We start from the raw sequence: 144,179 nt of genomic DNA on the forward strand, positions 1-144,179 counted from the left end.
TATGTAACTGAGCAAATTCATGTTACAAGAGACTTTATTAGCAGTTCTTATTTTGTCTTTGTACTGTAGTTCAAACATGAAATCTACAATGTAGAATCACAAGTTTAAACATTCTCTAGTTGAATAAACTCAACAAGTTAAAAATAATATAAATATATATGAAGAATCTAAGGTTTCTATAACAGCTCAGGAGAAACAGCCTAAAATTGATAGTCTTGATTGTATCTCAGAATACAATTTGACACATTTTAAGCAAGAAGTAAATAGTCATCATTTTTATTCAAATTGGCAGACTTACTCACATAATCCACCAGTTTTTTAAACTGTAAACATTGTCTGTCTGAATAGATTTATTAGGTTATAAATTGTTCAACTCTATAAGACAAATATATGGTTTCTATCACTATCTAAGAAGAGCTGCCATGTTATAGTACATAATTGATTTTATGTTGATGGTATCAAAGATGTAAATAATAACTAAATTTTCCCTAAATATCAGGGCTACTCACATAATCCATCAGTTCTGCTATAAAGCTCCACTAGTGCCACTGATTTTTCTCCTCCCAGATCAACCTTCCACCAGCTGCTCTTATTTTCAGTGTGACTAAAGTTATACTCCCCATATAGGATACCATCTACAGCTTTTTCTGCGAGATAGTTTTTCAAAGTTGTGTGCTGGGAAGCGTTGCACTTGTAGGCTAAGTTCTCTGTAACCACACAGAACATAACTTTGAAATATAGTTAGACACATTTCCAGAGACATGAGTTAACCATTTGTTTGTTGATCAATCACTGCATAGGCTAGCAGAATGTTATGAATGCTAAAGTTATAAGTGAGTAATGCAGTTGAGGCCTGCAACTGTAACAATTGTAATTTAGATTACCACTTTTATTGAAGAATGTTGATTACTCGCAAATAAAAAACTGAGATTTTTCCAATTACAAACACGGTTCACAATAGTCAGTTATTCAATTTTCACACTTCAGAAGTAAAATTAAATTGATACCATTTTAAAAAAATTATTGAGAAAAATGTTAATCATGAGTTTAACCTTGAGTAACAGTTTTTTGAAGATATGCATTTAGTTCCTTCAGCAAAACAAATTTCGATATGTTTTTATCAAACGAAGATTACTATAAAAAAATTCTGTGGTGAAAATATACTCAGTGTGATTAGTATGGTAGGCTTGCTTAGAATATTGAAGTACTAAAAATAACCTATTACCTATTATAGTAAGTTTGTTCGCCAACCCCACAACTTTCACTGAATAATTTTGATTAGTTTGTTTCCAGAATTGCAAAAAAGATGCTAGTGTTACCTAGCTCATGGTGTGTTAATAATATACTTCCAACTGATCAATAACCTTTTACTGCTTCAGTGATAACAATATAACTTTCTTGTTTCTAAGACTTGTGTTATACAAGGAGCAGGCTTATGTTAACAATTTTGGGTACAACATGAATTTGTAACGAGATATTTAAAAGATTTGTGACAATTTGTCTATGATATTGCTCAGCCTAACTTACAGAGGTCATACTATTCCATCTACTAAGTTACCTCAGTATTATTATTTCAACACACTGATACTTGATGAGAGACGTCTCAATTTTATTCTTAAGGCGGGTGTTGCTCTGAAGGCTAGCAATAAGTTACACATGGGTTGTTCATTTTATATATTGACAATTAAACTCTAACTTTAATTAGACATTTAACATTTCTAATTATAATTAGGCGCTGGTAGATTGACCACAACTACACATAAAAGCAAAATTGGAGTATTTAAACAATATTTTCACAGCTTTGTTTTACATAAAGAAAACTTTTTTGAAAACTTTTATTGGTCAAGATCATGGGTAACATTAGGAAGTTAAAATTAGATAAGTATTCTGAAGGACTCCAAGGCTTTCTCATATGATTTTCGCTGAAGTCACCAACTTTCTACTAAAGCTATTAAAGAAACACTGCACACAAAAATAAATTTGGTGTATCGAACGCTGTATATAACACTGACTATATGCGGTTAACTTAAAGCACAAATTACATAATTTTTTTATTATGTAGTTCAATACATCGGAGTCTTGGGTTTCGAATGAGCCTATATTCAATACACAAAGAATAATAAAACTATGAATAACAGGGTGTCAAAAGCATGTCCTGCAAAAAACACTTGGTTGCGTTGGCTCTCACAATGTGATGTCACAACTATTATTTAGCCTTAAGTAGTCGATCCCTTTTGCCACCATTGAGGCTGTGCTTTTCTGTGACAATCGGTGCTGTTAAACCCATGGAGCGCTAATAATAAACTAGGATTCTAAATAATCAACTATGCCTGGGATCGTGCTAACGCCCGACCAATACAAACATATGTTCTGGGTTAATTAATTATGCTTCAATAAATAAAAAGGCGATAATCCAAAGGTGCATCTATTATTCAAGTTTATATTTTTTAATTAAAACAATATTAAAAAAATTAACTACTCACTATAAGCATAGACCTTGACCTCAGCTAATGTGACTCCTTCAATATGAGTACTGAACACAGCCACATGCCTCACAAAAACTCCTTCTTCTAGTATGATGTTACCAATCGCTCCATACGGTGGATGATGGTAGTACCTAATCGTCCATTCACTTGAGTTTAGATCAGGGTCTGAAGGTGAGGAATAATTTGATGTGAGGATGTAAACTTTCTGTAGGCAAGAGCTTTCTAAATAGAAAGTATTATTTTATGAAAATTTACATGCAATAAAAATATGAGCAGTCCAGTTAATGCTTAAACATACTGATAGTCATGATGGTTTACAGGAAAGATTCTAGAGCTTAACAGACGCACAACATTAGTAGTCCTTATCATGAATACCCAATATGCGCTATCTATAAACAGAGTGCACTTCAAATGATGATTTAAAATGTAACAAGAAGGTGTTATGCATGACTTAGAAAAAAATTTAGTAGGTTTATACTAATGAAATTAAATGTCAAAATATGTTTTATAAATTATAGATATTGAACAACACATGAACTAACTAGTTTACCTGGACCGACTCTTTTGTATAGTTCAACATTAGTGACTTCGTACTGCTGACCCAAGTCAACCATCCACCACTTGTTGCTGCTTAGGTTTGTACGGGAGAAGTTTTCAATATTTCCATCAACTGCTGCGCTAGGTCCATATACCTGATTACCATCATATATATCACTTTGTCTAGCATTCTTTTCAAAAGCAAGATTGGCATCAGCTAAAATAATAAGATTTTGATTTCTTAATCTTTTGCCAAGGAAGCACAATTCATGTTGCCTATATTTTGCATTAGATGCTAATAATTTCGCGGTTCGACATAAATTTTTAACAAGAAAAATTTTAAAATATTGTTTAGCCCTACTTATAGACTAGACCATGTTACTCCATTTACTATGGTGCTTCTGTATCCTCGTTTTAATTCACTGACACTTGTTAAGAGATGTCTTATGTAGTTTTATTCCCAGGGCTAGTAATGCTCTGAAGGCTAGCATTAAGTGGCGCATAGCTTTTCATTTTTAAATATTGACAATTAAATTCTAATTTTAATTAAAAGCACAATTGGTACTTCTTGAAGATAAATATCTGATTGAATTGGTGCTACTAGGTTGATCACAACTACAAATTTGCGTAAAAGTAAAATCAGAGTATTTCAAAAATATTTTCTTTGCATTACTTTACATAAAGCAATCTTTTTGAAAATTGTTATCTTTCAAGGTCATGGCTCACATTAGGAAGTTAGATTCAAAAAATAATTTTGAATGAGTCAAAGGTTCTCTCATGTGATTTTTTAAGTTTTTTTCCTATTTTCTACTAAAGTTATTAGAAAAACATTACACCAAAAATTAATTTGGTGTATAAAACGCTGTATATAGCACTAACTACATGCAGTCAATTTAATAACTCATAAAATTTACATGCAAGTGTATATAAAAATATTCTCTGTGAGATGAAAGCAAAATAATATTACAGTGCATCCATTGTTCAAGTTTATATTTTTTAATTAAAACAATATAAACATAATTAACTACTCACTATAAGCATAGACCTTGACCTCAGCTAATGTCACTCCTTTATCATGAGTACTAAACACAGCCACATGTCTTACAAAGGCTCTTCCTTTTATTATGACGCTACCAATGGCTCCATATGGTAGATCATGGTAGTACCTAACTGTCCATTCACTTGAGTTTAGTTCAGGGTCTGATGGTGAAGAATAATTTGATGTGAGGATGTAGACTTTCTGTAGACGAGACTGGTCTAAAGACATAATATAGAGTCAGGTACTCAAGGTCTAGTGAACTGGAGCTTGTTAGCATGAAGCCCTGCTGGCTTATTTTGCTTAAAAAAGTGAACTTCTTGATGCACCATATAACCCTCAAGACTGAAATATGCACACACAAATTAAAAACATGGAGATAATTCTAAACGGGTGATTTCAAATTACAACATGTTTGGTGTACACGTAGCTAAGTTATAAATAAAAAAGACAACATAATTAAAAAAGAACATACCTATTACCTCCTAAATGAAAACCAATTCACTATTATTCACTATTTGTGTCGTTACAAATCTTTGTTATTTTTTTTGTGAATATTTTTTTAGCCAGCATTGCAGATATAAAAACTGCTTTGTCAGATCAGTTGATAAAACGTTGCGCTTAATGCAGGGAAGGCACTGACAATTTGAAAGCACACTCATACAACGGTTTTTCACATGGGGCACTGTCACTCGTCTTATAGTATTTCACTACACAAGGAATATCATGCTATAAGAAATTAGCTTATAAATCCAACATTTTTAAACCTTTAGGACTAATAAAATGACATATTCACAATTATCTTACCACTATTTCTGTTGTAGAGTTCAATGTTGGTAACTTCATACTGTTCACCTAAATCTACCATCCACCACTGGTTAGCCTTTACTTCAGTGTGAGAGAAGTCAGATCCATCTGTGTTTCCATCAACAGCTTTTTGAGCCAAGTAATAATTATTGGAATAGTTACTACTTTGTTTTGCAGGCTTTCCTAGTGCTAGGTTACCTGCAAACAGAGTAAAAGTATTAATGCATGAGTATAATCCTTTAAGCTGGGAGGTTGCAAAAAATTATTTGTTACGATAAAACAATTTAGGTACAATTTATGACTAGCTGGATGCCCGGCATTGCACTGGTAATAAAAGAAAGCTTGTTGTGCATGAAACTTAGTTTTATTCAACATAACCAACATCAAAATTTACTATTCCGGCTTTTAAATCAAGGTGTTTGTTTATTTATGTGAATTATGCTATTTATGTTTACTGTGTTTATTTCTGTGCAACTCAAATCGTACCGGCTGCAGTGCCTACTACAGCTCTATACTTATTGCAATAGTCTTGTTGGCTATATGAGTTGGAAGTATTTTGTTTCTCATTTGGGGATGTGTTTTTTTTCTGGTAAGGTTTCACGAATTTGTATTTTGGCATAATTAAACACTGCAGTGAGCCTTATACATAAAGCTAGCTGCAGTGTTTAACGTGAAGCCATGAAAGATTGACGTGCATGTGTGCGTGCGCATGTGCGTGTGTTTTATTTCATCAATTAGTAAAAATATAATATTAGGCAAAAATAAAGATATGCTTATAATATTGATTAGGTTGAACAAAATGATCAAGCTTAGTTCCTATTGTTAAGGCGTGATGAGGCCAACATGCGCAGTAGCGCTGCAGCTAGTCGAGGTGCTGGGCCAACAAAAAGTTTGCAAATTTAAACTACAGGTCTTCCCTCTAGGAATCTAGATTTAACAAATGGCTTTTCATATTAACTCTAAAACTAGTAATTGCAGAGGTTTTGCGTAAGTCTATTGGAAGACTGATCCATTTTGATTGTGCACTGTATTCGATTGTTTTTTTATCTGAAGCAGTATGAAATAATGCTAAATGTTGATTAGTTTCTAAAACTCTAGTGTTATAGTGTGAATCCTTTTTGGTTTTGTCATCACTTGAATAAAGCTTTGAATGTGCTATCAAAAAAATTTTTTACTAATAAAGTTTTTCAACAGGTAACACAGGCAGCTGAACAAACAGGCACCGATATGAAGTTAGTGGTGGTTTATGAAATATTATGCGCATTAGACGCTTTTGTAATATTAATATTTGCTTTAAATAACAAAATGAAGCATTACCCTAAGACTTCAGACAGTAACTAATTTTTGAGTTAACAAACGCGTTGTGAATAAATCTCATAATACTTCTGGGTAAAAATTTAGAACATCTACTAATCAAGCCTGACATAGATCCTATCTGCTTATTCAGCTTATTGATGTGTGGGTTCCATATCAGGTGATTGTCCAAATGAATTCTTAAAAAATTGATTTAAGATGTCTCTTTCAACTCCAAATCAAATAATTTAATGGATTTTTCTAATTCAATTTTCTTTTGATGATTTCTCATTAAAATGTTCATTGTTTTGTCAATTTTACAGTCAATTTATTTGTATCACACCATTGTTCAATTTTCAAGTTCATTATTGACTATATCAATGCCAATATTCAAACTATTGAACTCAAAAAATAAATTTGTGTCGTCAGCATATAGTATAGGTTTTAGATAATTAGTAGATAACACAAGATCATTAACATGGGTTAAGAATAAAGTTGGAACCAGAATAGAACCTTGAGGAACGTCGCAATTTATGCTTGAAAACCTAAATTTTTAGTTTTCTAAAAAAGTTACTTGTTTTCTATATTCCAAATAGTTTTTTATCCAGTGAATAGAACACGATGAAAAGTGAATATATTTTAGTTTGTGAATGAGTATATTCTGGTCAATAGTGTCAAAAACCTTACTAAAATCAAGAGATAGCCCTAATATTGCTCTGCTAGGGTTCATCGCCAATAAATCTTTATTTGTGAGCTCAACTAATGCTTGGATAGTGTTTCAATTTTTTTCTAAAACCAAATTTTTGTGTTGTAAGAATGCTGCTGTTTTCTAAATATTGACATATTTGCCCATTAGCAACTTTCTCAAAAATTTTACTAAAAACTGGCAATATATATATATTAGGCTATAACTTCATAAGAAATTTGACGAACCCTTTTTAAACAAAAGTTTAACTTTTCCTATTTTAAGGCTATCAGGGAATATGCCTAATCATAAGCTAGTATTTACAATATGAGCTAAAGGATAAGCTAAAGCAGGTTCTGCAATTTTCACAAGCTGTGCTGGAATTGAATTTAATCCTGTAGCTTTATTTGCATCTACCCCACACAGCAAATCCTCAAAATAATCTCCACCAACATTGCCAAACTGCAACTGAAAGTCTGTTGGTAACAGAAAAACATTTTTTCACATTGCCCTAAAGACCTGATGTACTGCTAAAGGCCTCAACTAATGTAGCTGCAATGGATGTAAAATGTCAGTTAAAACAATTGGCTGTCTCTTGTGAGTTCTTAATTTCTGCAATGTTCGGAATAATTGATTTTGGACCATCGTTACATATTGTTGATTTCCCTAATTGTTAATTTAAAGTTCACTAGCATGTTTTGGCATTCCCTGCTGAATCTAGTAAATTTCTAAAAAAACATGGACTTCGCATTACGAAGTCTTTTGTTTACCAAGTTTCAACAAAATTTGAATTTTTGTTTTAATTTTGTATTTAAAGGAGAATTTAAAAATGGTTTAAATAAGTAGTTTCTCTTTCTCATCAATAATAAAATTTCATCGGTTAACCAAGGTTTTTATATTTGTGTTGTCTAGAAGACATTGGATAGTTTTTAAAAGGGGCATGCTTATCTTATGTATTCCAAGCATGTGTCAAATTTATTTCATGGCATAGCAAGTTGAACAGTGTAGGGCAGTGGATAGATACATCTCTTCAAAACTGAGGTTTGTGAGTTTATATCTAGTTCCCAGTAGAATTTTAATTATTAAAATTTATTAGCAATAGCTGGACAGACAAAAGTACATGCAGACAGACAAACAAAAATTGAAATTTAAATACATATGTTCATGAAAAAATGTTGAGTGAAACAAGTTTCAACTTTTTACATAATATATCAAGTTTTTCACCAAAAAAACTTGAGCCGGGAAGTTATTTTAGTAGACAACATGATCAGCTGTCACTTAGGCAAGCAAGGGTATAGCACTAGGACTAGGATTATCTTTATATAAGAGAATAACACCAATAAATATAATGTAAATAAAGTTGATGATAGCAATCTTTGGCAAGCAGTGGCTAGGTATACAAAATAATGTTTTCAAAAAGATCAAACATGATATTCTAAATTATATGTTTTAGAAGAAAATTACACTAAGCTAATCAGTAAGTGATTTACTTTTGTCTACATATGCTTGCTGTCACTCGTGTTAAACCGCAATAAAATAATTTTGTTTCTAAAGCTTTGGATAAGTAATTAGTAGTAAATTTGTATCAGTTTAATTTTCGGCAGAAATATTTCTAATTGTTTTCAGCACTAATAAAGTTTGGCAAAAAACTATAAAAACTTAATCAGCCAATTTGTTTCAATTTAAACTTTGATAAAGTTTCAGGCCTCACTCAACACTAGAGAATTTGCATCAGTTTAAACTCTGGTGTAGATGTTTCATTTCTTATTCAGTACTAGTGAATGTTAAGTACTCACCATCAGTCATGGAATGTGCTCCTACAAAGATTAATAAAATAACTGGACAAACTAACTTCAGTTTAGTCGTCATCCTACGAACCTCATCATCTGCTAGTTAGCCAGAAAATGAGCAGCGGTTGGTCAAGCAAGGAATAGGAAAGTATTTTTCTACTCCGTAGTGTTGTATGATAAGGTTTCTATGCACTGTACCACTTAGCCTAAACAAACAGTAGATAACGCTAATCATAAGTTATAGCCTGTTATTATGCAACTACATGCAGCTTGAGTGTTAAAATGGCTACACAAGGAACATATCTGTGATTGAAATTGTCTGTTATGATTGACACTTGCAGTGTTTAGGCATGTCAGAAGGAATAATGTTGTTGTGGAATTCAATCCACTGAGAGCTGAGCTTAGGGCTGAGCCAAGCCGAGCTGTCCTCAGTCAGGCAGAATAAGAGGTCAGAGTTTAGCCAAGTTAGAGCCGTGCCGAGTCAAGACCGAGCTGAGCCGAGCCATGCCGGGTCAAGCCAAGTAGAATTGAGGCAGAGCTTACTAGCTATATAAGCTCGAATATTTGTGTAGAAGAGCAGAGCTGTTCTGGGCCTGTTCATTGCCTGTTACTTGATCGTTCTTGCACAACTTATGAGCTAAGCAGAAATATATGTACAAACTCATGCACCGAGTTTGTACTAGTGGAGGAAACTTGAAGGTCGCACAAAACCTTTACAATATGTACAAATTAATAACTAAATGAAACAAAATGAATAACTTAACATACAATTTTATTGTAATATACACCTTGAAAACTCGCTGCTCACCAGTTAAGGTATTTATTTCAAAATGAATAGGTAGAAAAAAACTTGCTAGTTAAGGCTATTGTAGGTGAAATATGTGCAAAAATGTTTTTTTCAACGATAACAAATAGACGAAAAAGCGACTCTAAACTCACTCATAAATTTATATACATATTTTCTAGAAAAATGCCTAGTTTTTGGTTGCTATTCATCCTTCTCTTTGCCAAAGTGTGATGCCAAATTGTTAGAGTTGTAACTAACCTGACATGTGAGTTCTTAAGGGTTATCTGCACAACTGAGGTTTCATGTTATTTACACAAAGTTGTTTGTTCGAACACTAGGTTTTACAAAAATGCCACTATTTACATGTATTTACACCAACTCTAATGCAGAAGTTTTGTAAACACCGTTCACTTTTATTAAAGGTGGTCTTTTTTGTTTAGAGTTATCATCTATAAAGCAACTCTCACTATTATGTAGTTTATCAGATGTAATAATGAGCTGAACCAAGAGAAATGTTATGTTATGATATGAATAAAGGTGAAAGTACATATATTGAGCAAGTAAGTCCGAACCTATAAATTAAAAGCAAGGTTTAGTAACAGCACCTACTATGCATAGCAATATACCTCAAATAAATATGAAGAAATACAGACTGAGTCCGATTATTTGTTAAACTTAAAAAAGTACTTCGAATAAACCAGCATACCTTGGCACTTAGTAACTATTTTTAAACCTTTGTGTCTGATTGCTACTTTGCATGCAATGTCACACAGAATGGGAAAGGAAGGTCCTAAAGAGAAGACACTTTGACACCAAATGTAAGATAGAGGTCAAATGCAATTTAATAACACTCTATTTTCTATCTTACGACATTCATTTAGTTTATAAAAGAGCTAAGAGTCAATTACGAGATCCGGTTGGTTTTCACCACACCACTGATACATCCAAAACACTTGGTTAGACTGTCACCATCTAATTGATTGTATAAAGATATTTTTGCCAGTGGAACAATAATTACGTGGCATGTTGTTTATGGAGCCAGCTAAAGAAGTCAGCAATATTTTCCTCTTCATACAGTTATCATCTAATCTGTTATCTGACATGTTGGTTCTGGTTTGCCATTGACATTCTCCTGAGTCATTCAGTGTCTTTGTGTCTTGCAACCTTTATAAACATAAGTGTTTTCCTATTTAATTAATTGTTATTGTAGCAATACGATTCTGGGATTCCAATGGTTTTTATGTATGATATATATAAGAGCTGCATCTTTAGAATCTCGTGTGTGTGCAGAATACGAAGTGCTTGAAATGAATATATTACCAGATTACTAAGTCGAGATTATAATACAATAAAGTTTTGCTGCAACCTGACAGTTCAATTATTCGATTCGAAGATTGATGGTAAATTAATTACGCCACACACAACCATCAGATTGGTGTCAGAAGAAAACAACACAATTTCGAGCGAACATCTAGACAAAAACTCGCTAAGACAGGATGACGAAGAAAGTGCAAGGTCACATAGAGCGGACACAGAAATGCAGAAGATGTCACAGGCGGTGACCACAGCAAACCAGCAAATGGCCAGATTAGATATGATGATGGAAAGAATGATGGAGAGCGAAGACGACAGGAGAGCAGACAGAAAAGGCTATGGCAGGGGAACCTACGACGATGACAGGGTAGGTAAAGATGTATCTATAAATGGTGGTAGATGTTTAAGAGGCAATGGCTCCCAAAGAGATTGGGTGAGATTTGGCTTGTCACTTGAAGGAAAGTCGGGAGAAGATTTCGAATCATTTAAAACAAAATTTCAAACATGTTGTTTCTTAAATGATGTGCCAGAAGAGTCATGGGACTTGGTACTTGGATTATACCTTAAGGGCTTAGCAGCTGCCTATTTGAGAGAGGCAAGGGAAACGCTAGGCAATGACTACTCATTCTTTGTAATTAGAAGGTTGCTGAGAGATAAGTTGTCAGCAGTGAAGGGCGAGGAACGGATCGCAATGGAAATCTCATCTGTTAAGCAGAGAGAGGGCGAGTCTGTGAGAGAATACTATGAGATATTTAGGATGGTTGTGGCGAGCAGTGTGAGCGGTGAAGAGAATGCGTTCATTCTCTTGCATTTAAGAATGGGTTTAAAGGCTAAAATCAGGAAGAGCATTACGGCATTGCAAGGCAAAACCTTAGCTGAATTGTTAAAAGCAGCAATTAGTGTTGAGACAAGATTAAAGGCTGAGAGGGTAGCTGAAACCAAAGATATTGCAATGAATTACAAGGCAGGTCCTAACCCTCCCCAAAATAAAAGGTTTGACGTTAGAAAAAGGCGGTTTTATGGATGTGGCAGTACATCGCATCTTATAGGCCAGTGTAGGAGTAGTACGGCAGTGGGTAGTAAAAGACAATTTGATGGAAGAAAAAGTTTTGGGAATAACTTTGAGAAAAGAGGGAATGATCAGAAAGCAGGACGGAATGATAGTAGGTTTGGAGGAAGGCTAAATAATTTTAGAACAAACAGGGACAACGATCGTAGAGGCAATGTTTCAGACCAGATGCCACAATGGTTTAGGCAATTTTTGACAGCCACATATTCAGGTTTGTCTAATGCTAGGGATCAAACTGTAGCAGAAAATGCTATCACCGCACAGCCTCAGCCACCTGTGCCAGTAAGGCAAAATGCAAGCAATCAGGAAGTTGTAAACAGCATTGTATTCGACAATGTAGCTTTTGATTGTGTGAGTGATGGCGAGGGTGCAAGTGAACAAGGTGTGATTGTTGAGCAATCTGAGGTTGAGAGAAATGTGGATGTGGTTGACTTTGTTAGCGAAAGCTGGGAGAGCGTGCAGTCAGGGGTGATCAAGGAAAAACTGATGACAGCGTGATTTATGAGCCAATAGTGGAAAAAGTGGAGAATGTTTGTTGGAAGCACGTCATTGATGAGGTTGAAAGTGTTTGCTCCGAGTCAATTGTTGCAAAGGTTGAGAATGTTATTTGTGAACCATTGTTTGAAAGGATGGCAGATGCTAGTGCTAGTGTAATGTGTGAGCCAGTGTTTGAAGACGCTGTGAGCGCAACCGTGCAAGCTAGCGTAATAGAATACAAAATTTTAAATTGGGAAGAAGCTGTGATTAGCCAGGAATGCGAAGTTGTGATTGGTTTGCGGGACAAGGAAGCATTTAATGACGATATCCAAGTTACCTACTCTAGCTATGAAATAGCAATTAATCACAAAGATGTAGCAGTGACTGGCAATACTTCGTTTATGAATAATACACCAGCTGACAGGACTTGCAACTACAACATCACACCCCAGGACGTGACTGTACACAGAGATAAAAGTAGGCCACTTAAAAAAACCTAATTCAGACAATTGGTTAACATTAATGACTCTTTTACTGCTATTCCCTACAGTAAAGGCTCAGACTCCAATGATTTGCAAGACTTGCCACGTAATGGTAAAATTTAAAATCCCTGATTTGCTGCCATGCATATTGCCAGACACAACTACGGCTCATGAGCCAATACCTCTGACACTGAGAGTTTTTAAGCCAAATTTTATTCAATATAGAAGCACAGCATATCACTGCAAGGTAGTGAAGGCCGTGACAACAACTCAAGCAGGTTTCTTTGGCAAAATTAAAAAGCGAACTGATGACTACTTAGGCCAGATTATGACTAAGGACCCGTGCTATGGAATGGTTACTTGGAAAACCAGCCCATATGGAGACCTGACTCAAATAGGGACCTTACATCGGACTGACAATGTAGTCGACCTGACATACCATACTGGATTTAAATGCTGTACTGATTATGAGTTTGACGTGACTAACGCTTACTTTTATGAGACGATTGTTTACAAACGACATGGGAATTCTGAGCTGATGGAAAGTCCAGCAGGCCTTACAAGTCACTGTGAATATTTATCAGGTTTTTGTGCACTACGTGATGGTTCAGCACTTTTGTGGCAACCAGAAGGCCGTGAGGAGTGTCAATATATTCCTCACCGTACTTTTCTAGGCAGGTTGCAAGATAGTACTTGGCTTAGTGACAGTGGTGAGCTCGTGTTAACTTTTACAAAGTTAAAGGTCGTGCAGCAAGACCCGATATGTGATGGTACAATAAAAGTCTCAGATCAAGGTATGGCGTGCTCTCAAACAAATGCTACTGAAAATAGAAATAGACGGGAAATAGATGGCAGAGTTACAAATGCAGAAGTAAATGCTAAATTGCGAGCGTTGGAATTACGAATTCAAACTAATTATAATCATCTCTTTCAGAGTTCCGTTAAAATCAATTGCCAAGCAATGCAGTCGATAGCGCAGTTAGTTGTAACAGCTTTAGAGCGCAACCCTACTTTAGCAGTGCGACATTTACTGAATCACACGTACATTTATGCACAACTGACACATAACCTGATATAGGTTTATCCTTGCGAGGAAATACATCAATACAGTGTAACTACAAGTGACACTTGTTCAACGCGCATCTCTTTAGAGGCATTGATTGCTGGTGAATACAAGTGAGTATGGCTTGATGCACATACAAATATTATAACTAGCATGCCCAGCCTGGATGATTGTTCAATGAACCAAGAAATTCCTGTATCGCTAAATGGCAAACTTTTCTATTATCACCACATCAGTGGTAACCTGGCCCCAATTACCGAATTTCATGACTTAACTTGATTTATTTGAACTATTCTGCTAGCATACTGAAGAATGGGACAGTGATCCATAAACTTTTACTTTACGGATGGAACGAGTTTAGTGAAAAATTCTCACTAAATGACATGACTGGCTCTTTAAGTCATCAGACTAAAATACTGGAACACTTAGGGGTAACTTCAGGATTTAGTTCTGACCCATTGAAACAGGCAGGAAACCTTGCGAATAATGTGGTCGATAAAGGCGCCTTTTCATTCCTAAAATCCTATTGTGTATTTGATGTTAAACAGGTTTGGATATTTGCATGTTGTTTCATTGTCACAATACGCGCTCTCTGTAGTTGTTTTCTTGCTTGCACAGATGCCAAAAATTTTGTGAAAAACCCAAAAGATAATGCAATGCACTATACTATTTTTGGTAGATCATATCCAGTACATGAACCAAAGGATACAAATATTGCAAAAGCCGTACATCAGACTATAGGTTCAAACAAACCAATTTCTAGTGAGATGACTGAGGAGGTAGTCTGTGAAGTTATTGAAATGGAACAGGCTACACAGGCAGAACCTTTACCAGACCAAAACAATGTGACTGATGGAACATCTACGGACTTAGGACCTGTGGTTTCTCATGAACCAACCAGAAGACCAGAAACAAGACAGCTGACTGCTAGTAGACAATACGCTAGAAAAATAGAGCAGGCTAGGTCGAGATGTGATCAAAATACGAGAAGAGCACCTACACTAGCTGATTTAATGTGCAACACAGCTAAGGCTATTCATGAGTCTATGGTTAGGGATTGAATTGGCGATGCTGAGATAAGTGGGTTGTTGGATAGTGGTGCACAGACAAGCACTATTTGCCAATCCTTGTGCAATGAACTAGGCCTGAACTCTTGGATTAAGTCCACAATGAAATCAATACGGGGCGTTAGTGGTGATATAGTAAAAGGTATTGGTGAGGTATATGTGACATTACGGTGTGAAGGCCGACAACCAGTGAGTGTGTCATTGCTAGTGATTTCTGAGTGCAGATACAGAATGATATTAGGAGTGAACTCTTTAAAAAGCATGGGCCTGCTGTGTTTGGATTACACATCTGGTAGATTAGTAATGGTCAATTACAAAAACAATTATCGCCAGCAAAAATCAGGTGGGTCAGGGAAAACATTAGACAGCTGCGTGGTTAGTGGTACACAAAAAGGGGGATACGACAGTGTACTAGCAAATAAGAACTTGTTCTTCCCACCCATGAGTGACAACATGTTTTGTTTGCCATGTCAAAAGGTTGCTAAGCAATGTATTTTTGAACCTGTAATGGCTGATCCTGCTTTAATGTTTGCAAAAACCTTAAGCCCATGCGATGGTATGGTTCGCTGTAGAGTTGTGAATACATCAAAACATTGTATTTAAGTGTTCACGGGAACCCCGTTGGGTACGTAACAGGAATTACCAGAAAAGAGAATGGTAGATGTTAATTTGAATAACATTCTGAAAAATGATCAATTGTCTGACCCGATCAGCAAAATTGATTTAAGTAAATCTGCTCTTTCAGTAGCCGGTCAGCAGAAATTCGGAAAGTTTTTAAAAGGCAAGCACATGGCATTCTGTCACAGATTCTGAGTGCTGTATATAGTATCATAAACAAAGTTATAGCATAACAATAGCTATTGCGCAATACGCTGATGAGTCATAATCACAAATTTAGAACATTGTTCTATTACTAGATTTTTCCTGAATGGATTTTCTGGAAGTTTCTAGAATAATTGTAAGGAGGTATAAATAGCCTGACTGCAGCAGTTCATAACAATTTGGTTTGCATTGTACATGCCTACAAGTCAGCAATAAAGGATTATTTTATACTCTCACAGCAATCCTCGGCATATTATTATATAGACACTATATTACTTATACATAGTTAGCCGCAATACTATACCCGGACGTCTTAACTCTTAGCCTTGTGCAGGCATCAGGATACAATCACATCACCAGATATCTCGAACCTGTCACATTGCATCACCACTTTGTGACACATTCGCTAAGCATGATTATGACCTCGGTAGAGTTTCGGGAGTTTCAGGTAGAGTCTGTGATACAGGGAACGCACGACCAGTCCGTAGAGCACTTTACCGAGTGCCAGTGGCGCATAAACAACCATTGGATAAAGAAATCTCCAAAATGTTGGCGACTGAAGTGATTGAACCAGCCCTGGACAGTGCGTGGGCATCTCCTGTAATCTTAGTTGAAAAGTGCAATACAGATCAAATGAGAATAGTAAATGACTATAGAAAGGTAGATGTAAGCGCGCACACAATTTCTTTTCCCTTGCCTCATCAAGACAGCATTAAAGAAATTTTGTCTGATCAGGCACTTTACACAACCCTAGACTTGCAAAAAGCCTACTGGGAAATTAGCCTTGATGAAGAGGATGACCGGCAAAGATCAGCCTTTGTAACACACAACGGCATATATCGCTATAAATAAGGTTTTACCATTTGGCTGGTCAAATTCACCTCAAGTTTTTCAACGCGCAATTTCTACTATTCTGGCTGGCCTACAATGGAATACTCTTCAAGTACTTCTTGATGACATTTTGATTTTCAGTCCTAATGATGTTGACGTTCACATAAGTCGTGTGGGAGCTGTTTTGAATAGGTTTATAGCTAATGGTATCAAGATAAATCCAGAAAAATCTTCTTTTGCGAAAAGTGAGGTACAATATTTAGGAACTGTTTACAGCAAGTATGGTAGTAAACCAGCACCAGGACTAATCGAGAAAATTGTAAAGTTTCCAGCACCTCATGATTTGACTTCTCTTTGAAGAGCCATAGGCATGTTGAACTTCTATAAAGCGTACATCCCTGTTTTCTCAAATCTTGCTAAACCATTATTAGATTTGCTAAAGGCAAACAAAAGTTTTAACTGGACAGAAGAATGCGAAATGAGCTTTCAAGCATTGAAAACAAAATTAAGTGAATTTCTTGTTCTAAGACATCCAGATTTCAGTAAAACTTACTTTTTACACACAAATGCAAGTGGATTTGCGATAGGTGCGCCATTGTGCCAGGAATTTGGTGGCAAGCTACATCCTATCGGTTACCATAGTAGAGTTTTGAACAAAGCAGAGAAGAACTATAGCACCTATGAAAGGGAAGGTTTGGCTATTGTGGATGCGTGCAAACACTTTAGACATTTCATACTTGGGCATGAAATAGTATGCATAACAGATCATGCTCCTTTACGCTGGCTAATGTCATGTGATCATAGAAGTTCTATGTTAGCCAAGTTTTCTTTGAAATTGCAAGAGTACAGTCTCAAGGTAGTTTACAGGCCTGGTCGAACTAATGTTGTTCCAGATGCCCTGTCAAGAGTTGAAATAAGTGAAGCTTGTGTCGTGGGCATCAGTGAAACTCATTTATCATCGGCAGAACAACATTTGCTGATTTTTAAAGAAATGCAGAAAAAAGATCCGTTTTGGTCTCAGTTGAAAAAAAAAATTACACTGAATAAAGCCTTTGAGAATAGTCTTTCTATGACCCAACAGCGGCACGTACAGAATCAATTTCAAAACTATTTAGTTCAGGAGGGTGTCCTGTATTACTGCCCGCCAGACGCCATTAGACCGCTGCTCTGTGAGCCAGAGAAAATGCAATTTGATTTGTTAGTGACTTACCATTCTGGTCTGTTTTCATGCCACATAGGTAGAACGAGGACATATAAGCGACTAGCTCAAAAATACTTTTGGTTGGGTGTGTCTAGAACTGTTGCCGACTTTGTGGCTGCATGCGTCCCTTGCAATCAAAGGAAAGGTTCTTATGTTAATCCAGTTTACCCTCAGCAATCGATAGAATGTGAGCGTGTGTGGGGTAGAATAGCCATGGATCTTTTTGGGCCACTATCTGTAACAGAACAGGGAAACACATATTTGCTTGCATACCAGTGTAGTTTTACGAAAAATGTGATAGCTAAACCAATAAAAGACAAAACTATGAAAACGGTGGCAGAAACTTTCATCGAACATATCATACTACCTACTGGGGTGCCTGATTCAATTTTGGCTGATGATGGTTCTGAATTTAGCTCCAATCTCATGGCTGAATTAGCCTCCATTTTCAACATCAAGAAGTTGACAATAACCCCGTACCATGCAGCAAGTAATGGCATGATAGAACGTTTCTTTTCTATGTATTCCGGACTGATTTCAACAGTTATCAATAAGCAACAAACTAGCTGGGATCTCATGACAAAATTCGTACTTCATGCTTACAATAACACCGAGCATGTGAGCACTGGTTTCACCCCGACCTACTTAGCATTCAGTAGAGAAATTGACATTCCGTATGATATCTGTGTGCCTTTGTCAATGCCACATTCCTTTTATGCGAGTGATAAGGACAGTCTGCGAGTTATGAGAGAATCGATGGCTACGGCATGAGCACTATCTAGGGATAATATTGAGGTAGCTCAAGCAAATTACAAATTTTATCATGATGCACATACTAAGGGGCACCAATATCAAGTTGGAGACACAGTTTACGTTCTGGTGCCTAGACTGTCTGGTGTTGATCAAGTTAGAAAGTTCACATCTATGTATCACGGGCCATGCTGTATCACTAAGCTGCGAGGGCTCAATGCATATGTTAGAGCAATGGGAACCACAGGTCATCCAACTGGCGTATAGTTCATTACTCATCTTGAGCGCTTGAAAAAGGCCAAATCTCCTCTTACCATGGACACTCCAGTGCCCAATTATGTTTCAAACAAACGAGACCGTAACACGGCAGCGACTTTGGCAGATATATAAAAGAAGCCCATAGTTTCTAAGCATAGTTACAACCTGAGAAGCTCTGCTAAAAAGTAAATAACTAATTAAAATGTAAAAATAAAACTTGTATTTAACTTTAATTACAGTGATTAAAAAAAAGGAAACAAATGGTTGTATATTGATGCTAATCAAATAGTTAAAATTCAAATTCAGAAACTGATGATAGATCATCGAGCTGGTCTAGAGGGATCATGGTATTATTAAATGGTGCAGGTCTATGTTTAGTAATAAGATGTCCAGTGCGTCGACGATAATAAAATTTGTATATAAACCCAAATAATAGCAAAATGACTAATATGGAGATCAGTGGGACAAGCCATGTCCAGTAAGAATTAGTTTTTGTGTTAAGTGGATAATCAGTTGTTGGGGATGTAGTGTTGTTAATCACGTTTGAATTCCTGGATGCATCGTTGTATAGTGGAGTGTTGAGATGATCTGTTGTTAATTCTGGGTAATTGTAGTATTCTAAAACAAATATTCGTTAAATACTTGATAGTCTACTTACGTAAAACATATTATATCTGGAATAATCGTAGATGCCAATCAAAATAAGGAAAAGTTAGGTTTTAATTATTAGACCATTTAAAAAAAAGTAACTTGTCTCCCTGACGAATTTCCTTTGTTGTTAGCGACAAAGGAAATTTATATATATATAACATATATATAATATATATAATATATTATATATATATAACTATATATATAAATGTATATATACTTCACAATAGCATCTGATGATTACTGCATGCAGTATGAAACTTTTAGTCATAAACTATTGCTAAAAAATTTTCCATTTTTGTATTTATATATATGTATATGTATATTGGCCATTTCAGATAAGTTGCTAGCTGAATTTCAATCGGCTGCTCTTACAACGGACCTACGCCCTGATGATGAAGAAATTGACTGGCACATGAAACCTCTTCATGGTGCTTACCACCAACAAATATCTAAGGTTGGCGATCTTGACCAGACATATATGTTGCTGAACAAAGGAAACCTAAGGGCCAATACAGAGTCACTAATCATGGCAGCCCAGGAGCAAGTGCTCCCAACAAGGCAACTCCAAACGAAAATCTATCACACTAGAGATGATCCTAAATGCAGACTGTGCAAAGAAGCACCTGAGACCATCCAACACATCATCAGTGGATGCAAGAAGCTAGCAGGAAACGCATACACTGAGCGGCATAATCATGTCGCAGGTGTTGTGTATAGAAGTCTATGTGACGAGTATGGTCTTAATAAACCACAACACTAGTGTGAAGCTCCTGGTAAGGTCAATGAAAATGACCGCGCTAAGATCCTCCGGGACTTCTACATCCTAACTGACAAGCATGTCCTAGCAAACCAACCAGATATAGTGGCGGTAGACAAGGAGAACAAGAGGGCTACTATAATAGATATAGCAGTACCTAATGACTACAATATAGCTAGCAAAGAAAAAGAAAAGCTAGCGAAATATCTCCCTCTTGGAGAAGAGATTGAAAAATGCTGAAATGTAAGAACAACTGTAATCCCAGTAGTCATTGGGGCACTGGGCGCAATAACACCGGCGCGTAAAATGTGGCTTGCCCAAATACCAACAACAATCAATTCAGGAGAGTTGCAGAAAAGTGCGCTATTGGGAACAGCTAAGATCTTGAGGCGAGTGCTCAAACTCCCAGGTCTCTGGTAGGAGACCCGAGTTAGAGCAGAATTTACCACCCATACGGGGTATCCGGAGTGAGGAAACAATTTAAAAAAAATATATATATATATATATATAAGTACATGAGAAGGTACATGAGAAAGGCATTCATCAAACTTAAGAATATATTGTACAGACTGATGAATGCCTTTCTCATGTACCTTAATAAGTATGTTATTATTTTATCTATTTAATGGCTCCCATCGTCAACCCTTAACTACATACACCTAATTCATAAACCGTCTGTTGTTTTCCAAAAGGTGGTAAAATCATATCCAAATACATGTAGGTTACATATGAGTAATTAAACAGAATAATTTTACCGTAGAGTTAGCGGCTATTAAAAGACGTTAGTTTCTTATGACAAGTCACTACATATTTCCAATTAACAAACTCAAGAATATCCAATGCATTCGTGGGTCTTAATATTAAGCAGATATTATAATACGCATTTGTACAGGTCATAACAGCTAAAATTTATTGAAATTGCCAAAGCATGCTTAGAATGTACCTTTATGGAGCATCAAGATCCCATAATTGTATCTGTCGATCATAAAGGGCCGCTTCGTCTTTTGTAATGGTTTGTCCAGACATATTTCTTAGAACTTGTAGGTTTAAGAAGGGTTTTTATTTCTTGTTCTTGTCTCAGCGCAATTATCCAACTCCAACAATGCACGCCTAAGTTTTTAATGCACATCGGTTTTCTGGACCTTTTGCACAACTCCAATTAGACTGCGCAAAAAGAACAGTTGGCGAAGGGAATCAATCAAAGTCTGACTTAGCGTTCTTTATTAAAAGTTGCTAAATACTAGGAAATTACGCAAAAATTTAAGCGTCGAAGCTACGCAAATCCGTACTCTGCTGCCAGTGGAGTGAAGCTAAACCAAAAACCTTTCCCTAAAACATATCTTTGATCTTTTGATTTTAGTACATCAAAACTGACATTTGGGTGCTACTTTGCTCGTCACATGTTTTAAGAGGGATGATACTTTGCTTGTCACATGCCTTTAAGAGGCAAAGAAAGCTCTTAGATTTTGTAGTTCACTCTATAAGTGCATGAACAATGGGGTTCTAAGTAAGGAGCAGAACAAAAAGATGCCCAAATACATGTAGCCTACGATGACTGAATTGTGAGGATAGTTTCAGTTTAAAGATAAAAGAGCGGTCTACAACCAAAAACATACTTCTGCAGTGGTTAACTCTTTCAACCATTAAAAAATCCTTTCATACTTTGGTATTTATTATCGAATCCTTGCATCGCTGCCTCAAACACACAGAGCAAATTATAAAGCACAATGAATTGTCTCTGTTGTATTCCCTCAAATGGTTGTGTTTATTAGTATGCTGAACTCAGTGCACATCGGGTTGATAGAAAGATCTCCTACTTATATAGTCAGAGGCTTGATAGCAATTTTCTTGAATAGCAAAAAGCATTTGTTTCATAGGAGCATGTTTAAAAGTTCTATAGCAAAATAGAGCAAATTTACCATTAAAATACATGCTTAGTTGGTTGTGTAGTAAATTGAAATGTCTAAACAGTTCCAGAAGTTTATTCTACTAGTTTGAGTGGGTCATTGTATGTCTTTATTAATTAATGGGAAATTTATATAGGACTATAAAGGTACAGCAGTGACTACCTAGACTTGGCAAAGCCCTCATTCGTTGTGATCATAATTTATAGAAACGGATCTCCGTATCATTCACCCAAATAGTGCAAGTTGGGAATACTATGAGCCTGTCGAATGCAGACACATCTACTTTATGAAGTGAAACCTCAGAGCAACTAGATTAAGATTTAGTTATCTTGATTAACTATTGCTGGTACCAACCTATCTTGCTGATTGATGTCATCAAGGTAGCACATTCTACCTCTCTATGATACGAACTCCCTGAACTCGCAGCTGCTATAGAGAAAGTTGATGACCAGTACTGAGCCAGTAGTTTTTATAGTGACAGCTAATGACTAAGTTAGTCATCAGCTATCACCATAAGCTACTAAACCACTGATAGTTGATAAACATTTCTGAACCAGCAGTTCTATAGTACTAATTGATTATTTGTATAAAACTAGCAGTTCCTATCATGGTAATTGATGAATGGAACTGAACCAACAGTTCCTATAATAATAGCTATTGAATGAGCTGTTATTACAGTAGTATTTACTTCTAGTCTACTGGTCTTTTAAGAAATTATGATCTAAATGAGGCACTTGCTTCTGACACTGACTTAATAATTAGTCAATAACAAACAAAGATGATTGCATGTAGCTTCCATGTTGTATATCATGACCTTTTTGATGGCCAAGTATTTTCATGAAACTAGTATTAAAGCAAGGAGAGCCATCAGTGATGTCTGAGTAAGAACGGTATACCATCACCAAGATGTGGATGCAAGAATGAGTCTGAAATCGGCAATTATATCTTGCTAGCAAAAATTGCTATGGTAGCAAATCATTTGTGAGATAAGCACTGTTGCAGTAAATTGTGTTTTCACACATTTTTTATTAGATGATATAGGTTTTCACATTTTTAAAGTCTAAAAGAAATGAAAATGTAGGAAAATGTGTTTACCACGCTAGTAAAAAATAAGGAAGTACAACAAGTAATAGATGTCCAGATTTGCTTCAAAAGCTGCTAGCATTGTTTTGCAGTTTACCAAATGTCTCTAGCCATAGTTAAATTGTGAGCAGTTTGTTTAGCAGCTGATCAGTTGAGAAATATTGGAATCAATGTTCAGAAGAAGTAGAAAAATTTATATTGTCTTATATCCTCACCAACATTGTCTGTGATGTCAACCAAGACAATTAAACTGGTAGAACTAAATGGAACAATATAAACATCAAATAATCAAACATAAAACTATCAGAAAATTAAATAATTCATAAGCATTGGAAATCTAAGCTTTATAGTAAAAAATGTCTAAAAAATGTTTTTGCTATTGTGTAACTTCTGGCGGGCCACTCACTCAGATGTGATGCACTTTCTGTGTAGGCACTCAGGACTTGATAGATAAACTCATATTGGTTCTAAAACGCACAAAACAAAAGAATCAGTTGATATGCTATGATAACTCTCACTCTCTTTTTAGATACTCTGTTATGTTTTTATTAAGATTACAGTAGACACTTCTATAATGTAAGTCTATAACGTGACATAAAGTCCACATAACGTAAATGATATCTGTAAATATTTTGCTTCGTACTACCCCAAAATTTCATACAACATACAGTGTTAAGCTAGTGTGAGTTCTCGAAATGTTCTTTTGCTGAACTCGCAAAAGAAAAATGTGTACAGGGTTACCTCTATTACATGTGCTAATACCCAAACAGTCCAGTTCACCATGAGAGATTGTTCGGTATGTCAATAAAACACAAAGAAAAAGCTGCTGAACCCTTATATAAAAATAGTATAAGCAATCGATTGTTGCAGATGTTGGAGTGTTGGTCTACCAATCTGACTGGCAGGCGTAATTATTTGTCAGAAGTTATCTTTCATCCTACCCTTGAACTCAAGCAATGGGTTGTTCGACATACAGATAAACACCCCTCTTATTACAGTAAAGATATAATTTTTATTTTACTGGTACTTTATTTTAAAAATAAAATGTCTTTTATTTTTTTCTGTACAGCATAGAACATTCTGTCAAGAAAAAAAGAAAAGTCGATGTACATGTAAGTTGATATTGAAGGTGTGAGCTTCCCTTAAAGGTTGACTTGCAACAAATTTCAAATTACAGTTATTTGGTATCAAAAGATTCACCATATCTTACTCTGTTGTGTTGTAGGTGCCAAATATGTGGAAATGTGATTACAAGCTCTTAAAAGCTCAATAACGAAAAGCCGCCATAGATTGGAACTTGTTTATTTCTCTGACAAAGTCATTACAGTTTGGTTATTGTTTTGTCATGTGATGTTCTCACATGAATTGAAGGCCATTAAAAAGTTAAATATAAAACTTATTGTAGCACTAGGTTATGACAAACACTTCGAGTTTTACCGAAGACCCCATATCAAATAAAGGAGCTCGCTACTTTACAGTTTTCTTTTGGCTTGATCTAATCGTCTAGTTGTAATCTGATCATGTGACCCAATACTTCGCAAATAACTTTTGCACTCCTTTTCGATTATCAAAAGTGACCAACAGGCTCGTCTTAATTATCAAACAATGATATACACTCCTTCGAGGTAAGGTTAAAAAATTAAATGAATTTTTACTGTAAGTTTTAAGATATCACTGCTAAAAGTGACAGCATTACAATGACAATAAAATTGACGCATAAGAACAATAGACACAGTTTTATTGAATGTGTGAAGAATATTTGTGAAAATATTTCGAGGAATGAGGTTGCATGAAAGTGCAAACAGAAACCATCTCCCACAACTACATCGCATTTGAGCCGTTTTGGAAAGAGAATCCGAACTACGGCGGTCTCGTGTGGCTGCGATTGACTGTTCGGTTTTAGCTTTTAAGAGCTTTCAATCACATTCCCACATATTTTACACCTACAACACAGCAGAGTAATACATGGTGAATCTTTTAATATGAAACAACTGTAATGTCAGTTTTGTTGCAAGTCTACCTTTAACCTATTGTAAAATTATTGCAATAATGGACCATAATTGAGTGAAAATGATAAGGAAAAGGTTGTCTATTCAATTCAATAGTTCTGCAGCTATGGCACAGCCACTAAACTGAAAAATCAAGTCTTTTTTTGTCTTTTCTGAATACTGGCAGAGGAAAGTTTCTGAAGGTCTTGAGGTAGATCAGGCATTTACATTGTACATGTATTTCACTGCAGGTATAACGTAAAATCCCTATAACGTAAACACTCCCGGAAAAGATTATTCACATTATCAGAGGGTCTACTATAATTATGTTAGAATTACTTAATAACATCGATACCTTGATATCAGTTTGCATCGACATAATTACCATGAGACCATAATTCTAAGAGTGGATTTTTGCTAATGGTTTGATTTCACAAGAATATGCAAACTAATGAAAGCAGTTGGTTGTTTGTTGGCAGAGTCTCCTACTCATCGTTGCTATTATAACTTCAAATTTGCAGATAGAAAACAGCTATTGAGTTCTGGCACTAATCAATGATAAATGGATTTATAGCTCTCATAACAAAACAGTTAATTTATCAATAGTTTTAATGGGGAAATGAACGATTCTTTTTGTACGCAGTTGTTTTCGTTGCATTAAAGTTAAAAATGGAAAAATCCTGCTAGTTTTTGACTAAAATCCTGACTGCATAATAAATCAGGTTCAAAAAATTGCTACCTAAACCAACTTATCATTTTTCTTAATAAATAAATTTATGCAAACATTGTTCCCTCAAATGCATGCTTAAACATTCGAACTGTTCATATATTAATTACATCAATTCTAGTTTTGGTCTAATGTTGCCATATTACCCAAGCTTTCAACATGCATGTCGGTAAGTGGTTACAATTTCTGTTCCTATGGTAACAACTGGTTAATATTAAAACACGCTAGAACATACCGAGCTTGCAATGAAGTGAGGTCGTCGGTGCTTGGCCATCACAACAGGGTTATAGACACCAGCTTCTTGCTCAGCTTTGAGTTTCTCAATAGCGTTATAAGAGGTGATAAAGGTGCAACATCGAGTCACTCCATTGCTGCAAACATAAGTTCACAACCTTAAGTCTTGTATCACTACATTTTACAAACATTTACTAATCAGTGACATCTTATAGGCTACGTCAAATTGAGTGACATTCGGAAGGGCATATGATGGCATCACGAGCTTATTATATATAAAACTAGCTGCATTACCTGTCTACAGGAGCAGATTCACGGGCAGCATAAGGTTTATTGAGAGTTGGCTTTCATGCCGTAAAACAACTCCAAATATGCAGTTACATCTCCCTCTCTCCATCTCTCCCTCTCTCTCTCTTCCCTCTCTCTCCCTCTCTCCGTCTCTCTCCCCTCTCTCCCCTCTCTCTCTCCCTCCCTCTTTCTCTCCCTCTCTCCTCCTCGCTGTCCCTCTCTCTCTCTCCTTCTCTCCCTCTTTCCCCTCTCTCCGTCTCTCCCCTCTCTCTCTCCTTCCATCTTCCCCTCTCTCTCCCTCCCTCTTTATCTCCCTTTCTCTCTCCCTCTTTCCCCTCTCTCCCTCTCTCCGTCTCTCCCTCTCTCCGTCTCTCCCCTCTCTCTCTTTCCCTCCCTCTTCCCCCTCTCTCTCTCCCTCTCTCTCTCCCTCCCTCTTCCCCCTCTCTCTCTCCCTCTCTCTCTCCCTCTCTCCCCCCCTCTCCTCCTCGCTCTCCCTCTCTCTCCCCTTCTCTCCCTCTCTCTCTCCCTCCCTCTTCCCCTTCTCTTCCCCCTCTCTCTCTCCTCCCCTCTCCTCTTCGCTCTCCCTCTTTCTCCCCTTCTCTCCCTCTCTCCCTCTCTCCCTCCCTCTTCCCCCTCTCTCTCCCTCTTTCTCTCTCTCTCCCCCCCCCCCCTTTCCTCCTTGCTCTCCCTCTCTCTCCCCTGCTCTCCCTCTCTCTCCCTCCCTCTCCCCCCCTCTCTCCCTTTCTCTCTCTCTCCCTTAGTTCAACGCAACACTTGCGGATAGACATTTTTGGTTTTTCTGTCGGGCGTATGAAGAAACAGTTTTCGGCGTGTGCCTACTTTTGAGCAGGCGACGTATAGCTGGTCATGGCTGATGCAGGGTGACAGTAAGTCAATAGCAGCTGCTCTCTTTCTTTTCAGAATAGCGTATTGCAACCCTCGGAATACTCGTGAAAGTTCTGTAATAGTAAGTTACAGTAGGCCTACTCGTAGCTGGAAAAAATTAGTAACTCGGCTGCTGAAGGAAATGAACATGACCCACTATCACGAACAGCGGCAAATCCAACGTTATTAAGTAGTGGAGATGTGGCAATTCATAGACAATACAACGTCGTATAAGAAACACTTACCTTTTTGATGTGAAAATTTAGTAGGTGAGAAATGCGTTTTTCCAGTGGCTCCAAGAAACAACCATTTACGTGACCTTCTCGGTACACGTTGGCAGTAAATATTAATTGCATGTAAATAACTACTCGTTAATTTATTTTATTTAATGAATAGTACATTTGTATAGCTGTATAGACACCTTTGTATAGGCCGCAAAACTCAGGAAAGGTGCTTTTTAACAAGGCAGAAAATTTGCCGTTTAAAAAGCGTGCTAACCGGGGATTTCGGTTAATGCGCTCGATCGGTGAAAGAAAAACAACAGAATCGCCACACCTTTATATAAGCCGCTTGGCTCAAATCGTCAGAGAAAAGTAGCGGCTAATAGTCCATATTACGAAATTACGATATTTAGTATTCATATTAGTTCGGTTGGCTTCGTTCGACCGAATGGAAAAAGAAAGACCGCTCTATAATTTATTTACCGTTACTACACATATTAATTCAGTTCGCTTCGTACGACCGAAATTCGTACGACGATAAAAGGAAAGACCGCTCTATAAGGCGGACAATCAATCAATCAATCAGACAGACAGACAACGATTGCCATTTATATAGTAGATGTGTCAATGATTGCGAAAAGGAACAAGGATTTGAGCACAACCAAGCAGCAGCCAATTTTCTAGGCATTAGCTAGAAAGGTTAATCTATCGGTTGTAACAAAAATCTTCAGCAATTTATTCATTTGAAACTTCACTCAAAATAAAATATTTTATTTTTGTTCAATTTGTCTCTTTGAGCAGTTTGTAAGACTTGAAAGTTTTTTTTTATCCAATGTGTTGCTACTTATCGATGCAGAATTTGGAAAATGTTTTGTTGGGCAATCATTTTTACTCAATTTAGAGAGAGTTACACAACATTAAAAAATCTGACAGTCGAAATAACTCTTACTAATTAATTTGAATTCTAACACATTATATCTACCTTTGCTGAGAAAACAAACAGCAATAAAAACGTAGATAAGAATTAGACAAAACTTTATCTGTCGTGACAGGAATTTAGTCAACAGACTTGAGTGAAGCACATTTGATCTACGAGATTTTGGTTTAGAGGAATCTTGGCAAAAAAGTGTGACAGCAATAGGTTTGTTTTTATAAATTAGATTACAATGGTTTTCATAATATAGCACAAAGTTTAGAAATTCTAGACAATTTTTTTGCTAAGTTGAATTTAATTGAAAGAAGTTTACCACTAAATTAAACAAATCAGAAAGCGTCTAAAGGTTGAGAGTAAGTACCTCGAGAAAATCCATTTTTTATGCAGCTTTTAAATCCCGATATAAGACTCAAGTTTTGTATTAAAGATCTGGTGATTCTTTTATATAAATACATACAATTCAGTAGTAACAGCTGGTGAATTTTAAAATAAAATCACCTTTTCTAGTTACATTTGTCTACAATGAAATTGTTGCTGCCACGCTTTATGACTAAATGTTCATTTGGCTGAATGACTATATGCCAAACTTTTGTCTACATAATCGTCTGCTGATTGCATGATGGCCAAACCTATGGCCAGTGTAGTCGAATACTATAAAATACTTGCAGGTGACGCAGACTCTGTTGTTGCCTGTTTGCTGTTGTTTTTTCTCAAGAGCTCATTGTAATTGGAGAATGGTATCAGTATAAGGTATGTCTGCTTCCCATTCCATGGCAACCATAATCTGAACTGCCCCTGGTTTTTTCTGTAAACAAATAAATATGAAAATCTCAGCAAGCCGCAATTTTTAAACTACAGTTTAAGGTAAAGAGGAAAAACGTGGAAGTAGATTCTATGATAACTGAATGTGCATGCAGAGACCTCAGTGAGCTCCATCAAGAAATGACGATACATAGGGAGACATCAAGATTTATGTAATAGAATTGAAAATACACAAAAGAGTAGAAGAAAGTATACACAACTATCTGGTGAGACCTGCAATAAAAAATCAGGTTCCGGTGGAAGAAATAGGCAAAATGGAAAGACTATATGTGTTATGGTGAACATCGGCACATTAAAATGCGTTACGTAAGGGAAAAGGCAATCCGAATTCAGCAAACTTTGACCGGTATTGATGGAGACAATTGGAACTTACCCTGCAAAATAGAAGTAGGCGTAATAGCAAAACAACTTAGAAGTGCCTCTAAATAGGTGAAAGAGAGACAAATCTAAGCTGAGGCAAAATGATTGTGAGGGTAAAACTAAATCAGTTTGGCTGAGTGAACAAATTAGCTCAGAATTGGCAACGCATCCCAATTGGATGAAAAAGGGTTATCTATAAGATGTAGGCCTAAAATAGATCTTTTAATGGAGTGTTGTACTTCATAATAGGTCATTTAGTTGCAAGTTGTATGCGAAAAAAATTTGCTTAATAGGATGGTATAGGCTGAAAAAAGGTCACCATGAAGGATTTTGTAAGCTAAACTAGGTCACCTTGTAAAGTTTTACAAACTAAAATAGGTCAATTAGTAGCAAGTTATACGCAAAAACAAATAACCTAGTAATATGGAAAAGTCTAAAATTGATTACCAAGCAGGATGTTATCAACAAAAAAGTTCAATTTTTAATGTCTTACAGGCTAGAATAGATTTCGCTATACATATCAAGCAATCACTAACTAGATAACTTAAACTTGTTTTTGAAACTATCACTTCTTTCCTTGTCAGAGAGAACTCATGCATTCACTGATATGTTTGACTCGTACTGAATGGATTCACAATGTGCAAAATATTGTCAGAATATTTGTAGTAGTGTTCAAATCAGCTATTTACTTCACTCACTTTCCTTTAGTGTTGATCAACTATTAAAAACTACGAAGAAATATTTATAGAGGGTGATTGGCAGCACGGTCTTACATTCTCGGGTTCGACTTTCAGCGAGACATCTGCAATCTGGCCAGACTGTTCAGTGCTGATGCGGGAGATGGAATATGGTTTGATGACCAGATTTTCACCATCTTTCCTGGTATAAAACGGTACCTAAATACAACAATAGCAATAACATGAGTGTCTTTTTTATCAAGCTTGTTCCTAAAGGTATCATGGCATCAGAGTTTTTGTTTTTTACAAATTATGAATTTGTGATTACTATGCAGATATATAAAACATGCAAGACAAGTCTTCTCTCATATTTATAGTTTTAAGACATTCAACCTTCATTCTTGAAGAGCAGTCGACTTGAATGTATCTTAGCATTCACAATCACCCTCTATTGTAATATCTCACTCAAGACATGCAGTACACTGCTATCTGCTTTCTTGCTACCTTAAGAATGCTCTATTCACTGCACATCCACAACCTGGCATATAAAGTCCTACTTCTGCTCCTCTAAGTAAGGACTACGATATCCAGTTGGTGCTATTATACAAATTCCTACCTGCGCTCCTTCAAGTTGCGCTATCACATTTATATTTTGGTCAAGAGCCATTTTCCAAAAGTCCGTCACAGTGTTGGAGAAAGGCAGCTGGGTAGCAATCCAATGATTCCTTTCTCTATGAGCCTAAAAAGTAATTGTAGTTGAAGTTTTAATTTGTGACCAAAGAAGGGGTTTTGCTGTTATAATTATTTTGTTTGATTCTATGCGCCCCTTTATGCATACAGACATTTCTTATAAAACTCTGTGAATCAGGAGAATGAGACTGTTACTAACAGCCTAATTTATAACTTGTACATAATTTGAGCAAGAAACCAGTTTCATGTGATATGGAAAGGTATCTTTAAACCTTTTGCTACCAAAGGAACAGGAGGTTCTGCTTATGTGGCAGAGAGATTTTCAGCAGATTTAGAGTATTAGTAGCAAGATTTGTTCTACATTTACTAGCAGGACTGACAAAGCACTGTTCTAATAACAGTTATTGGCAATAAACAACAGTTATTAACAGCAATAGTTCAAGCAAACTAATCATCACCACATTGTATATAAGCTTGTTCATGCGTCTGACCTTAGACAGCCATATTTACCTGAGACTTCGAAGTTTTGAGTGAATGTAGCAGTTACTTTATAGTGGTAATACGGGAGAGTAAAAGTTGAATTTCCTTTAAAGAAGCAAGATTATTTTATGGCATTGCAAAACAAATACATGTAGCAGTAGTTGGGCTTATTACAAGGTCACTGTTATTGAGTAGAGTCATAGAGAATTAAATCAGAGAGCAGTATGCTATCAAAGTCATTGAAACTTATCAGAGAAACTTATCAGAGTTGTGTGCTCTCCCATGTTGGAATATAAATAGGATAATATGTATTTCTTCAACAGCAAGTTAATCAGCTAAATAGAAATAGAAACTTCAAAGTCTGAGATAATTCTGATTGCTTAGGCATATTAAACAAACAACCTTTTAGGCAACTTGAGAGAACAGTGTTTGGTTTTGATAAGCTATTGAAAGAATCAATTGTGAAATGGAAGTTTTGTTTAAAAAGTAATTCTTGGCAGCATTTGAGCCAATTATAATACCAAAATGAAGTTTATACCAAAACTTGAAAGCACTAAAGTACTTGCTGTGTAGCAAAAATGAGGAAGTTTGTAGTTATCACATTAATGTGAATATAACTCCCCGTAAAACTAAAAGTTATCTTATTATTTCTAAATGCGACGTGATGCTATGTTTGATTTGCATTGGAATAAAGACCATTATGTTATTTGGTTATTCCAATAGACCAATCACATATATACATAGTTACAAGCCTTTGTTAAACTTGTGAAGAATACTCACGTCAATGAGGACAGCATTGATGTATGTAGCACCTCCATCGCCAAGGTACAAGCTGCTATGTGAAGCTGCAATACGCAGAATAGAGATGCATTACGCTACAACTTGAAAGCAATAGCCAATATTAGCTATAGCAAATGTAGCAACTAATGATGTCATTTTGAACGTATTTTTCTGATGGTTTCAACAAAATGCTCAAGTTTTGTTGATTTTAATCTTGAAATATCCTGATAGTCAGATGATGCCAAACATCAGAAACAACCACAAATGATAGAAAAATTCAGATGTCTGATAAAATCTACAAACATTTTGTACAAGTTCACCTTTAAGACCTTCTCACATCGTCTTCAAACTTAAGCCCTTCATAACAAAGGTTCAATATCTATTTGCACTTGCAGTTTACATAAACTAACTGATAATACTCCCTTAGAATACTATCATATAATACCCATCACATAATAACCATCATATAATAACACCCTTAGAATACTATCATATAATACCCATCACATAATAACCATCATATAATAACACCCTTAGAATACTATCATATAATAACTATCATAAAATAACCATCATATAATAACTTCCTTAGAATACTATCATACAATAACTAACATATTATATGATGGGTATTATAACTCCCTTAGAAGACTATCATATAATACCCATCATATATACCCATCATATAATAACTCCCTTAGAAGACTATCATATAATACCCATCATATAATACTCATCATATAATAACTCCCTTAGAATACTATCATATAACACTCATCATATAATAAGTACCTTAGAATACTATCATATAATACCTAGCATATAATACCCTTGTAGATGTGAAAGCAAAACTCTAGAACAATAAATAATTGCACTGTTGTTGTTGCTTACAGTGATCATGATAAAGTCTAGACTTGATAATCATATTGATAAAGGTATTCGTCAAATAGAATGTACAATTTTAGCAAATATTTCTTTAGCCATACAAAGCTACATCACAGCTTTGCCAATAAAAACAAAATTTGATAAACATGTTTAAAAAAGGCAAAAATAACAAAATTTATAAACGGAGCCAATTTAAACTATAGCCCAAGTGATTTCATATACATGTATTTCCATTAATTCTCAACCGCTGATCTTACATATCATGGTGGCGAAACATCCATTGATCTGTCTCTGGTGATTTCTTGGTTAATCTTTTTGCTACATATAATTTAGATTATGAAATTCTGCTTCGCGCATTTTTGTGTAGTGCATTTGTTCTAATAATATGTGCAATCATATTATTAAAACAAATGAATGTTAATTATTATTAACTACTGTGTTTAATAATTAAACAAATATTTTATGTAATGTAATCTATGTAAGTATATTATAAATTTAGATATATTATATTAAATATATGTAACATATGTTAATATAACCTCAGAGATTTTTAGATTTAACAACAATTAAGCAAAATATAAAGTACAAAAAATTTTGGTTCAATATATACTGATATATTTGATATATTCAGTGGTTTTGGCATACAGAGCAGATATTGGAATAGAGTGCAGTCCTATATTAAAGTTATACTATCTATGCTATAATACCTACCCTATACATTTTTAGTATATTAGTTACATTAAGGAATAAGCTATACCTGTTCATGTATCTTTCTAATAACATTTAGCAACAAGTTATTTAACAAATATCAATTCTACAAAACTATTCTTTATCATAAGAAACATAATTTTTCATAACTTCTGCAAAAGACTTATTCCAGCAGTAATAATTAGGTGTTCTACCTACGATATCAGCGCGAAAAAATGTTCGTTAAACGTCAAAGTATCGATAGCTACATTGGTGTTACTATTTATATGGATTAACTGCAAGCCGAGTAAATGCTCATGATCCTATTGATGGAACATCATTTTAAATTCTTTGCCCCGAAATCTGGTGTCTGGAATTGGAAATCTAGTGAACAGCTTCTCACAGCGGGTGTACCTAAGTGAGTCAAATGCATGATATTTAATGATCAACGAGCCATCAGTAGAAACAAGCGATGATAATGAAGTAGAAGCTGCTCTAGTCAACTAGCATATGCATCTCTGTCGGACAACAAGTATTACTTAGACTATAATATGTATTGTTTGCAGATGACTTACCTTGAGTATTTCCTTTGCAAGCACCCCACCGACTATGGCGCATACAGGGCTTAGCTCTGGACGGCAGGCATCACTGAAAACAAACAGATAAGGTGTGCAAAACTAAAGCTTAGAGTTGTGTGCTTCGCTAACATGCATGTTTTGAGAATGGACTACTCCAAATTATCAAACTAAATTACAAACAAAAACGATGGATAACTCATTTTAACCCAATTTGTTCCCTAGCCATTTAACCCTAGCCTTCTGTTTAGTTCATGCCATTCCCATCAATTTTATATAACAGAAAAAATTCAGCCCAGCCATTCATAATAAGTGTAGTTTTTTTGTAAGAGCAATGATATAATTACTGTGGAAGCATGTTGCTTGATGACCACATGCAAGTATGACACAGGCGGACTGTTATGAAGCGCAATGGGAGCTTTTGTTATCTTCTGGTTTAAGGGGCGGGCACTCACACCCCAAACAAGCATCCTTTTTTAAACAGTGATCGCTAGATTGAACTGAGTATGATCAAACTTTGACATACGAGGTTAATCTATTTCAATGCTCACTTTACATGTCAAAACCATACCATAATGACACAACAATTCTCATAAAAATACATTGAGTTTTGTATATTTGGTTTATGCATCTAAAAACCGACATACAAAATTATAAAACGGCATATAGCATTAAACTGTGTTAAAACTGAATGTAAACACCTCAACTATGCGTGGAAACCCAAGTAATAAAGTGATCATCAGCAAAGAATGTTGTTACCATTACCACACATTAGATATACGCAAACAGAAGGGCAGACTCAGCACTGTCTAAACCTGGTGGTAGAGACACATTATGCAACTATGTACATTATGTAATCTAACTTATATATAGCTAAAATTAGCTTATTAATACAACTTTTATTATTCTAAAGTTTTATCTTGAACTTTGACCAGCTTTTTTATTTTTACTTATGAAACTAAATTGTCGAAAAACAAATCAGACATTGTTTATAATAAATCACTTAGCACGCCAAAACAAATATTTGCTCAAATTTTACGTCACATGTTGGCAAGACAATATGTAGAGGTGAATGTAAGACGAGGTTTGACTGTCGTCTGACCAACAGCTTATCAGTAAAACAAGCCAAGGATTTCAACAAACGAATCATTGCGCCGCTCAAACATGAATGATTGATAATTTATCTATTTTGTTTATCAATATTAGTAAACTAGTTATTGCTAAAATATTATTGTGATTATTGATCTCATTATTGGAACTTTTGAAATGTCAGTCAACATGTAACCCCCTCGTGTGACTTGCTCTACGCCTCCCACAACACGATGGCTGAGGGCCCTGGAGCAAATGCATCATAATTTCTCTTTCAAAGACTCAGTATGACCCCAACTTGTACCAACATGGGAGCAGGTCGGCGGCCAAACAAGAGTATGGGCTACACTACCTGACAGTGAAATGGTCTGTGAGAAGTGACGAGGGTAGGTGGAAGGAGTCCATAGTCGCACGGCACTGCTCGAGTACTGCAGGGGCATCCTCTATCGAGGGTTTGTGTCCATTCAAAGTGCTGAAGTCCAGTAAAGCTGCAACATAAACAGAAAGGGTGAGGAGTGAACTACAGAGTCTCTAATCACCTGACAATCAAATAAAGATTTTGAATCGGAGACAACGTCACAGTTCTGATTGAACTATCTTGGTGAAATAAACGTTAGATTAAAAAATCTTTGGTAAATAGCTGGCGGGTTGAACAACAGGTGATGCTGTCAGCAGGGTAGAAGGAACAGTCACTAAAGATAGTATATTTCCATAGAGGGTTAAAGAAAAGACCACATCATATTCTAAGAGATTTTATCAGAAAGTATAAATTTTTGATCATATGAGACGCCATTTGTTCTAGGTAACCTGACTGTCAGGATGTTCCAAGATTAAAATCGACAAAATTGATTACAGTTAAAACGTTCAGAAAAAAAAGACCTGCCCACAACTACCCAAAAACTGAAGTTAATAGTCAAGCTTTCTGTTTATAATGGATAAATTTTTCAGTCTCACATGAATTAGGTAATCATATGTACACAGAGCATTTGGAAAAAAACAATGGAACAAATTTTAACCACTTTAAATCATTTGAGCTATCTACAATGTATATGAAGCTATATTTGAAGTTGTATTGCAACAACAATGAGTATTTACAAAATAAAATATATATAAATAGAAATGCGTAACACTGCAACATGAACGCAGAAGCTGATACCATAACGAGAGGGAAAAACAAGAAGCGCAGCTATCGACGTCATTTTTGGGAAAGTCTTTTTCTGAATGTTTTAACTGCAATCATGTTTTGTCGACATTAATCTTGAACATCCTGGCAGTCAGATCACCCAAAACAACAAACAAAATCTCAAATGATAGAAAAATATCTATACTTTCTGCTATAATCTATTAAAGTTTGACGAGATCACATATTTAAAACCAGATCAGTCATGTTGGGTGTGCATGATTGGCCCCTTCCTATCTCAGCGGAGTGAGCGCTGCAGCATATCCAACACGAGTTAAACTAGTAAACATTTAACGCTGAACCAATAAGTTACAGGGAGAGTTTTTCTCTCAATGAACAATCTTAACCAGATCATAATTGGATTATTATTCTTCCTCATGTCATTACTATGAGTCAGAGACGCTTGATGGTCACATGAATTATTGCCGGTGCGACAATGACATAACTAGACTACCTCAATATTATCTTAATTGAACAATAATAATGACTAGCAAGACAAAGGCAGGGCAACTCACATTGATACAGATTTTCAGTGTTTGAAATATTGCAAACAGCTTACATCAGCGCTGTAGGTACTTACACCTAATAATGAAGTATATATGAGAAACCTTCCTCAGCTGTTTCATGGACAGTTTTGACCAATCGACTGCGAGACTAGACTTGAATCTCTAAAACTGGCAAGACCTACGGACTGTATGCGTCTCTGTTTCAATCTTGACCTCGGAGAGCTTTGCTCGCTTCGGTTCACCGGGTCCTTCCGCCGACTGAGCCTTCTTTTCCACCTTTATCTCCCTAAACCAATAACAGCAGAGTTGAAGAAGAATGTATTTCAGAGGCTGATAACAGCCGAATTACGGCTATTAAAGGAAAAAAGTATAAAAATTACTATGTGAGACCCGCTTAATCATACCATGCATCTATCTCTCCCTACTCCCTCCATGTATTCGTGTCCCTCAATCACTTCAACCTATTCAAGCTACCTGTACAAATACCTGCCTACTCACTCCATGCATTCGTGTCCCTCACTCACTTCAACCTATTCAAGCTACCTGTACAAATACCTGCCTACTCACTCCATGCATTCGTGCCTCTCACTCACTTCAACATATTCAAGTTACCTGTACAAATACCTGCCTACTCACTCCATGCATTTGTGTCTCTCACTCACTTCAACCTATTCAAGTTACCTGTACAAATGCCTGCCTACTCACTCCATTCATTCGTGTCCCTCAATCACTTCAACCTATTCAAGCTACCTTTACAAATACCTGCCTACTCCCTCCATACATTCGTGCCCCTCACTCACTTCAACCTATTCAAGCCACCTGTACCAATACCTACCTACTAACTCCATGCACTCGTGTCACTCACTCACTTCAACCTAATCTTGAAAGTTACCTGTAGAAATACCTGCCTACTCACTCAGCATATTCGTGGTAGCCCAAATTGGAGAATACGAAGCCATAAAACCCAAAGACGGAGCCACAAAGAAACTTGACCCTGTTGTCACTGCAGATGCTGTCTATCCGAGTTAAATCATCCAGATTTGTACTCAACATGCACACAATGTCAAACTGTTTGAAGAACTGGACTGGCTTTTCCATTGCATTTGAAACGCCCGCACTAACATTTACAAGGAGATTAAGTTGACGGATGGCATCTAAAGATGCCTCTGCAAGCTACAACCAGAAGTTGGAAAGTTGAAAAGCTTGAAAGTTGAAAAGTTTTGAAAAATAAGGAAGAGCATAAATAGCACAAGTTAAATTCATGACCATCCACCAATCAATGCACTGTCACATAGACATAAGGAATAAATAGCGTTAGTTAAACATTAATTTACTGCAATTTAAAATTACGTTTATTTATAAAAATATAACCTTTATATTTTGTTTTCCACATAAGAATAGAAACCAGTTTTTAAGACAAAAACACTTACTATGTAAGCTCCAAACTGCGACCATGGCAAAACATGGGTGTGTGATATATGATGTCTATGAAGACGATTACCTGATCTGCATGAATGCGACACAACAGTTCCTCTGTTGACCACCATTCTAATACACTTTCCTTATTGTCGTCATACTACATATCACATGTTTCAGTCACTCAACACAGGAGATAATTATAGCACAAGGTCAAAGTATATTCCACACAAAAAACCGGGCCGTATTTATACGTCCCGCATTAAAATTGGAGCAACGGTGATAGAATTACATCAATCTAATCTCATGGAGCCCATAAGCAAGACTTTCTTTCTCCCAAATACGAATTAACAAAACTATGTGTAAAAATTAGCTACTCTTGGAAACCCTTCCCTTAAAACCTATTAGAAACATATTGTAGCAACCTCTATAACATAATATTGTTTATCTTGAATGAATGAGAATTGTGAATGAACATGTTGAAGATAATCCAGCTTAAAAAGAGCGATTTTAATATGCTTTTGGAATATAGCAGCTGTTTCTGGTCAATATTTTGCTAACAAACGAGAATTATTTTACACATTTTTCCGAATTGAAAATGTTGATAAGACCTGAGATTTGGTTAAAATTACACATAAATATCGTTCATATTCCAATCTGTAACATTATCTGCTACAGTTAATGCGATAACATTTTGTGCAACTAGCTAACCTTTAAAAGCTTTACCGAAAAAATAAAAGTGAAACAAACAGAACTCCATTACATGTTTTAATATTCACACTCGAACATAAAACTTACAATAACGCACTGAGAAATACAAATTAGATTTGTATGTACATACGTTTTGTCCAATATGGCTGCTGTTGACAAGAAACATAGCGCTGAGATGTTCCTCGCTTACCTATAATATTCCATCATTGATTTTGCAAGAGGTGGTTGCCAAAAATACCCAAATATACATCAACAACATAATGCCCGGCGTTGCACGAGTAATAAAAAAGGTTGAGGCACAGAAAATTTACTTTTAATCAACATGCACAGCAGTTACCATTCTAACTGTTAAATGAAAGCGTTTGTTTATTTCTGTGTACTGTACTCTTTTATACCGTACCAACTGCAGTGCCTACTACAGATCTATACTGATTACAACAGTCTTCTTGGCTATAATATAAGCAATTTTTTCGTATGGGCATGTATTTGTTTGCAGGTATGGCTTCACGCATAATGCTAGCTGCGTTGTTTAACATGAAGCCATTAAAAATTAGCATGTGTACTAAGTATGTGCCAATTTATTTCAGAATATATCCAGTTTGGCAGTCTGCAGACCTGGAGGTTCCGAGTTCAAAACCAGTGCTCAGCGGATTTTAAATTCCTAAAGCTTTGTCATTGTTTGAGGACTAGCGGACAGACGAACATTGAAATTTATATAGGCCTATAGAAGTGGATTAATCATTTAGAATCACTTGTCTGCAGCATTGCAGGGCTTCCAAGATTCACTAGCAGTTCAGGTATTTCAATGTGATACTATACTACAAAATTTGCTAGCGTCGCATTGTGTCAGCAAGTGTAACGGTGGCACCAAAAACAGAATGACAAGCGGTGGCCACGTGACACAATGCTGCTACATGCCATAACCATGTTATAATGCTGTTCTGTGATGCACGTCACATAGTATACTATGGATTCATCCGTGTTTTCCGCGTTGCAAAGGTATTGTGTCCGGCAGCATATATATATGTCTTCCAATGTCACATCATACAACTACGTTTGTTTGTAGCAGCAAGCGAATCATAAAACTTGTCGGAGTTAACATGAAGCTAATAATAGTGCTATCGATCGTACCAGCGTATTGTCAAGAAGAGTGAGAGAGTTGATTCCAGCTAGCACAATATTCTTCATCACTTCTCCAGTCAACCCATTAGCACCGATAACCAGAATATTTGACGCTCGCATCCTAAAATGTTAGAGGTTTATTAACAACCTATAACAAGTGTTATGTGAAACAGAGAGTGTTCAATGACTGAGATATACATACTCAAACATCAGCTAATCCAGAAAAAAAACTTAGTTTTCACATTTTTAAACTAATATCACACTTTCGCAGTCAGCAAATTCAGTGAAAGTTTACAAATGAGTGAAAATTAACAGTAAATTATAGTATTCACACATAAGATTATAAAACTCTTGCTCTATTAATATGGGGCAAGGCTAAGCATGGTTTTACACACAGAGGTATTTTTTGTTCTGCCTTTTGCAATCATAATTTTCGGTTAATTAGCGAGCAAACATGTTCAGACAAGTGGAAACACAAAAATTTTCATAATGAAATCTTCTCTCATGAAGAAATTGGGCATGCAAGTAGGTTTTTCCTGTATGGTGCGTGACGTGCGGGACAATTGATCATATCCTTTCAAACTATGCAATTCATTTTGAAATAATTTTTGCTTCCATTTAATAGTCAATACAAGAGTGGATTTTCTAGTCCAAGTGTTTTTTCCGAGCAAACGCAAATTTTTCCTTATAATTCAGGCAAGCAAAAATTAGTTTGTACCTCGCGTCACAATTTTAGTGCATTCAGTTGCAGCCTGTTTTTTCTAAGCTATCAGATAAAAACTCTTATCTAAAATTTGATTTTGGGCTGCTATAGCTTAGCCAAACTCACCAATTTGCTGAAAATATGGCAAGTTTTAGTTTTATAAGTACATGGAAGTATTTGTGATGCGTGGGACATTTTTGATAATATGGTGATGTCTGCCTTTGTTACCCTGGCGTGTGAAAGTAATGCTAGATATTCCAAGTCTAAAAAGCCAATTTCTTTGAGAAAAATAATGAATTAGAATTATTTTATCGTGTTTTGTAACTCAGAATATGGAGCTTGTCAATATTACCCTACTCTTTTGATACACACACCTAATGTGCAAATCACGAGGTAAGCCTTGAACCAAGTGTATTTTTAAAGTACGGTTACGAAAATTCTCTTTCACTCATGCATTGAATTTTCAGTCAGTAGAGAAAGTAGGTTTCCCCTTATAGCTACTGTAAGACTTTATTTCTGAACTGGCACATATTCTAATGACTGCCAAACTGCTGTTAACATCATGCCACACTTCGTGTCTACAAGCTTCGGAAACACATGCTGAACTACATGTTGATTGACATCTTTGAGATTTTCAATAAGGCATATCCGGATATCAAGGTGAGCCCTAGTAAATTTAAAGAGTTGGGCTCAGTAAATTGCAAGCCAGTTTCTAGACAAAATCAAATTGTCTGTGCTTGCAAATATTGCGAAAATGCGGAGTTAGCTCTACTGGGACTGCGGCAGGCCAGTGTCTGTTCTTTGGAAATGCCTACTACTGTTCACCAGCTACTGAAAAGAACTGTGCGTAACATTGAAAATGAATCATGTGTGAAGAGAGAATGTGACTCTTGTGGCTGTTTCAATCGATAGTTTGGTCGTTCGCGCTAAAGAACACGTGAATTTCTATCAGTGGAATGATGGTGAAAACGGCTTCGTAAACAAACTCGAAGGTCAGATGCCATCATCTGACTTGCTTGTGCTGCTGAAATACCCACTGATATCACTTTCCCTTCATATGTACATGCACACTTCCAATCGTCAACACAAATCAATCAGTTACCTCAAACAGAATTTGAAAAATGGGGCAGTGATCATTCACAAAGACTTGAGTGAGAACTTTAACTGTAAGCAAACAACTGAAATTAAAGCACCTACTACACCACAATTAAGGAGTGACAGTATTCACTGTCATGGCTCATTATAAGCTGAATGGAGTCCTAGTACAAAAATGCTGTGCAATAGTTAATGATAGCCAAGAACACACTAAGGATGCTGTATACATGTTTAATAGAGAACTTGTAAAATTTCTGAAAGCAGAAAATATTAACTAGCAACATATTCATTATGTAAGTGATGGATCCGTATCCCAAATCAAAAATCGGTTCACAGTTCATAACTTGATTGGCCATACGGAAGAAATGGGTATGCCAGCCGACTGGAGTTTTTGTGAGACATCGCATGGCATACGTGCAGTAGATGATGTTGGGGGGAAGCATTAAACAGCAGGCTCTAACGGGAGTATATCGATGATGGTATGTCGTAAACCCGGCAAAGTCATTTGCAGAAGCTGCATCAATAATAACTTCCAAATCAGTAAAACCAATGAAGATTTTATCAATATCTCAGAAAATATGATCACTAAAACCACAAGGATCCGCAAAGAACGCTGGTCCACTGCAATTCCAATACATGGCATTCGATCTTGCCATCACATAGCAATTAAAGAAGAAGGTGATGTTACTCTGATGGAATGGTGTTCTTCTACTTGGCAGCCAGTTCCATCCACACCGAGCAGCGAAGCTAATCGAAAGGTAACCGCAGGAGATACTTTACAAACATTGACTCAGTTCTTACAAAAAATGCTGGTTGCAGTGGCCTATGACTCTGAAGTCAGCATTAGAGAAATTCTCACAGGAGAAGCTAATGACGGTAGCTACACTATAAAGTACATACACCGTGCACGCAAGCAGTTCACATGGCCAAACCCAGATGACATAAGAACCACCCACAGAAATTTTCTTAAAGTATTTCCAGTTGTTGTAGCAGCAGCAACTACTAGGTCACTGAAATACTTTGTACTAAAAATGAGGCAATAATAATGGCAGAATATGATGTTTTTAAGAAAAAATTGTTTACTGGATGAAAGTCTGACAAACTTTAAATTATATGTGTTTTATGTTTAAATAAAATAAATGCAATATATAGTAATTTTAAACTATTGGTTGGTTTAACACAAGTATATTCAATGTTACAACTCGTAACAATTTGTGGTCTAGCAACCACCAAACGTAGAAAAATGCTTCTTTTTTCATAATGTTATTTTCAAACCGGTGCGTCACTGTTCCCCGCGTCACAGGTGGTAGTCTTCTTTCATACCTTACAGAATCATAAAACTTTGACCTGGAAACAAAATGGTATGTATTCCTAATAGAAGGTCAATTATAGAGCTTTGAGCCCGTCAAATAATAATGTTATCAGTCCGAATTTCAGAAGATTTTTCTAATTGATCAAACAGTAGTTTTTCATGTCGAACTATGGTCCCCCCCCCCCCCCCCGCGTCACACCAGCTTTAATGATTCATAATTTGTTAATGCAGTGCATGACACATATGAAATCTCATTCAGTGATAGTTGATGTCAAGTGCACAGAGAGAAAATTTGATTGAATTTTAAATCATTAATAAATCTAAATTCAGGGTGACAAAACTGTACTCAAAATTGATTTAATTTGCATTTAATAATGATTTACCTATGCCAACGCATACTGTGGCTATTAAATCATATTATGATTGATAGCTGAGCTTTTGTACAGCTTTGCTAGTGCCTTTTCAATCATATATTGATTGATGGTTGAGCTTTTGTACGGGTATACTAGTGCTTGTTCAATCATATAATGATTGAAAGTTGAGCTTTTGTACAGGTATGCTAGTGCTTGATAAATCATATTATGATTGAAAGTTGAGCTTTTGTACAGGTATGCTAGTGCTTGATAAATCATATTATGATTGAAAGTTGAGCTTTTGTACAGGTATGCTAGTGCTTGATAAATCATATAATGATTGATTGTTGAGCTGTGGTACATGTATAGGGGCCTACTAAGGCTTGTTCATTCATATTATGATTGATAGTCGAGTTGTTGTACAGGGATGCTTTTTGTAGAAATAACCAAAACTAAATCATTCTGTGATTCAGTGCTGTGCTGCTATGGATGCTCCCTGTTCACTCATGGTACTGTCATATTTAAATCAGAATAAAATTGTAATTTAATACCAGGAGAAGACAATTACACACTTGAGTGAACTGATTACTATGAACTTCTTATTTTTATTTTCATGAAATACTGAGGTTAAATATATGTATAAGCAAAATATATTATGATAACTTTAAAGCTATAATATGAATAAAAAGGTTAAAAATGAACTGTTTTGCAATGAAGTATTTACATGTAAATGTTTACAAATAATTATAACAGAGAAAATATTTTAATTGAGTACTAGCGACGCCAGCCGAGATACCATCAGTTAGAGTTCTAGAGAAGCTGTTACTTGACTATCCCCATCATTTGAAAAAGTCTCATCTGCAATGCAGAGGTTGTTGTCATCAATGATGAGAGCAGCCGTAACAGACGTTCCACCAGAACCTCAACTGATGAATGGGCTTGGATGTGGTACCTCTGGTTAACCACAAACAAACACTTAACATAGGCCAGACATGCGTCTACCTCAGTTTCCATCAGGAACACTGCTCCTGTTGACAAAACCAGGTAGATACATTCCTGTTCATTTGTCAATACAATGACTCCTCTGCTGGTTTCATCCAAGGTACTTTGCGAAAGTCTCTCCATAAACAGGCTGGTGGCTGTCGACTTGCCCCTCAAAACACATTGCTTTTCATAATCAAGCTTGTCACCTATAACATCACAAAGGTAAATTGGTAAAAATTGGTACAAAGGTAAAAATCATAAAGGTAATAGCACAGTTCATAGCTAATAGTCATGTAAATGTGCTAAAACTAGCAATATAGTGATGTGGGTAGGTAGGATTAATGATTAGGAGTTACCTAACTCTGTGTTAAGGATTGAGTGATAATTATAATACAATTCATAACTAAGAGCTCTGGTTACAACTAGTAATATAGTTATGTGGGTAGGTAAGGTAAATGATTAGGAGTTATCTAGCTCTGCGTTAATGATTAGGAGCTATCTAACTCTGTGTTAAGGTCTGGGTGATGATAATAATACAAGTCATAACTAATAGCTCGGGCTACAACTAGTAATATATTTATGTGGGTAGGTAGGGTAGATGTTTAGGAGTTATCTAGCTTTGCGTTAATGATTCGGAGTTATCTAGCTCGATGGGGAATATTGATTTACTCAACATACTCTTACAATTTGAATTAATGTTTTTCAACTTACTCGTTTTAACTCCTTCTGTTTCCTAATAAGGAGAGTTTGAGTTCTTGAGATCATGTTAGGCTGAAGGTTGGCCAGCTGGTGTTCCATCAGTTCTATAAAAATATCTTCATTGACGCCTTGGTCTAAAATTGATAGAAAAATTTAAATGATATATTCTGGTTGAATATGTGAGCAATCTTTTCATAGTTGTTCTGTTGTTTCTGTGAGATTAAATATTATATTATATGTTTTAAACAACAGACAATATATATTAAACTATAAAAGATTTGAGATTGTGAATATAGTCTTAAAAATCACAATGCAGCCACCATTACTCTTGCTCCAAGGGGTGTGCGTGTGTTCTATGATTTTTTGTGATATCCAATGATGTAGTTCTCAGGAATTTTACATTGCTTAGTGACAGAAACATTAGTATGACATTTATTATAAATTTTTGGCTAAATAGTGCCATGTTGTATGTTATACAAACTCACCATGGCAGGCTTTCACAATTGATTATCCAAATGACTGCAGAAAGTGTGATGGCACAGATGACACAAGCTCTTCATGGTTACTTGCTTCAATATTGTCTATGTCGTCACTACGATATATTTTTTAATTATCTGAATAGTTGTCAATTGTGTTGTGTATCCTAGTAGGTGATCGCTTTAACAGTATCAAGTGCAAAATGACCATTGCCAGCTTTAATTCTACAAGGATGATTTGAAAATGCCTCCCTTGTTTTCATTGGTCAATCCGATGAATAGGCTGCCCAGCGCCTGAGTCGCTTATCATCATCATAGATGTTAGGCATTTATAGCTTTAAAGCAAGACATGGCCAATTTGTTGTACATGTATTGAGCAAAAATACTGTGAATAATAGTTAACCGTGGAATGCAATGATTTTAGTTTGTATTTTTAAGCTAGGAATGCAGAGAATTTTAAAAACCCCAAGATGGCAACATAAGTAAAAAAAGACAGAATTAATATGAGTTAGTCTGGATAGGTTCTCTTGGAGAGGGAAAGAACCATGCCTCTACCCCACCACGCAATATGTGTAGTGTAGCTACTTGATTTGACTTGAAAACAAATAGCTTATCTTATACTGAATATTGTATTATGGATACATTAATCAATTCAGTTGGGTTGAATATCAGATAGATTTTGCAACAGTGGCGAAGATGTGCGGTGTTAGGAATGCATTACTATCATGTTTTTTCCTTATTACCACGTAAATCAAATTTTGTGTATATACTGTATTGCACCAATAAACAGGAAAATCGACATCTATTTGATACTGTGTATAAATGTCCGCTCATGGGAAACCACGGCCACCCCCTTGGCTCACATATAACCACCTTAACTCCATGTTTTAAGCAACACTTACAAAAGTCAAATAAACATACAGATTACAGATCTTCTGTGCACTAAAAATGACGATGCAACTTAATAGGAGAAATCAATCTTCACTCAGTAAAATAAAATACACTAAAGGTTTCTATGTATCAGATTAAGTGAAAACAATTGCCAGATCATTGCTCCCAACCAAATGTTTCACTGGTAATAAGTGTATTTTATCGATATCAGGCAAGTCAAAAAATCCTAAATAAGTGTAATGTAGTAATTTAATCTTGTATTTCATCCTTTTAGCTCTAGTAGAAAGCTTACAGATGGCTCAACTAATACTGTACTATTCACTTATATTCGACTCCACAAACTACATTTTGTTTGTTGAATTAGGAAAGTGGAATTAGGAGATTTAAGTCAGACAATGGCCATCGAATGAGTTGTTTGAGGCCATCATTCAAATAGTAAGGTGATGAAATTTTGTCAATAGTATAGCCTCAATCTTAGATTGCAGCAGTTTGGATACATTAGCTACATGCTACAATTAGAGGAATTCAGAGTCATGTTTATCCTTGAATTTTAACAAGATGGTAAGTTTTCTTAGCTATTGTATATCTGGTGAAATACAGTCATACTAGTGACAAACATCAATTGGCCATTAATTATATCCATGAAGCATTGGTTAAACAACTGTGACTGCATTGCACAATAATTTTGTATGATTAGCTGAAACTTTATTTTTGTTTTCATTGATAATGGGAGAATGGCTTCAGTTGCCTCAAAACCTGACATACAATAAGCTCTACCAAAAACCACTTTCTTCAAAGGCCACCATAATTGAAGTGCCAAGCCATATAGAAATTTACATTTAAATCATACTCATTTCAAGGCATCATGAGTTTCGCTGTCGGTCAAGGGGTGGTTTCAACTACCTGTTTCTACTGCAAAAGCCCATTACAGAATATTAGTATTAAGACTGCTTGGTATCATAGTGTACAGTGCTCAGCAAAGCATCCTGATAGCTAAAAGAACAAAGTGACCAACAATAATAACTAAATGCTTGTCTATAAAAATGTTCTTCTCAGCTGTGGTTGTAATATTACCAGGTCGCTCTAGTTGTTGCGCTGGCCCATACTGAAAGCAAGCACTCCCAATAACTCACAGCGTCATTGTTTCAAATACAACATAAATCCCATCATTGAATTAAGTTATGTAACTCATAGCATCTGTTAATAATAAGACAAGGTATAACCACGCTATAAATAAGCAATCATATAGTATTAGATAATTGTAGTAGAAGAATGTGGAAGATAGCATTTTATGCACAATCCAACAGAGGTTTTAGGGCATTGGCTAGTAGATATTATTGGGCTCGCTGAATTAGGAAGGCTGTAGCATAACAGCCAATGGGTTTTTCATCTAGCATGTATATAAAAATATATCAACTGCAACTAACCTGAGACAGGCTGAGCTTAGGCTACAATAAAACAAAATAATAAATAAAACAATAAAACCAATAATATTAGATAGAGGGTTTTTACCATTGATATCAATTATATCTAAAACTGTCTACAAAAGCAATGTTTGGCTGATTGCCCCGTTTTCAACATTCCTTTATTGTAGCTCATTCCAATTTTCTGCAAGTGTGAAAAGGTGTGATACTATAATTTTACTTGGTTTTACATGTACAACTATTTAGTCAAGAGCTTCACAACACAATTCTATGTTTATCAAGAAGAATATATATACAAAGCACTAATTATTAATATGTACACAACTTAGTCATGCTTGTGAAATTTCAATTGCTTCAAAATGAATTTTTTCAATATCAAAAAAGTATATAATAACTATAGTGTTGACATTCCAGAGTAGACCAATAATATGCAATAAGGCAATTTTTCAATTATTCCAGATTTGAAACTCCACAACATTCTGATCATAGCTATTTCTTTACTACAACAGTCCAAGGTTCAATATAAAATTTAAAACAACTATTGCAAGTTGATCATGTCAGTCCTTGGCCAGCTATTTCGTTGGATTCATTAGATAGAGAGCATGCCTAAAGAGCTTTCATTGCTTCTGCATAAGCTCGTTAATAAACAGCTTTGTGAATGACAGCTCAATTTTGTGTTGCTGGCAGAACGTGAGATATGACTTGCTGCAGTCTGTGCAGCTAAGTCGATGATATGGTGGTCTGGATTTATTAATGAGATCTCAGTCTTGGCCCTTATATTACTAGACTGTTGACATCCAAGCTAAACATATTATGATGAGATAAGTTGCTCGAGGAAATTTCGTATTTTACCATTTTACAATTTTTAGGCAACAGGTTAATGCAATTACCCAATTCTCAATAATTTACTCTGTTGTGTAGTCTTATTCCAGCATTTCATTACCCCAGCGGTCAGACAAAAGCAGTCTTGGGCCAAAAACGATGTTTGGCTACACACCATTTCCGAAAAGTTGTGCAAAGAAACCTTAGTTCAGTGAACTCAACAATGCCATGTTGAAAACCTTTCTTGAGAGAATATCTAGCTAGGTTTGAACAAACTGACGAATGAATATATTTATAATACTCCAAATGAATAAATTGTTCACATGAATCAATCAAGGGGGCAGTGCCCGGATCTCAGCAAGGAAGGATGTCCAGTACTTTTTATTTATTGACTGTTAGTTTCCACTACCAAGTTCAAATCCAACGCTTCTGTCTAGTTCCAATTAGGGAACAGATAATTTCATGAACTAACCCCAGCTTGATGCGGTTCAAAATACAATGCATTACATTCTTTAGCTCAGTTCACTAAACTGCCATGCAGGGCCGTATCCTTCTATACTGCGGTTTCTGCCATGGCAGTACCTTTTTTGAAGCACAAATCCTGGAATTCAGGCCATTTTTGCTTGACTTCAACCCTTGGGCTGGGGAAAGGGTGTCGTTTATTGTTTATCATTATAATGTCGTTTATCGGTTGCGTGGAGAAACGAACTTTATGTCGCTTTCGGTAGACGTTTATAAAGCTGTCGTCTAGTAGCGGTAAACAAAGGATGTGAGCTAGTAAGTTTTAAATATTATCAACAAGATATTACATGATGAATCACAATATGAAACGATTATCTGAGAGACGTTGCTTTGTGCTAAAAGCTAAAAAAATCGTGCCTTCTTGGAAAAGAATAAAAATTGAAAAACCTAGTCAACATAGGCTCGAATTTCAAAATGGTTAAATAAAAGTTATTTGATCATGCGATCGTTAGTGATTTTTTGCCAGATCACAATAAAAAATAATTCAGATGATAGAAATGATGTAGAATTTTTGAACTTTTATTATTCTTGGAATATACAAAGAAAAACAATTGTTATTTTAGCTCACACGGCAACTTTTAGCGTTGGACTCTAGCAAATTGAATGCTTCTAAGCATTTCATACAGAGACAATTGAACATGGTTATATTTTTTTGTAGTAGTATATAGATAAATTAATGCTATGTACAAAATATTTTGTTCATAGAAATAAATTTATGTTTGAGCTATGCATGTAACATGCAAAGGCTGTAGCTTTCTGTAGCTTGGCTGGGACTTGGCTACCAGACTATTTGGCATTCAAATCAAAAGATTCAGAAGCATAGCTGGGGTGGGGGATCTCTGTGACATGGCCAGGATCTAGCTCACTCACCCAAAGACCCTTGCTAACTCTAACACATAACAAAATTAGTACCGACAAGAGGTGGACCAGAGAAAGATTGATTCATTTATTATTGGGGTATAGAATTTCATTGTGTACTAGTAGTGGCAGCACCATTGTAGTACTTGTAGTAGTACTAGTAGTAATAGAAGTAGTGGTAGGGATAGGTGTAACCAGATTAAAGTGGGAACAACTCTTGGTCTAAACTGCTGTGGATTGTGGAATCAATATTAAATGGCAACTGTCTCAAATTTGATTTATTTCAAAATGATTTAAAACAGATTCATAAGGAAGTGTGTGATTAAATTTTGATAGTCCCGGCTGTCAACAATTAATTAGTGATCATTAATAAATCAATCATCAGTGTCATATGATTGATTTTTTCATTTTGCTTCACTGATTTAAGAATGATCAGTTGTGATTGAAGTTTGAGTTGTCAGTCGAATGTAGGATAGACTCACTATTTACTCCAGCTCTTGATTAATTTGCCATTAATTATCATTATCAAATCATTATTCAATCAGTATGGGTATGTGTTATGGGTAACAGTGTTTTTTAGATCATTATCAACATAATATTAAATATTAAGCCTGGCTAAATCAAATTACAATCATTTTTTTCTCTCTGTGTGCTTTCTAAAACAGTATAAATGACACCAGAATTTCGTATCTGAGCTGAGAAGTAGGCCTATGCAAGGAAACGTTCAAATGTCCCGCGCGTCACAACCCTGCCAAAAACGGCCTTACCTTATGGTTAACTAGCAATCACTACTAGTACGAGATCCAGTGAGATCACAAGTAAACCTGTGATTAACAGGATAAATAAAAGTAAAAAGTGGATAACAGGTCATCCAAACAACTGGATGTGAATTTTTGTTTCATGTTGCTGATAAAAACCAAGCATCAAAATTTAACAAAAGATTTTAACATAATAACAATTAGATTAAAAAAATATGTACTATCTGTGAATATGGTTCAAATTTTATCAGTAAAAGTCCAGAAGGGCTGTTCAATCATACTTTTGTGAACATTAAAACATTTGCTTTCGGCGTAATGAGAAATGAAATGGACTGAAACTGAAATGTACTAAAACTGAAATGGACTGAAACTGAAATGGACTGAAACTGAAATGGACAAACTGAAATGGACTGAAACTGAAATGGCATGAAACTGAAATTGACTGAAACTGAAATGAACTGAAACTGAAATGGACTGAAACTGAAATGGACAATCTAAGACAACCACTCAAAAGCTCTTTATCTTTGCATGACTTATAAAACTGCCTAATGCATCAATGATTTCAACATGTAGCAGAGAAAATACATTCTACCAGTATATAAAAATGAGTTATTGAGGTAGATGCAAAAGAAGCTGGCTTGCTATATAGGTAAGCATTGTTTCATTGCATAACTTGCGAATACAGACTAGTATGTATTTGCGTGTATAAGCATAATATCCAAGATTCATGACGATATAAAGCATAGGAAATCTATACTTTGAGTTTGAAATATGATACAGCACAATTGCTACAATACTTGCTGCTTTTACTGCGCCGCCACTCATCATTACCAGGAACTCTAACATACACCTAACAATAAGCCGCTAAAAATCAGCTATCTTACCTTAATGTTATAACTTTTAAAACTGTTTTCGATATTTTGCGTTCAATGACAGCAGTAAACGATCACAGGTTAGTCATTATTAGACCGTCATCAAGGTCATAATTATGTTGTCATGATTGCCTTTACGGGCTCAAAAATTATGTTGTAGAAATTCAAGGGTGGTTTTAGAAATGTTCTCTTGGTAAATGCTATATATATATATATATATAGTGAACTAGAAATTAAACGCAACGTTCACCATAAACACTAAATTTCCATATTACCTGCCTGATATTTTTCTTTAGTCAAAACTAGTAATTGTTAATATTATTAATTGTCTTAAAACTAGTTAACTGAATGTCATAGATACTAGCAATACTTTGGCCCCTATAAGTTTTACAGACAAATTTGGTGAAGAGTTGGAGGTAAAATAACAGAGTTTAACAATTAGTGAGTGGTTCGTCAAATACCAGACCCTAGACTATCATGGATGGCCTGAAACATGAATCTTGGAATTGGATAGTTTTCCCAATGTTCTTGGTGCCAATTAAAAATTGCAATAAGCAAATTCACATAGCTATACTAGAACTTGGTACGGTTTTCTTCGCCTGTCTAATATTTTCTTGTTAACTTTGTGGCATGACTTGCCTAAGGAAGAATAAAAAATAATCAGCCATGTCATCTAGATGGTTTTGACTTGTGTATGATGGGTTGACTTGATGACATTGTGACATGAACATGATGAAAAATTTGCATTTTAGGATATGAATCCTGTTAGCATTCACATGGTACCCAAAATGTAAAGTACAACAAATACTGCGTTCAACAGTGTATTCCTACTTATATATTCATAAGATTGATGAATGCCGTTCTCATGTACCTCAATGAGTATGTTTTTATTTTATCTACCTAATGGCTCCCATTGTCAACCCTAAACTACATACACCTACAATGTAATTCATAAACCGTCTGTTGTTTTTCAAAATGTGGTAAAATCATATCCAAATACATACATGTAGGTTGTTGTATGGAAATACTCCGAAAACATGATAACAGCAGGAATGTAGCCAGACCGCCGTACAAGCTTATAATTCGAACAAGCATCGAGACGCCTAAGAGACATCAAAAGATTCCCTAATTGGAAATGTCAAAATTAAAATACATCAATCTGGAAACTGATGAGTCAACACCGCCTATGGAAACCGCCAAGGAATTTGGGAGTAACTACATCTATCCACCCATCCCCAAGCTCTACCAAAAATATCTGAACTTACCCTCACCCTAAGCCGGTATTTTTCCATGACATATTACGGTGCTGACGGAAACAATATTATGCAATACTAGCATCCAGCCACAATCTCGGCGCTCTCCATGTGACGTATCCAAAGACAGTGTTCCTTCCAATGGACTTACTCCTACAACATAGTATATGATACAAACATTATATACCCGTCCTCAGGCTTTCCTAAATGCCTATAAAAGCTAGTGTTTTAATAGCTCAGCCTCTTTTGGCAGTGACACTTACAGACGTGTAAGACTGAGCTTTAAGGGCAGACACAAGCTTGATGTTGGCGTAAGAGATTTATATTACTTAGTTCTTTCTCACTATTTGTTATCTTTCTCATATTCTAGAACTTTGTTACTGTATATTATGTTTTGGTCCATGAAATAAAGAGTGTTGCTATTTGCTAACAATCAACATCGGAGCTTAGCTAGTTGAGGCTTGCACTAAAGATCTGGGTCAAGTCCCATAAATTGAACTCACACTTTAATCAATCATTGAACAAACCAGGCGGCTTGCCTACACTTAATCAACCACAGTAAAATTAGTCTAGATTGGAGAAGTGCTAACGGTGATAAATCATTGATGTTATTGTGCTGTCAAGTAAGTCAAATACTTCGATAACGCATATAACAAGGTTACTTTTGAGTGATTAAATAGAACAGTTTTACGGTAGAGTTACCAGCTATTAAACGACGTTGGTTTCTCAAGACGAGTCACTACATATTTCCCAGTCACAATCTCAAGAATATCCAATGCATTCGCGGGTCTCAATATTAAGCAGATATTTATAATGTCAACATAAAATATATGTCATAACTGCTAAAGTTTATCGAAACTGCACAGCATACCTTTTTTGAGCATCAAGGCCCCATAACCGTATCTGTCGATCATAAAGTGCCGCTTCGTCTTCTGTAATGGTTTGTCCAGACATATTTTGATAACTTGTGGGTTTAAGAAGGGTTTTTATTTTTTGTTCCCGTCTCAGTGCGATTATCCGACCCTAACAATGCGCGCCTTAGTTTCTAACGAACATTGGTTTCCTTGACCTTTTGGGCGACTCCAGTTAAACTGCGCAAAAAAGAACAGTCGTCGAATCGGTCGTAGTCTGACTTGAGCGTCTTTTATTAAAAGTCGCAAAATAAGGAAAAATTACGCACTAACTTAAGCGTCACAACTGCGCAAATTTCCGCTGCCAATAGAGCGAAGCTAAGGAAAAACCGCTGTCTAAAACGTATCCTTGATCCTTTGATTTTAGCACATCAAAACTGACACTTGGGTGCTACTTTGCTTGTCACATGTTTTTAAGAGGGATGATACTTTGCTTGTCACATGCTTTTAAGAGGCAAAAACAAGCTCTTAGATTTTGGAATTCACTCTAAAAGTATATGAATAATATGGTTCTAAGTAAAGAGCAGAACTTAAGAATGCCCTAATACATGTACCCTACTTTGACTGATTTGTGACTTTATTTTAAGTTTCAAGATAAAAGAGCGGTCTACAACCAAAAAACATGCTTCTGCAGTGGTCAACTCCTTCAACCATAAAAAATTATTTCATATTTTGGTATTTAGCACCGAATTCTTCCAGGGCTGCCTCAAACCCACAGAGCAAATTATGAAGCGCAATGAATTGTCTCTGTTCTATTCTCTCAGATGCTTGTATTTATTAGTATGCTGAACTCAGTGAACACCTGGCTGATAGAAAGATCTCCCACTTATATGATCAGAGGCTTTATAGCAATTTTCTTTAATAGTAAAACGCATTTGTTTCATAAGCGCATGTTAAAAAGCTATACAGCAAAATATAGCAAATTTACAATTAGAATACATGCTTAGTTGTTTGTGTAGTACATTGAAATGTCTAAACAGTTCCAGAAGTTTAATCTAATAGTTTGAGTGACTTATGGTATGTCTTTATTAATTGATGGGAGATTCATATAGGACTATAAAGGTACAACAGTAACCACCTAGACTTGTCACAGCCATCATTTGTTGTGATCGTTATTTACAAAAGTTGATCTTCGTATCATTTACTCAAATAACGTAAGTTGGAAAGTACTATGAGCTTATCGAATGCAGACACATCTACTTTATGCAGTGAAACCTCAGAGCAACTAGACTAAGATTTAGTTATCTTGATTAACCATTGCTGGTATCAACCTATCTTGCTGATTGATGTCATCAAGGTATCGCGTTCTACCTCTCTATGACACTAGTGGTTATAGCTTTAGTTTCCAGGGAGAATTCACCTCAAAATAAGAAATACTATGAGACTTTCCAAAACCTTATGTTGATTCTAAGAGCAAGAAAGTATATAACGATAGTTCATACTCTTGTGAACAACAAGAGGTTCAACAAATCTGTTATCAATTTTATTTTCAGCTCCAACACCAGGTCAGCCTAAGATATCAAATGAAATCAAATGTCAATAATTAGCAATATTAAAGACCAAGCTTTCTTCAGTAACTACAATCTGATGATGTTTGACTAAGGCATGCAAGCTATAAATACTGAATATGCAGACCAGCTGATTGTTTGAATAACTGCTGATGTCAGAAAAGTTATTAATGATTTTGATTACTGAACTAGCAGCTACAAGAAAGAAAGTTGATGAATAGTACTAAGCCAGTAGTTTTTATAGTGATAGCTGATGACTAAGTTAGTCATCAGCTATCACAATACTAAACCACTGAGAGTTGATAACCAAGTCTGAACCAGCAGTTCTATAGTAATAATTTCTTACTTGTATTGAACTAGCAGTTCCTATCGTCGTAATTGATGAATGGAACTGAACCAACAGTTCCTGTAGTAAAAGTTAAACACTAGTATTGAACGAGCCATTTTTACAGTAGTATTTACTTCTAGTCTACTGGTCTTTTAAAAAAATATGATCTAATTGTAGCACTTGCTGATTTCTAACACTGACCTAATAGTTAGTCAATAACAAACAAAGATGATCGCGTATAGCTTCCATGTTGTAAATCATCACCTTTTTGATTGCCTAGTATTTTCATGAAACTGGTATTGAAGCAAGGAGAAATTTTAGTAATGTCTGAATAAGAACGGGATAACATCACCAAGATGTGGATGCAGGAATGAGTCTAAAATAGGCAATCATATCTTGCCAGCAAAAATCGCTATGGTATACGTAATTTATTTGTGAGATAAGCAATGTTGCAGTAAATTGTGTTTTCGCACAGTTTTATTTTTATTGGTTGATATTGGCTCTCACACTTTTAAAGTCCAAAAGAAATCAAAATGTAGGAAAATATGTTTACCACGCTAGTAAAATATAATGAAGTAAAACAAGTAAATTATAGATGTCCAGATTGGCTTCAAAAGCTGCTAGCGTTGTTTTGCAGTTTACCAATTTTTTCTGCCATAGTTAAATTGTGGGCAGTTTGTTTAGCAGCTGATCAGTTAAGAAATGTTGGAATCAATGTTCAGAAAAAGTAGAAAAATTTATATTGTCTTATATCCTCACCAACATTGTCTGTGATGTCAACCCAGACAATTAAGCAAGTAAAACTAATCGGAACAATATAATCAAATAATCAAACATAAAACTCTCAGAAAATTATATAATTCTCAAGCATTGGAATTCTAAGCTTTAGTAAAAAAATGTCTAAAATATGTTTTTGCTATTGTGTAACTTGTGGCGGGCCACACACACACACACGCACGCAGCACACACACATGATGCACTCAACGAGTACCCAGCTGCTTGTTTATCTAAAATTGGCGTATTCAGAGAAGCTTTCTGCATAGGCACTCAGAACTTGGTAGATGAACTCATATTGCTTCTAAAACGCACAAAACAAAAGAATCAGTTGATATGCTGTCATAACACTCTCACTCTTTTCAGATACTCTGTTAAGTTTTTATTAAGATTACAGTAAACTCTCCAATAATATAAGTCTATAACGTCAAGTCCACATAACGTTACGGATATATGTAAATATTTTGCTTCGTACCACCAAAAATTTCATACGACATTCATGGTTAAATTGGTGTGAGTTCTTAAAATGCTTTTGCTGCACTTGCGAGAGAAAAGTGTGTACAGGGTTACCTCTATTACATGTGCTAATACCCAAACAGTTTAGTTCACCATGAGGGATCGTTAGGTTTGTCAATGAAGCACGAAGAAAAAGCTGCTGAGCCATTATATAAAAATACTAGAGTTGCCCCGATTCTAATATCGGTATCGGTGCCAATATGGGTGTTAAGTATCTGAATCGGTATCGGTTGATCTTTTCTTAAAAAATCGGAAACTTCAAATAATTTTTACAGGTCACATATTTAGCAGAAAACCGTATTTTAGCCTGCTACACTAATAACAAATCATCAGCTGCAAGTTCCTTCTTTTTACCTAATGAATTCCGAGCCTGTCACACAATCTATTTCTTGTCTATACCCTAATAAACATCCACACAGCTGAGGAATATTTTGGCTTTAGTCAGGACGTAATCACAAAGTGCGGTATTTCCCAATTACAGCTTTATGATTTATTGCAGCCAATCACGAATAAAAGAACAATCATGAGAAACAAGAATGCGGTGTAATTTTTCTATTTTTTTAGCATTACGAAAGTAATTTGAGCTTCCGAAGCATAAAGTTATCTCTCTCTTGATCCTGACTATATGATGTATCGTTTGTATTGCATAAAATAACTTCAGTGACCTATCGGTATTTAGCCTGTTCTCCATGATTTGTGGCAAGTGAGGCTTTCGGTAGTGCTGGCTACATCGATAGTGATAGAAGATAAAGCGGTCTCACTGAGATAATCGAGTCATTAAACATTTATTTACTCTAAACAGTACAGGCGCAGCAGTTCGTTCAGCAGTAGAAGAAAGACTTAATTATCACAAATAAAGCTGTATCACTAACAGTAATTACCATTACTAATAACAGATTTCAAGAACCATGGACTGTTTTGTTACTAGATGAACGGTATGACAGTATGTGAATGTATATGCATGTATGTCTTTTTTCCATAAATACAAACAAATAATACATCAATATTTATATTTTCTTTGCATAATATTTACATAATAAAATTAACAATTATCTATTCAACCCAAAAGATCTGAATCGGATTATTTTTCAATGAGAATCGGTATATCGAATCGGTATCTGAATCGGCTGGTGAAATTAGAATCGGGGCATCTCTAAAAAATACTATAAGCAATTGATTGTTGCAGATGTTAGAGTGTTGGTCTACCAATCTGAGCCGCATGCGTGATGATTTGTCAAAAGTTATCTTTTATTTTAAAAACATTTCTACTTTTGAAGTGAAATTATTGCCAACAAAGAACTATATATATCCTACCCTTGAACTCTAGCATTGCGTTGTTTGACATACAGATAGACACCACTCTTATTACAGTGGATAGATAATTATTTTACTTTATTTTAAGACTAAAATATTTTTATTATTTTTCCTGTGCAGCATAGAACATTTTGCTGAGAAAAATGAAATCAATGTATGCACTTCTCTTAACCTATTGTAAAGTTATTGCAATAATGGACCATAAATCAAGTTAAATGATAAGAAAAAGGAAAATGTTGTCAATTCAAACCGATAATACTGAAGTTATGGCACAGCCACTATACTGAAAAGTCAAGTCTAATTTTAGTCTTTTTTGAAGACTTAGGGTTTGGGAAGGCCTTGAGATAGATTAAGCAGTTTACAGTGTACCTATACATGTATTTCACTGTTCGTATAACTTAAAATCCGTATGACTTAAACAGTCCTAGAAAAGACTATTCACAGTATCAAAGTTTTTACTACATGTATATTTTAGAATAATTTAGTAACATTAGTACCTTTATATCAGTTCCTGTCGACATAATTACCATGAGACCTTAATTCCAAGAGTGGGTTTTTGCTAATGGGTTGATTTTACAAAAACGTGCAACCTAATGAAAGCGGTTGACTGTTTGTTGGCAGAGTCCACTCTCCTACTCATCATTGCCATCGTAACTTCCAATTTGCGGAGAGAAAACAGCTATTGAGTTTTGGCACTAATCAATGATAAATGGATTCATAGCTCTCATAAAAACTTTTAATTTATCAATAGTTTTATTGGGGAAAAACAATTCTTTTTGTAAGCAGTTGTTTTCGTTGCATAAAAGTTAGAAATGGAAAAAATTCTGCTAGTTCTTGACTAAAATTTGGACTGCTTTAATAAACGCGGTTCTAAAACTGCTACTGAAATCAACTTATCATGTTTCTTAATGAATAAATTTATGTAAACATTGTTCCCTCAAATGCTTGCTTCAACATTCAAACAGTTTTTATATTAATTACATCAATTCTAGTTTTGGTCTAATGTTGCCATATTTCCCAAGCTTTCAACACGCATGTCGGTAAGTTGTCATAATTTGTGTTCCTATGGTAACAACTGGTTATATTAAAACACGGTAGAACATACTAGACTTGCAATGAACTGAGGTCGTCGGTGCTTGGCCATCACCACAGGGTTATAGACATCAGCTTCTTGCTCAGCTTTGAGTTTCTCTATGGCGTTATAAGAGGTGATAAAGGTGCCACATCGAGTCGCCCCATTGCTGTCAACATAAGCTCACAGCTTCAAGTCTTGTATTACTACATTTTACCAACATCTACCAATCAGTGACATCTTATAGGTTAAGTCAAATTGATTGACATTCGGAAGGGCATATGATGGCATCCAAAGCTTATTATATGTAAAATGTGTCAATGCTTACGGAAAGGAACAAGCGATTGAGCAAAACCACGCAGCAGAAAATTTTCTAGGCATTAGCTAAAAAGGCTAATTCATTGGTTGTAACAAAAATCTTCAGCAATTTATCCATTTGAAACTTCACTCAAAATAAAATATTTTATTTTTTTCATTTGTTTGAGCAGTTTCTATGACTTGAAAGTTTTTTTTCCAGTTTGTTGCTACTTATTGACGCAGAATTTGGAAAATGTTTTGTTGGGCAATCATTTGTACTCCATTTAGAGAGCGCTAGGCAACATTAAAAAATCTGACAGTCAAAAGAACTCTTACTAATTAATTTGAATTTGAATGCTCACATTATATCTGCCTTTGCTGATAAAACGAACGGAAATAAAAACATAGATAAGAATTAGACAGAACTGTATCTGTCGCGACAGGAATTTAGTTAACAGACTTGAGCAAAGTACATTTGATCTATGAGCTTTTGGTTTAGAGGAATCTTGGCAAAAAAAGTGTGAAAGCGATAGGTTCGTTTTTATAAATTAGATTACAGTTGTTTTTATAATGTAGCACAGAGTTTAAAGATTCTAGACAATTTCTTTGTTAAGTTGAATTTAATTGATAAAAGTTAATCTTTGTTAATTTAATATAATTGAAAGAAGTTTAGCGCTAAATAAAACAAATCAGAAAGCGTCTAAAGGTTGAGAGTAAGTACCTCGAGGAAATTTATTTTTCATGCAGCTTTTAAATCTCGATAAAAGACTAAAGTTTTCTATTAAAGATCTGGTGGTTCTTTTATAAAAATTCATACAATTCAGTAGCATCAGCTGGTCAATTTTTAAACAAAATCATTTTTTCTAGCTATATTTGGCTACAATAATATTGTTGTTGCCACGCTTTATGACTAAATGTTCATTTGGCTGAATGACTTTTTGCCAAACGTTTGTCTACATAATCGTCTGGCCATTGCATGGTGGCTAAACCTATGGCCAGTGTAGACGAATATTAGAACACACTTGCAGGTGACGGAGACTCTGTTGTTGCCTGTTTGCTGTTGTTTTTTCTCAAGAGCACCTTGTAATTGGAGAATGGTCTCAGTAGAAGGTATGTCCGCTTCCCATTCCATGGCAACCATAATCTGAACTGTGGCTGGTTTTTTCTGTAATCAAATAAATATGAAAATCTCAGCAAGCCGCAAGTTTTAAACTACAGTTTAAGGTAAAGATGACAAACGTAGAAGTAGCTTCTACGATAGCTCAATGCGCAAGCAGATGAGATCTTATTAAGCTCTATCAAAAAATGACGATACATAGGAAGACATCAAGATTTATGTAAAAGAATGGAAACTACTCAAAAGAGTAGAAGAAAGTATACACAACTATCTCGTGAGATCTGCAATAAAATAAAAAGTCAGGTTTTGGTAGAAGAAATAGGCAAAAATGGAAAGACTATATGTATTATGGTGAATATCGGCACATTAAAATGCATTACGTAAGGGAAAAGGTTATCGGAATTTAGCAAACTTTGACTAGTTTTGATGGGGACAATCAGAACTTACCCTGCAAAATAAAAGTAGGCATAATAATAAAACAACTTAGAGGTGCCTCTAAATAAGTGAAAGAGAGAAAAATCTAAGCTGAGACAATGATTGTGAGGGTATAAAACCAAATCAGTTTGGCTGAGTAGAAAAATCAGCTCAGAATTGGCAACACATCCGAATTGGATAAAAAAGGGTTATCTATAGAATGTAGGCCTAAAATTGATCTCTTAGTGGAATAATGTAATTCAAAATAGGTCACTTAGTAGCAGGTTGTATGCGAACAAAATTTGCTTAATAATATGGTATAGGCTGAAAAAAGGTCCTCACGAAGGATTTTGTAAGCTAAATTAGGTCACCTTGATAGATTTCACAAACTAAAATAGGTCACTTAGTAGCAATTTATATGCGAAAACAGATCATCTAGTAATATGGAACAGTCTAAAATTGATCACATTGCAGGATATCAACAAAAATAGGTCAATTTTTATTGTTTTACAGGCTAAAATAGATTTCGCTATACATATCAAGCAATCACTAACTACATAACTTAAACTTGTTTTTGAAACTATCACTTCTTTCCTTGTAAGAAAGAATGCATGTATTTACTAATATGTTTGACTCGTACTGAATGGATTCACAATATGCAAAGAATTGTCAGAATAATATTTGTAGCAGCGTTCAAATCAGCTATTTACTTCACTCATTTTCCTTTAGTGCTGGTCAACTATTAAAACTACAAAGAAATATTAATAGAGGGCGCTTGGCAGCACTTTCTTACATTCTCGGGTTCGTCTTTCAGTGAGACCTTTGCAATCTGGCCAGACTGTTCAGTGCTGATGCGGGAGATGGTATATGGTTTGACGACCAGACTCTCACCATCTTTCCTCGGATAAAATGGTACCTAAATACAACAACAGCAATAACATGAGTAGCTGTTTTATCAAGTTTTTTCCTAATGGTAGCATGACATCAAAATTTTTGTTCTCTACAAATTATGAATTTGTGATTACTATGCAGATATAGAAAAGATGTAAGACAAGTCTTCTCTCATATTTATAGTTTTAAGACATTAAACCTTCATTCTTGAAGTGCAGTCGAATTGAATGTATCTTAGCTTTCACAATCACCCCATATTTTAATATCTCACTCAAGACATGCAGTACACTGCTATCTGCTTTCTTGCTACTTTTAGAATGTTCTATTCTCTGCACATCCACAACTTGGCATCAAGTGTTACTTCTGCTCCTTTAAGTAAGAACTACGATATCCAGTTAGTACTATTTTACAAATTCCTACCCGCGCTCCTTCAAGTTGAGCTATCACATTTGTATTTTGGTCAAGAACCATTTTCCAAAAGTCAGTCACGGTGTTAGAGAGAGGCAGCTGGGTAGAAATCCAATGATTCCTTTCTCTATGAGCCTAAAATGTAATTGTAGTTGAAGTTTTAATTTGTGACCAAAGAAGGGTTTTTGTTGTTATAATTATTGAGTAAGTCACTGTTATTGAGTAGAGTCATAGAAAATTAAATCAGAGAGCAGTGTGCTGTCGAAGTCATTGAAACTTATCAGAGTTGTGTGCTCTCCCATGATGGGATATAAATAGGATAAGTTGTATTTCTTCAGCAGCAAGTTAATCAGCTACACAGAAATATAAACTTCAAAAGAAAGTTTTGAAGGCTAAGATAGTTTGGATTTCTTAGGCATCTTAAACAAACAGCCTTTTAATCAATTTGGGAGAACAGTGTTTGGTTTTGATAAGCTATTAGAAGAATCGATTGGGAAATGAAAGTTTTGTTTAAAAAGTCATTCTTGGCAGCATTTAAGGCAATTAAAATACAAATATAAAATTTATGCCAAAAATTAAAAGCACTGTAATACTTGCTGTGTAGTAAAAAATGAGGAAGTTTGTAGTTATCACTTTAATGTGAATATAACTCCCCGTAAAACTAAGATTTATCTTATTATTTCTAAATGCGACGTGATGCTATGTTGGATTTTGCATTGGAATAAAGACCATTATGTTATTTGGTTATTCCAACTGACCAATCACATATGTGACCCAGGCAGTCAGAATGTGTAATCGTGCTAAAACCACATTTTTGAGTTATTTACAGATTCAGAATCAGCAATATCTGAGGATTTTAATGCAATTTAAATTTTTTAAATCGGATTATATATGCCCGGGTTATGCAAGATTTAGTAAAGAAGGTCTCACGAAGAACTAAAACTGTTGTTTTGAGTTTAGGCAGGATAAGGTTGCCGATTCGTAAATCGTAAATCATGGTATTTGCTTACAAATCAAAATGCCCTAGTAACAGACCACTTAATCTCAACCTATATTGATGAAACCTGGCATTCTACACATAAAACCCTGAAAAAGATGATGGTCACATTTTTATTTAAATTTGATTGACGGTTGACCTTCCAAAGGTCAGGGTAAGGTCAGCAATATATGTGGCTAAAAGCTCACCTTCCTGGAGATTTACATTAAAAGGTTATGCTTCAAACTGGGCACTTCTCATCAAGCTATATTGCTATGACTGCATATAATGCCAATCCAACGACTTATCAAAATGTTGGAAGTGTATTCAAAATTGTCCATCTATACATAAGGTCATGGTAAGGTCAACGAAAAGTGACCACAGAGGGCATCAAGGTGCGGAAATATCAACCCAACTCATCAAGTGACCATTCAATCTAGAGCTATTTTTATGTAGTTTAACACTCACACATTATAACACAGAGTACACTGCAGAGATTTATTGTAGCCCATTCAACGTGTTTGCTTGTTATATTAGTGGCAGTTTGTCCCAACACAACCATATGTAATGTGTCCTTCGGTAATCCTTGACACACTTCTAACGAGGCTTATTTGTTTAGATGACATAAAACTAGTGCAGAATTCCTTACATTTGCATCCACATATTAGTTTGATGTCAACAGCTATAATGGGAAAGTTATCAGCAGTGATAGGCTGATCGTTATTCTTTGTAATTTAATTAATTAGGATGATCGCTGTTACTGTCAAGGGAGAAATTTTAAATAATTTAATTTATTATGTTTATTTAAAATTTATTATAATAATGAATATAAAAAGTAGGTTAATAATGATAATTTGATATTTAAATAATAATATGAAATGTACTGTTTTGTGAGTTTCCTTTGAGTGAAATACTACAATGGTTCTATGGTTTTATTGTTCTATGTGTAATGGTTAGCCTCTGGACCTTGAGTTCAATTTCTCCCAAGACAAATTTTGACCGCAGACAAAGTGGCACTTCTGCCCCACAAAAAAATCAGACCGTTGCTATAAAGCAAAATTGAAATAGCAACTCAATCAATGGAGATGGGCACTACTATAGTTTTCCTTGCAATTTGTTTTGACAGTAAGGCGTTGCTGTATCGATGAGCCCAAGTATCAAGTATTATTGAGATTATGAAGCCTACTATCTCTTGAAGGCAACTCTCTGCAGGTAATTATCTTATAATTGACAATAACACGCCAGTGGTTTGTTTCTAAGTGTCTGTGAACTCTATTTTCCTCCAAAGGTCAAAATAACAATTATTCTGTCAAGGCTTACTAGCTCAAGCAAAAATAACAATATGCTTAGCCCTATTTGTTATGGCCTTACTAGGTTAAATGAGTACGTATCTGTTAGGCGTGTAGCAGTAGCTCTTACTGTAAACAGGGGTGGCTGAGTTAGCTCTCTTCTCTCAGGGCTTTATGGCTTCCTGGCTTGCCACCTCTTTTGGGTGAATCGTGTTTGTTGAGTCTATCCTCGGCGAGCTGGTTGCTGCTGGCTCCTTGGCTATCTTGGGCTTATGTTAATCCTCCTATCTTGGCTCTTCCTTGCAGCACCCCTTTGCCGTCTGGCTCGCTGCCAGCATCTCCTTTGCGGCTCCCCTTTGCCGTCTGGCTCGCTGCCAGCTTCTCCTTTGCGGCTCCCCTTTGCCGTCTGGCTCGCTGCCAGCTTCTCCTGCTTTTCCCTTGATTTTGCCCCTCTTTTATACTTGTCCTTGAGCCATTGTCGAATGTCATTGGTTGGTTGTGTTTTATTTGCGGTCTTTGCGTAAGCTTTTGTGTAATTTCTATTTCAGATTCCTTGCGGTGAGCTAAAATTCCTTACTGTGGTTGGGATTCCATGACGACAAGCTAATGAGAAGTGAAAAATATTCTAAGTCCGGTAACAAATTGTACAAAACTGGCCATAACTCAAAAACTAACAATGGCAGCATTATAAAATTAATTTTACAGTAGTCCTCGTTCTAAGATGCTATTAGCTAGCTAGTTTATATGAAGCAAGAGAAACTATTATAATATTATGCCATTCTTTGTACAACCATTTCGTCGATATTTTCTCATAAAATACAATATCTGAGTTAATGAATAATTATGCTATATTTTTCTACTGCTCTACAATACAACATTTTCTAGACTATAATGATGTTATAAGCTATAACTAAATATACTAAATAAAGTGTTGTAAATGATTCTTTCACTGATGGCTGGTTGCCGATCTGGTGCACGCCGGCTGCTTCTTCGCTCCAACAAGTCATTAATGTGGCTGGCTCCTGTAATATTGGCGATATACCTCCATTTTTGCCTGATACTCTGTAGAGTTGTTTGCTTCGCGGAATATCCATTAATAATTGTTGTAACTAGTTAGCCTCTTTCATATTAAGTGGTGTTGATCAATAATAATCGTGATTTAGTAACAGTTTTATGCTGTTTTTCATTCATTAAGCTTTTCATTATAATGATCAGACAACTCCCAATCGAACTGATGTCCCATATATTCACATTGCATCAGCTGTGATGGTTGGACAACTCCCAATCGAACTGATGTCCCATATATTCACATTGCATCAGCTGTGATGGTTGGACAACTCCCATGATTGATATTTCTAGCATCATAGCAATTGCCATATATTTCATGTCTGCTTATTGATGCATCACAGTGTTTGGTGCAATGTTTTGCAGCAGTTGTGGTATTAGGTGATCCCACAATTTATCATTTCTTTTGACTTTTGGTCATCTATTGCTTCAAACCCTGACATTACTCTCCTTATCGTTAGCAGCTACATATTGCGTAAGCAGCTGTATTTCTGAGGTTTCCCTATTATCACAATGCTCATCATCGCTTTCACTATTATCTGAAACAGCTGACTTCGATTCTAAGTAGAAATACTTAGAATTACATTCTAAACAACACATCTAAATTATTAGCGTCAACTAGCCGTAATTTGTGCGACGGTTTATTTTGTTTTAGCCTGAAGCGTTGAAACAGAAAATGGCCACATACACGCGCGTACCCGCAATTAGAGTCTATACTTAAGATCTTGGGTTATGACAAATTCCATAGCAACCACCGATATGGGTAGATTTAAATGACAATTCTGGCTTTATGATTGGTCAGACACAAAAATAAACAAGACCACGTGAAATAGCAGGGTTGAATGCACTATAAACCACTGCTTACTAAAATAGTGACGGTGAGTCATATAATAGCATATAGCACGCGTTGCGCTCTATTGCGAACAATCCAATTACCGCACGATTGTACATTCTGACTGCCGGGGTCACATATGTGGTTACAAACATTTGCTAAAGTAGTATAAAATACTCACGTTAACAAGGACAGCATTGATGTATGTAGCACCTCCATCACCAAGGTACAAGCTGCTATGTGAAGCTACAATACACAGAATAGAGATGCAAAATGCTACAACTTGAAGACGATAAGCCAATATTAACTATACTAAACATAGCAACTAATGATGTCATTTGGAATGTATTTTTCTGATGGTTTCAACAAAATGCTCAAGTTTTGTTGATTTTAATCTTGAAATATCCTGATAGTCAGATGATGCCAAACATCAGAAACATCCGCAAATGATAGAAAAATTCAGATGTCTGATAAAATCTACAAATATTTTGTACAAGTTCACTTGTAAGACCTTCTCACACTGTCTTCAAACTAAAGCCCTTCATAACAAAGGTTCAATATCTATTTGCACTTGCAGTTTACGCAAACTAACTGATAAAGCATGTTAAGCAGAAACATGTGAGTTGAGGTCAGAGTCAAGTTTTTTCACGTGGCTTACAGGCTGTCAATGGCAAAGCTTTCCAAACCAATCAACACAAAAAAATAAAAGCAACTACAAAATCAAGTGTGTTTAGCTTGACCTTTTTTGGGCATGAGAAGTTTTCACTGTAGTTCCACTACAAAAAATTAAAAGTCGTTGAAAAGAGAAATGGGAGTGGTTCTTGTTGTGTAAAGCCAATTAATTGCTTCTGCATCATAAACAAGCTTCATTCTGTCTCTTCTCTGACATCACTTCACTAGGTTTCGCAGGATTATAATTGCAGGTGTGTGCTCTACCCTTTTGCGTATCTGCATGAGTATACTCCACAATAGCTATTACAGAGCACTCAACAGTATACTGTAGCATACCTGGCACCAAATAGCAAACGAGACCAAAAAATGCAAAGTGCTGCATGGTATCTGCCACTGCATGTCAGTGTCACTGCTTGACAAAGTCCTTACATAGCACTTTGTGCTACACAAAACCAGTCACTACTCATCTCTTGTCACTAATTAGCATCTGTTAGCATACATCATTTAGTGTAGCGCATGTCACTACATCAAGTCAAGAAATCATAGTGAGTGACAATACCTGACATGACATAATGCGTCATATTACATAAGACCCAACACTATATACTACCTGCCACTACATACTACCAAATACTACCAAATACTACCTAACATTTGGTACTTCATTACATTTAGTAGTTCATGGCACTTTGCACAACACAATACCTGGCAATATTTCAGAAAATCTATTCTTCTCCCTGTTTTTTGGCTCTTTTCCCACACTGTAGTCAAACTTGGCCATTTCCACTCTCTTTTCAATACGCTTTGATACAAAAGAAAGATTTTATGAAAGACAAAATCAGTAGCTTGGTATTAAATAGACATTTCCGTAGATGGTTTAGCTATTACAATAAACAATTCTGTAAGAAAAGTTGTCTGTTTTTACTATAATGGCTGTACATATAGTTTAAAGTTTCAAAACTATACATAAAATTTGAAATAAAACTCTCTAAAAGAAAGTATATTTAATAGGGTTAATAGGATAAATACTAAAACAGAGTAATTTAACTAGACTTTCACAGCAGAGAGAACAAATAACATCAGTTACATTATCACTTAATGTAGAATTCTAACTTAATATATCTGGAGATATACAAAAAATTCTCTCTTGTTTTCAGGGAAAAAAGTCAATAAATCTTAACTTTATTGCTGGAACCATAAAGTTTAATCAAACCACTCTAAATTAAACTATTGCTTTTTAATACAGGTTTTGTTATTATGAAAATAGTACAGACCATTAAATAAATAATTTGATTTAGAACTGAGCTTTTGATAACTCACTTGTTATTTGCACAGAAAATTTTATAACAAAAGCAAACACCAAAAAAAGATTACCAAGTATAATTTAGCCTATTTATTAAAACAATTCTTAAAACCCAGCCACTTAATAAAGTTTATCTAAAATCTTGGTTGGCTTACATAAGTGTTTTGTTTGCAAATGCTTTAAGGGAAGATAACAGATCAAAAAGGTTCCTTGTTACCTAGCTTGAGTTGATGATATACCAAAGGTTAGCTCAAGGTCGTGTGTGGTAATGGACTGATTAGAAACCAGTTTTATTTCATGAGCAGCGAGCGTGATGTCATATTCTTGTACACCATGTCAGCGACTTTTAACCAGCCTGAATATTTGCACCTTGGCAAATGCCCAATAGGTTATTATACCTCCTTCTAACTAAAGTCAAAACAGTCAATCTTTTTATTGAGAAACTCCACAGATCTATGCAATTGAAAACAGCTAGTTACCTTTTTTGAAGCCCTAGTCAAACTAGAGAAGGATTTCATTTCTTGATCCCTTATAAACGTTAAAACAACCAAATTGAGTTGCCTGCACTTTTTAGCTAAACTACTTGGTATGTTCATTCATTGGAAATTGGAAAATTTACTGCAATAAACCTGCTGATAAGCAAATGTCCAATAAGCTATTATAACCCGTTTCAGTGTAGTTTAAACCACAGATATAGTAAGGTATAGTAAGGTTTACTGTATCTATGGTTTAAACATTCAAACTGGTTCCTTGAGGATAATCAAGGCATATAAAAACAGCTAGCAACCTTCTCTTGTCAAACTAGTCAAACTGAAAAGAATGTAACTCCATGGAATTTTTTTATGAATTGACACAATCATGGCGGGTTGAACAACTTTTTCCCTAAACTTTATTTAAAATTGTCATCCATTAAAAAATTGACAGCCATAAACTTGTTAGTTTGCAATTATGTGAACCCTAAGTACTTCATTTTACGCCAAAGCAGAGAGTGTGCCAAATCTAGTTATCATTGGCTACTGCATATTTATACCTTCTAATTAATCTTTTGCTATTATCAATCTTTACATATAATATTATAATAAAAGCCCATTTTTATGCTGTCACTACGCTATGGCACTAATAAACCCAATAAAGGATGAATGATCAAGGGCTCATTCATTATCTTTTGACGGTGGCTAGACTTAACTTCTGGTCATACGTACGCTCAAACTTCAGGATAAGGCTAGCTGCCACATGAAACAACTTGAGTATAGGGTGGTAGGTGTTTAGCCTTAACTTGTGGTCATACATACAATCTACCCTTCAGGCTAAGGCTAGCTACCACATGAAAACAACCTGAATATAGGGTGGTAAGGGGCTTGCCTTAACCCATGTATTAGATAAAGTATGTCATGCTAAAAGTGTTGAATACTTCTCATCTGTTATTCAGTCATGAGCTAGTTGTGTGACAAGGAGTTGATAAGCAGGAAGTATAAAGGTTATTGAAAAATTTAATAATTTAATTTAACCTTTTGGAGTTAGGAGAACATCCATTAGCAAAGGAATTGTGTCTCTTATTATTACTATTATATGACATTGTATTATTATTATTAATATTATCATTATTATTGTGTACCTTATTATTATATATCATTATACTATTATTATCACTATTATTGTGTACCCTATTATTATATAACATTATACTATTATTATCATTATTATTGTGTATCCTATTGTTATATAGCATTATGCTATTACTATCATTATTATTGTGTACCCTATTATTATATATCATTATACTATTATTATCATTATTATTGTGTACCCTATTATTATATAACATTATACTATTATTATTATTATTATTATTATTATTGTGTACCCTATTAATATACAACATTACACTATTATTATCATTATCATTGTGTACCATATAATTATCGCGTGACTAAAAGCATCATACACAATGTAGGGTACAGCATGATTATCTCGCAATATCACCAATCCAAATTTCCAACTTGCCGCTTCACGTATGTCAAACAGTAGTCACTGATGGTGTCTGAGCAAAAATAACTCACCTTACCTTAAGCTTGGTTTATCTCCTAAATCTTGGCTTTTCCCCTAAAGCTCGGCTTATACCCTAAAACTCAGAAATTCTTCTTATTACGCATATTATCACTTACCAGAAACTCTTCAGCAATGGCATATTGTCCTGGTTTTCGGCTAGTCAATTTACTTTCAAGGTCAGCGGCTGGGCAGACAAATTGAGAAGTAATCAGGAACTCAACCACTGCCTTATATAAGAAATGATACTGGTCCTACAATGATTTGTATGACTTCATGTGAAGCACACCATCGATGGCGTTATGGTTACTTTTACATTTTGCCACGATAGCTTCAAAACAATAAAACGGATTTGGTGTTCTCTTAATCTTACTCACAGTTATCTTCTCGTGAAACTGAGTTTAAAGCTGGTTATTCAACTGGCTAGAGTTTCATGAGTGAAATTTATTTTGTTGCTTTAGCACAGGACAAAATAATAGCTCTTTAGCTGCTTAGACCTCTATTGAATAGGCCACTTGAGAATAGGCTTTTACAGTTTCTATTAGGTGCTTCAACATCGAGTTTAACATAGCAACAACAATATCATTTCTCGATCAAGTATTAGTCACCTACCACTGTCTGAATCATGCATGGACGTCGAGCTCTCATTTCTTTAACAAAGCTGAAAGCGTTTATCACCTTCTCTGCTGCCACCTGCCGCAGGAGTGTATCCATTGCAATATAGGTGCCTGTTCGTCCCACACCAGCGCTGTGTAAAGTTGCATTGAATGTAGACATGCTGAACATGGTAAAAGTCTTATAAAAAATCTATGTATTTGTCTCTCTATTAACCATATATATTAGATACACTCGATCGAGATATTGGCTAAATATCTAAAAAAAAAGAAAAGCTAACAATCAAAATTGCAGAACAGGTCACATAGCTGACTATTCTCAAGATAGTTGTTTTAGAGCAAAAAAAGTATGAATACCTTACTTTTCTAACTATTAGCCGCTGCTTTTGTCAGATGTTTTGAGCCATGACGCTTATTTAGAGGCTGCGGGTAATCTGCGGTTTTTTCTTTCACCGCTATCATCGCGCTAACCAAAATCTCCGTTTGAATTTCTAGCGGTGAAAGAAAAAACGAAACAATGCCTAATGGTACTGTTCTGCTAGGCGCTGGGTTAAAAAGCGTCAGTTAATAGAGAACAGTGCCTAAAGGAACAGTTCCGGTTTAACCAACTAAGTTGCTGCCGTGTTATAAAGCACTACTTTTAGTTCTGCAGCCTATACAAAATGTGCGGCCTATGTATTGTTTTATTATCATTTTTTTAAATAAAGCACGTGTGGCTTATATAAAGATGTGGTTAACAGTCCAGAAAAAAACAGTAGTTAAAATCCATTCATAGAATTTCAACCGCACTAGTTCAACAAAAACTCTGATCTGGTTTTGTTTTTATGAGTAAAATAGCTTTCAAGCTGTAGAGTAAATGGAATAGGGCAAAAGTAAAATAACCAAACATAGAATAATGGGTATACTATTTATAGACACTAACAGACCTATTCTATTCAACTGATAGCAATATCTGCAATGCTTGATTGAACACTATCATTTTTGTTACCTTGACTTTCTTATAAGCACTCCTTACAACTTTATTCCAATCCCTTCCCTATAACCAAGTCTTTCCAACCTTTCCATAACGAGTCCTTCCTATTAAACCCTCGTTTGCTAGCCATTCCCTTATGACTCCATTTTAAGCCTTTTTTTCTAAGCCCTCATTTTTTACCTCCTTTATACAACCTCTCCTTTACAAGACTCACTTTACAAATATCCACCGTAAACCTTCCCTTACTAACTCTCCTTTACTAACTTTACCATACAGTTTCCTCTTTACTAATCTTTACTTACAAACCCTATTTTAAAAACATTTAACAAGCCCTTTCCAAATCAAAAAGACTTTTTGGCAGTAGTAGTTTTCTCTAGGCTAAAAAGTACTGTAAGTTGCACCTGCAGTGGACAAGCCTCAATGAATCCGTCTGGCGAAAAGTGAAAGCTCTGATCTTAGAGAAGAAAGTCACATAGGGACCCATATCATTAGGTACTCCATGGTCTGGCCAGGTCAAGTAATTGAAATGCTTGATGCTTTGAGTCTGACCATCCTAAAACTCAACAGCATGTTTTCTCTGATTCGGATTGAACTATCGCACAATGGTGGGCTAAATTACAATGAGCAAAGGCAAATGGTAAAGTACACAGAACAGGCAGTCAGGATGTAGGAATGGTTGGATGATCAACTATCAACTATCAACATCGAACTCTTATAGTCTTGCTACTAAAGACTAACCAACATAACTTGAATGATAAAATATCAGTCTATATATTTTACTCCAAATTGATGATAGCAGCATAAATAATAAGACCCTCGCTGAACAATATAACAATTTATGTGATTAAATTACTCTTCTGCAAACATTAGCATAAGATTTTGGCTGCTTGTTCTGAACGTTGCTGCCATTGCTCATAGCTTATTGGCTAATCCGGCTAGCAAAATGCGGAGTTTTTGCATTTTTAAAGTGACTGAAAGCATTCAACATGGCATTATGACACATTGTTTTGCGGCTGAAAATTGATAAAGATTTAAAAAATATCCTTCTAAGTATAAAGTATGATTCCTTTAGGACATATACAAACGAACTGAACTTCAAAGAGAAATTTCCAAAGAGATGAGCAGTTTTTATCTCCCACCTTTGTAACTTGAAATGTTCTGACAGTGAAATCAGGCCAAACTTCTGGAGAAGTCTGTGTTACTTTTATATCTCGAAAGGTCATCACATCTCCTGGGTCCTCGGGCCAATATTGTACACACTTTACCTGGAATATATTTAAGAAATAATATTTACAATTTATGCAAATTTGTAAGCTTAGATTTATATAATTTATATACACTCTATACAGTATATACATGTGCATGTCACCAATTCTTTTTATTCTTTTATACGGCACGCTAAACTTATGGTAAAAACTTGTAGAATTTATGTAAAGATAACAGACCTCTTACTATTTCTTGAATTAAACCTCGGGATAATCTCAGAATATCTTATCAAGTCTTTTAATTTGTAAACTTTTGTTTTCATGCTCTGATTAGGTCATTTTAAATCTATTTATAATAACCGAAGCAATGTTTTGCGATAGTAATGCTTTATTTAAAAAATAATTATAGATTTTAATTTTCTGCCCTTTGCTGATGATTTTGGATTTTGCAGGATGATACATTGTTCATCCAATGCCTTGAGTAATAAAAATTTTAAATTTGTTTTGAACATTATGCAACTGTTGAAAATTCCCAAATTGATAGTGTAAGCATTCCCATAATCATACTACTGAAGCAAAACATTTACATGGTCCATTTTTATTAGATCACACACACGCTGCAATGTGCCGCAATTGCCTACAACTACATCCAATTGGTTTACACCATATGCTAATAATGAAATAAACCCTCCACGCATGCAACAAATACTAGTATCAGCGTTGTAAGTCCTACCCTTCCATGTTCTATGGCACCTGTCACCATGACTATCACTCTGATCTTTTGCTGCCAGATCATAAGCCAGAAATCATCTACAGTTGTCTCAGTGGGTCCTGCAACAGTTGAAATACTGAATCTTATTCAACATTCATATCTTGAAACTACCAATAGTAGCCAAAGCTCTAAATTTCTATGATTGAGAATAAATTTATTTTATTAAAATATGATGGTTCAAGATAATTAAATTTTGAAGTTTAGATTGAACAAACTTTGAAGCTCAGGAAATTGACAAAAATTTCATAAACATAGCCAACCTTCATGAGTTTAGTTTAACATAACTTTATTATTTAAATATGCAACCTAGTCACTGACGTTCTGATATAACATGAATGAAGCTTGTGGATCATGTATATTTTAGAGCAGGTGCGTCAAATGGCAACAAAATTAACCCTAAAATCTTTAGAAACAAATGCATATAAGTTATTTGATCAATATTTGTTCTTCACCCTTTAGGTTAGCCTAGCAGCTTAAGGATGAAAACTTCTAACTACACATACATTGATAAACATTACCAAAATAATTTTATGGGTTAATAGTTCTACCACATCCACTAATCAACTTCCTCCATTTAACTGTTATCAGAAGTATCCAAACTCATACTTCTTTCCTAATTTTTAAAAGCAGTCGTAGGTAATGGAGCCATTGACTTGGTAATCTGTAATTGATGTGTTTCTATAAGAGCATTATGAAACCTATGAGTAAATATGTAAGTCAAACAAGATAACAGTATAATCAGTAATGGCTATTTACTACCTTTATTTTCAGCGGCCACCTATTGTGCCTGCAAAATGGTATCCATTTGCAGGCACAACTCCTACAAGTACACTGCTACAAAACTACAGCTAAGAGCATATGATCTATGGTACCAAGTATGTCTGCTTTAAAGATAGCTAGAAATACAAAAGTCATTCTGATGAGAAACTTAGCTTGACACGCATGATAATAGTTACAGGTGTTATTGCTAGTTTAGCAGCTAGAGTACCTCATAATTAGCACAACACAATTGCTGTTACCTTGTGCAGCGATATACGTGATCTCATTCTCATAACCCTATAAAATAGTGAAGTGGTAAATGTACTATGACATAAGTCATTTATGTCCTATGCTTTCAGTATATGTTATGATTATCATGACATATATTGAAGGCTCAAGCAGGCTGACCACAGCTATTTTGAGATATCTTATGTTAGACACAACCGTTGCTCACTTTGGGCCAGTGTTAGAAATTTGGAAGTGAATCTTTTACCCTTTTAATTAATATTATGGCTAACTGAGATGTTCCCATGTATGATCGATCGAGTATGAGTAGCTACATTAGTTTCACATCAGCCAAGTCAAGTTTTATTAATTTGATTTTTATTTGAAAGAATCTTATGAAAAGCAACTCATTGTCAAAAGCACACTAAAAGGTATTGCGCCTTAATTTTAAAACTCAAAATGAATACTCTTAGAACAACACATTCAATTGATTGAACTATTATCTCAAACAAATTAATATGACAAAGGTTATAATAATTTTACTTGCAAAAGAAACTCCTGGTTCTCTTCAATCTCCTCAAGATTGAAGCCGATGAGTGCGAGCTATACGATGTTTATATATTACAAAGGTATTTATAAATACATGTACATGTAATCAATGTACGCGCATTACAACACAACATGTAAGAGACTACCAACAATCTCTACCTTCCTTAGCTTATCTGAGTTCCTTATATAGATTTGCTCATTTGCTAGGCTCTGCTCCTAGATTGCATCTTCCCATTGTTCCTTTGCATAGTCAACTCGGTAGGCCGAACTGACTCACCTACCGCTGAGTTTCCCACTGTGTCGAGACTTGACTTGGCTATAACTTCGGTTCCGCGATTGGCTAGGCAGTTGGCCAAAGTCTCTGCACTTTGCCACCACACTCTTCTCTATTACAAGCTCTGGGGGCTTTCTACTCAGCACTGGAAGGCAAGAGTTGTTGAGACCAGAGCTGGTGTTGTCACACTCCTAACTCTGGTTGTTGTACCTCAGACTTAGCAAAGGCTAGATAACACTTGTGTCCGTCTTAAGGTCTGGATCAAGCTGGCCGTATAGATGAATAGCAGACTCTAGTGATGGCGGTTATCCAGCAACTGGTAAGCTTTCTCCCCTTTCAGGTTGTAGAGGGGCTTGTGGGCTGTCAGCACTCTTGGGAAATGAGTCTGCTCAGTCTTCTCAGTCATGTTAGCAGGTTTGTCAGAAGATAGATCGGTAGCTGTGGCTGTGGTGTAGAGATTGCTGTATCTCCAGAAAAGAACTTGCTCACTGTAAGCGGAAGAAACCAATGGCCTTTTTCCATTAATCCTTTGAGATTGCCGCCTTTTCTCAGTTCCTGTTTTTCTACATTGGGGGCTTTACAGATTGACTGCCACTGCAGATAGCGACACCCATTCTCCATACCGATTTGCCTACCGAGTGATCCGAGCCATCTTTTGCACTTGAATTTAGCCGGAGTTTGCACTTCTGTCCTCACAGCTGCCTTAACGGCTCTTTCAGCCGGGCCTCAAATTCTTGGCTAAACTTCAGGCTATGGTAACCTCAGCCCTATTTTTTGCCATATCTAACTTGGCCAACACATCTACTTAAACCTTCTGCTTCTTGGCCCTTTTTATATAAGGGTTGAAGTTTCATTGTAGTTGGTGCTCTACCAAGCTTTTCTGGCAAATATTGAAGGGTTTCAAACGACTCTCGCTCTGCAAAAAAGACTGAACTTAGCCTTCTATCAAGCAAGCATGGTTTGGCCAAGCCATAATGATCTGTTACGATCTCAGAAATTTGGCCCAGAGGTTCAGGCTGTCTCCTCTTCTACTGTGTTCATTCATGACCAAAGCTCCTGGTGAATGCAGCAAAGCTTCTTTTTGGTTCTTTTGCCACATGGCCATTTGTTTTCTCACAAAGTTGACCACACTTTTTCGGCGTCCTCAGCATCTTTACAACGTAATTGTAAGAAGGTTGGGCCTCTGTGAGTGTTGAGCTGAACACTAGCTAATCAGGCAGTTGCAGCTCCTGTCTGAAGCATTTACAAATTTGACTGCTCTCCTGTGACCAAATGAAGTGTACCTCGGTACTCTTTAATTAGTTTAGGGAGCACTCTGTCTCAATCTTCTTGATGCTGAAATCATCAGTGGAGCTTACACAAAGTCTCTCAATTGCCTTTTACATTGGCTAGTGAGTGGTAGAGCGTAAGCGTAATGTGAGTTTTCCCTATTTGCTAGAGTTGGCAAACCTCAGTCATTAGCTGACTCTCGAACTCTGCTCCCTGGTCAGTGTGAATTTGCTCCAACCGGCCAGTGTAGCAGAATACCCCACTTGCCACCACTGAGCCGTGGCTTCTGGAAAAGCTAGGGAATCTTGTCATGTTGTGAAGCAGTCCATGTGCATCAAAATCTACTTGTTTGTTTTGGGTGTTTCCGGCATCGGTCCGACCAGGTCTAAGGCCACCTTCTGCCATAGAGGGTTCACAATAGTCTATGCCTACTGCTGGCTGTTTTGGTGCCGCTTAGCAGACCTCACAGCTCTTGATCAGCTGGGGGATGTCTAGACTTTCAGGAATATATTCAGTCATAGCTCAAGAATTGAATTAATTTCATGTAGCTGTCCTAGTCCTTGCCTCCCACCTCCAGCTGATTCTGTGTTGGTTTCTTTGATCTAGCGTTAGCATGGTGTATGGTGGCCACCGGTCCCTAGCCAGCAGTTTGCATCCGTGACAGCTCTTTGGCGGCATCTCCTCGAATCATCACTGAAAAGTGTCAACAGGTTCCCGGGTGGCCTCGGTTAGTCTGGGCCGGCTGCCATGGCTGTGAACTAACCCATATAACTGACCGTATTGCGCGTAGTCTTGCTGACTTTTGAAACAACTGTTGAGCTGTTGAGTCTCTTCAACATAGAGGTGGCAATCTATAGCAAGTTTTTTTTAGTCTTTCTTCCATCTCACAGCTCGATGAGCTTGCACTGTCGGCAGTGTTCACAGGTCTGTCAGCTAAAACTTGTCAGCATTCTTGTGGCAAAGTTTGGCTCAGTATTTCATCACGATGAAAATTTGGATAAGATCTTTAGCGCCTTGGCCACCTAGTTCAAGTGCTATCACCGCCGGCAGAGCCATTTGTGAGAAGCGTGATCTGTACTCAGCAAGAAAGGCTGACTCTACAAGTTAAGCTAGAAAAGCAAGCAGCTCCCTTTAGTTTACACAGCAGTTTCTCTCTGCAAGAGTCAGGATCTTGCTAAAGAAAGCCATCACTCTCTCAGACCTCTCTCTTCTTGTATTTGTGATAGCACAGAATTCACTCTGCAGCTGCTTGCATCCGCATCCAGGATATACAATCGGCTCGGTTCTTGATAGCCCAGTACAAAAACCAAGAACAGATGTTTTTCAGCTTCTCAAAAACTGTCTGCTCTCCCTTGCTTTAAATGCACTTTTTGCCTTTTTCATTCAGTTGATGCAAAAACTGTGCTGTGGTAGTAAAGCTGAGTATATACTGAGAATAGTCGCAAACCATACTCAGTTCACCTTCCAACTCTCTGAGCCTTTGGGGCTAGTCATTTTCAAACCGCTGTATTTTTCCTAGATTAGTAGAGGTACCTTTAGTGCAAACCATATGGCTTTAGCTTTGTCTCAACTGTTTTTAGGTGCTGGAACACTTCATACAACCGCTGCAGGTGAGTGTAAATTTAGGGTAATGACCATGTTATCCAAGTAGAGAAGCAATGTATTTTAATGCAAGTTGTGTATCACACATTCCATTAGTCTCAAAAAAGTAGTCGGCTTAGAAGTAAGACCCGAGGGAAAAACCTTGCACCTCCAAAAAGCTGAACTGGCAGCAAAGGCCAGCTTCTTTTGTGCGTTGATGTTTAAGGGTACTTGCCAGTAGCTTTTGACCAGGTTCAGTGAACTGAAGTACTTGCTGTCAAACAATGCATAAAAGCTGTCATCGATTTGGAGAAGAAGATATGCATATCAGCAGCGGGTATTCAACTTAGTACCGCCACTTGCTTCTTTCTTTTGGGCCAACACCACCATAGTGCTCCTGGCCCTTCTAAACAGCTTGATAAGTTTTTGCTCAGCAGCTCTTGAACTTTATGCTTGGCTTTAGTCTCCTTTTTGGTCGCAAATAATAGAGACGTTGACGAATGCGTCAGGTCTCCTTCTTCAGTGGGATACAATGCTCCATCTTGGAGATCTGTTCTACATCTTCATCGCCATTGCTGAATGTACCCTGGTAGCTTGTCAGCAACCATACCAGTTGCTTGACTTGTCCCATCATTGCGTGGTATAGCCTAACTGCTTCAAGCAGGGACTTCAGATCATTTAGACTTTTTTCTAGCTGAGTTCTATAATAGTCATCAGGCTTTTCTGCGTATAGCTACTCCTGACAAAACGTTTCTATCTGGTGACATGGCGTAATGGCCTTGCCTTTAAAGCATACTTCCAACATAGCACCAGCAAAGTTTCTTTTGGCCGAGTGAGATTGGTCGAGGGGCTTTTGTGCAACCAGTAGTTGGCCATATTGTTGCATATTTTGCTCATTTCTTGGTGATAAGGCTTCTGGCTAGCGCAGTCCTAACAGACGTGTCATTGGCTTTTGTACCTCCAGCGCTGTAGGGGTTTGTTCTCGGTAACCTCCTAGGGTGGACTTTTTTACTGCAGCTATTGAACTTTATTTGTTAGTTACTGCACAAGTAGTACCAGCTGACTGATAGGCTAGTCCTGAAACACTCCAGTTGTCTATTCTAAGGCCTACTCTACATACCTGACATCCACTGATTGACAACCCTCCAGCTTGGCCTGAAGGAACTCCTTCCTAGTTTGGATTGTATTTGTCAATGTGGGAGTCGGTATTGTCAGCAGGTGACGCTGTGATCTATGGTGACTTTTGGTGTTGCAGAACAGCTCATAAGCTATGTTTGCCCTGAGCCTGCTTTGGGCCTGAGGCATCAACATCATCTTCTTGAGTATCTCAGCGACACGGTCAGTACATATGTCTGCGCTTTCACAGCATCTGGCATTCAACTTAACACTGATCTTCAGACAGCTTGCCAAATTGGGGAAGTGGAGTTGCCCTAGAGCAATACAGCTCTGTGTAATCAGGGCTGTCTGACCTCAAGGCATTCTGGTACCGGTACAATTTTCTTACTGCCACTAACATAGCCTTAGCTGGAGGTCTACCACCTTTGGTTGAGCTGTGATCCGCAGTCCACTGCTGTCACCAAGGGAAAAGAAAGCTCAGGTTTTCCTTTACTGCTTCACAAAAGTAAAGACACCGAGTGCAAGCTGTAATATGTATATAGATTTTAGAAATATTTATAAATACGTGTGATCAGTGTGTACAAATTACAATAGAACAACATGCAAGATACTGCCAGCAATCTCTGCCTACTTTGGCTAATCTAGGCTCCTTAAATAAATGCGCCCTTTGGTTAGGCTCTGCCCTTTTATCATATTGGCTCATTGATTCTTTGTTTAGTCAACTCAATAGGCCGAGCTGACTGACCTACGACTGAGTGTCTTGTTGTGTGGAAACTCATCCTGGCTATCACATCAGTTCTGAAATTGGCTAGACAGCTGCCCCAGTTTTTGTGCTTTGCCAGCACACACTGTTTAACTTGTCATTTTAATCTTGGTGCATGTTAAAAAGCTAATTGTTAAAATCCAGCTTTTAATCAGGAATCATCCATTTAAAACTGACAATTTTAGTTTGAATAGGTTGAATTACTCTTGATTAACCTAAACACTAGTTTAATAAAGTACCATGTGAGCTTGATAAATAATGCTTTAATTAGGAGTTAAAAATATTCAGCACTAAATAAAGCATAAAAGTTAAAAATATATCAAAATAATTGTTTTACAAGTTGTTCTATAGTTATTTTTTTTAAACTATAAAATTCTGCTTTGTACCAAAATTGTCTTCCAAAAAAAACAAAAGAACAATGAGTAATGTTAAATGCTGAAAGCTTGTTGTAGTCAATGTAACTGGTACACAGGGCAAGGACAATTGACAGTGCCAGTTACTTACCACTCTCTGAACTTCACCATAGTTTTTGTCTTGGTTTTTAAAAAACAATTCACGCATTGGTGAAATTGCACTTAACCTCAAAACTAGACCTTCAAACTAGACAAAACTGACAAAGTCACATTCAGACATTTATAAAACAGTAGACATACCTGAATGTATGAAGCATTGATGTAGTCACTAGACATCTTGCTTAAAGCGTGGTCAGGTATCAGCTTAACTCGGTGACTATCAGCTTAAAAAGAGAAGTTTCACAGATAGGTAAGAAGATAAAAGCTAGCCCAACTGCTTTTAAAATGAATAAGTGATAGATTTACAAATAGCCTATTTACACCACAAGCAATAAACGTTTGAGCATACATGATGGACATTTGCTAAAAATTAACACACTTTAGCTTGTCTATAGATCCACATAAAAACCTCTTGACAAACAAATGTTAAATAATCAAAGTAGCATTAGGTCTCTCAAGTAAACTTAAAATCATCATAAGTTGCTCTGCTTATTTCCAACCACAATCTTTTTACTTTAAACTATTCAAAGACTGACCAGGATAAAGTTTCTTGTAACGACTCTTTCCTTTGTTTTCTGCTAACAGAGCCACATCCATAACTGGTTTGGGCAGAGCCTCCAACATCTAAAAGCTCCAAATTAATACGCAAATTCATTATGATTTGTCATAGCTGTTTAAATATACCGGAGAGGAAAAGACTACAGACTCACTCAACTTGACAAAATTGGGAAGAGAAATGAGACATTCGATGTCAAACTAATAATTCTATTCTAAACCAAATTAACACTCTCAGAAGGCAATAAATGGGAATGTAAAAACACTGTCAAGAAATGGATCATGCAGCTTGCCAGAGTGGACACAGACATGGTCTACAGCAAAGCAGGAAAATAATTTCTTGCTACATTATATGAAAAACCATCGCTTATGAAAGACACGAGCAATTGACTTTAAACAGCCGACTCTATAGAACAAGAGTACAGTGACAATTGATCAGTCCAAATAGGCATACCAAAGAATATATTGAAAAAACTGAAGGCATACAGATCACAGTGCACACTGTTGGATGTGTGTCTCTTACAATGATTTCAAATACAAAGTTCAAATTAATGCATTGTTGAAATAAACTGTTGTGCATATTTTCTTCAAAAACATACAAGTATACAAAAGTGTTTATAAATGAGGTTTTCACTTTTAAAACAGAGGAAAAGTTTAACAAATCATGTGTACTATGCTGCCGCTTTCATTCAAAAATTTGGGCAACAATCTTAAAGATAAAACTTGAATTGCTACTACGCTACAAAAAATTGCTGTGTACCTTGTGTATATTTTTGTGTTCCAAACAGTTAAATAATATAGATAGCAGGCAAAAAATGCAGCTATTTCTGTAAGTAATTTCACAATAGATAATCTCTCTCATCAATATTATACTATATAGATCTAAAACAAGAACTGGGTTACCTCAAACTGAACGTCTATAGATCGGCTTTGGCTAGTAATGAACTCTTCAAGATGTTCCATTGGAATTGTCCACACTGAATCATCTCCCAGATTTTTATACACACCATAATTTCCACTACTTCTTTTGCTCTCTACACCAGATGCTGAAGGATTTCCTGTGACAGAGTTAATAGAATTCTTGCTCGATAAAGCTGTCAAAAACATTTGCTAATCACTAATGACACACATAAATATCACATGGCCAATTGAACTTACACAAGATAGATATTCTCTCATAATGCTTCGAAACACTTTTGATAAACAAACATGTTAGTGCTTTAGCTAAAGAATACTAATTAAGGATACCATGAGTTTTTTTCAGATTTGCATTGCAAGTGTTACGACTATTTTTGGTCTAATCAGTTACACTTTGAGACTTAAATCACTTCTTTAATGCATGCATATCTGCGACCAAGTCAAGCAGAAATTTTACTTTTAAAATTAAGGCATTCTAAATGAGTTTTTAAAATATGAAACATGCATTTCAATAAATATGATAAACAGTTTCAGAACTGTTTTAAGTTCTAAACCTTTTTTAGGTGCTGAAACATTTTTTTTCTTGCATAACACTTCTGATGTTTCCAAGGATGACACTGGACTGAGAGTGATTTCTCCTCCTCCATCATTCTTTTTTAAAAGATTCTCTCGCCTGCAAAAACAAAACACATTTAGATAAAGTATTAATTTTTGCTATATTTTGATATTTGCTACTCTGTAATTAAAAAAACTAAGTAGAATAAATACATAGAATATATCAATAATAATAAAATAGCCCTGTTAGCACCTTCAAACAAGCCACTTATTTTACTTTTTTTACTATTTCTTTCAATTCTACCAGCATCAGTTGAATGCTATATGCTTACAGCATGTATTTGGTATATAGCATACATACGATCCACTATATATACTAAATACACTATAAATCTTGCAGTGTACAAAATAGACTTTTTCAGGAAATGTGATATCAGACAAAATTGTCCTTTTTGTAAAAAAATCAATATAACACTTTATCTAAGCAGTGAATGCAGGGAAGTAAGGCGGTTGTAGACTACCCCTGTTAACTACTGATATTGCTAAAAACAATTATATTTGCTTTTATAAATTTTACCAACCTTTTTTTGTAGAAAAAGATGGAAAGACCAATGACAGCAAGCAGAACCAGGGCTGAAAAACTACCAGCTAACGCCGGAACAAGTGGTCCTTCATTTCCTGGCAAAAAAGGTCAGTTTATTTTGGTCACTTGCAGATTTTACAGCAAGAGAGAATCACTAATAGCCCACAATCGATGTTGCATATTAGGTATACAGGTTTTTACCATTTGGGATATTAGTTGAAATTTCTTGATGTGGGCAAAAGGCTATTGTTCCGTTTAACTCCTGAACCTGCCATTCACTCTAAAACACACACAGTTTCTTATTAAGGAGCCCTAACTCAGCCTCTAACTACCAGCAACTATAAAACAATATTTGTTTTTGAAATAATCTAATTGCTAAAATTATAACAGCTTGAGAAATGAGGTAAAAAGATATTGATTCTGAGAGGTCAAAAGGGAATTGAAAAAGTTTCAGAATTAGAACAACAAAACCAAGAGACAGTAAAGCAATGAGAATTCTTCAGTTAGCAACACAATGATGTCAATGAGATGTTAACGCCATCTCAACTCAGTGCTGCTAAACCAGACAAAGCGAATCATAATAGTAGACAGCAGGCAGAATAGTGAGTCTCATTATAGTTCGTTATATTACTGTCTTGAAAACAGCCAAGAGTTAAGTATGGTATTACTTAGACTACAGACAATGTTTCCTTGTATCAGTATTGTCATTGTAACCTTAGAAACAGCCTTGAGCTAGTGATAAAACTAAGTAGACTATGTATCCGAGACGCTGTACAGTACATCCTGATCAGACTGCAAATATGTCTTAACTGCGCAGCAAACTTTTGAATATGAAAACCTTTTGGATATCCAGAATAAAAATTACAAATCATATCAAACAGAGATGGAATTAATTATTTAAAACTACTGTGACACAAGTTTGACACCTTCATTAAGGTGATACAATCTTTTAGTGCTAGTGATCTTTTAGTTTTACTATGTAATGTTTTTAGGCCTTTATTACAACTTACATCAACTACATATGTGACTGCCTGTCCAATTTCATAGTTGTTATCAACTTCTAACTTGGCATTATAATAGCTGCCCACCCAGCTACCATTTCCAACAGTAAACTTTATTCCTTCTGTTCCAACAAGAGACGAATTTATCTCTCCAGCTATGTGACAGTTGGAGTTGTTTTTACATAACCTGGTAGATACATGTAAGTCTCTCGCTTCTCGTCCTCCTGTTTTTACTACCTTTATAAGGTAACTCCTACAATGACATTAAAACCCCTAAACAATATTGTATGGAGAGAACTCAAGTTGACTTGGAAACACTTGTCTTTACTAGAGTTCTTATTGTATTTCTGTAGATCTAATATATTTGTAACACAAACTAGACTTTCATTACAATAAAATACAGAATGCATGTTATCATATGTTAAAAACATGCTTCAATTTGATTGTTTGTATGCAATGAATCCACTAATACACAATCACAAAATTTATAAAAAAATGAAGGGGAGCAGCTAGAATATCAGATCTCATCAACACTTTATCATATTACCTTGATGGGTAAATAACCTGCTTATCACTGCTCAAATAATTGATTATACATTGTATGTAAAGTTTCACATTTACAGTATACTCCAAGTTAAATTTTTCTGCAGCAACATGACCCAACATTAATTAAATGTGTAAGGCTTGTTATTCAGAAGGTAAACCAGTAATCAATGTAACACCACAGTTTTTTACTCCAGATCAATACGTAGGTTTTATCATCAGAAATAAAATGTATAAATTGCCTTACTTGGTCTCAACACTGAGTTTTGCGGGTTGAATCCAAATAGTCACTGTTGAGAGGGTAGAGGATAACTTTTCCACTGCAGTTTGCTCAATAACTAATTAAGTAAGAAATGTTTGTAATCATGAAGTATTGTGACGATAAAGCCATCAACAATGATACCAATCTACCTGCATTCATAAAATGTTATAAGCAATTACATAAAACCTACTTCTCTTTATTAGAAGATATTGTATAAGAAAATGAGGCAAAAATATGTAAACATGTAGTCTGAGAGAGGCTGGAGATTAGTAGCAAAAATGCTAGTAGTACACACTTTAGTAGTATACATTTTAGTAGTATAAACTCTAGTAGTATACATGTTAGTATTATGCATTCTAGTAGTGCACATGCTAGTAGTACACATGCTAGTAGTATACATGCTAGTAGTGTACATGCTAGTAGTAAGCTGGCTAGTTGTACACATGCTAGTAGTACACATGCTAGTAGTATACATGTTAGTAGTATAATACATGCTAGTAGTACACATGCTAGTAGTATACATGTTAGTAGTACACATGCTAGTAGTATACATGCTAGTAGTATAAACTCTAGTAGTATACATGTTAGTATTATGCACTCTAGTAGTGCACATGCTAGTAGTATATATGCTAGTAGTATACATGCTAGTAGTGCACATGCTAGTAGTACACATGTTAGTAGTATACATGCTAGTAGTATACATGCTAGTAGTATACATGCTAGTAGTATACATGCTAGTAGTACACATGCAATGCTAGTAGTATACATGATAGTAGTACACATGTTAGTAGTATACATGTTAGTAGTATACATGCTAGTAGCGTACGTGTTAGTAGTATAAATGCTAGTAGTATACATGCTAGTAGTATACATGCTAGCAAAATATTGTAAGTATACATGCTAGCAAATACTAAGCCAAGAGAAATTACCTTCACAAGGAGTGCGCGCAGGTCCAGAATTAGCTTCATCTCCATTGCTTGATGCTTTGGTTTTAGCTCTCACTGTACAGTTAACCATTGTATATCCTGGATATCCACAAATCTCTTTCAATTTGCTTTCGCTTAATAGGCTCCACGTAGAGTTACCAGTACACCTTGTCTGTGAGTGGAAAAATATTTTGAGTGCAAGCTAAAAATCTTGCCAATGATCCAATATTCTTTTTACAATTCTCACCTGATAGCCAATTATTTCTCCATTAGAATATGTTGGTTCCTCCCAAGTAAAAGTCACACAGCCTCCTTTTGTTGAGGTTACCAGTTGGGCATTCTCTGGCTGACTTGGAGCTAAAATAGATCAGTATCAAACATTACACTTGTTTTAAATGTTTACATAGCAATGCGTTTACCAGTGGATATGATTCTAATTTGGGTTGATATTGTTGGAAATGTTATCGTCAAGTTATTTTTGGTCAAGGTAGCTCTAATAAAACATGATAAAGCTTTCATAAAAAGTACTTCAGAAAAATATTTCATTGAGCATAAAACAAGCGCATGTATCCTTGCATGCAAGTAAATGGTATAATAGCAGCTATAGCTATTCTTACCTGCTGAAAGACTCTCTATTTCTATGACAATAGCCTTCGAAATAAGGTTGACTACATTTTGTGCTTTAATTTCAAATGTTATCTCTGTACCAGCAGCCACCCAAACATTGACTTGAGTTTTGTTAGTGTACATCTCAGATCCATTGTTTATCTTGTAAATGTATGGTTGTGTAGAGTGAAGAGAATCACAATTAATTCTGGGTTTCTGAAAAAATTATTATGATTTTGTCAAAACTAGTCATTTAGGAATACTTTCATTGCACCCATGATAAAATAGCCACAATTATAGGAATAACGGTTTTGTAAAAATGTAAAGCTTTTGGTGGAAGCTTGGGCTTAGCAAGTGTCTTTATGGGTGCAAATCTTTTACTAGCATTATTGAAATGAACTAAAAGGGTTGTCAGCAAAAAAATTTAGTATTCAATATTTGCAATTGCAGCTCAATACTTAAAAGACATTAGTTAACTTAAAAATCATCTTTTTATAACTACACTACTTTTTTATAGACAAAATAATCCAATATAAAGCAATATACAATATATAGCAAATATACAATTTTATAGCACACCAGGAAAATAGCATTTGATAAGTAACTAAAAACAGGTCACATATTTTATGCGCTGCCAGTCCCAGTCTTATTTTTAATTAAATACATTTACCTTCCAACTGATAGTGTAGTTGTACACTCTTTTACCATTCCCTGCTTCTTCAGGACCAGATATTTCTTGATTGGCTAGCATTTCAACCTGTTCTGGATCTAAAATGTATTATATTTATATAAAATAAGACTACAAAAATGGTGGAGTAAAAGTGCTACAGATATACATAGAGCATACCAAATCAAAAATGTCAGAGATTTACCAAAATTTTTAGTTTCAATAGTATACTTGCTCCTCTACAGCTCTGATGAAGATATATACATGAAAATTCTCACCTGTGCATCCTTCACCTTTTTCAACTCTCCCAAATGTGACAGGCCCTGGGCACACGCCTGCATCTGTCCAACATGATATTTCAAACCTGCCAGATTTACCTCTTATCTGTTTTTTTGGCCAGTGAAAAACAACTGAAGTAATATTCTCTGATGAGCAATTGATGGGGCTATGTCCATCTATGCTGAGAGTATATCTATAATAAAATGATGACAACTGGTACGCAAACAAAAGTGTTTAAAGAGACTGGTTTGTAGTTCAACATCTATGTATATATTTTTTAAAGTATGTGTCTGGCTCTGTTTGTCATTCCGGCTATGGCTATAGCTATAGCACACGCTGATTATTTCACCAATGCGGCCGCGCGTTACGATGCCCCTGTTGAAAATAATTTTTGTAAGCTTCAATTGCTCTATCTTGGGTCAAGGCCAATTTTTCTCAGGTGGACATTTATATCGTCTCTGTGAAAAGAGCCTTGACATTATCTCTTTGCTGGGTCAGCAAAAAACAGTACGATGTCTCATTTTTACATTTGTACCCGTATCGAACGGTACCAGTATTGTCACATTCAATGTTTTGATGGATAGCTTCTGGTGGAACAGAAACCTTTTTTATACACACACACTTCTATGCAAGAACTGTTATTATTAATTCTACATATTCAAGATTTTTATTTTGTTTTCTCAGTTTGTATTAATTTGATCATTACCAATTGATCTTTTATTGTAATTTTTTCTGGTCAATATATTTTTTAAAAGTTATTTGACCTGCATGAAACATTTTCCTCATGATATGAAGTTTAAAAGTTGTTTGACGAAACTTGAAAAAATTTACAATTGTATTTATCTTCTCTTTTAATTTATTTCAATTACACTTTTCTCATGATATGCAGTTTAGAAGTTAGAATGGCAAATGTTGTTATGTGTTAAATACAAATCAACTTTCTGTTCAAAGACCTTTTTATTACCCAGGCAACGCTGGGTAACCAAGCTAGTTCGACTATGACTATTAGTTAAACTTTGCAAACGTTAGACAAGTTAAAGTCGATCATATACTGTATGCTCACCACACTGATGTAATATATTGTTATTGAGACAATTGTTTGCTCACCTCAAACTTTCTGAAGGGTTTGGAAGAGTGTTGTATATCCAAGGCTTCTCCTTTTCGATGTTTGTCCACTTTGGAAATAGAATCTTAACATATCTGGAGCGAGGGTTATCTATGCTGACATCTTCTTGTTTCACCAAAGGATGATCTACAACCAGACTATGACTCAGTTTCCATGCTTCAAATGGATTCAGAGTTTCTTACACTCGAAATCGTAAAAATGGTTAAATCCAAATGGATTCGACTCCATTGCTCTTTCAAAACTAGTGCAAAAGCAATCTCGGTGAGACTAATATTCGACATCAAAGAAACATTCATCACTGTTGGATTAGCATTGCTAATACCATGTTAAGCTTTTTTTTATTAGGTATTAAGCACCTCCCGGTATATTTTAAATACATTGCTGTTGCCAACGATACATTGCTCATACGACAGATGAGATACTATACGATGAGATACTTACCTATTTATTTATTCTATTACCTTATTTATTAATTACCTAAACCTACCGATTGTACAGGTTCTCCATGCATTGTTTGACTTCTTCATAGGCTAAACTCTTTTTACAAAATTTGTGTTGTACTAAAATGGATTGTTGTTCATGCAACCTCTAAAATACTAACTGTAGAGCAAGTTGTAAATTATATTGCTGTTTTTTTATACTGAGGAATAATAATATTGTTATATTATACTATATATTATATACACAATATCAATCTATATAATACAAGCTGTGCTTCTCGGTAAAGGCTGATCTACAACCAAACTATTACTCGGTTTCTATGCGTCAAATAGATGTATACACTTTCTTCCATTCTGGATTATAGAAATAGTACAATCCGAGGAGACTAGATGCGATTGCACTTTGGGCAAAGGCATTTGCAATAAGACTAGTATTTGACGTCACAGAAACACTAATTATTGATGGATTAACAATGCTGAAACCATGTTAAGCTCCTCCTAATAGAGGTTAAAAATCCAATGCATTTCGTCAAATTATTACGTGGGTATACTTGAACTACATTGCTATTGCCAACAAACATTGTCAGCTGCTCCTAAAGAATTAGTAAGATACCAATTTATTTATACTATTAACTTATATATTAAATACCTGAACCTATCGATTGTACAGGTTCTCATCGCACTGTTTCTGATTTCTTCATAGACTTAACTCTTCTAGCATAACAAGCTTTTTTTTTACTAAAAGTGATTGTTGTACATGCGACCTCTGAGGTATCAACTGTAGAGCAAGTGAAAAATTATATTTCTGTTTTATAATGTTAAGGAATATTATTACCCTAGGACACCTATATTTCGCTAATATTTAGTTTTGTGAGTAGCACACAGAGTAAAATTTTGCTGCAACTTAATCTCGCGGCTCTGATGAGTGTGAAAATATAGTGATGTGAAAATAAATGCAGTGGAAAAAACATTACATTCCTCAGGTCCAGTTCACTAATAAGAAAAAAATTCAATTTGGGAATAGTTCGTATTTGTAAACCACAGGTTGAAACGTGTGGGTGAGATCGACAATTCAATTTGATCACTTGCTGCCATTTGTTTCTTAGACTATCAATGACATCTAGGACCCTCCCGCCGTGTTTTTCACACTCGAATCCCAAGAAGAAGAAAATAGATAGGTAACAACCAACTTCACAACCTAAACTGTATAACCCTTACGCTGCCATAAACACATTTATGCGTTTTCTAGGGGCCACTGCCATAAGCGCATTTTTGGACTTTCTCAGCAATTGTGTGGTAACCTGATTTTATTATTTGTTGACCAAATAACTTACGGTGTTTAAGAGTTTTATGAAATTGACTGTGTTGTCCGAAGATTTCTCTATAAAATCAGCCTAAAACAACAAAACATTTTAAACTTTTGTTTGAGAATTTTTAACCTAAAAACGAACATTTTTCTGTGAGTTCCTTAACTACCCCGCGCCAGTCATAAAACAGGTAATTACATGTAGTTGTTGATGACTTAATAGCCAATTTAGATTTTCTCTACAGATAATTAAAGTAGAACTTAAAAAAATACTGTATACATATCATGAAGCTATATCGGCAATTTTGGTAAAGTGGCTGGCACTAGGCCGGTAACGAATTTGTACGTAGTTGGCAGTGAAAGAGATAATGTGGTTGGACCTGATGAAGGTTGATATTGTTTTTGGATGGTAATAAAATTCATCACTACAATAATTATTCTTCAATTTTATGACTTCACCTACCAGGCTTTCATCCTCATCAGTTACAAATTCGGTGACCAAACTGATATAATCTTAATTTGCTTTGCCATGCTGCTCAGTCGGTGTATTAGCTATAATGAGTTTACCAGAAATTTCCCATTTATCCCAACCACAGACAAAAATTGCCTGCATTTTTAATATTACGATTTTATTGTGGATATCAATGAACAAAGCTATTTAACTTCGCGTTTTTGCTCGTTCGTTATGATAGATTAGTTTCGCTCATTAAATTTTCGCGAGAGGATGACACCGCAAAAACGCGAAAGTTAAGTGCCGCGAATACATAAGTGTCCTTGGGTATGTTATATTATAAATTATACAAATAATATCGCTATTGCATGAGTGCATTCCATTTGAAGCATGGAAACTCAATGCATGAAGTAAATGTTGCATGAATAGCTTTCTAGGTAAACGAGAAAGCCAGATATACATTTTTGGTGATGCTTACAAGTTATGAATAAATTTATTGTTTTGTTATTAACAAAATATTTTGGGCTTTATACAAGCTTCTTAGCCATGTTGTGTATATAAAGGTTTTATCTAAGACATGTGTGTCTCTGCTGCTGTGAAATTATTCACAAAAGTTAAAACAAAACAGTAATATAAACCATCGTATCAAGTGCTAAAAGTTTTGAAAACTCCCTTTAAACCAAGCTAGTAAGAGATGTATGAAATTACAGAGTTTTATTAACCGATCTTCAAAATGTTTAATGATTCTTATGAAGAAACATGTGCTAAACATGTTCTTAACAAAACTACAACTACAAGGTCTGTAGCAAATGATGTAGTATGCATGAATCTTTTAGCCTTTCATCATATTTATAAAGATGATGTAGTATGCAGAGTCTGAAAATGGGTTAATATTACAATAATGACAGACTAGGAGACCTGGGCATCTAGGGCATGTGTGGCTCTTATGGAGACCCTTTAGAAACTGTTACATTGTCAAACTGTTAACAAGCCTCGTCATCAAGTTAGATATGTACTCAGTAATGATAGAACTTTTTTATTTATAATAATGTAGTAAATAATACGTTTGAAAGGTAAAAACATGTTCAACAGAATGAAAATAATAAATAATGAATGATAATAAAATTTAAAATAATAAATAATAAAAAATAATAAATTTTTTTAATGAAACTGTTGCACTTTTCTGAGTACTAACTCTATGATTATACTCATACCATGAGTATCATCATGACTATGATTATTTATTAGGATGATACCAACTGCTATGGTTATTTTAATACTATATTCAGGAATCACAACAGCAACTGAAACAGCTTAATAAATAGACTCACTGTATCCATAGACTTGAACCTCTCTGAGTGCCACTCCGTTACCCTGACCAACATAAATAGCAAACTGTCTAATGTAAGGAGTTCTACCATATTGACATGTGATGGTAAATTCTGCTCCTAGTGGATCCTGCAAGTACATGCATGCTTTCCATCCATCTGTATCATTTTTTGGTGGCTGACTGGAGTCTTTGTGGTTAGTGAGATATGTCACATCTGATAATCTATCCTCTGAATAAACATGGGAATATTAGCAACAACAGTGATTAAGAGGCTGAACTTTAAAGAGGCTAAACAGCAATTACCTACTAATTGAATATATTTAGTTTTAGCCATGCTAATCATCACCCTAACTTTACTAAAACAATCTATCCATAATGTCATCAGCCAACTGAATCAAAGTTTCTAAGTTTTACTAAACTTTGCAATTTTTATGATAATTTAGAGTTTACAAATTTGGGCAGTTTCTCTCCAGTTTTCCTTTGTCAGATAGCATGTGTTATTGCAACTTTAATTTTCCCCTCATAAAAAAATGTATTGCTTAGTATGAACAAGGTGTCTTAGAGTGAAAATATTGCAAATTCTGTGAATAAAATCATGGTTGCTGGTTTTTACTTAAATGCAAGAGTAATATGCTTAGTAATGGCTAAAGAATAATTAAAAACAGTTTTATATGTTGAAATAACTGAGGTTAAAACAGAAAATTGCGCTCTAAAAAGTCTGGGAACATTTTGTGTTTCTAAAGTTTTGTTTGAAGTCAGTTCAGTTTTAGATGTTTACTTGACTCAAAAACCTGTTTGCCGATGTTAATAGGTTACCTAAAATACTAAATAATTATTTGTTACAGTTTTGTTTTTGAACAGTAGTGATTGCATCTGAATTTCAGGTAATCAGCTATTATAATTTTTCATCGGATTTGCTGTTCATAATAAAAATAATCAGGTGAGACAATTTAGTGAAATGCTGAAAAACTTTCTATTTTTTCATTAACCATTTTATGTTAGGTTTAAATAATGCATGCAATCGAGAGTTCATAGGTTACATCTGTCTGTTTATTGTTTATTTATTAAAAACAACAGCTCAATCTATGAGCTGCTGCCCTTTTCTCTTTATACACATTCAATTGATTAAGCTCTCTTTGAATAATAATTAAAGTCTCATAGCTAGTTGTTACCTTGACATTCACATATATTCTTTACCTTTACATAGAAAATTAAATGATTATGGATAAATTCAAGGCATAAAAGCATTAGTGAAAATTGTAAACTGGTCTATCAAAAACACTCCCATCTAAGCTGATTCGCCAAGATTACTGATTGGTTGTTTGTTAGATTACAAAAAATCATTTTAAACCGTTTACATTGAGATGCGGAATTCCTATAAAATATTATATAACTAAAACCAAGCATTACTTGAGATAGACATATTTGTATAGTCTACAATAAACTACATGTAAATTTATGTCAAACTTGAAATTAGAGAACTGCTTTAAAAGCTCATAAGATACTATTTGAGAGAATGATCTTTGATGCAGCATCTTAAATGTGGCAGATGAGACTTGAAATGATACTTTACTCACCACAAGGAATTTGAGTGTTTTTATCCTCACAATTACCAGTTCGTGAATATATCTTCGCATACTGGAAAATGATGTTTTTAGCCAAGTCTACTTTCCACCACCTGTTGCTGGAAAAATCTGTCTGAGAAAATGTGGTATTGGCTAGATTTCCATCAACAGCAAGGGCAGATCCATACACACTTTTATTATTTAAATATGTACTATATTGATCCGTTTCCTTTCCCATTGCATGATTATATCCTACAAATAATTTGCATGAATCCACTTCATCAGGTTTATTATGAAACAAAAATTATTGAGCAAAACATATTTGAATGAAAAATAGGTCTATGCATAGAAAGATGCTACATTTGCTAACACATATATTGTGCCACAAAGGAAATATATGTTTGTAGCAAACAGAAAGTGGAGAAAAAAATTATTTTTTACAAGATTCTATAAAATCTGCTAATAAAACTTTTTGTCAGCTCAAAAAAACTATTTTGATTGCTTGAAAAGCAAAACAGATTTACCTATCTATATATGCGCATATATAACAATATCTGTTCTATTGCACGTGGTTTTCCAGCAGCAGTCAGCTTACCACTTTAAGCATGTAGCAAACTGCTATTGGCTGGCCTCATTAAAAGGATGTTCACTCACTTGGATATGCAAAGACTTGTACTTCTTTTAAAGTTATTATATTCTGTTGTTGCCCTGTAGTCACTCGAAGGTGTCTGGTGAGAATGCTTGAGTTCATGTTAAACACTGCTACAGGATTGTATTGACCAGTTCCAGAATAGGTTGATATAGTACTCCATTCCTCAGGTGTGGTTGTAGCATTTGCTGATTTAGAAGTTGAAAGGTTCATTTGTTTAAACCTCTTAACTACAACAAGCAAGCTATTTGCTACATTTCATGAGGCTTGTTGTAATTTTTTGCATGCAAGTTGTATTTAATAGGCGTGTAACAGAACTATCATGCAGTATATACACCAACGTGTTCAAAGTCATTTTACCACCATAAAATATGTAGATACTGCACATAGAGAAGCATCACTTTAAAATTACAATTTGACAATTCTGATACTGTGAAAGCATCAATAAAGGAGGAATGCCTTAAAGAACCAAAAAACATTTCCATTCTTTTCATAAGGTGAGCATTAACACCAAAACTTTTTGTTTGCAGGAGTTTAACCTTGTCTACAATAACGGGTAAAAATAATAAGTATTACTTACATTTTTCATCTGTTCGGCTGTAAAGTTCCACAAGTGCTACTGACTTTTCTTCACCAAAATCTACTTTCCACCAGTTCTTAGTTGAAATATTTTCTTTAGTGTGAGAAAAAGCATATTTCCCATAAAAAATCCCGTCTGCAGCTCGTGTGGCAAGGCAATCTTTTTTAGTTGTAGATTGGTTGACTTGGCACTTGTATGCAATGTTACCTACCAAAAAAAGCTGACATTCGACCTTTTTGATATATAATGAGAATGATGAGTAATGAATATGCTGCCACCATTGAAAATGGTAACCTGCAATTTTAATCAACAGTGTTCCTTATTCTGATGTACTGATCAAAAGAGCTGCCCGCTAAAACTTTCAATATTAGAACTAAATGAATAAGTACAAATAATAGTGAAACAACAATATTTTCTGTGGTCAAGAGTTTACTCAAACTTCGTAATGCTTTATTTTCATTTGCCAGCATTTGTAGGCATAATAATAAACAATAAATAAATAATAATGTAATAAACAGCTTAAAATTTAAACTAGCCGTGTCTGGTCTCATTTTTCATTCTTGAAACTTTATTCAAAACTTCAGTAAGCTAAATTCATATAAGTTAGATTCAGCGTTTATGTTACGCATCTGTCTTGAAGGTAAAAACTCTGCATGTAATACATTGTAATATTATATTTCTTTGCATGTCATAACACAAAATGCACTGAAGTTATTGTAGATAACTATGGTTACTAAGGTTAACATATTGTTTTGTCACAATTTTTAACGATGATGATCATGATGATTTTTACTAGGCCGTGATTGCATTAGACAATTACCATGGGTTTCTATACCACTTTATACGTCTATACAATATTTTTGCCTTTTGAGGACAAAACTGAACCCAATCAAAATCATATATCGCATACTAAATAATTTTCTATTGTAATCGTAGCAAAGAAGACTTTATATAGCCATCACTTGCTAACAATTTCACATTTACATTTAAACACTTTAACATTTTTATTTTCCTCCTAATTTATTTCAATAAAACTCTTATTTTATGACATGAAATTTAAAAGTAACAGTTGTTTGAAAAAGTTTGCAAACTTTGCAGTTAGTTTTTTTCTTGATTCATTTGAGCTGCACAAAACACGTTTTTCATATGGTATGATGTTTAAAGGTTAGAATGTTAAATGTTGTCTTTGTTAAATAAAAACAAATATCATGGATGTACTTACTGGATACCTATCATATATACTTACCATATATATATATATATATATATATATATATATATATATATATATATATATATATATATATATATTTATATATATATATCCCACAAACTTTGAGATTTATATACATATGTGAATCTCAAAGTTTATTTCTTGATTTGCAGGTCTTTTGTTTTCTGTCATTGCTGCAACATTTTAAACGTGATGACGACAAAGCATCGATTTTGATAGAGTTAAGCAAAAATATTTTCAAACAGGGGCATCGTAACTCATGAACGCACTGTTTTAATTAATATGTGATTTAGCATGTGCGATTGAAAAAAGGGTATACAGTATATGGCAAGAAGGATGGAGTGGCAAGAACTGGGTAGTCTTGTGATTAGATGTGTGTGTTGAAAACCTTGTTTGCAATCTCTGTGAGTTCAAATCCAGCTTGGAGCAAACTTCACATTTTTAGATTTTAATGAGAATAGCTGGACAGACAGGAAATGACAGACAACAACAGACATATGACAAGCTTTGAGGTTTTTATGTGTGTAGACTTTTCAGTAATATAACATTGCCTGAAATAAACAATTATAAAAATCACTCACGGTAGGCATAGACCTTGACCTCTGCAAGCGAGAGTCCTTTATCATGAGCACTGAACACAGCCACGTGCCTTACAAAGACTCCTTCTTCTAATATGACGTTACCAATTGCTCCAAATGGTGGATCATGGTAGTACCTAACTGTCCATTTATCTGAGTTCAGATGAGGGTCGGAAGGTGGGGACTTATTTGATGTAAGTATGTAAACTTTCTGTAAACGAAACCTGTCTAAAGAAATAACATAGGGTCAGTAACTTGCAGCCTATCATATAACTATATGAAGTTAGCTTATGATTTGAACAGTGTTAAGTCTTTAAGAATTAAATATAAGTTTATTTATAAAATTTTACCCCTATTTTTGTTGTAAAGTTCAATGTTGGTAACTTCATACTGCTCAGCTAAATCTACCATCCACCACTGGTTAGCCTTTATTTCAGTGTTAGAAAAATCAGATCCATCTGCGTTTCCATCAACAGCTTTTTGGGCAATGTGATCACCCTCAGGATAATCACTACTTTGTCTCACAGGCTTGTTTAGTGCTAAGTTACCTGCAGACAGAGTAAAAGTATTAACACTATATATATATCTGATGAATATTATTCATCAGATCAAAGAAACTTTTACAGCAAACCTTTTTTGTTTATAGCTTTTGGAGTTTTTCAACAGTTTGAGCGGAATGAAATGCCATTTTTTTGGAAATATTTTGTTATACTCTCTACCATTTGAGTTATAAGATGAGTTGTATTACCCACACAACGAAACTTCCTGTAGAAAAAAAGAGCATAACATTAGGACTAAAAGTATCAGTTTATAACACAGAATACTAATCAAATGTCATGTACATAAAGTTGGTGGTATTAATCATTGATAAGCAGTAATAGCTCTGCTAAATGAAAAGGTTGCAAGGAGGTATATCTCTATGGAGCAACCTATTCTTTAAATTACATGTTTCTATGACATGTTCATAAAAAGCTTGCTAATATGTGCTATACTCATAGTTACATACATATCTAGTTAGTATGTTAGAGCATGAAACTCATCAAAAGGTGTTATACTCTTAGCTAAATACTTATCTATGTATGTATGATGAAAGGTTTGTGTGTCAAAAACCAGTATCGGAACATATTCTTTCATTAAAATGTATACAAAATATATATGAGAATTGGGTACATTATATTTGTTTAATGTATGTTCAGTAGGTGTAAACAGTCACTCAAAGGATTAAATATCATAGCCTAGCTTTCCATCTCGAAAAAAGCCATTGGGATAGGAAGAAAACACGTGGCCATAAATGAACCAGCTGCCAAGGAATTGGTCCAGATGCAATAAACACACAAACTTACTTGTGCTAATCTGAAACGATAAAATTTTGCCACAAACCATAAAAACCTAATCGGTGAATTTATTTAAAATTGTACTTTGATCAAATTTCATATTTTATTCAGTACTAGTGAATGTTAAGTACTCACCATCAGTCATGGACTGTGCTCCAACAAAGATGAGCAGAACAACAAATAAAACCAATTTTAGTTTATTCATCATTCTACCAACTGCATCCTCTGCGAGTTAGCCAGAAATTGAGCTGCAGTTAAGCAAAGGAGGAAAGAAGTATATTTCCTACTTACTAGTTGTGCATGATAAGGTTTCTAGGCACTGTACCACTCAGCCTTCAAAAACAGTAGATAACAATAGTCATTAATGACAACTTGTCGTTATGCTACTAAATGAATAGCGCCCGCAAGGCTAATTGTGTGACCGACTTTGCAGTCAAGCCATTTCATTATAAAAGTAAAAGACTCAGCCACCGGTCAGCTGGCTCAACATGCCTAGCCGCAGAACTAAAAAGAAGATTAAACACAGCAATAAGGAACAGGACGGAGCCTGTCGGTTTATATGGAGCCCGCTAACATCAACCCAGCAGAGCGAGCACAGTTTTTCTGCATAATTATTCTCTGTTGCACATATTGTCCTAATGCATTTATATATATATTTGGCAAATATATATGCTTGTAATCGAGGCACTCAGGCCTCTCTGGGCAAATCTGTTCTACACAAAAACGCTCAGGTTCGTTTAGTTTTGTTTTATTTTACACTATACCATGACACAACACCATTTTGGAAAATTAAGATGCAATGAGGGCCCATATGCACAGTAGCATGGCTATTCGAGGCACAGAGCCTGAGTTAACAGATAATATTGATTGTCAATAAAAAAACAAGGTTGTCTAAGCAATAGAAATCATTAAAAATCTATCCCAGAGAGTCCCACGAGCACTGCTTTATAGCAGCCCTAAAACCATCGTGACTACCTATTTTCTTTAGCCAAATTAGCAAGGAATTCCATGCTGATGACACACAATAGTATAGTATATTATTCTAAGCAATTGCTTCTGGATGACCAAAATTTTGTTGAAGTAGCTCATTGGGGCATTTCCTTGTGCTTCCAAACAATAAACTATTTCACTGTTAATCAAAATATTGTGGCGGACGTTGCATTTACTTTATTTACTCCTATATGCCTTATACTGTCTTGTCCTTTTAAATATCGTGATTTGTCTCCTCTGACTGTTGTATATGTTTATTTCTTATTACTCTGTACGTTTTCAATCAGCGACGCCAATATTTATTTAATCATACTTATACTTCTTTTTATATTATTATTATTATATTCAGTTTCGACTGTGTGCTATGTTTTTACTTGTTTTTTTACATATCCGCCTTCCTTTTATATGGTAGTAAATTGGGTGACTTGGCAAAATGGGCCAAGCTTCCAGGGGAGTTGTGAATGCCTCGGTTGTACAAAGATTGTGGGGCTTACAGTCAAATACAAACTTATTCACTTTGAACTCATACACTCTTTCTCTGCCTAAAACAGGGGTGGATTGCAGTAGCCAGTTAAGGAAAGCCGCTTTACTTTAACACTGGTGGCAGCGGTGGGATCTGCGGCGAATCCGAAGCTACTGTGATTGGAGGAAGAGTAGACTCTTCAACCGCCAAGGGTGGTGGCCTGAGGAAGATCGCGAACTGCGCAGGGTTCCCAGGAAAAGCAAGAGTCGTCGCCAAGACGGCCCTATAAGTCTGTAAAACCTTGGCTCCACCCCTAAGCCATGGAAGAGCGACAAGTACTCTGGCCATCACCGAGACAAAAAGAGGTGGCATGACGAAGACACGAAATGAAGCGAGCTAGGAGTGCTGACAGAGATACCGACCGGCTAGCCGATGTGCTGGAACACCTGCTGGTGGCTCCCAGGGCCCAGGGCACGGCGCAGCTATTTGAAGCACCACAGTACTCAGGGAAGGGAGACCCCGAGTACTTCATAGCCTGGTTTGGAGAGGTAGCCCGGGTCAATGCATAGACTGAGGCCACGGCTAATCTGCATCTGAGAGAGGCGCTCAAGGAAGAAGCCGAGGACTGTGGGCGCGCCGAAGGAATGGAGGCCATCATGGAGGCTCTAAGCAGCCGGTTCGGCACCTCCCCTTGACAGGCGCAGGCCCGTCTGAGCAATCTGAGGAAAGCCACAAACGCGGCTCTCCACGAGCACGCCACAGAAGTGGAAAGGCTGGTACGCATCGCTTACGGGGAACTGCCAGAGCCGTTCCACCGAAACTTGGCCCGAGAGCAGTTTGTGAACTCCCTAGGCAACGTGGCTTGCCAACGCCACCTCCTGGCTGTGCCCACTCCCACACTGGCAGGCACCGTGCAAGCAGGGCAGAAGTTCCTGCAAGTACAACCGGCACGCCTCCCACAAAAATGACCCATGCGGGCTCTACAAGACGAGGAGGACGGCAAGGTAGAGGAGGCTCGGCCAGTGCAGGCCACAGCCAAGTTAGAAGCCGAGGCGGGACCGGTGTTGACCATGCTGCAGAATATTACAGAGCTGCTCACGGCCATGTGAGCCGAGTGAAAGGCGGCGCCAACAGACACGCCACCTAGGACGGAGAAAGAGAGTTCACCCCTGGTCTGCTGGAAGTGTGGGGGTAAAGGACACCCTCGGAAGGAGTGCCCCAACCTGAAAAAAGGGTGCCGGAAAACTCGGACAGGCTGCGGCAGTAGTGCCCGCTACTAGTCAGAAAGAAAAGTGACCGGCCTGGAACCCATGGAATGGGCGGATTACATGAAGCCCGAACCAAGAATGATTCGGACTCACTCTTCCGAGTGCCCTGCACCCGTAAGGGGCGGAGCAGAACTCACCACGAAAACAGAGGCCGCCCTCACCTACGAAGGGCGAAAGGGAAGTTGAGGCAACTGCAGAAGGCATGGCCAGAGGGGCCGTGCAGACGACTCCAACCCAGAGGACACAGGAAGCAACCCGCGGACAGGCCTTGGATAAGCCACTCAGCACCATCTACTTCCTGCCTAGAAAAGTGGACGGTCGTGCGCTGCAGTTCCTGGTTGATACAGGTTGCACCACCAACCTACTGAACAAGCGAGTGTTCGATCGTCTCCCAGAGGCCATGAGGAGTTGGCTGTAGGCCAGCCACAGCCACGGGCTCCTGACTGATGGAACCCGCCTGCCCTTCTATGGGGTGGTGCACCTACCCATCCGGCTGCGCGATGTGAAGACGGAGGAGACGTTCGTCGTCAGTCAGATTAGTGAAGACGCCATACTAGGAATGCCCTTCCTGACGGCCCCCGGTGCGCTCTGGAGTTTGACTGGCTGGTGGTCAAGGTGGATGGCCGGGCCCTGGCCTGTACAGATTGCCACGGCCGGCTACTCCAGAGCAAGGTGCAGTTGGTGAGAGGAGTGACCATCGCCGCCCAGACAGAGGCTACTGTGCAGTGCAGGGTGACGACCCGCAACTTTTGTCCGTTAGAGATAATAGAGGGACAAGCCGAGAGACCACCCATAGCCACAAGCTTCAACGAGCCCCGGGCAGACAGACAAGTCCTTGTGCGGTGTCTTAACCCGGCAGCACAGCCCCTGACTCTTCGGTCGGGAACCGCGGTGGGATGGTATACCTGTGTGGAGGAGTCCCCCGCGGAGATGCCACAGAAAGGAAAGAGGGAAGTGACGGCCCTGGTCACAGAGGTGGATGCCATGACGGTAGTGCCCCTCACCTGCAAGGGCTGTATAAAGAGGCCGCAAAACAATGCACCTCCCAGGAACAAGATCGCTAGTTGGCTGACCTGTTAATTCGGTAAGAGGCCGTGTTCAGCAAGGAAGACGGGAATGTGGGGCGGACCACGCTAGAGGCGCACTCCATTCCAGTGGCCGCTAGCACTCGGCCCATCCGACAGCCTCTGCACCGGTTGGATCCAGAGAAAGAAGTCAAAGCAGAGAGACAGGCGAAGGATTTGTTGGACAAGGGCTTGATTGAACCCGCGGGAGGGGCGTAGAGCTCGCCCATCGTCCTGGTTAGAAAGAAGGATGGCGAGTGGCGGTTCTGTATTGAATATAGGTGGCTCAACGCCATGACGGAACAGGGCGCATATCCCCTGCCAAGGATCGACGAGAGCCTGGACGCCCTGTCCAGTAATAAGATCTTCAGTACCCTGGATCTCGTTTGTGGGTACTGGCAGGTGCTGCTGGACGCCGACGCCCAGGAGAAGTCAGCCTTCACAACCAAGACTGGCCTCTGGAATTGGAAGGTGCTGCCCTTCGGCCTGACGTCAGCCCCAGCCACCTTTCAGCGTCTGGTGGAGCGGGTACTGCAAGGACTCCATTGGAAGACCCTCCTTCTGTATCTTGATGATATAATCATCATTGCTCCGGACTTTCCCACAAACCTGCAACGCCTGGAAGAAATGCTCCAGCGTCTGAGGGAGCCTGGACTAAAGTAGAAGCCAAAGAAGTGCGAGCTACTCCAGTCCAGTGTCCGATATTTGGAACATGTGGTAAGCCAGGACGAAGTGGCTACGGATCCCAAGAAGGTGGAGGACGTAGCCCGGTGGCCACTTCCCCATGGGGTATGGGAGTTGCAAGGCTTTCTGGGTACTGTCGGGTACCATCGGCAGTACGTCCCAGACTTCGCCACCACGGTACGGCCCCTCCACCGGCTGGTGGAGAAAGGGACACCTTGGAGGTGGATAGAAGAGGAGCAGGCTGCGTTTGACAAGCTCAAAGCCAGCCTGACCCAAGCACCCGTGTTGGGGTATCCTGACCCCTGGTGTCGGTACGTGCTGGAGACCGATGCCAGTGGGTGCGGAGTCGGGACGGTGCTCTCTCAGGTCCAAGAAGGGAAGGAGGGAGTGATCGCGAACTACAGCAAAACTCTTGCTCCGGCAGAGAGAAACTACTGCGTCACTCGACGGGAACTGTTGGCGGTTGTCAAGGCTGTCAAGCACTTCCGACCCTACCTCTATGGCCAAAAGTTCTTGCTTCACACCGACCACGCCTTTCTGCAATGGCTGCGCTGGCGGAAGGAGTCGTCTCATCAGGTAGCCCGCTGGTTGGAAATCTTGGCGGAGTTCCGCTTCACGTTGGAACACCAAACCGGGCAGGGTCATGGGAACGCTGACGGGCCAAATCGACCGACATGCCAAGAATGCCGCCAGTGCAGCCAAATAGAACAGAGAGATCAAAGACCCACACGCCAGCAGGTGGAAGAAGAAGCAGTCTACGGTTCCAGAGAACATGAAGCTCCGTCCGTAGGCGCCAAGACCGCGGACGAGACGACCGGCTCGCAGAGACCCAGGTCTGCTTTTCCCCAAGCAGGCTTGGTTGAACCGCAGTCGGCCGAGGCCACCCTGGGCTTCCCGGACGCGGAGCAAGTGACCTTCTGGGATGGTGGAAGATACCCTCCAACAAAGAAGAGCTGGGCTGAAGTCGCCAGGACCGCGCGTGAGGGAGTCGGCCTGCTGGGACCCGAGACAGCCAAAGTTCTGGCTAGTCCGGTTGACCCGGGGCCGGCTTGGGCCACGCTGAGACCTGCTGGAGTGGCCACAGACCCCAAAGCATTAGTACGACTCTAGGCCGAAGCAAGGGAGCTGTGGCCACCTTCTACAGCGCGGTTCGCGCTGGTGAGGCAGTACCCGCGAGCGAGTTTGAGCTGGGATGTCAGGAACTCAGCGTACTCTGCGCTATACACGAGTTCCTGAGGATTAGGGGCAATGGCGTGTTAGAGGCCAGGGTGGCTCCCCAAGGCAATGCAAGGTGGTGGGCTGTCAGTCCACCCGCCCTCCGGGAAACCATGGTCTGGCAAACGCACGCCCTAGCCCACTCCGGCATAGGAAGGACGGCCGGCCGTCTGCAGCTCACCTGGTACCGGCCCGAGCTGACCAGCATGGTCAGATGGCTGGTTAGAGGCTGCGAGATATGCCAAGCGGTGAAGAGGGGAGGAGTCAAGTTTGCGGGAGAGCACCAGCGATTGTTTGCTGGGCGAATCTGGCAGAAGGTCGCGGTAGATTTGGTGGGACCCCTACCTACGACTCCGCGGAAGAACACATAGATCCTGGTCTTGTCGAACCACTTCACGAGATGGCAGGACGCCATCCCCATTTCGGATGCCCCAGCCCCAGAGGTGGCCAAGACCCTGGACGAAAGGGTCTTTTGCTATTTTGGGTTGTCCGAGCAGATCCGTACGGACCAAGGAGCCCAGTTTGAGAGTCAGCTGATGAGGGAGTTGTGCCAGCTCTGGAGGATCACTCGGACCCACACCCCCCCCCCTACGCTCCATGCTGTTGAGCCGAGGACAGGACGAGTGAGACACGCTGCTGCCCCAACACATGCAGGCCCACAGGGCTACCCCCCTTGGCGACGAAATAGACCGCCAACCTGATGATGTTGAGATGGGAGGTGAGGCTACCGGACCAGCTCCTGAATCGTCAGCCGTCTTTCGACCCGAAGCCCGCCTCCGGGTATGTGCTAGAGCTGGACAGACGACTGCCCCAGGCCCACGACCTGCTCAGGGAAGAACAGGTGGAAGTGCGCCAGGAGGACCACGAGGAACAACAACTGTACGCCCACATGGAGCTGGTGTGGCTGGTAAATAAGAGAAGGCGGCGAGGTTAAAACCTGAAGTTACAGGCCAAATTTGTGGGGCCCTACCTAATCAAGACAGCCTGGCCGAACCAAACCTGGTGGGGAGACAAGGCTAAGAGACCAACCAGATTGAGGCACGTTTGAAACACTATCACGTGTGCGAGGAGCCATGGAGCCGCGCCCCTGGGACCTTGGAGCCCAGGAGAGGGCCTAACATGAAGGGGGCCAGAGCCCTGCGCCCCCCACCAGCAGTAACAAATCTGGAGTGGCCACCACTCGTGGTACCAACCCAGGCAGTAACACAGGAAGGGCAGTCATGGGCCACCGAGGGCAAAAAAGGGGAGAAACCAGCGGAAAAAGACATTTGCTAGGACCAGGATTTGAACCTTCCCCCTAGCACTGTCTGCGTAGAGCCACTTCCCCTTCCAGAACGGCCGGCACCAGGGACGAAGGACGTACGGCATAATCCCCAACCTGTTAGAGTCACGGCACAGCCTTACAGGTACGGGGATTCCATTTACCAGACATGCGCAGCCACCACAAGATCAAGAGAGACAATGAGACTCTTACATAATTGCGGCAGCACACGCAAAGAAAAGCCTCATTTGGTGATTAGACACGCTGCTGCCAACACTATGTCATCTCCTCCTCAGCTAGATACATCTCTCCAAGAGCTGTTGATCGAGATGCCGAGAGTACAGCCTGCGCAGCCGATAGAGAGACCCCGCCTGACGATAGCTTTGAAAAAGATCTATCCTAAACAGCCACTGGAAATCCATGCCGACCACGACGATCTGGCAGACGTTCTGCCAGTAGCAGAGACTGTCTCGGAAGGAGAGACGCCGCACGTTAGGAGTGTTAGAGATAGGGAGACACTACATAGAAATCAACAGGAAGGAGTGGTGCATACAGTTAGAGATATATTCGACGCTACCCGCAGGCATGTGGAGGGCGCGGTGGAAAAGGGTAGATGCGACTTCTGCTACTACACAGTCACAAGGAAGCGAGTACGGATTCACGTGCTGCAACATCTTTCCATTTATGTGTGTCCGTGCCGCTATCAACATGGATCTAGGGACCAGCTGATACTCCAATACAAACACAGACACTGATTGGAGCAGGAGCAGGTGGTATACCTGGCTGACCAGGAGGAGTGGAGCAGATTTTTTCAAGGAGAAAAGCTGGCCAGAGCTCCAAATGGGAAAGTATGGCCCTGTCAGTGGGTGCCCTATACGCGATCGCTTGGGGCCGGCGCGAGCATCCACCTCCTGCCTACAGCAAAATATCTCGGGACGGCGGCATTCCAGCAACCGCAAACCTTACTTACGCCTAGAGAAAATCCGGGAGACCCAGGCAAGCCCGCTGCACCAGGACGCTGCCAGAAAGAAGGAGTCCCGGAGCCTGGGCGAAATGCTAGGGAAGCGGCCACCCAGCTCAGAACTACTTGAGTGGCACGAGCGCCGCCGACGCCAGCTGAAGGAAGATGGAGCAAATTGGAGGAGGGCCGCAAGTACAATACGTCAGACAAGAGACAAGGGCCAGTAGACAGCGAGCGAAAAGAGGCGACTCACGTCCGAGATTCAGCGACTAGAGTGATGGGTGAATCGCTACGAAGGCTTAAGACAGTTTATGACGACGTACCTCGAGAAAGAGAATTGAAGGCTGGTGTCTCCAATAGGGGGAGAGTGTGGCGGACATTGCATTTACTTTATTTAATCCTATATGCCTTATACTGTCTTGTCCTTTTAAATATCGTGATTCGTCTCCCTGTCTGTTGTATAAGCTTATTTCTTATTACTCTGTATGTTTTTAATCGGCGACGCCAATAATTATTTAATTATACTTATCCTTCTTTTTATATTATTATTATATTCAGTTTCGACCGTGTGCTCTGTTTTTACTTGTTTTTGTACATATCCACCTTCCTTTTTTATGGTAGTAAATTGGGTGACTTGGCAAAATGGGTCAGGCTCCCAGGGGAGTTGTGAATGCCTCGGTTGTACCTTGATTGTGGCGCTTACAGTCAAATACAAACTTATTCACTTTGAACTCATACATTCTTTCTCTGCCTGAAACAGGAGTGGATTGCAGTAGCCAGTTGAGAGAAGGCACTTGACCTTAACAATATTGTATAAAAGCAAAAGAGGCATAAGATCAATGAGGCCTGATAAATGAGGCCCAAGCTTTGTCGCAGTTGTTTTTCACAATAGTTCGATGTGTCGTGACCAGTTTAGTGTACTATCTATTGCAATGCCTAAACATTTTTTGCTATCCATCATTTTTATGTTTTGCCCATTCATGGAAATTTTTTCTGTTAAGCAAGTTTTATTTTGTGGATTTTGAATAACTATGAAATTAGTCTTATCAACATTCAATGTTAGTTTGTTTTGGTCAGACCAATTTTTTATTGCGCCTAATTCTTTGTTAATTATAAGTATATCTTTATTCAAGTTTTTAAAGAAAGTTTAATTCCTAAAGGTTGGGATATTTTTTGAGATATTATAACACTTTGAAAACGATTTGATAGATAATCTTAAGCTAAAATTCTAAACTCGAAAGAGAAAAATTTATTTGTTTAAGCTTATTTATCAAAATAGAGTGATAAATTGTATCAAAAGCTTTTGAGAAGTCAATGAATATACCTAAAACAGATAGACTATTGTTTAAAGCTGCAGGTGTATTGTTAGCGAATTCTATCAATGCTTCACGAGTTCCTTTCTCTTTTTAAAATTCAAATATAGTTTTTGCAATAATTTTTTATTCAATAGTGTAGTTATGAATTTGTTGGTTAATGAGAGGCTCAAAGATCTTTGAGTAAACCGGCAGAATAGAAATAGGTCAATAGTCCATAGATAAAAACTTATTGCCCATGTTTTTAAATATGACTGAAACTTTAGCAAAAAATGAAAACACATTTCATTTTTGTTGGAAAACATTGATTTATGCTCATGTTGAATATGTAAACCATGAAAATGTTAAGTGTTGACCACGGTTAATCATACCTGCTCAAAACGCTGCCGCTGATTGACCAATCGATACGTGCTTGAATTTCACCCTTCAAAATTATGCTGAGTGGTCAGCCAACAGAGACATCCTTAAAAATTTACAAGCACCTTGACTGGGTGGAGGAAGTACAGAGAGCTGAGTCCAACTCGGCCAACTCAGACTGAATAATCAATCATAAAGTAACAAAATTATTAATAGAATTAGTAAACTGCAAAATGAGAATGAACGAAACTTAATTAAATTTATCTTCATTGTGCTGAACACTGAATATTACTTATGTTACTATAACTCTTTTCCTCCCCTTTCACTCTCCTGCAATCTAAAGACATTTGCAGACAGACAGAAACTTAGAGTATATGTTTATATCATTTTGCACTCGAAAACACAAGACAATCACCAGCCATTTAGAAGCTGCGTTTTAGGTCATGAATTGAAACATGGTAGAGCAACTCCTAATATGTCTCACACTATTTGAACAACTATAAAATATTGGCAAAATATGTTGTTGCTAATAGGAAGATACTAAATTCATATAAATACAAAACTGTAACAGTTGCAACAAGTAGCATCAGCTTAAGGTATAATCGATATAGTATGTTGAGTTGGGAACAGATGAGAAAACTAGATTAATTCATGCACTAAGTAAGGAGATTGTCTTTGCTTAATGATGCAATAAGATATGTGCAGACAACTTCTGTAAAAGGTGTAAACATATTAAAGTTCCCTTTTAGTGTTAAACATTATCTAAAATTGGTTCTCAAATTACAATGTAATAATACCTTCAAATTAGCTAAAAAAAAGTGATGCAAATGAAGTTCAACTTTTTCTAATTTATGCATTTGTTGAGTCCTAAGATGCTTTAATGTTTTTTAATATATTTTCAGCAATTATTTATTTAGTAGCATACAGCTCTGTTAGTAAATAGCGTTCGAGTTTATTCATTGCTTTCAAGATTGTTGGTAGAACTTTGCTTGCCAGCTAATTGATACAAAAGCTTGGAAAAATGAACACCAAAAACATTTGGAAAGGTAATTATTTGTATAAATATTTCAATCTACATAAAAACTAAATCAGTGACGTAAGTCTCAATATGAAGATAATATTGTTTCAAAATAACAATGAAATGTTCACCAAGAAATTGTATCCGTTGATGACTGTGAAACTATCAGTTATCTAATGAATCCAAGTATCAATATGCAGAGCAGCACTTACAGTTATAGTAACTTTGACCATCACTGAAATATTACAAGTTAGTTGAGTACCACTTCCTGACATGGACACTGTTGGCTCATAACATGTTAATAAAACAAAAAAAACATAGTGTTTGTGGAAGCTAAACAATACAATTTTAAAGATTCATTAAAATAAGTGAAGTGTGTTAATCTTTCACTTTAGATATTTGAAAAGAAATTGTGATATTTAATGTTTAATCGCCTAGTTGAAACTTTTTTCAAATCCGCATCATTTTAAAACCATTTGGTGTATAAGTCTTAATTAATGCATCTAATAAAAACAAATTATGAATAGCCTAAACTTTACTAAGAACGTCTACATTGTTTATATCGCCAAGTATAACATATAAAATGATTAAAACAATTGAGAAATTATAAAATATTAAAAATATAAAAATGAAAAATGAATCTTTACCATAAAACCACTTCAACCCCATAGCTTTTAGCACTTTTGGATTCAATAAAAAAAGTACAAAAAGATCTCTCAGCTTTCAAGACTGAACTGCTCAAGCTACTTCATACAGATGAAGATCTTACAAAAGCAAATAATTCGCTTCAAGAATATTTCTGTAATAAATAAGATGCTATGTTATAAAAATACAGAAAATACCCTTAAAATACATACAAATTGTCTAATCCGTTCTAAAATCTTTTCAAACTTACTCCTCCAGTGCTTCACATACAGAAAAATTTGACTTAGCTTTTTAATTTGATGTACAGTAGGCCTACATGTGGTATTACTGCTTTGTATCAACAACGTTCACTTGGTTTAACAATCACTATTACAGTAGTTTTATGCCAATTAAAAGGAACATCACTTCTTCAGACTGAAAAGGTGATGTTCCTAAATTAAATTTAAATTGACACTGAAGACTTCAGTGTCAATTTGAATTGATTTTTTTCCTTTTTTTAACACAAGAAGGTCTATGCAGCAAAGAAAAAAATTCTATATTTCTAAAATAGTGTAAAACAATCTATATTCTTATAATACAAGCTGTGTCATTTGTCTATCTGCCTGTTCGCAGCCATGTTTACAGTTTAGGAATCACTTTCAGTGAGACTCCAACTCATTACACTCAGCTTAGTAGACTGAGACTGTAAAACCTTCACCAATTGATGTATTTTAACATTCTTGAATGATTGTGCAGCAATTTAATATTTGCACTTGATTGACACACCTGGTGACATCTCCTGGCCCGCTAAACTGCAAGGATTACCAGTACATAGGATAAAGATATGCCTATACATCGCTTTCTTTCTCCAACCCTACAAAATTTTAAGTGGACCTAAAATCGATATTTTGAAAGCTAAATATGCAATTATCTTTATTCAAATCAATTTTGAAAACTCGGACTGATTTAAATTTGCATAAATTATTTATGTTAGTTAGAATTTGTTTTAAAGGAGCAATTCGTTATATGAGCTTCTACTGTATTTTTAAAAAAGATTGAGAAACACAAAAAGAAGTTACTGCGCAAACAAACTAATGTTATCAATGTTGTTTTTGTTTGCTTTGTGCAGAAACTTCTCTATGTAGTTTTTAATTTTATTTTGTATGCTCGGCACTGTGGAATAGCCGAGTTTCACTAAGTGCGTGCATATGTATGTACTAGCAAAATGCCCAGCCTTGCACATGTATTAAAAATCAGCTTATAAACATTGAGAGGCAATGTTGTTGCCTGCCACTTGCCATTAGCCTGGCACATTGCCAATGGCTAATTTGAGTAAGCTTACTAATAAGAACGCCGTTATGTTGTGTAGTAATGAAGAGCGGTAGCCTATTTTCATCCCCATAGCAACACATATCGCTCAATGAATCAATCAATCTCGCGTAGCTCATATTGCCTGGTAAATGATAGGGTCTGAGATCAAATCCTCTGCAATACAGATTTTTCATTCCAACATTTTAATCACTATAGCTGAACAGACACAGACACGTGCACGCACACAGACGCACACTAACAAAAACAAACAAAAGATTTACCTATATATATATTATATATCATCTACTATATAAACGGCAATCGTTGTCTGTGTGATTGTGTGTCCGCCTTATAGAGTACCGTACTTTTCGCACTATTAGCCGCTACTAGGTATCTAGGGCACATTAACGGGAATCTCTGGTTAGTGTGCCTCTATGCATAACCTACTCATCGTTTGCCATTTTTACACAAAAGTGATGTAATAAGTACAACTCTATGGCTTTCTTTTAGCTTCATGACACGCGATGCTTTTTGTCCTTGGCGTATTAGGGCTAATTTGTTTTCGGCAAAACGATATCGACAATAGACGCTCTCGATATTAGAATTTGTCGAATAAATTTTATTAACTCTATGAAACACGATGCAATTTTTGTGAACCTTTATTTCTGGCTTTTCTTAAGGTTCAATTCCTAAATCGCTGTTAAGGTCACTACTTTTCACGCGGACAATCGTATTATCTCGAGTAGGAATAGCATTTAAATTCTCTCACCTTTGATCAGACAAAGACACTACAATATTTTATTTTTACATAACATATCGTCGTGCCAGTATCGTCGTATTCAGAGTTTTGATGGATAGCTGTTGGTGGAACTGTAACTTTTTTATACACACACTTCTAAGCAAGAATTGTTATTATAAATCCCGGATATTCATGAATTTTATTGTGTTTTCTCAGTTCGTATTAATTGTATCATTACTGTATCATCTCATATTGTAATCGTAGCACAACAGACTCAATTTAGCTATTACTTGCTAATTATTTCACTGTTACATCTAAACCTTTTTATAATCGTTTTATTTTTAAAATTTATTTGACCTGCACGAAACATTTTTCTCATGAGATGAAATTTAAAAGTTGTTTGCCAAAGTAAGCTTGAAAACCTTTACAGTTGTTTTAGGTAGAATGGCAAATGTTGTTATACGTTAAATACAAATCAATTTTCTGTTCAGTTTTTTTTATTATCTAGGCAATGCTGGGTTGTACAGCTAGATGTATTAGCATACACATCTTTCCTTTTAAACCTAACCAATTAGTTTTTTGAAATTAATTTCACATTTTACAAACATTTGTAAGATTACTGTAAGATTTATTGAGTAAGATTGCAAGTATCAACTATTCTCCACTCTCTTATATTTACTTACATTTACATACTTTGAAAAATATATATATAGATATATAAATTTAAATTATCTTATTACATTTATAAACTTCTTATGACTTTTGAAGTTTATAATATAAGTTTTTTAAAGCTCGTTTCATCGTTGTTATTATTTCAACTTGCTTTCTTTTAAACATAAATTGATTATCGTGCTTGAAGTTAAAACACTATACATTTTCCTATCACTGTTATTATTACTTGATTGGTTTCCAATCTTTATTATTAATATTACTTTTTTATTCAACCATTTTTGGCAGACATGCTAATAAAATTTCAACTCCAAAATCCTATGATATTCTGTCATTTTTTAGTATCGTCGTATTCAAAGAATTGATAGATAGTTTCTGGTGGGACAGTAACCTTTTTATACCCAGACACTTTTATGCAAGAATTGCTACTATTAATTCAACATATTCACTAATTTTATTTTATTTTCTCAGTTTGTATTAATTGTATTATTACCGTATCATCTTTTATTGTAATTGTTGCACAACCGACTTAATTTAGCTATTACTTGCTAATTATTTGAAATTTACATCTAATCCCTTTTACAATTGTTTTATTTTTTTTAATTTATTAGACTGGCAGAAAACCTTTTCCTCATGATATGATGTTTAAAAGTTACAGTTGTTTGACAAAGTTTGATAAACTTTACAGTTGTTTTTATTTTCTCTTAAATTATTTCAGCTACACAAAACACTTCTTTCATGATATGTAGTTTGAAAGTTAGAATGGCAAATGTTGTTATTTGTTAAATACAAATCAATTTTGTGTGCAAAGACTTTTTTTACTACCCTGGCAACGCCGGGTAGCACAGCTAGGCTTGGGGCCGTGGCGTCACTCGAGGATGCGCGGGAGACCTTTTTCGCCCCGAGTACTGCAAGAGTCTCCAGGTGCGGCTTTCTGGATGAATGAGATGGCGAGTGCGAGGCGATTGATTGCAAGGTGAGTGCAAGGCGATTGATTGCGAGTGCAAGGCGATTGATTGCGAGGCGATTGATTGTGAGGCAATTGATTGCGAGGCGATTGATTGCAAAGCGAGTGGAAGGTGATTGCAAGGCGAGTGCGAGGCGATTGATTGCGAGGCGATTGATTGCGAGGCGATTGATTGCGAGGAGAGTGCAAGGCAATTGATTGTGAGGCGGGTGCGGGCCAATTGATTGCGAGGCGGGTGTGGGCCGATTGATTGCAAGGCGGGTGCGGGCCAATTGATTGCAAGGCAATTGATTGCAAGGCGATTGATTGCGAGTGCGAAGCGATTGATTGTGAGGCGAGTGCAAGAGCGCGATTGTCAACTGCTCAGCAGGTAAAGACTGGTCAGGCGAGGCGGGGGCTCAGCGGCCGAAGTGCATGATCGTCAACTGCAAATATAGATGGGTATGATTGGATGCATGAATCTAGACACATGAATCTAGAATATTTACTAGATTTTACTAGCATCTAGCTGTAAGACACATTGCAGATTTCCATTGTTCTCCCCAACATTGACATGTATATGTGCATGCATACTCTGATCAGGACAACAATTTTAGTAGACTGTTTATTTGGAGTTGTTTTACAGTATGAAAGACGACTCTCAATAAATCTTATGCTGCATGTGTGTCTGCTCCTGTAGGCGGGTAATGCAGCTAGTCTATATATATATATATATTTCTCAGTCTGTCATCGTCGGAAATCCGGCTATAGATCTTAAACTCTTGGAATAAATATTCTGTGCCGAGGAAGATTCAATCTCAGACCAAGCCATTCACCAGTCTGACGCCTTGGCCACTAGACTACGGAAATCGAATTGCTAGCCTGCCAATATAACTCATTATATCGGAGCAAAACCTCACTGCTTTGCGTACGACGCTGGTCATAGCATAACGTCACAAGAAGCTGTTTGCTCGCATTATTAAACTGGCTAATAGCAAAACTCTCACTACTTCTCATTGTTTATAAGACAAAAAACTTTTCTCATGATATGTAGTTTGAAAGTTAGAATGGCAAAAGTTCTTATATGTTAAATACAAATCAATTTTCTGTCCAAGTACTCTTCTATTATACGAGCAACGCCAGGTGGCACAGCCAGTATATATATATTTCTCAAAGTCTGTTGTCTGTCTGCATTCCGGCTATAAATATAGCTATAGCGCACACTGAGTATTTTACCGTTGCGACCACGCATCACGACGCCCCTGTTAAAAAATATTTTTCGTAAGGTTCAGGTACTATATCTGGGGTCAAGGCCAATTCTTCTCGCGCGGACTAGTACCTTGTCTCTGTTGGAAGAGTCTCCGTAAAGTAGAAGTGTATTTGTATTCAAAGTTTTGATGGATAGTTTCTGGTGAAACAGTAACCTTTTTTATACACACTTCTATGCAAGAATTGTTACGGTACTATTAATTCTACATAGGATTTTTATTTTGTTTTTTTTCAGTCCGTATTAGTTGTATCATTTTTAAATTACCGAATGATCTTTTATTGCAATCGTAGCAAAACTGACTAAACTGACTAAACTAATTTAGCTAATATATGCACGTGCTAATTATTTCACACATGCAAACCTTTTTATAGTCGTTTTGTTTATTTTTATTTATTTGACCTGCACGAAACATTTTCCTCATGATATGAGGAAATATGAGTTTAAAAGTTCTTTCACAAAGTTTGAAAACCTTTACAGTTGTTTTTAGTTTCTCTCCTAATTTATTTTAATTACGCAAAACACTTTTCTCACAGTATGTAGTTGATAGTTAGAATGGCAAATGTTGTTATATGTTAAATACAAATCCATTTTCTTACCAAAGACTTTTTATTACCTGGGAAACACTGGGTAGCACAGCTAGCCTATATATAAATAAACAAAAGATAAAACACAGCGGAATACAGGATTTGAGTATTATATACATAATATTCAAATAACAGTCAATAAGTAGCAAACTTAGAAAATATATTTATGGGGAGGCTTTCAGATTGGAGGTTTCAGATGAGAGGCTTCACTGAAACTATGCTAAAGCAACTGACCTGGTCATGCTGATCGCGTATGTTCATGTTCCACATTTTGAAGCAAAAACAAACATTTTTGAATAATTAAAGGACTAATAGTTAACAGACTTTGTAGCATGACTTACTATTTTTTCCATCTGCAGAAATAAGTATATTTTTAGGAGATATTTGAAGTTGTCTTCTTGGTTGGGATGGAGATTATTTTCACTACAACTTTAGAAACTGTAATATTATTTTTTCCTTTTTATATAATTTGCAATAGTTAACCTAAGTTTTGAGTTCTCATTTGCAAATTTTGCTGGTATAAATTAATATAAATTAAATTTTTTCATTCTATATTCTTTGGTTGCAATGAACCATGCAATGTAACATAAATTGTTCATGCTAAACTGTCTATCGTATTTTTTTGCAAGTAAAATTTTAGCCTCAATTAAAGCCAAAAAGTTTTTCAATCATATTGAAGTGTTTTTTTTTGACAAATGACTAGTTTTCCAATGATGTAATATATTACAATAAACTGCATTATTGCTAGAGTCAATCTTTTGCAAAGCTTTTTATATTGAATTTTGGTTTTCATGTTCTATGATAATTGTTACATTTTTTTGCTATGGTTTAATCTATGTTATTACCTTAATTTTTTACTTGGGTATAAACTGTGAGAGTGTGCTGACCTTACACTTATGTGTTCAGCATTTAAACAAGACTGTCACTTTAAACTTTAGGCAATATAATAGATTTGAGTGATATACATGTACACTGTGTATATAGCAATCACATATAAAGAACTGCTGATCTATAGCTAAAAATGCTTCTTTTATACAAAAACTGTGACAGCATGATTGACGTCAAGTGATAAACTTTGCCAAACACAACTTGGTATATGTGACACACAACATTAGCCAAAATATACATTTTATGTTTTAGACGCTGATGGCACAACCAAAGTTCAAAAGAAAATATATCATTATGTTGGATGAAAAGTATCAAGAATAAACTTTGAAGGCAGAGACAGGATGTGATTGTTGGCTTTAGACACTGTTCATCATACTCAATGTCAGCAATGGCTGTCGATATAAATAAAACAGTAAATATTGCATAGCTTGTGTAAATGAGTGTTGTTCTTAAAATGTTGCAGTGACATTATTATAGTGAGATAATTGTTGTCATACAAGGCTGACATATCTAGGTCAACTCTGCGGTCTTCTTCTTTGAGATATTATAATATCTTTCAAAAAATTCTCATTACTGTGTTGTAGTTTTTAGCAAAATATAGCAAATTACTATATAGCGAAGTGCCACCCAAACGTTAGGGCCATGACAGATCTTTGAAATTTATATCATTTTTAATGACTAGGACTAAATAAAAAACATACTGATAATATTTAAGTGCATGTACTAGTAAATCTAGCAAAGAAGATATTGCTCCTTCAACCGGTTGAGGCCAATTTTCATTGATCAATTTATTTATCAAAACAGTGCATCTTTTAGTAGCCACATTAAATATCTACACTCTGTATTAGCAATGCTTTAGTTTACCCTGTGAAGCCAGACTTTAAATTTATGCTGCGGATAAAGAGAACATGTTGTTTTGCCAAATGTGTTTGCAATTTCAAGCATTCATGTAGTGAGTCATTACAGGGAAAGAAACTAAAAGCTAAAAGACTTTGAAAATCTGAAGCTTAAGAAAGCCTAAGGAGCGACTGAATGTAGATGCTGCAAGACGCACAAACAAGACAGAAAAGGCAACTAAAATTTGACACCTGGTGTAAAATAGCGAAAAACTAGAAGGACAATTTGAAATTTAAAAAATTTATATCCCAGCAAGTATAAAATTAACCAAGAGGCTAACTATGACATATGAAATTGTAAACTTATTGAATTCAATATTGGAGAACCACGGATTACCAATAGATAGTTAGAAAATTCCTCAAATAAATTTTTTTAATATTACCATTTATATTGTTATTATATAAAACAATATAATTTCTGAATTTCTGAAATGAAAAAAGTAAAAATAAAAAATAATATGCAACAATGTCACACTGGTAAATGCTAGGCCTATTACAGATGCATATCTAAATGGAGATAACATATATCACAGCCATAAAAGAAAACTTAAAAAAAGATAATTGCAACCCCAAAATAATGGGCAGCTTAAGCATCATTGTGCTATTACAAAAAGCAATTTCAGATTCTACAAGAATGGGAGAAAGATAATGTTTAACCACACCAAGACATGGAGAAATATAAGTGAGACAGTACATCACAAAATATGTCAACACCAAAGTGTAATGAGCTGTGCCAGCCTATTAGCTTGGAATTGACTGTGATCAAAATGATCAGTGCTTTCTCTGATCAAGCAACCAACACGTATATATAATTACATCACAACATACACTCAGCTGTATAAAAAAAGGTAATTGACTGATGTGTGTCACTCGTTTTTGACCTTCAGTACTTGCTCGTTCTAGAGGTTAAAGTTCGGCTCTGTAAGCAGAAGTACTTGGAATGCAAAGTATGCGCTGTAGCCTAGTGCAGTTTGCTCAATGAAATTTTAAGATGTATTTGCTGACTATGCCATAAAACACTAAGGAACTTACCATAGGTGTAAAATGAGTGCTTAAATGTTTTGCCTGTTCCTTTATGATGATTAGCTATCATATCCTTAGAGAATACTTCAAAATGACCACATCAAAGATCATAACAAAAAGATGATCGAACTGAAATTTTTTTTAAATATTGTCAATAAAAATAGTGCTGTAGTTGCACCAGTATGTTGAGAAACTCTCAATACAGAAAGAATTAAACTTTTAGTAGAGAATGCAAGTTCCTTTTCTTTTGTCTAGTAGCTTTGTAAAAGCTGAGATTTTTCAAATATATAGTAGTTTAATAATTTCACTCAAGTTAGTAAAATTTTGTAAAAATATTTAGTGAGCTACGTACATCAGAATGCAAGTAAAATACAATGAGTATTACATGAAGCAATAATGACAGTAAATACAAACTGACAGCAGATTAATCTTTGATACAATAGCCTTTGTGTAAACAGACCTCTTTGGTTCCGTGTATGATGGAGCTATGATTAAATGGGTGATGACTGCTAAATGTTTATGAAGTGTAAATGTCTGATGACTTTGAACTAAACAAGTTTTCAAACTAAAGACGTAGCCCGACAGCACATACAACATAATGTTTTGAAGCCTTATATGGGAGTTGCTGTTTACCACTGCTAATTTTTATTACTGTACCAAAAAAATTAAAAAAAAATTTGCAAAGTTAGTTATGGTTGTGTCTTACTTTCTTCTAAGAGGAATCACCAGGTTACACTTTTATCAAAGCTAAGCATGGTCAGCATCTAATGTGTCACAAAACTCTGTCATATACAAACAGTTTTGATATTAAAATATTAGAAGTGGGCCAATAGCTCATTTGTTACTTAGTTTTGTGACAAAACTCTTTATGTGCTCTCCAAAGAAAGCTGCAAATATAATTTATATAAAAGACCAATAATGCAAATTAACTTTATAGATTTTTATGAGAAAAGATTTAACTCAAGTCACAGGTCTCTAGTGACCCTCACAAAGCTTTCATTGCAAATCCGATGTTAGTCCTAACATTTAAGAATGCTTGTTAGGTCACCTTCATGTATTATGTGCAGTACATATCATAGAGAGATTTTACCTATGAGACAAGCAAATAACATAAGTGCTGGATTTATTTTAGCTGAATTTAGCTTACTAAATACACACTTGAAGCTAAGTTTCATTCTGTATTTCACTAAACTAGACATTATATTTGTTTTTGTTTAAAATTTTATCCCCATCTGTTTCCGGATTTATTTTCATTTTATCTTTTAACAAATAATGCTGAACTGAGAGAGCAAGCATCATACCTTGTTCAAACGCTGCGGGACATTTAGGCAAATAGCATATCGGTTTTTCATTATTCTGAAATATTCAACACATTGTCTGCCAGATTTAAATTTCAAGAGAAAATTCTGTTGATGTTGTATGAAAAAAAAGATGTTGCATGGCTGAGACGAAAATCATAATGTGCAACAACGTAAGGTAAAAAAACATATATCAGAGAGATTTTAAGTCAGGGATGAGCTGAAAAATGTTTTAACTTTTAAAGGAAGGAGTTTCTTTAATTTTGTGTGTTCTGTAAGTTTAACTAAATTTTGCTATATCTACATGTATTTATACTAAATGAATGCTTGGCATTGCACGTCAATAAAATATTTTTGTAAAGAAAATTTATTTTTAATCAAAATATACAAACTTTGCTATTTTAACTTTTAAATGACAGTGTTTAGTTTATTTATGTGCTGCATTTATGTCTGTGTAATTTACACTGTACCAGCTGCTGTTCCTACAACAGCTTTAAATCGATTGCAAGGCTGGTTGGCCATGCGATTTTAACCATTTTCTTCATGCATTGCCACGCATTATTCTTTTGGTACGACTCCATGCATTTTTTATCTGCAGTGTTGAGTGTGAAGCCATGAAAGATTGGCATGTATATTAAGCATGTGCCCAAAGTATCCTATGGTATATCCAGTTGGAAAGTATATTGTATTGGACAAATGCCTGTCAGTCTTGCAACAAGAAAAGATTTTTTTTCAACATGAACAACGTATGCCATTCTAATTTTTAAACATCATATCATGAGAAAAATGTTTTTTGTGCAGCTCAAATGAATTAAACAGCTGTAAAAGTTTTCAGACTTTGTCAAACAACTGTAACTTTTAAATTTCATATCATGAAAGAAGTGTTTTGTTGAAATAAATTAGGAAGAAAAACAAAAATTTAAAGGTATGTAAATGTAAAAGTCTTAGCAAGTAATAGCTAAATTAGACCGATCTGCTATGAGTACAATGAAAAATTACTTAGTGTACAATTATATTATTTTAGTTCATTTCAGTTTTGGCCTCATAAGGCGAAAATGTTGTATAGAGTGTTCTAGAAGCCAATAGTAATTATCTAAAGCAATCACTTCCTGATGAAAATCATCATAATTATCATCATTAAAAAAGCAAACAAAACAATATGTTAAACTTAGGAAATATTGTATCACTATGCTGATAGAGCAGCATGATAACATTGGCTAAAAATAACCAGTTCCATAAACATATTTGTTATTAATTTGCTACTAACTTATTCATAGCATTGCCCACAAACCACAGTGTCTATTTATCTCATCTTCATACAACATATACATCATAGTAATAAATTGCCTCACTCAACAACGGAATAAAATGAAATCGCTGTTGCCTTTGTTTCATCATTATTACACTAGAAATTCCCCTTTCACACAGCCCACGACCAAAGTGATAATGGAAAAAGAAAGGGTACTTCTGGTTGAGAAATGCAATACTAGCAGTCAAATGGCACTGCAGTGCAATAGGAGAACTGCAATGGTAACTGCAATAGTAGCTGTAATATACTGGGTGTTATTATGTACAACAAAAAGCAATAATGAGAGGAAAAGATGATATGTTTATAGCTCTCTCTGCAATAGGAGAAATGCAATATTAGCAGTAAAATGGCAAGCTGCCGTGTAATATACACAGTTTGAAAGTTGTATTGGAAAGTCGAAAGTTGGTTGTATTGAATGTAGAATGGTTTTGACAGTGATATGTAACAGAAAGCAAGCATTAGCATTAGCGCGTCTGGAAGTTTTCTTCAAACTGGAGTAAAATACATGTAAAGAAATATTCTCGTCACAAAGGGACATTGTAGTTTGGTCCTAGCTTGTAGATAAGATGTAAATAAATCTGGCTAATGTTCTAGATAATTTGAAAAACCATTGGTAATTGGACAAAAAACGTAAGCTGATAAACTGTTCGAACGTACAGTGATATGTAACAGAAAGCAAGCATTAGCATTCACATGTCTGGAAATTTTCTGCAAACTTGAGTCAAATAAAGAAATATTCTTGTCACAAAGGGACATTGTAGTTTGGTCCTAGCTTGTAGATGAGATGTAAATAAATCTGGCTAATGTTCTAGATAATTTAAAAAACCTTCGGTAATCAGACAAAAACATAGGCTGATAAACTGTGTACCACATTTTCGTACCTGTAAATCGGTCTACGTTTCAAACAGTCTATGTTAATTACAGAAACTTTCGGCAATTAAACAATGTTGTAGATTAGTGAAATTTGCACGTTTTTCTCATGAAATGCTGGCAACCTAATATTTCTATTCTCTGTCGTACGGCTTTATCGGCGTTTCATATGCCGATCTTAATTTTGATTAAAATAGGCTTGTAAAGTTTTTATTTCAGTTTAAGGCCAATTAATCTGTCTATTTATGTATAATCCAATCAGATGAGTTAGTTTTAAGATGTTGTGGTAACCTTTCAAAGACTTGGTAACATATTTAAATAGGTTTATATGCTTTTTGTATCATTATTACACTTAAACGACTCTACACAAAAATAGTTAAATTTGTTGAAGAGTTTTCGGTACAAGGGTTTGGTCACGACCAATAACGGATAATCTTTTGGGAGTTGTGTGCACATATGCATTTATCATAAATCTCCCAAACAATCGCTTTGCTCGTGTTTGCTCGTGGGATAATGGATGTTTTTTTAATTTTTGACAAACATCTGATTCACTCATTCCAAGTGATATAAATTTCTTTGGAATAACATAAAGTTTTCATTTATACTTCAGGCCTCTACAACGTTACTACTTTGACCAATCACTTATATGCACATTTACTTACTGTATATATACAATGCAGTTATAAATTCTCTTTCTTGGAAAGAAGGGATAGAGGTATGTTTTCAGTTAATCATTATTTTACATCAATATTGTTCTTTCAGGCAAACTTGAATTAATGAATTTCTGCTACATTCACATGCACGCACGCGCACACACACACACACATATCAACACACACACACACACACGCACGCACGCACGCACGCACGCACGCACACACACACACACATACAAACACATTTACATGCTCATGTATCCATACTATGACATACAGTCTGTACATTGTGTGCCAGTATATCCATCTGCATCTCCATCATCTATCTCTTCTAATGAGATAGATGACCCCTCATTAGAAGTTACTTGATCAACATGCTCGTCAGCTTGTGGTTTTTGTTGCGATTGGCCAATTCTCAAGAGTTAGTCATGTAGATTCATTCCAAGTTTCCGTTGTAGAGCCTCTTAAACTGTTGGAAGTCAAAGCTAGCGCGAATCGAGATGAATGGATGATAGCTGCTACATGTGAATTTTAGAAGTTGGTGATAACAAAACATAGTAATTCATCAAGCTACCAAAAGAATGTAAATCTATTGGATGTGAGTAAGTATTTCATATTAGATACTCACCAGATGTCTCAGTGGGTCAGTGTCCAGCTAGACTGGTTTCTAAGAGCTTCACTACAAAGGCTCACAATAAACTTCAGCAATACCTATTATAAATGCTGACCATTGTTGAGTTTGCTTACATCTGATGCTAATAAAGTTTGTTTGATTGACAAGTTTTTTGAAGATGTATGTCATGAACTGGTGTTTTTATTAAACAAGGCAAAGAAAGTTTCATGTGCACAATGATAGGCATGTACATTAAAAATCTTATCATCATGCGAAGCTCTGAGATGCAGCTGTAGGAAGTTAAGCAGTGACTTTTTCAAAGTTTAAGAATGGTTTATCTACCTGTAGGTAAAATATAAGACCGTTTTATTGTAGTTATAGAGCGAGGGAACAGCTTCTCATGTCTCAGATAAGCCCAGCACATTAAGTGAGTACTACAGAAATTCACTATGGAGAGTTTTCACTCCATGTCAATTCCATCTGTTTGTGTGGTAAGGTAATTTATGACGGTGAAAGAAATCGTGTTCATCTGGGTTCATATCAACTAGTCCTTGGTAGTCTTCTCTATGCTTTCATAACAACTAGCTCGGGTATTAAAAAATCAGTTGGAGTGTTACCTAAATTCAATATGTACCTTACTGATACGCTTGCAACCACCATTAAACAAGTATTTCACTATCTGAATTGCACCATGGATTTTTGTCACGTCCACATAACAAAGTAAACAAATGATAGGATACATATATACAATCTATTCTAGAATGGGGTTTTGTAAATTTATCAGTTGACTGATAAGCTAGTACAGCAAATATCAGTCAGTCATCATGCTCTCCACTACAAAACCTGTGTAAACTACAATGTTTGATGGCGTGTTTTATTGCATACAGCTATGAAAGCTGATGACAAAATTTGAAGTTAAAACTCAAACTTTACTACTGAGTATGTATCAACAATCAATTTATTGTAGCAATAGCTCACAACAATAAAATAACAAACATACAAAACATATTGATACAAAATATCACCATGCGTGTGAAGCTGTACGAAATGAAGGTATATGTACTATTGTTTAGTCATTAACTACCAATGTCACTGACCAATACTCTAAACTATTACCTCATGACAGATATGCTATGGTCTGACGGATGCTAACTATAGGTTAGGTTGAAAGTCTGACAAATACAACCTGAGTTAATAGACAATATATTTCTCTGTTTTTATTTGATTGCCTCTTTAATTTTTAATTTTGGACTTTAACAGAAAAACTGAGTGCGAGTAACTTTCAGTTTACACAGATTAAGTTTTTTAAGCCAGATAATTTACGTTTCAAAGTTGTCATCTCATTATTTTCATAGAATAACACGAATAGCGCACACCTGATTAATCTGAGTAATTGATGTAACCTTATGCATGTTTCCTTTCCTGTTCTGTGTTAGCTGATCACGCTTGTAGTAAATAGAGTTTAAGCATATTACACAAGAAAACCACTCTCTATGACAGAATTAAGAGAAGGTCTTTGCTCTAGTTAAGAACATAATAGCTTCAATAAGTAATACTTTTTAAAACATAGTAACTTGAAAGAGTAATGTATTTTAGTTGATAGAATTGATGAAAAATAAAATCTAACACAAAGATGAATCCAGTTTTTAGCTCTCAAAAACATTCATTTAGCGAGTGTTTGTATAAAATTCATATAGCGAGTTTTGGCAAAGAAATCAGCTATTAAAAATAAAATTAAAGGCTCCTCTACAGGCCGCAGAAGACAAGCATTTATATCAATGCTAACATGTAACTTAATAAAACTACACTTCTAGTCTGCTGAAGGGCTTTCTATTTCTATGACAGTAGCATCAGAAGTTAAGTTCACTATATTCTGTGCTTTGATTTCAAATGTTGTCTCTGTTCCAGCAGCCACTTGAATAGAAACTTTAGTTTTGTTAGCGTACATCTCAGATCCATTATTGATCTTGTAAATGTATGGTTTTGTAGAGTGGAGTGGATCACAATTGATCACAGGTTCCTAAAAATAATATAATATTGTCTTAGTCATTCATTTGGAAATAATGGCATTACAACCATGCAAACCTTTTGGAGAAACTTAACTTTGGCAAATCATTTTAAAGGCTAAATTTTATGCTAGCATAATGGAAACAAACTAAAAATTTTAAAAACCAATAAAACAATAAATAGGTATATAATATTTAACATTAGAGCTCAGTATTTAGAAGGTTTCTGCTGAACTAGAAAATGCATGTGTATAAATAAACAGACTTAACAATAAAATATACAATTATATGTTGCTGGAAAAATCGTAATAATAACCAGTTTTCTGATATCATTGAAACTCTGCTAAAAAGTCTATGGCATCTTTTGTGGAGTTACTATGAACAAAATTGTTGTTAAGTGTCATACTTTTTATATTGAAAGTCAACATTGTTTTGCCGAGTTTAGCGTATATAACCCTGCTGCTGATCTAACCAGCAACAGGAAAAATGTTTGCAGTTTGCAGTTGATAAGCTTTTGAAATGTGATAGAGGTACATGCATAGAAAAAGGCACAGCTAAGAATTATTTGGTGATTCATTGGAAAACGCAGTGTGACATGCGTAAACAGAGAATTGTTTTAGACCCTGACCATGACAAAATTTGTCATGTATTTGTCAATTTGTCATTTGTGCCTGTATTTAATACAGGAAGAACAATATACGATGCAGCTTTCAAGTGAAAGAAAATGAATTTATTCATCTGAGAAAAACGAATGAGGTGCTACATGCAAAATTGGCTGAATGAATCAATAGTAAAATGTTGAAGATAAAAATGTGAAGAATTTTTTTAATGCCAAATGCCAACAAGAGGTTTTTGAATGACATGAAAGCTGACAAGCTCTGAGGTTCTTCATGTTTAATATCAAAGATAAAGACTTCAATTGTTTCACTGCGCAAGAAAAAGGAAAATAAACAGATTCATTGTTTTTTCTATTTGGTGTGATCAGCCTGGTGATCAGCAGCTGATCACAGCTGCTGTGATTTTCTGGTGTGACTTTTTTAAAATTTAGTTGGTGCTGTGAATACTCCGATGTGTTCAATAGTCAAGTAAATGCAGTCAATGGATTTACCTTCCAATGGACAGTGCAGTTGTAAACTCCTTTACCATTTTCAAGTTCTTCAGGACCAGATATTTCATCAATGGCTAGAATTTTGACTCTTTCTGCAATTAAAGTATATTATAATTGTGTATAATTTCGAATAAAAAGCTGGCAGTGCTTTATGATATTAAAATGCTATACCTGCAAATAGAGCAGTGTAAATGAAACACGGGAAACAGTTTAAAAAATTATTTTTGAATATATAATTTTACATCAGCCTAGAAACAGTTATCTAAAATGTGAGTATTTATTATTACATGTTCCTGACATGAATTACAAGAGCTATTCAGTTTTATCAAATATCAGTCATCGATTATTCAAAAGAAGTTATTAAAAGTGGTGCATGTTGTTTGTAGTTTATCACAAAAAGGATAATGCTTCTAGTTTGCATCTTAAACTTTGATGAAATAACATGTATCTGTATTTCTACGCATTTCATAAAAATATGTTTAGCGATTCTCACCCATGCATACTTTGCCTTTTTCAACTCTCCCAAATGTGACAGGCCCTGGACACACACCTTTATCTGTCCAGTAGGATATCTCAAATCTGCCAAATTTACCTGCTATCTGCTCTTTCGGCCAGTGAAAAACAACTGAGCTAACATTCTCTGATGAAGAATTGATGGGGCTATGTCCATCTATGCTGAGGGTATATCTACAATCAAATGATAACAACCGGCAGATATAAGTGTTTGAAACTGGCAGAGACTGGTTTATAGATTTCTTATGTGTAAGGCAGGGAAAATAACATTTAATTTCAGTCATAAAAACTAAAAAAACATTAGAAATTAATATTTAGTCCTAGAAAGTAATAGACAGGTTGAAGTCAATTACATTCATATATGTTTGTCAAGCTGATTAAATTATTTTAAAACCAACAATTTTCAGTTGATAAAATATTTTACCTCAAGTTGTTAGAAGAGTTTGGAAGTGTATTGTATATCCAAGGTTTTTCCTTCTCAATTTTTGAAAACTTTTCAAACTGAATCTTCACATTTCTGGGGTTTGAGTTATCTATGTTGAAATCTTTCTGCTTTACCAAAGGATGATCTATATGTAGAGTTTAGGGTGACGGCTACCTTTGTATAACTTCAAAAATCTTTGCAATAACTCACGAATTAATGAACTAAAATGATTTTATTAAAAAAAGCTTTTATTTTATAGCAAACTCTTACATGCAAATCAATGGGAAGATCTTATATAGCTAAAAGAGATACAGTGGTCAGTCGCAGATTATCAAATCACTCACTGATTTAACTAAGTCAAAGTGTGTAAAGCAAGTTTTTACAAAAAAATATCAATCTGAAGGAAATACTATCCTATAATTAGAAATTGATATTATTGGTTATGAAAGATATTTCAATATATTTAATCCTAGTTATAAAGGAAGCCATAAAAAGTATGAATATGAGTCAATCTTACAATGAAACTTTAAAAACTTTGAAACCGTAAAAGCTTTGAGACTGTCTCTTAAAATCTTTGGGTGCCATGTTCAATAAATACTTGCTTAAACTTGAAAACTTTTTTGTATATAGTAATGCAATAACAAATAAAAAATTGCAAAACTATTCCCAACAATATTGATAATACAATTATTAAATGAACTCACTGTGTTTTATTGAGGTAATATCAATAATTATATCTTGGCTAGGTAAATGCCCAGCGTTCCCCGAGTAATAAACATCTTTTCTCCAAAGAGTTATTTTTATCCAGCATAATTCTAACAACAGTTATTACTCAAACTTTTAAACTGCATATTATGAAAAAAGGGTTTGGCGCAGTTTAAATGAAATCCGAGAAAAATAAAACAGTGGTAAAGGTTTCCAAACTTTGTCAAACAACTGTAACTTTTGCACTTCATATCACAAGGAAAGTGTTTTGCGCAGGTCAACTAAATTTGGAAACAAAATAAAATAAATATAAAATAGCTTAAAGATGTGATTGCATCAAAAGAAGTCGATCAAATTGAATTAAAACCAATAAAAGAATAAAACATCAGCAACCATTGCATGCTGTATTTGTCTTTGTAGACTAATCCTGTCCAGAGGTATAAGCGTTTGAATGAGATCATTTTTAGAAATGCTCAGATTCGAGCGGGTGGTTTATTCGTGATGTACATGTATATAGTGATACATCAGACAAGAGCCACTCAGCAGCACGACATTTTTACATAGGACTATAGGTCATAATAAACAAGCAACAGAATTGTAACAATGCTTCCAGATCAAGCAAAGGCGACTCAGAGCTTTTTGAGCATCAGGTGGTTAAAATTGAGGCAGACAGCTTATGGTTAGAGCTGACAGGTGTCAGCAGTGTAACGCTGTGAGAAAGATAGGAGAATAGATGTAAATTAATCTTTAACTTTAAGTCATTATCTTTAAATTTAAATGCGAAATAATTAGCGAGTAATAGCTAAATTAAGTATAATTTGCTAAAGTTACAATAAAAGATGATTAGTAATGATACAACTAATATGAACTGAGAAAACAAAATAAAAACCCTGAATATAATAATAACATTTCTTGCATAGAACTGTGTCTTTGTATAAAAAGGTTACTGTTGCAGCAAAAGCTATCTATCAAAACTTTGAATATGGCGATACTGGTACCTTTCGATACTGGTAAAAATGTAAATATGAGATATCAGGCTGTCTTTGTCTGGTACTTTGTCTGACCAAATGGAAAAAGGATGTGGAGGCTATTCCTACTCTAGTTAATACAATTCTTTGCGTGAAAAGTATTAGCCTTTATCGATTTACCAATTGCATGTTACGAAAAACCAGAAATAGAAGTGTAAAGGCACATTCGAAATTTAAAAAACATTTAAAAATTCCAAATTAAAAAATAGGTAATGGTAGCAAAAATTTAGTTTTTAAACATTTTTAAAAAATAGCAAATGCAAAAGGTAATATTAGTTAATAATCAACAGTGCACATTTAGTGTGGGCATACGTTGTACGGAGTGTGATAAGAGTGATAGAATTGTAGCACAGCTTGGTGGCTAAATGCGCGGTTCCAAACTTGCAGCTACAATCTTCGTAAGTTCAAATCTAGCAGAATGTGCGCTTCTAATTCCTAAATTTTAATAGTTATAGCCGGACATACCAAAAGGCATACAGATAAACTTTGAGAGTTATACATATAGATGATACTAGTTGCTATAATTATGATAATATCCTATTCAGAAACCACAAGAGCAACTAAAACATAATAAATAGACTCACTATATCCATAGACTTCAACCTCTCTGAGTGTAACTCTGTTACCATCAGGTCCAATTAAAATAGCAAACTGTCTAGGGTAAGGAGTTCTACTATTTTGACAGATGACAGTGAATTCTGCTCTTTGTAAGTATTCCCAGTACAAGCAAGCTTTCCATTCATTTGTGTCATTGCTTGGTGGCTGTTGAGACTCTTTGTGGTTGGTGAGAAATGTCACATCTGACATTCTATACCCTGAATAAACAGTAGAATACTATCAACAACAGAGATTCAGAGATTAAATGGATGCGTTATTATTTTAAGCTACTAGTCTTATAAAATTAATTTCATTCTTAAGAATTTCAAAGATTTATGTCATTTTCTGTCTATAACACGCAAACTTATACAGCCATAAACCATCACTTGCTACACCAAGACTGCCTGTGTTTGTGTCAATATTAATAATGTATTTGTTGCCAAATGAGTTTGTTACAAAATGAAAAGTGATTAATAAAAACATAGTATAGATGATCTTTTCCTGTTGCTTCTCTTTGCCTGTTTCTCTGAGTAGAAGTACAAAAATCCTTTAAATAGGTTCAGTGAGTGTCTCCTCCCGAGGCTCTAGATAATCAGGTAAAGCCATTCCTGGTCCAGCCTGGCTGACCAGTTTCTTGGTCATCTCAGTCCTTAACCCAGCTGGCACTGGCAATGGCCCACAGCTTCCACCAAACTCCCTTACCCATTAAAGACTCAGGGCTTCTAATAGCTTATTTTGAGTGAAAGAATTAGCTGTGCTCACAAATGATGTTGTATAGCTTTGTAGTCTAGCCATGCTACTTTGCTTTGCTAGTTTTTTATGCAGAATATTTACACCAGTCTGCTGTGAGGCTATAACGCTCCTACTTTCTCTATTGGTCTAGCCTACTCCTCATCCTTGTGAGCCTTGGAGTTATTGCGGACAAACTTCTTAGCTGGTTTTGGGGTCACTGGCCATGGCAGTGTGTACGATCGTTTATACTCGATCACCATCGGATATTCTGCTTCCGGCTTTTCTAGCATCATAGTTGTTTGGTTCTTAACTCTCTCTGTTTTTGTAGCAGGTCTCGCTGCCAGCTACAGGCAAAGGCTGGTGATTGGCTTTCGTATTACCATTCTTGGTATATCTAAATAATTCAGTAGTCTTTTCTTCCTTTGTGTGACAAGGTGCTACAACACGCTTACCAAGATGTCACTTTGACATTTATCCTACACATTTTTCTAGATAAAAGGCTAAATGTGGGGCAGACAATCTCTATGCATTTAAGCATAGGTTACAAACTTGAGCTGTTTTATTCAAAAGGAGTCACTAAAATTGTTCTACTAACTCAGCTAATTGTGTGCCTATTGTTTAATGACAAAATGTCATCAAAAACCGTTTGCTTTTCTTTAGACTAAAATATGAAGCATTAAACTGATCAAAAATGTATACGTAAAGTAAAAAGTTAATTTCAATTAATTCATAAATTTTACATATGAAAAAGAAAATTGGAAAATCTATCAAGAATATTGCTTTAACACAATTCCACTAATTGTCGTTTAGTGCAAAATTTGAATTCTGGTAAATTGTCGTAACAAAAACTTTATACGTTAACTAAAGTACTATTATAGAGTATTCCTATACTAATGGAAGTTGACTGAAGGCTGGCACAAATGTCAGTTACAGTAAAATCTAATGATACTAAATGCATAAAGCTGAGCCCATTTTTATTATCTGTTACTCATGAGACATTGCAATGTTCTCTACAAGATAACCTAGAACTAACCTAAGCTGACTAAAGCATATATTATGGTCGGTATGATCTTAAGGAGCTATTGATATTAATTGGGTAATTTGTACCAATATATTACAAATAATCTTGGAGAACACACAACTTTTTTCGTCATTGCACCAAAAACTACAATTTGGTTAAATGTCATAAACACAAAACTAGAGGGTGGCACAGAATATTGGTGAAATTCAAAATTGACTAACTGTTTTTTACAGATTCTTAAATACAATATAAGTAAACCTTTTTTGTTGCAGCCTTTAAAATGAGCCATGAAATTATAACCGTACTTACAATTGCTATGTGAACTTCCCACACAGTTTCCGTGAGTTGTATATATCTTTGCATATTGAAAAATTATGTTTTTTGCCACGTCCACCTTCCACCAACTGCTGCTGCCTAAACTTGTGCAAAAAAACCAGTGGTCTCCATCTACAGCTCGGGCAGACTCATATCTAGTTATATTCTTATCATATGGGCCACTTTGATCTGTTTCCTTTCTCAATGCATAGTTTTGTCCTACAAATGGTGTGCATGTAGACTTAACTTATTAAGATAATCATGAAAGCCAAGAATATTGAGTTAGAAGTTTAGAATAGAACTTAAGAGTAGGCTGCAGGAAACGTTGCAGGTATGCACATAATTATTCAAGTTAAAGTGAAATATATTTAGGGTGATAAAATGTGAATATATAGCAAAAAAAGGCTGAAATAATATTTATTTTACAAAAACATATAAAGAAAGAGCTGATAAAAAACTCTTTTATCATCTCTGTTTTTGTAGTTTCAAGGTAAGATAAAAGCCTGAGCCCACTTACATTATCTATTTACATTAATTCCGATTTAGCAAGATAAAATCTATTAGAGTTGGATTCACATGAGCCAGGATGTTACTACTTCATGCATGTTCCTGATTGTCAATTGCTACCTAAAATTGCTGGCCTTATAAAAAAGGGTGTTCACTCACTTGGATATGCAAAGACTTGAACTTCTCTGAATGCTAAGATATCTTCATAATAATCTGTAGTCGCTCCAAGGTGTCTGATGAGAATGCTTGGGTTTACCTTAAACACTGCTACGGGATTGTACTTCTCAATTCCAAAAAAAGTTAGTGTGGCATTCCATTCCTCTGGTGTGGTTGTAGCATTTTCTAAATTTGTGCTCAAAAGATTTATTCGCTCATACCAATTTACTACAAAAGATGAGTGATTTGGTACATTTCAGAAAGTTTATGATAGGTATTTTGCATGCAAGTTGCATTTAATAGATGTACTACAGCCATTTCATATGCATCAAAATGCTAAAGTCAGTTTTTGCAGCTATAAAAAATTTGATACAGGTTCATGTTTTTGTACAGCTGTCAAATAGCGTACATGACAGTTTTGATATAGCCAAATCATAAAAATGTAAGTATAATATAAAATGATATTTTAAAGAACTAAAACTATAGTTCATTCAGTGCATGGGATAAGTGTTAGCAACTAGTTAACTTTATACCTAGCCAACAAACTTGATATCTACTTACAAAGCAACAGTAAATTAACCTTGTCTCTACAATAAGATGTAGCATAAATATTACTTACATTGCTCATCTATTCTGCTGTAGAGTTCTACTAGTGCTACTGATTTTTCTTCACCCAAATCTACTTTCAACCAATCCTTTGTTGAAGAGTCATTTTTAGCTTTAGAAAAAGCATATTCTCCATAAAGAATCCCGTCTACAGTTTGCATGGCAGCGTAGCTTCCATCTGGTGTAAAGTGTTTTGCTTGGCATTTGTATGCAAGGTTACCTATAAAAGAAAACTTGGTGTCGATCTTTATTTAGGTAATGAGGCAGCTGGTTATACCTAATTTTGTTTTACAGACACAAACACATGCCCACACACACCCATATATATATACAAATTTATATACTAGCTGTACTACCCGGCATTACCCGGGTAATAAAAATGCTCTGGACAGAAAATTTATTTGTATTTAACATATAACATTATTTGCCATTGCTAGTTGGATGCCCGGCGTTGCCCAGGTATTAAAAACAAAGCTTATAAACGATGAGAGATAACTGTACTTGCTATTACCTGCCACTTGCTATTAGCCTGGCACATTGACAATTGCTAATTTGAGTAAACTCACTAATAAGAGCTAATTATTTGCTCTGATGATTGAGCATGCATAAAATTACGCTACCATTTTCCATTCCAATGTGCCCTCACAGTGGGTCGTAACGAAGAGCGGTAGGGTTATTGCTTCCATATAACAACATACATTATATTGTTTAGCGAATCTATCAATCTCGTGTGGCTTAATTAATAAGGTGCCGGACTGGTGAATGGAGGCTCCGAGATCAAATCTTTTGTGATATGTATTCCAATATTTTAATAGGTATTGCTAGACTTACACAACGACAGGTACACAGAAACACAGACAAACATTGAGTAATATATATATATATATATATATACATATATATATATACATTAATATATATTTATATATATACTAGGAGAATGCTAGGCATTGCACGGGTATTAAAAGTCAGCTTATAAACAGTGACATGTAATGTATATGCCTGTTATTTACTATTAGCCTGGCACATTGCCAATGGCTAAGTTGAGTAAGCTAGTATTTGTATTGCTAAACTTACTAATATGAGTCATTAGAGCAAGTTTTAGTGCCATTGCGCCGTAACCTAATGCTATACATATTTTCACCCACATAGCGACATATATTGTTCACAGTATATTGATCTCGTGTAGCTTAGTTACTAAGACATTTGCCTAGCAAATGCGAGGTTCCGAGATTGAACCCACACGGAAAAGCTGATATTGCATTCCTAAACCTTAACAGCTATAGCTGGACAAACCTAACTACACCCATACACAGACACAAACTTTGAGATTTATATATATATATATATATATATATATATATATATATAAATATAGTATATGTATATACATTTATACTAAATGAACACCCGGCGTTTCATGGGAAATACAGAAGTTTCTGCACAAATTTGTTTGTATTTAACATACCACATTTATCATTCTAAATTTTAAATGAAGGCTTTTATATTTTGTTTTTGTTTTTTGTCATCCCTGTGTCCAGCTATTATAGCAATTGCAATCCAGCAACGAAAGATCCACTTGATACCTGATTTGAACTTGGCACCTTCAGTTATGCAGACAGGTATATTTTATCCAATACATTACACTGCCCAATTCAATACTGACACAATAATATAAACTGAGAAAACCAAATAAAATGGTGAATATTTTGAATTAATATAAACAGTGTGTACATAGAAGTCTGTATATAAAAGATTACTGTTGCTGTAGAAACTATCCATCCAAGTTTTGCAAGCGGCACGCAGCAATGCTGGTACAAATAAAAAATGTGGTATCCTAATTAAACACATCACTGAGACACACAAGGGTAAACAATGTTCTTAATCTGGCTGATCGGAGAGAAAATGTGAATCATGCATTTGTGAATTTCTAAGGAGATAATGTGTAAGATGATACACTAAACAAATACTGTAATGAGCTTTTTGTGATATATGTGTGTAATGAACTCAACACTCATCTGTTCGTGAAAGGAAATTATGCATGTTAGTGTACGGTATTCATATAGCATGCATACAAACGGAAGTATTCATACAAATGACATTTTAAATGAAAATGATTAAAGTGAAATTGTTATAAAAAATTTGTTTTAATTAAAAGACATAGAGGAATAATGTGAAAACTATATATATATAGGAAAAAGGCAAAGGTCTGTTAATATCCGAGGATTGTGGCACGCTAACTGTTCAGCACGTAAGCCAACTAGGAAGAGCATTTGTTTTAAAAACAGTTTTTATAAAACCAAGTGCAACTCACAGAAAAAATCTTGCGGTGCTAAAAGACTCGAATATCGTATCGCTAAAATGTTGAAGAAAAAAAATTTCACATTTTTGCAATCGAGCTTGGTGAATTCAGATGCACAGATAAGTGTGAGCGCTATGCCACCTCTTGCCAGCGTGTAATGCGCTGTGCGTGTTATCGTGATCTGAATTAATCATGTTTTCGAGTTCGAGCCCATTACCAAGTAGATTTTTCATTACAAGATTTTAATTACTGTTACTAGAAACAATAAAAAAAACAAACCCTAAGATATACGTATATAGGTATATATGGATACTTACTATATATTGTTTGTCAGTTAATTGTCGCAGGGAGATTTTATTTTCTAATTATACATCCTATTCCTGTTCCATTATTCTCATGTATTAGCTAAGGGACAGTGACATTCAACAGCGCATTTGATAATAGCTTAAGTAAATTGGGATAGTCAATTACTGAATTTTGATGCTTCGATTGGATTTGTAGTTTCAGCCACGCCAAATCACCAAAATGGTAAAACCCTAACGGATTCGACACTATTTTGCTTCACAAAATTTGTGCCAAGGGAATTGCAGTGAGACTATTTTTCGACGTCACAAAAATGCTCACTGCCAATGAGTTCAATTTTATAATATCAAGTCAGGCTCTACATAGTAAAGGTAAAAATATTCAGCACATGTCATCACACTACCACGCTGGTATGTTCTAACTACTATTGCCAACGATAAACTGCTCATACGACAATGCTGTGATTATTTCCTTTTCATTTATTTTGCTAGATTATTAAATAATTGAATTGACTGATGGTACAAACTTTACTGCAATGGTGTCGACGTCTTCTTAGGCTTACTTTTTCTAGCATAGAAAAGGTTTTTACTAAAAGCGATTGTCATTCATGCGACCTTTGAAGTAGTAATTGTATAGCAAATAGTAACTTCTGTTGCTGTTTTGTAACATTAATTTTTAATTTTGTAATATTATTATTAAGAATATATAAAAATTCTGATCACATATCCTGGCTGAGTTAGTGTAACAAATGTACGAAGCAAGAATTGAAAAATGACTGATACCCAAAAGTTAGTCAACTTTAACTAGTTCTGTTTTGAGGACTACATCGTTAGTCTTAGGAAAAATCCATAAAGTGCAGCTTCAAATCCTTGAAACGGTAAAGTGCAAATTTGTTGGCAGAAGTCAACTCTAAATCTATTCAAAGCATGGAAACCTAGTAAAAAACCGATCACTGAAGACAGCCTACGGAATTAGCTGTTGGCTCAACAAGTAAGTTGTGGACAACATCTAAAACAATGCGTTTAGTCGTCAAGTGAGCACAAGTACATAAACTGTATATATATCGGAAAACCTTTATTTGAACGCTATGGCGGTCTATTTTTTTACCCTTTTCCTAGATTGGCTCATTACTAGAGGTGATGTTTAAATAAAGGGTGTCGTGGTATTTTTTACACACCTCGACAGAATATTGATAAGATCAATTTAAGCCTTATATTCTGTGTTTAGTGGCCTATATTTTGCACTCTCCGTCGAGTTTTGCGACATTAAAACTTTTGGATGCAATAAGTTTGCTAATTCGCTTTGAATTGAAATTTGTTGTAGACTTTTATATAAATATGCCTGAGAGAGCTGATACATGTCTCTAACAGTTGATATATTTGCCTTAAAATTAATCTACGATGATATAGTAGGCTGTGTTGCAATTTGGCGGAGCTTTCATTTTTGTTTTATTCTAAATTCGAGTTTGTAGGCATATTTTTGTTTTATAACCATAGTTAACGAGATTGCATAAAAGCTCATTGTACTCATTGATGTTTTTGATCCAGTTTGCAGCCAAAGCTGTTTTTCCGTGCATAGAAGAGGACGTTACGAATGTCGATCCTTTTTAGGCCGAGTTCAGATTACCGAGATGATGCTATTAAATAATATGCTATAAATCTGCAATCTTATTAGTTATATAATAATATACCATTAAACTCTACAAATAATTATTCATGAACAAGTGGCCAAAACAAATCATACTTATAATACATTCAGGAACAGGTATTTACCTTTTAAAACAAAAATCAACATTTGTAAAACTAAATTATTAGCATCATTTGCTCAGCCAGTTGCGCTCTGATTGTTGCTTTTGCTTGCAACTATTTCATATTTTTCTGGCTGTTCAATACATTTCACAATGTCTTCTGAGCTCAACCAGTCTTCTACATAGCTGAGTTAGTCAATATTTGTGTTCAAACAATTTTTTTAGATGAGTAAAGCCTTTATGTGATGTCATTTTGAATAGACACCTCTATCGCAAATAAAGAGAAACAGTGTGTTGTAACAGCCTCAAATGTTAGCTTTAAAATACGTAGTAGCACATTTTCAATCGTAAATGTTTCCCATACATTAAAGTATCATGGATAGATTAAAAAGGAATTAATATTTGCCTGATAGAGTTACTGATCATTTCTTAAATAATGCATTCAAAGTTTTGACCAAAGAAACAAAACGCTTTAAAGTTGGAAAATAAACTTGAAACATTTAGACACTTAAAAAATTGTATAGCAAATTATAGACAAATTCACAGGTTTCTCAATCTTCAGATGATCAATTCTAATTAAAGATCTGTTTTCACATAAAAATAGTTTAATAAAAAATTCAGTATGGTACTGTTAATTATATTAAAAAGATTTCAGCTCATGAAAATCACTCACGGTAGGAATAGACTTTGACCTCTGTGAGTGTAACACCTTCATCATGAGAACTGAGCACAGCCACATGCCTTACAAAATATCCTTCTTCCAGTATGATGTTACCAATTGCTCCATACGGTGGATCATGGTAATACCTATTCATCCATTTATCTGAGTCCAAATCGGGGTCTGATGGTGAGGAACTATTTGAGGTGAGGATGTAGACTTTCTGTAGACGAGACCTGTCTAAAGACATAATATAGAGTCAGTTACTCAAGGTACAGTAAACCGGAGCTTATTAGCATGAAGCCATGCAGATTTATTTTGCTTAAAAGTTACTTTCTTGATTGACCAAATAATTGTCATAGACACGCATCATTAAAAAGCCAAAGATAAACCTAAATAGAGTGAATTCAAATTACAATATGTTTGGCGTGCATGTATATGTAGCAAATTGTTTTAAAAATTAACAACATTTAAAAAAAGGAACATACTTCTTAGTTCTTTACACAAAAACCAATTCACTATCATCCACCATTTGTGTTGTTATAAAACTTTCTTATCATTCTGGGTAAATATTTTTTTAGCTAGCAATAAAAACGTAAAAGCTGCAGTGTCCGCTCAGTTGATAAAACACAACGTTCCACGCAGGGGCCGCGCTGGAAACTTTTCAGCACACTCATACAATGGCATTTCACATTGGGCACCATAGACCTATTAACTACACTATATGGTATAGGTAATAAGTCTATGTTGGGCACAGTCACTCATTCTATAGTATTTCATACACAAGGTATATCATATGATTATAAAAAACTAGCTTGTAAATTCAACAACGTTAAACAAGAAGGGTTTATTTATACATGTAAGTATCCTACTTTCATTTCGGTTGTAGAGCTCAATGTTGGTAACTTCGTACTGCTTGCCTAAATCTACTGTCCACCACTGATTGACCTTTACTTCAATGTGAGAGAAGTCAGATCTATCCGTGTTTCCATCTACAGCTTTTTGGGCATGGTAGCTTCTATTAGAATAGTTGCTACTTTGTCTTGCAGGCTTGTTTAGTGCTAAGTTCCCTGCAGACAGAGCAAAACCATGAACACATGATTATAATCCTTTAAGTCAGGAAGATGTAAAATACCATAAGAATAAAACAATTGAGGTATAGTTTATGAGTCACGGTAAATTTTGCGCAGAACAAAAGTTTCAATTTTCTCAAACTAAATGAAGCTTTCCACCTACAAACCTGAGCTGAAAAGTTATTTTTGTAACCAACGCAATCATATATCATGACAGAAAGATAAATATAACACAAAGATTAGAAGTACCATTCTATAACATAGAATAGTAACCAAATGTTATGTACATAAAATCGGAAACAGCAGTCATTGACAAGCAGTGACTAGATAAACAAAATGAAGTTTTCAAAAAGTTATTCAACCTTGTTCAATCATGATATTTTAGAGTATATGTCTTTAGATAAAAATTACGCAAAAGATCATCAGTAGGTTCTTACTTTAAAGCTTTAGATAGCTAATTAGTAGTGAGTTTGTATCAGTTTGAACTTTGGTAGAAAGGTGTCAAATTATTTTCAGCACTAATAAAGTTTTGCTGAAACCTCTAAAAACCTAATCAACAAATTTGTCTTAATTTAAACTTTAATAAAGTGTCAGGTCTCATTCAACACTATTTAATATTAAGTACTTACCATCAGACATAGACTGTGCGCCAACAAGGATTAGTAAGCCAGCTAGAAAAAACCAATTTTAGTTTATTCATCATTCTACTAACTGCATCCTCTGCTAGTTAGTCAGAAAATGAGCAGCAGTTAAGTAAGGAAGAAGACAGTATATTCTGATAATCATTAGTGGTTCATGATAAGGTTTCTATTCACTGTAGCACTTATCTTAAACAAACAGTAGATAACACCTGCCATAAATGATTATTATGCAACTACATGCAGCTTTAGTGGTTACAGCTACAGAATAAAAAAATATCTATGATTGCACTTGTCTGTTATACCAGCATAAGAACTTTCAAAACAGGATCTGCTCATTACATTAACAAAATTGTATGATACTTTTAGTGTTTAAAATATTTTGGGTACAATAATGCTGTTTAGACATGTCAGCAGTAATATGTATGAATTAATAACTAAATAAGACAAGATGAATAAGCTATCGCAAGATTTTTACTGTCATATATGCTTGGAAAAATCATTGCTCACCAGTTCAAGTGTATTTATTTCAGAATAATTCACTATCAAAACATGCTAGTTAAGGCTAATTTAGGTAAGGTAAGAGCAACACAATTGTTTTTAACGTTAGCAAATAGAAAAGCAACTCTAAACTTTCTCATAAATATTTGGGCAGATATCCTACGCAAATGCCTAGTTTTTTGGTAATATTCATCTGTCTTCCATGCCAAAATCTGATGCCAAAGGTATTTAGGTTTTAGCTAACCAGACATGTGAGTTATTGAAAGTTACCTGCACAGGCATCAGGTGTCAAATTAATTAGACATAGTTGGTTGATCAGCCTACATGTTTTTGCAATGCTACTACCTCTTTACACAAAATGTTGTGACAAAGCTTTGTGGACAACCTGTACTTTTTCACTGGCTCTCTTTTTCGTTAGGATTGTATCATTTATGGAGTAGTTCTAGGTAGTACTGTATTTAGTACCTCAAGTTCGATAAAGAGCAAACTCATAAGAACTGTTGCATCATTGTATGAATAAAGACAAAAACACAAGTATTAAGCAAACAAGTGAAAAAAAGGGTTCTATCAAAAGATTCTATCCAAACCTGATGAATCAGAATGAGAGACTTAAGCAGAGATAATGGCAGCACATACTGTACAACCCTAGCTATAATCTAGACAACGAAAACTCTTAAAACCTCACATACAATGTACATATGCAGAAATACAGACTGAATAAGATTATTTGCTAAAATTAAAAAAGTAATTCATAAAAACCCAAATATTTTGGCAGAAAGAGTATATCAAAAAAAGACAATCAGTTATATCACCCGTAACACATAACTATAGTCAAAAGCTAGTTGAACCTTGATCATACTTCTACATGTATGTATGACACTCAGAAGCAAAATTTTGACTGACAACTGACACCTGCCCCTGTAGTCTAAAACTACCAGTTTAATGGTAACAAACTAAACTACTAAATGATTGTCATAACCAGAACATCATCCAGTTCATTGACGCAGCTGTAGACTACATTAATACTAATCTGATTGTGAATAACTTACAAAACCTGTTTTACACATGTGAAAGTTGCTGCCTGGTTGAACAACAATCAACACACTAAAATTGTTCATATCCCCAAAGAGACAATTAGTTACCTACAATGAGGAGCTCTTCCTCAAAATATGATATTTCAAAAGGGTATGAGACCTGAGGGATAACCAGTTATATAACTAAATCTGTAAAGTGACTCAAATACTAAAGCACTTTAATAGCAAAACAAAAATGGGCTTAGAATTTATAGATATTGAAGTACAAGTTAACTCGACTCTGACAACAGATATGAACATATGAAGCTGGTTCTCTTGGTCTCCTACTCTTTAGTTGACAACATGGGTTCTATTTGTTGACTGTGTTTAGTTTGTATGGTTTTTAGGCTGTATAAACTTGTTGATTAGTATTGGTTATGACACTTGTGAAGGGGCTATGCTGTAAGCAATACTAATAATTATCAATAAATATCCACCATTAGTTCTACAATTCTATCAACTTAAACACACAAATGAACAAAATTCTAAAAAATTGGTTATAATGATACATATGATACATATGTATATGTTTAAAAATTGCCCATGAAAGTTATGCCATCTATAAACACCTGTTGTGCTCTTGAGTTCTGACTCATATATCTAGGAGTCTTGAATATCAAAATAGAACAGGTATCAACAGTCAAAAGGGGCAGAGCCATGGAGCCATTCTTTTTATAGATGTCACAGTTAGCCTATAAGAAGATGCTTAAATGCTCAGTATACCTGTCTACTCACTTAATGTAACCGTGTATATCACTCACTTCAACCTACTAAGAATACCTGTACAAATACCTGCCTACTCCCTCCATGCACTCGTGTCTCTCATTCACTTCAACCTATTCAAGCTACCTGTACAAATGCTTGCTTGCTCACTCACTCAGAATATTTGTGGTAGCCCAAATTGGAGAAAATGAAGTTATAAAGTCCAATGCTATGAGTCCAAAAACAGAGCCACAAAAAATTGAGCCTGTTGTCACTGCAGATGCTGTTTATCCGAGTTAAATTATAAAGCATTTTACTCAGCATGCACACAATGTCAAACCGTTTGAAGTACTCGACTGGCGTTTCCACTGCATTTGAAACTTCTGCACTGACATTTACAAGGGGATTAAGTTGACGAATAATATCTAAAAATGCCTCTGCAAGCTACAACCAGATATCAAAAACGTTAAACAGTTTGAAAAGTTGAAAAGTTTTGAAAAATAAATTGGACCATAAACAGCACAAGGTAAGTTCGTGACCAACAACCAATCAATTCACAGTCACATAGACATAAGGAATAAATAACAATAGTTGAAGGCTAATTGACTGCACTTTAAAACTACCTTTACTGTAAAACCTTCAATTGAACACCATAGCAATCTATTCTTCAAACCGACCTCTATAGCAGCGATCAATTGTGAGTGACGTTTTAAATAGAGGCTTGCAAAAAAGTTTTCAAATTGTTTGTCAGAGTTTTGGCATAATAACTTTATACATTCTTTGGGCAAAGCGAATGTCGGCTATATTTTGCCCTCTTTCGCAAGTAGAGCAATATTAAACCTTTTGGATGACATAATTCTGCTAAATTTCCTCCAACTTGTGATAGATCTCTTAATAAATATGCAATGAAGAACTGAAAAATATACCTACTAGTGGAATTGCAATATGGAATTGCAAGTTAATTGCTTGCAATTAACTTGCAAGGATCTTGTAACCTGGGTTTCAGTTAGTTAGAGCCTTGAATTTTATTTCATTCTAACTTTGAAGTCATATTTTTCTGTTATAACCATATTTACCAATTTTGCATCAAAGCTTATTGCACTCATTGATATGTTTGCTAATTTGCAGCCAAAAATAGTTTTTTATGTGCAATAGAAGAGAAGTGACCAGTGTATTTCTATTCTGAGATCAGATTACCCCAATGATGCTATCAAATATTATGCTATAAATCTACAGATTTACAAGTTATGTAATGATAATCTAATAAATGCTACAAATACCTATTAATGAATGAGTGACGTAAACAACTCATAATTGTATTACATGCCGAAACAAAACATAACATTTTGAAAACAAAAGTATTTGCGTTGTTTGCTCGGAAAACTGCATTTTGATAGTTGCTATTGATGAAACAAGCATCTGTGAGGGGGTGCTGTCCTCACACTTATGGGTTCGGCGTGAAACAAGACGTTCACTCTAAGCATTAAGCGAGATATTATATTTGAGTCAGATACAGTGTGTACATAGCAATCATTTGTAAAATAACTGCTCATATAAAGCTAAAAACCGTTCTTATATACAAAAACTGTGACAGCATGATTGACATCAAAGTATAAACATTGCCAAACACAACTTGGTATATGTGGCGCACAACATTAGACAAAATATACATTGTATGTTTTAGACACCGATGGCACGACCAAATTTCACCGCAGAATATATCATTAAGTATGATGAAATGTATCAAGAATAAAGATTGAAGGCAGAGACAGGATGAGATATTTGGCTTTAGACCTTGTTCATAGTAATTAGTGTCAGTAATGACTGTCAGTATAAATAAAACAGTAAACATTGCATAGTTTGTGTAAATGAGTGTAGTTCTTGGAATGTTACCGCGATGTTATTA

At 35.8% G+C, this 144,179-nt stretch overlaps 1 protein-coding gene and 1 pseudogene across 1 annotated transcript; both read right to left on the bottom strand.

Annotated features, from left to right (window-relative positions):
* Positions 1 to 17,901: 17,901 nt before the first annotated feature.
* Positions 17,902 to 54,473, bottom strand: LOC137400412 (SUMO-activating enzyme subunit 1-like; annotated as a pseudogene).
* Positions 54,474 to 57,185: 2,712 nt separating this feature from the next.
* LOC137400413 (receptor-type tyrosine-protein phosphatase epsilon-like) lies at positions 57,186 to 78,213 on the bottom strand. The gene is made up of 14 exons (XM_068086742.1): positions 78,006 to 78,213; positions 76,547 to 76,684; positions 74,694 to 74,791; positions 73,895 to 74,020; positions 73,157 to 73,308; positions 71,781 to 71,916; positions 71,288 to 71,422; positions 68,525 to 68,621; positions 67,329 to 67,393; positions 62,998 to 63,120; positions 62,480 to 62,602; positions 61,178 to 61,320; positions 59,892 to 60,027; positions 57,186 to 57,260 (listed from the first exon to the last, which is right to left on the bottom strand). The coding sequence occupies exons 1-14, from the start codon at positions 78,211 to 78,213 to the stop codon at positions 57,186 to 57,188; spliced, it is 1,755 nt and encodes a 584-aa protein (XP_067942843.1).
* Positions 78,214 to 144,179: the final 65,966 nt, after the last annotated feature.

Source organism: Watersipora subatra, chromosome 7, assembly GCF_963576615.1.
Source record: "Watersipora subatra chromosome 7, tzWatSuba1.1, whole genome shotgun sequence".
Taxonomy (NCBI): Eukaryota; Metazoa; Bryozoa; class Gymnolaemata; order Cheilostomatida; family Watersiporidae; genus Watersipora; species Watersipora subatra.

Excerpts from the sequence above, each read along its gene's own strand:
- LOC137400413 (XM_068086742.1), bottom strand. The coding sequence starts at position 78,213 with ATGGCAGAAGGTGGCCTTAGACCTGGTCGGACCGATGCCGGAAACACC. Across the intron at positions 74,792-76,546 it reads ACACAGTGGGAAACTCAGCG|GACCCACTGAGACAACTGTA; the intron begins GTAGGTGAGTCA and ends CAACTGTTGCAG. Across the intron at positions 74,021-74,693 it reads GTGCCATAGAACATGGAAGG|GTAAAGTGTGTACAATATTG; the intron begins GTAGGACTTACA and ends AATATATTCCAG.